Below are 137,459 nucleotides of genomic sequence, written 5' to 3'. Positions count from 1 at the left end.
ATTTATCTTCCTTATTTTTACTTCATCAAACACAAGCAATCTTCTAAAATTTATGGTTGCAGATAATTTTATAACATATTTAATATCCCAAATTAATTCAATATTAATTCAAAAAATACTTATATTCCTTACGCATATTGGTATCGTTTTATTCTGTTTAACTGTGTTGCAATTTTTTGAAAAATGCAGCTAGTTTGTGAGTTATATTCAGCTAGTTTGTGAGTTACATCAATGTTTATATATCATATTACATCTAAGAAATTAGCCAAAAGTCAAACACACCAAGTTGTTCTCACTAAAACATTTTTCTCCTTCCCCAAAATTTGTTCAGAAGCTTTCTGCATGTAAAATATCTGTTTCATCTCTCTCTTTTTCCATTTCTTGCTTTATTTCCAAAAACTGTAGTATTTATAAAAATGCTTTTCTGCCCTCTCTCTAGAATAGATTTTTTAACAAATGAAGCTGTTGAATGGTCTATGCTCGATTCGATTCTAGATATAATTTCTAGATGATGAGGCAAGGAAGTATCTGGAGAATGTTTGTAATTCTAAATGTTGATAGAAAAAGGTTTACAGTCTCAAGATGGCAGCATACATGAGTAGCTGTGATTTTCACTTGAACGAGAAGTCACCTTTATAGTAGAATTTATAATAATTCTTTTCTTTAAAAAATATTCACTTTCAGCTCAAAATCTGGATTAATGAAATAAATGAAACCCGTAACTTTTAGAGAATAAACTGATTTAAGCTCATTCTTGAAGAATTGTAATTTGACTGGGTAACCTCGCTTGGACTTCTAATAGTAAACGATTGCTTGAGTTTTTTTCCAATGTAAGTCAATATATAATTTTTTGAAGCAATAATTGATAGTTCATGTAAAATAACTAAAGAGGAAAGACATATATGCAATTTTTAAACAAAAGGATTTCTAATGTGATTACTCTATAGATAATTAATATTATTTAATTGTAGCGAGTTATAAAATGTAGATTTTAAAAATCTGTTAGTAAAAGTTATGAATTTTCAAGCTAAGCGAGTCAGATATTCAAACAGAGGATAAAATTCAAATAGCTTTCTTCGAATAACCAAGAAATTATGCCCCAAAATTTAAAGTAGAGTGATTTTCTCTTCATTTCGAAAATAGTTGAAAATTCAGAAAAGTCACCAGAAGGTCATTTATTTATTTTAAATACTTTGGAAAAAGGTATTCAAAATAAAGACTGAAAGCCAATAAAATTGTCGAAAATTTTACTGTATCTCTAAATTATTGAATGAAGTGATAAAATTAAACTACACTTACGAACAAAAACTTTTTTAATAAACGAAAAGTCTTACAGTGCATTAAGATCAATTATAACTGTTATTATAACTGTTTTATAAATAATTAAAATACTGAGTAATAATTGCTATTATTGTTTTAAAACTGTATTAAATGGTAGAAATTTTACAAAATGAATAAGGATAATTGCTTTATAAATTAGTCTCATTGCCATATTTTTATTTGCTTCTTGAAAGAGTTATTCCGAAAACATTTTTACATTCCATGCATTTTGGTAATGAGAACAAGAAAAAAATCTTTTTAAAACAATTATTGTTATCACATATTCCAACAAGTATTTTTTAGATATAATAATTTGTTTGATAATAAATGAATAAAATTTAAATAAAAGAACTAAAAATGCTAATAATTATTTCTTGTTAAATAAGTATAGATAAATAAAAAGGTAAAACATTACACAAATGACATTTATTTTAATGTCTGTAAATTGAGATAAGTCAATATGAGCTAAATGCATAGAAAGGGTTTGGAGTGTGTAAAGTCGTTTGATATAAAAATTTATTACAAGCAGAACATTTCAAACCGAATATAAAAGGAAGTATGACTATATTTTCAATTTCATATGCAGATAAAATTTAGATGCACCAACCGATGACATTTTACCAATCGATTGATACGTTAGATTTGAAACCAAGATTCATAGATTTGGAGTAATCAAGAGTGTTCGGATATGAATTTTGGTCGACCATACATATGTAAATGTTTATCAGATTCAAAAGGATAAGAATTAATCACTTTTCAACACAACGCTAAGCATTTAAACCGGATTGCCTAGATCAGATGGATAAGCTAAAACTAAGCTGTCGTGAATAACTCAATGCAAAGTTATGATTAAAGGAAATATCTTAAAAAAGATATGAATATTTAATGGAAATATAACTCAGTCATGCGAAATTTGAAAGTACTTATTATTCTGGAAAGGTAGTGATTCTCTTAAATTTATTTGTAGAAGAACAGCATTTAAAAAATAAACCAAAACTAATATAGTTTCAGCCTGTTAAGAAAATATTAAAAAGTTAAAGTAAGTTGTTTTGAAATATAATTGCTGATGTTTATTTTTATTGGAAAGACAGTATTCCTTCATAAATCAAGATTTATCTCTAGTGAACCATTAAGTACCATCTTCGATAAAACAAAATAGAATAAATAAAAACGTATACTTTTCCAAAACATGAGAAGGATTTCTTCAGAAACCATTTGTTTTCCATCAGGATCATTCGATTTTGATTTGTATGTGCTTACCAATGCGAAGGCAAATCGTGTTTTAGGAGATATGTGATGTTATTAGAAATAAAAAAAAAATTGTATTAAAACTTTTCTAGTTTATGTACAAGAGTATTTATTCAAATTGTAATCCAATAAATATTTCCTAAATTTTTAAAAATATGCATGAATTCCAACAAATAATGCTTTAAATGAAGTAAACATTGCATTTTATATTGTTTCAGTCAACGGATGGACTTATGAAAAAAATAGCGAAATCTAAATTTTTATACAGCCGCCCAATCATATAAGTGTAGATGAATATTCTTCACTAACAATTTAATAAAAAATACCACTCTTCTGCAATCAAAACTGAACTGATTTGCGATTTTCATTATTTTAGACCAATTAACCTCCACCTTGGCCATTGATTGGATGATCATTCTCGAGAAAACCGTTGAAATGGCCTAAAATAGTTTATTAATTCTAAAATGTTCTCTTATTTCCTGATCCAATCCCACCTTTTTTATTTAATTAATAATACACGAGCTCTGTAAAACTGCTTTAATCAACACTTTCCCCGGCTCCAAGTGAAAGGATAAAAATCTGTCAAGCTAAGCAAATTCTTTTAAACGATACCTACATCAGAATCTCATAGTATAAAATCACTGGGGAAAAATATTTCGGTCTTCTTCCGCTCTTATATCGCTTGTGAACGAACTTCGGTTTCGCATTCGCTTCTAGGACATAAATAACTTTACTAAATAGGACAAAAATAACATAACTTCCCTGATGGAATAAAGCAAAGTTTTAAATTTTCAAAAGTGTCTTCTCTCTCTTCGGCCATGAAACTGCTTTAAAAATATGTGTTTACATTATATATATATATAACATATCAGTGCTTAGAATTTCTTTTAATGAATAATATGAACCACTTGACGAATGAGATGCTGCAATAATCAAACTTTTTCCAGCATATCCGACATTTTGTTGAAATATTAATCATAAGAATCACATCAAATTTTTTACTGATTTGTATATTTGGTTTATATTTTTATTTGTTGGCCAATCTATGGTAGACAGCTATTATAATTTTGTGACAATTCATAACGAAAGAAGCATTTATAAGTGGATATTTTCATTTCCTCATAATTCTTTTACTAAAACAGCGTGATAATTAGACAAATTACTGCCTTGTTATAACGAACAGTTCTTGTATTAAAAGATTTTGGACAGCTGATATATTTTTAAAGTTTGGAACTAAAATGTTATTTTCAACTATCAAATGAAACTCTTTTTTAATCTATGCTACCAAGTTATGATGCTCTTATCAGTCGAATTCTCTTCGAAAACTCTTTAATTATTAACACATCAGAAATTAGAGATAGGATTGATCGAGAGAGGTGAAATTTTGTTTCTTTTTTATCTTTAGACCTTTGCCTTCATGAATGTATTAAATAATAAATCTTTTGCTTGACTGGTGTTCAAACAAAATTTGAAATTATGATTTTTGATATAAGCCCATTATTATTTGCAAATAAAAGAGACATTCTTTTAGGAAAGGAAGCATTAGGATGATTTTACTCATGCATCTTGTTCTTTTATGATTTGCTAACTACAGTCTTATTTGTAAAATGCCTCACCGTTATTTGGGCCAAATTAAGACAGAGAAACATTATTTACAAAATTAAAAGCATTCGACGATTTTGAGTTGTTTCATTAAACGAATCAATAATCCGTCGTACTTGGAATATCTTGGTAACTAAACTAACTGATATTTTATTATTCGTATTATACACATCTAGATTGCAATCATTCGTATATTTCCAACTAACTCGTTTATATATATATGATGCAGCATACAAAAGAATTATGATAATTGAACTTTCTAAATAGGGAAAAATGAGGAGAATAAGTGAACTGATTTTATTAGTGATACATTTACTGATAAATGTATCTATAGTCCGTTATATATCGACGGAGAAAAAAAGGTTTAGATGCGTCATGGAGAAAATATAATTTTATTGTTTGTTCATAAAGCTGATATTGTATGTGGTATTTTTGATACTGATGTTGAAAAACAGCGTTATGAGTAAAAAAAGAATATAAGTAACTTATAAAATAATTTAAGATAAGAAAGACTGTTATGAAAAAATTTTGCTTGAGAATTTCAAGATAAATTGCAATAGAAATATCTGCATGAAAATAAAAATGATTAATTTGAAATAATTTTATTATTTTAAAAAGCGAATTTTACGAGCCAATTGTTAATAAATGTCAAATAAAATGTGATAGAAAAAAGACATGTTATGGAGGACAGGTTATTAAACTTTTCAATCATAGTATATTTTGCTAATTTGTTCGGAAGTGATCTAGAATTAAAATTTCCTTCAATTTTAAAATCTCATATTTTCTTTTTACTATTTTACGTGTTTATAAATATTCAAGTGCTTTTTATAATTATAATATTGTCATCTGCTTATTCCAGCACTTGTTGGAAGTAAACATGAAAAAAATATTTTGTAATTTCAACAAGCTAAAATTTATTCATCTGTTTGTTTTGTTTAAAAGTGTGTGTGTAATCAATCACGAAAAAAAAACAATATTCTATACATTTGGAACGAAATAAAATATGAAACTGTTGATTACTTTTATTTTAGTGTAAAATTGATGTAAGCATTTTCTACGTATAAGTATTTGACTAAATTACTTTAGGATTTTATTAATTTTGAAACAGACGTGTTTAGGGAAAGATCAGAAAGCATATCAGCTTTATTACCCGAGCAACAGCATTAATTTATCCATCTCCATGTGTTAAGTAAATTTCCATTTTTTAAAATTTTTTTTCAGGAATCGCTGGTGAATGAATTGAATTCTTGTATAAAGGAAGAAAATATATGTCAAATAAAGAAGAAGAAAAAAAAATAAGTTCATGCATTCAAATAAATGTATGATTTTAATGATTGCCTTTTTTTGCTGAATATGTATGATACATGAATGGATTGAGAAACATTTATATATTATAATACATTTACACATTATACATTTATACATTTATATTTTATATGTTATAAGATTTATAGCATTTATTTAAATCCTTTAGTATAATACGAAAAGTTATTTAAAAAAAATAATAAATGTAGAAAAAAACTTTTGTGTGAATTTAAAATCAGAGAGCATAAGTTCTTTCAAAAATGAAATAACGCCAGTCAATCAAATCAGCTATTAATAGCAACTATTAACCAATTTCAAATCAAATAACTATTGACGACTAACTAAACAAATAAATATTAATAAATAATCTAAAAATAATAAGTATCAATCTAAGAGAACGTTCTCCGCTTGCTTTATTTAGCTTTATAAGATAGTGAAGAAATTCAAGTAAAAATGGAGCAGTTGAGAAACTTGTAAAATTTGATGCAAAATTATAACTTTGATGTCTAAATCATATTCCAAATTTAAAGTTATCTTATTGTAAAGTTTACTTATACAATAATAAAATTAATTAAACTTACAGACAATTAATTTGGCTCAAAATTTGATGTCGGGCTACATTTCTAGCGTTAAAATCATACAAACTATTTCAATCATATAAGCTAGTTACCATTTTGTGTTATTTTGCTCACACACGTGTGGATTGACAGACAGACAGACCTCCCGTTAACTGATTTCATCAAAATTTTCCTTATATTTTGGTTAAAGACCACATATGAAATTTCATTCATTTTCCTCGCTTCATTTTTGAGTTTGAAATGTACATAATAACAAAAGCCATTTTTCCTTGGGATGATGGAAATTTAAATTGTACAGCACATCAAATTCTCGATATCGAAGTTTTTCACGATTGTAATACTTGTTCTTTAAATAATATATGCAAGAGTTAATAAAAATTATTATAAATACTCTTGTAAAACGGAAGATATTGCTCTATTCAGATATTAATTGCAGAAATTAGTTGCTGGCTATAATAGTGCAAAATAAAGATTCTTTTTTACTGAAATTGCTATATTTGTCGGTGGAAATATGTTCCCATTACATAATCACATGATAAACTTATCGATTTGCCTTTCCAATTAAAGTTTGAAACTTCTTCGTGCTTTAAAAGAGTATATATATATATATATATATATATATATATATATATATATATATATATATATATATATATATATATATATATATATATTTGTGTACGTGTGTGTGTAATGATATATCTATATATCTGTCAAGCTAATTTATATCTTAATTAATATCCTTTTACCTTAAATTAGCCTATGTTACTTTATTCTAAAATGTTCTCTTATTTTATGATCGAAATCCATCTTTTTTTATTTAATTATTTCTATTATGAGCTATGAAAGTTGCTGAGTTTTAGCTTCGCATACTCCGAGGAAAGGATAAAAATCTCCAATGTCAAAGGCATAACTTTCAAAGATACCTACGATTCCCTTTCTTAAATCGACGCGAGTTAAAGAAAAAATCCAAAAGAAACTCCAATAGAACCATTAAGGAAAAAAATTTCAAACACTTTGCTCTTGTGTTTGCTGCGAGGAGACGTCTTCACTTTTCATTCCCATCTACAAATTTAGGACTCCTGTGGAAAAATAAATTGGATTTAATTCCGAATTTGTCTTCTTTTCGTCCAAATTGTGTTACGAAAACACACACACACACACACACACACACACACACACACACACACACACACACACACACACACACACACACACACACACACACACACACACACACACACACACACACACACACACACACACACACACACACACACACACACACATATATATATATAAAGAAAGAAAGAGAGGGAGAGTAAGGTTAAGGAGAGTAACGGAAAGAGAGAGGCATTACATGTCGCTGAATAAATCTGTAGGCTGTTAATGAATCCTTCAAGGATGTTGTGAAGCAGATGTGTAGGTGAATCATGTTTTGTCTCCCAGTTATCACTGATATCAAAATTTTCAATTTTAAATAAAACATTTAGCAGAAATGGGAGTGGTTAAAACTAGTATAAAAATTAGGTTTCAAATGTAAAATGTCTGAAAATCTAATTATTCATAATTTTTAGTACCGTAGAATGTTTTCGCAGTTTTTGAATATCAATAAATTCTATCACATATTTATCGTATTGCATCGTTTTTATTACGCTTTTAATTTTTGCTGCAATTAATTTTGTTCTTTATTTTTATTTACAAATAATAATTCTTAAGCATTTAACAGCAGTTTAAAATAAAAATTTCCCTTAATCTGATATCTGATAAAGTACTATTAAAAAAGTCTAATTTTAGAAAAAATTGTACATTAAGCTTTGAGCATTAATCATTGAAATGGCACAATTTTTATTTTTCCTGGGAAAATAGAGAATTTTTTTCTTTCCTTTTCAAAATTCAGATGGAGCATTCATTTTAATCTCAAAATTTAATAAGATATTATTAATTCAAGGAAGGAATTTAATTTAATTAAAAAATTTAAAGAATCATTTATTTTTAGTTTCCTGTACAACCTGTAAAATACTGCTAATTACGTTAGAAGAAAATAACTAAGAGATGTCTTTTCAAGAATGTATAAAGAACTATAAAAAATCCAACCTTCATTTAGGCATTTCTTAAAAAAATATATAAATAAGTAATTAAGAAATGGTAATACTTTTAATTTCATTCTTCAAGACAAATTAATTTTTTAAAGTGACATATTCATATTATAACACATATTGGCTCTGTTCAGTAAAGTGAAGCAAGAATACTTTTGTAAACTGAAGTGAATTACTTCAGGTTGCGAGCGCTCTCTTGTCAATAAAGAATTGAGAGACTTCGGTCGTGGTGGTGTGTTTTCTGAGTTTTTTTTTAGTTTAATCAACGAGGAGAAGTATTAATGTTTTTAACTGAGCTATCCCCATATGGTCCGTCAAGCAGAAGGATTTATTTTGGGAAAATGTTTAAGAACTGCATAAAAGAGGATCTCAAGCAAGTCGCGGAGGAGTTCTGCGATAACGTGCTTTCAAATGCAAAGGTAAGTGAATTGAAAGAATTTATTTTGAAATCTAAAGCATACGAGGATGATAAAGATTTTGTGATAAACTATGGTAATAGTGTTGTGAGTGAAAGAAAGTCTTATGAAGAGACAAGTATTAGGACTCTTGAAATTGAAAAAATTAAAATGGAACGAATAAAACTCGAACTGGAATCATCAAAAATCCAATCGAGCTTTAATAGCATCAAAAGTTTAGATGAAACTGAGAGTGATAAACATAATTTTTCATTAGATGTTTTAATTAAAAACATTAAAACCTTAACAATTAGCGTTGCAAGAACGCCAGAGTCATGGGGATTATTTGTTTCTTCTCTGGTGAGAGCCTTCGTGATGAAAAATGCACTAGAAACTCTTAAAGCAGAAATCCTTTTAAATTTACTGGATGAGCGTGCTTCTAATATCATTGTGTGTATTAAAGATGACGTAATTAGAAATTAAGATGTAGTGAAATCAATAGTTCTAAGAGAGTTTGAACCAACTGCCCAGGTTTGTTTGGAAAACTTTAGAAAAGCACAGCGTATAAATGAATCGCAAGCGCAATTTGCTTCGCGGCTTTCAACAAATTTCGAGTACTATTTAAAGTTAAGAAGGATTACCGAATTTGAAATGCTAAAGCAATTAATTGTTTCAGATAAGATATTCCAAACTTTAGACAAAGCAACAGCAGCACATTTAAGTATTAAACAAGGTGAAGGTTGGTTCGTGCCAACGGAGCTTGCAAAACAATGTGATTTGTTTTTTGCTTCCCGTGAAAAATCTTTAAACAAAAGTAATCATGATAAAGGCTATAGATAGAGCACTGCGAAAGTATTCCTATCCGATTCAAAACCTATAAAATGTGCATCTAAGGTATTCTTCTCAGATGTTCGGATTTTAAATTGTGCATTTTGTAATGAGGCACATTTTTTTGCTTATTGTCAGTCTTACTTAAAATTAAGTGTACAAGAACGGGTAGAATTTGTGAAAAATAAGAAGCTTTGCTTTTGTTGTCTGTATCCACTTTTGATTTCGAATATCAAATTAAAGGTTAGTGGTTTTTGCAAAACGACGTCATCATAAGTCTTTGCATTTTCCGCAGATAAATAGTGCTGAAAGCGAAAGAGAATCACTTTCATCAATAAAAAATAAAAACGAAAAAAGCGCAGCTGAAACGAACGATTCTAACGAAATTGCTGAGTCAACGACTTTGAACGCGAATGCAGAAGAGTTCGTTTATAATGAAAAAAATATTTATGAGTAGCTTTTCAAATAAAAAGAATGCGGTATTTCTTTCAATTGCAGTATGTAATATAATTGATGAGACAGGAAATAAATGTGCAGTTAAATGTTTGTTAGATGTTGAAAGGGAATCCAATTTTTTATTTAGAGATTTAATTGAGCTCTTGCGTTTAAAACGAGAAAAGACAAATACTTTAGTTTCAGGAATTAATGATATATCCTTAACAATAAAACACAGAGTGAATGCTTCAATTTGTAATGAGGATGGCCGTTTTGTTAGGAATTTGGATTTCCTGGTAGTTCCAAGAATTTCTGCTGGAAAAATCCTTCGAATGCTGTTGACATTTCAACACTAGATTTTTCTAACGTCAATTTAGCGGACAAACGATTCAATTTTTCCGAGAGAGCTCAAATGTTGCTGGGAGCCGGAATTTTTTATAAGCTGTTAAAACCAGATCAAATTCGTATTAATAACTCTAAACTTATTCTTCAAAACACTGTTTTTGGGTTTGTAGTATCGGGAACAGTTCCAATAGAGGGGAAAAAACAAGATTCATTGTGGACTTATAAAGGAAGAAAATAATCTATATAAAAAAACACTTAGAAAATTTTGGGAAATTGAGAGTGTTGAGATTGAAAAGCTCCAAAATAAGGAAACAATAATTTATGAAAAACATTTCGCAGAAAATTTCACACGAGATGAATATGGTAGATACGTTGTTTAAATGCCTCTAAAAGAGGATCCAAATATTTTAGGTTGTTCGAAACAAATTGCATCTAAAAAGCTAAATTCTTCATGGAATCGATTAGTAAGAGAGCCCAAGTATTTAAAGTTACATTCAAATTTTTTAAACGAATATCAACAGTTAGACCATATGATTGAAACCCATGAAAACGAGGGGAAAGTGGATTATATAAAATTCCCCACCTTTGAGTGTACATAGGATCAGAGAAGAGTAAGTCAACATCTTTAAGAGTGGTATTTAAAGCTTCTTCGTTAACAACTGAGGGAAAATCTTTGAATTCTATACAATACAATGGGGGTGCCATACAGGAGGGTCTGCTTTCAATTATGGTAAGATTTAGAAAACACATTTTTGCCTTTACTGCCGATACAAAAAAATGTATCGAGCAATTGCAATTCATCCTAATCAAAAAAAGTTGCAAAAAATATTGTGGAAGGAAAACCTTGAGAAACTTATCAAAACTTTCGAGTTGACTACAGTTACATATGGAACAACAAGTGCGCCTTTTTTGGCAATGAGAACTTTAAAGCAATTGCGATTGATGAAGGAAAGAGATACCCTGCAGCAGCAATAGTGTTAGAGAATGACTTCTATATGGATGATTTCTTTATAGTTCTGATTGCTTAGAATCTGCAAAAAACGCTCCAACGAGAGTTGATTGAGATATTATGTAGCGGAAGAATGGTTTTGCACAAATGGTGCAGTAACACTGCAGAGCTTACAGTAAATAACGAATCGTACCCCTTTTCTTATGCAGAAGAAACCAAAGGACTGGGTGTTATTTGGAAATCTAAAGAGGACTGCTTTGCTTTCAAAGTATCAAGTGAGGATTTCGGTGTGACAAAACGTCAAGTTTTATCAATCATAGCTCGTGTTTTTGATCCACTCAGTATTTTAGGTCCAGTGGTTACAAGAGCAAAAATATTTTTGCAGCGGTTATGTTTACTGGAGTTAAACTGGGACGATCCTCTCCCTACAAGGGAAAAGGACGAATGGTTACGATTTTCATCAGCTTTTCAATTTATCAACGGTATTAGAGTTGACAGGTGCATATTACTTTCAAACCCATATTTGATTGAAATACATGGCTTTGCGGATGCTAGCGAAGTCTCTTATGGAGCAGCGATTTACTGCAAATCGCATTCAAAGACTGGTGAAGTGTCTGTAAAATTAATAACTAGTAAATCCAGTGTGTCATCATTAAAACGTCTGACAATTCCAAAATTGGAGCTTTGTGCAGCAGTTCTACTTTCCGAATTAATAGTTCGAGTAATTTCCGCCCTCAAATTGGATATAACCAGCACTTATTTGTGGTCAAATTCCATGACTGTGTTGTGTTGATTGCAAAAAGAACTTTGTGACTTAAAAACTTTTGTGGCAAACCGAGTTGCAACAATACAGGCATTAACCACGGTGAACCAGTGGAGATATGTATCTTCCCTTAACAACCCAGCTGACTTGATCTCCAGAGGTGTGGATCCAGACAAGCTGCCTGAAAATTCTTTGTGGTGGAATGAGCTCCTCACCGGTAGAGACTATCCAGAGAGGGAAGAGACTATCCAGAGAGGGAGAGGGTCTTTTAAAATGACTTTTCGGATGAACTGACGAACACTATTGGCAGCAACTTTAATTGCTTCTCTGTGTTTAATAATGAAGCTTGTAATTTTTCTCATAATTTAATTAATTTTAGTAATAATTATTGTAAAATAATCCGTATTTTAAGTTATAGTTTCAGGTTTATAAGAAATTGCAAAAATAAGATCGAAAAGAAAAAAGTTTCCCTAGACTCTGGTGAGTTAATAGATGCTGAAGTATTTATACTAAAGCTGGTGCAAAGTCAGCCCTTTGCGAAAGATATAAATTTCCTTGAGAAAAAAAGGTGAGGTAAGCAAGGAGAGTCAATTAAAAAGTTTTCATCCATTTTCGGACGAGATTGGTCTTAAACGAGTTGGTGGAAGACTGGGTAATAGAGAATTATGTACTGATGAAAAATACCCAATTGTATTGCCTTCAAAAAGTAAAGTACCTCATATAATATTGCAGTATTATCACAAAATAAATTTGCATCTTGGACCACAATCCTTATTATTTCATGTGCGTTAAAAGTATTTGCCTTTTAATGGTCGAACAAATTTCAGATAAGTCGTACATAAATGTGTAACTTGCTTTAAAGTAAAACCAGTAGTATGTGAGCAGTTAATGGGATGTTTTCCTAAAGAAAGAATTACAGCTAATTACCCTTTTAACTGTACTGGAGTTGATTTTACAGGTCCATTTCTGATTAAGTATAAAATCTACGTAAAGGAAATTATCAAAAGGTTTATGTTTCTCTTTTTATATGTTTTGTAGCGAAATGAATTCATTTAGAACTTGTTATCGTCCCAAGCATTTGTTGCTGCTTTGAAGCGATTTTTCGCTTGAAGAGAAAAATGCTCTAAATTATTTTCAGATATAGTTACTAACTTTGTTGAGAGCCATAAGGAATTAAGGCGTTTACACAACATGGTAAAAAGCCCAGACGACATTTTATCTGGTTATCTCAGTAGTGAAGATATTGAATGGAGATTCTTGCCACCCAGAGCTCCAAATTTCGGAGGTTTGTGGGAAGTTGAGGTTAGGTCATTCAAACATCATTTTAAAAGAGTCGCAGGAAATTCAAAATTAACTTATGAAGAGTTTCTGACTTTATCAACACAAATAGAAGGGATTTTGAATTCTAGACCTCGTGTTCCTCCGATTTCTGATGTTGATGATTTGAATGTCTTGACTCCAGGTCATTTTCTTATAAGAAGACCAATTACTTCTATTGTAGACCCTAATTTAGTTGAAATACCACATAATAGATTAAAAATTTAGTAAAAATTAACTAAAATGTCTCAAATTATCTGGAAAAAGTGGTCCAATGATTATCTTTCAAATTTGCAACAACGTGGAAAATGTTTTTTTGAGAAAAACAATGTTAAAATTATTAAAGAAGATAATATGGCTGTTTATAATTGGCCATTGGGAAGAATTATTGAGTTATTTCCAGGAAATGATAATAAAATTAGAGTTGTAAGTATAAAAATTCAGAAGGGTATCTTTAAAAGATTTATATCAAAAGTATGTTTATTGCCTATTGAAGAGTGATTAATTCTTGTGTATTGTATAGAAAATTATCATTTTGATTAGTTATCTTTTTAGAAGCATTTTTCAACAGTGTAATGTTTAATATTTTATTGTAATTTCTATGTTAAAATTTTATCTTTTGTGTTGCAATAGTTAATAATTAGTTGAATGTAAACATGTCAACGGGCGGCGGAATGTTCAGTAAAGTGAAGCGAGAATACTTTTGTAAACTGAAGTGAATTACTTCTGGTTGCGAACGTCCTCTTCTCAATAAAGAATTGAGTCTTCGGACGTGGTGGTGTGTTTTCTGAGTTCTTTTTTTCTTTTAGTTTAATCAATGAGGAGAAGTTTTAATGTTTTTTAACTGAGCTATCACCAGGCTCAAATATATTTTAAAAAATATTCCAAATAGATTCTTTTTAAATTATATGATTATTACTTTTTTCTTTTAATAATAAATATTAATGATCGATTTTTGCAGAATTCTCCGGAATACTATCCATCTCAAAAAAAAAAAAAAAAAAATGAAAAAAAAAAAAATCCGGCTTTATTGATAAACTTTTCAAATAATCATTCGAACAGTTTTAAACATCAATATGCCATTCAAAATAAAACTCATAAAAAACCTACAGAACAATGTAAACAGTATTAAACTTTTAATTAGTTAGCTTAATGAATTAATGCATTTTATAAATATTGAATTTTTTTTATTGTATCGAATAAATGTAAACGAACAAGCGAAAAGATCATTTTTTTTTCTTATTTTCAGAATAGTGAATCGAACGAATACGGCAAAAAAAAAAAAAAAAAATAGTTTAGAAGTTATGTGCTTGATGTGCCTCATTAAGTACAAAACGTTTGAGGAAAGAAACGTTGTATTTACATGGAAATGTAAATAAATTGTAAAGAAAGGAAGTGCAACGTTATGGATTGATCATAATTATTCTTAAATGAATTCAACAATTATTACTCTGCGAAAAACATTTTTAATCGATTTAAAGAACTGTATGTTCCCAGAAACTCTAAAAATAAACTAAAACTAAATTAAAGAGTATTCGTTCTATTTTTTAAAGAATCAACACATTTATTTAGAAATATAAAAGATTTCTTGATCTCACCGATTTTCAACCGAGAAATAAGAATCAAATTCAGTGGAGGATTAGTTAAAAACATTCGTAAAACGAGCTTTTTCATTATCCGTTCATCAGTCCACTATACATTTTTATAAAATTCGATTAATTTCTTTTAGTAATCGTAACAATAAAAAATATTTTCTTCTGACTAAGTGTACTTATAAACAGAAAAATTTGGATTTTATGATGAGCATAAGACACAAAAATGCAGGAAAATTTCAGATCCTTTTTAAAAAAAATAAAAATGGCATCAAAGCACATGCAAATATCCACAGAATAAAAATTAGGTTATGAAGAAAAATAACTGTATGTAGTTTTCAAAATCTCTTCGTAAATGCATAAAAATTCACCCATTTCTGTTTTCATTTCGTTTTTTGTTTTGATATCTAATTTCATGTGTTAGCCTAACCAATTTGCTTCCGTTCAGGACAAACTTGGACCTTACTTTATGATTATCTTTCCTTTTTTACTAATCTTTTTCAAAAAATATAATTCTATAAATATCATTGTTTATTACTTTTTCTTGCATTTATTTTATAAGATGTACATAATCAAAACTAGAAAAAAATTTCGCTTATAAGATCCTTGATGACTTGTTGTTGTCCACATTATTCGCAAATGATCTCCATTGTATCACGTTTGTGCTTTCGGAAATCTTCGTTTCAGTGATTCTAAAACTGAACCGAGGGTTTGGTTTTGCTTTCTTACTCTTGTTCCATTTTGGACGTTTTTGATTTCATTTTGGAGTAGATTTGACTGTATCACATCATTCATGGATACTCATTTACCCGAAGAAAATAAACTATCATGTTAACTTTATGCAAATAAATCATTAATTATTGTAAGTTCATACTGATACTTATTTCAATATTTATTAATTTATTCCTAGACTTTAAAAATGAAGTCCCGGCTCCCTGGCATAGAGGTAGCGCATCTTCTCCTGGGCGTCCCGGGTTCGAGTATGGTTGTTCTGTGTGAATGTGCCCCCCTCTAAAAAGGGGTTGTGCAAGCGAATATGATTCATGAGTAGCTAAGACGTACTCTTGGCCTTAGTTGGCGCTATTAAAACAAGAGATGCTCTCTCGGCTCAAAATCGCTGTCTTAGTCAGCGGGCTTGTCTATGACAAGTGTCATTAGAAACAACAAAAATGAATTACTCCTTGTATTGCTTCAAAACGGGACGTTAAGATTAATAAGATCATTATCATAAAAGGATGACTCAAATGTGATTCTCATTATCTAATTTAGGTGCAAAATTAAAAAGATTAAGCCTTTTTGTCATTTACTTTCGAGCATTAAAATGCATGCAAAGAGTATTCATAAGAATTAATTTATAATACAATGCTGCTGATTCATAAAATTCCACACTTTTGAAGTTCGAAGTAGAATTCACAGAAGTAATATTTTTACTTTTCCTGTAAAAAGCAAAGAAGACTGGAAAAAATAGTCTTTGTCTTCGAATAATTTAAACGTTAATGGTAAAAAAATGTGTATGTTTATCGTTTTCATTAATGTTATCCTATTTCGTTCATTTGCTTAAAAATTTCTAAAATAGTATGGTTCGAACATGAACATTAATTATCTCTGAAAAATAGCTTTCTAATTGAAATACTAAATTTTCAGTATTGTTTTTTTTAAAACTCCGAGCATTTTTTATGAACGAATTTTTAATATTTATATTTAATTCAAGGTTAAATTAATTTTGTAGGAATTTAATTTGCTTTCCAAGAAATATTTATTTGTTTCAATTTTAACAAAATAAACTAAATAAAAATATAAATTTTTAAAGATACTAAAATCCCTAGAAGGCTATGGAATTGGCAAGGTAATTCATTCATATTTGTATGTTTCTGGATGCCTGAAGTAGATGAAAATATCTGTGTGATTGTTTTTAAAATGTTAAAAATTTCAATTGTGTAATCTAAATAATTTTATAACAAATATTAATCAAAACATATTTTGACACATTATTTTCAGAACTGAGTCTGGAAAAATTGCTTGGGATTTCACTTTTAATCTGCTTACACAAGCAGGGCAATCAAACTGTGACAGTAGAAAAAATACTTAAATTATTGTAATACCGCGTACCATAAGAAGCCGACTAAGCGACTTACGCGTGGAATATTGAAATTAGAGTAACAAGACGATTGAAAAGTTTCTTATATTTTACGGACGTGTTAGCTTATGCTTATAGTAAGCTACAGCATTTGTGTATAATTTGTGCTCAATAACCGTGTCAAAAACGCTTCGATGATTTAGTGATAATCTTTTAGTCAGATTATGTGGACAACTAAACATCCACATTTTGACTGGACTGGAAAGGGACCGAAGGCTATGAGGATTAAGTAAATCAAGAAAAAGAAGTAAGATTTGTCAATAATTTAAACGTTTTTTAAATATAAATGACATCATTTAATTTACATGCAATCGGAATAAGGAAAGAGAAATATTTTAGTTTTTTACCGGATGTTTTTAAATTAGTAGTGAGTCAGAAGATGGAAGATTTGGTTTAAACTGGACTTGTTCTTAACATCTTCTTAACATGTTCTTAACATCACCTGTCGAATGAAAGATAAATAATTCATCATTTTAAAAGCAGAAAAAATTGTGGTAAAAAATAATGAAAGAGAATGTTATTCATTCTAATTTATTCTACTTATGGCAGAAAGCTTTTAAACAAATGTTTTAGCATCTGTTCTTTATTAGATACTCAATGATAATTACGGTTATGGATAATTTGTTAAAAACACACACTTCATTTAAGAAAATATGAAATTAATAATGACATAGTTCATGCTGAAAATAAATTAAGAAATGTGAAGCAGTTTTTTTTAACTGATTAGCTTATAAGCATATTATTTGTATTGTAGTTTCATCTATGTTTTTCTTAAATAAAAGATAGAGAGCACAAACCACTGTAGAAATTAGAGTTGTTTCTTTATCTAACTTTTGCCACTTGTAAAAAAGTTGCTTTAAATATATTTTATAATAATCGTTTTCATAATGATGAAGTTAATATTAACTTCTATTAATAGTTGTAACTTCTTGGACAGTCTCAAAGACAATTCTCAAAAGCAAGGCTGAAAATGTACATATTAAAAATTAAGAAATTTAATAAAAGTAGCAAAAAAATTATATAATGACATTTATCACAATATTATTATTGTTCCAATTTTATTAGACTATCATTTTTAAAGTCCTTTTCCTTCTTCGTACTATATCAGAATGTTTTCTGCTTGTTTTGAGAAGTAAACAGTAAACCAATAATTATAGATTGATGTAAAAAATTATGTTCCCTTGAGTAATTAATTTAAGAATCATATATTAAATTGATTTTCAACTACCGTAAGTGAAATTCCATAGTTGATTGAAATGAAAAGATATGTTGATTTCAACCTGAAGATATCTTGAGAAAGTTCTCAGCAAATAACACGCTAAGAAAAACGATATTCTATTTAAAATAAATGAGTATTTAGTTGATTAACAAAAAGAGTAATTTGCTAATTTAATTTTAACTTCTACATTTGAAAAATGACAAAATTTTCTCAATAATCAGACGTAAAGAAAGGCTAAATAAAATTGCTAAATAAAAGTAGGGTTTTTTGATGTTAAGCGTAAAATGTATTTTCGGACCACTTATATTTTTTATTAATTTTCAGTTCCTGTTATCGTACTAAATGTTATGAATATTTGAATAATTAAATAGATGTGTATTTAAATAGCAGAAAGATAGCTTATTTTTAAAATTATTATTTAAAAAATTGCAGAATTGACGTATTTTTGTTATAAAAAAGTATCGATATGAGCAAAATTACTATTATAAAAAATTATAAATATTTTCATGATTAAAACTGAATGTATCGTTCATCAGATATTACTAAAGAAAGGTTTCTTTTGAAGAATATTTATTAAAATTAAAAAGTCCGTCACATTATGAACCATTAATTTTTATAGCTCAACTAGTTACAGCTTACAATATGACCCAAGTATATAATGGTTGAAATCTTGACGAAAAGTTTAGTAACGGAAGTCTCTATCAACTGTCATTTAATTTCTCATCGTACGATCTCCGTCAAAAAGTACGCAGAAACCGCCTGCAAATTGTGCAGAGAAAATTGATTAATTCAACCATATCAGATTACCAGCTTGAGGCGTCAATTCTCCTGTCTATCTCATTACAAAGATTCTTTTTTACTACATATTGTCAACAAGTCTTTAGCCATCTAATTCATTTCGTACATTCTAAGCCAATTTGATTTCTATGATATTGTTATTGATGCAACAATTGATAGTGTCCCACTATTAGTTGTTATATTTGCAATTCAAATGTAACCTAGCTGTGCTTTTTCGCTCGCAGATACCCTTATCAAAAGATGAATTTACATGCAAAATTGTTTTAAATATGAAAAAGAGAAAACAATAATTATAACAGCACATGTTTTCTAACCATTTGTTTAATTCCCATTGAAATGATTAAGATGCACTATGGATTTAAAAAGCAAACAATTAGTTCTTTAATGCCAGTAACAACAAATTTATGATTCCTTTATTAAACGGAATGATAGAAAATTGAATGCGTTGAAATGGGTTGCCTACTTTTCAGGAAGAAATCGGTTTCGCTTTTTCAGCAGACTTTGCGGATTTATTTGTTTAGTTTTTATAGAATTAAATAATTTGTTCTTAAATTAACTTACTATCAGCAGACATTTTTTTCAATGAATTTTGTTTGTGTAATAAAAATGAGGTACCATTTATTTTATTCGCCGAGGTAATTATAAACATTGCTAATTATTTGCTAATTCTTAACAAATCTTTCGGTTATTATATTTTGTTCAGGGTAATAAAAAGGTAATTTGCAGATATCTAGGAATATTTTATCTCAGTCACAAGAAAGGTTGTAGGCACATTTTGTAAAAATATTTTTCATATCTTTACAAATCGGAAGTGAGTATTGTTGTTTCTTTTCTGTCATCACTTACAAGATGAGAACTAACAAATGCGCCAAAATCAAAATTGAAATCTTATTTATTGAATTTGATATGCTCCAGATTACTGGCCAGTTAAGGAAGGATTAAACGATGATTAATACTTTAAATTATAATTCTTAATCCTTACTTGTAGATAGATATGCATACATTTTCTTGATTATCAAGATGAATGCTATGCTTTTATTGAATATTATCAAATGTGCAAGGTGAATGTCCTGGATTTAAGCTGATTTTTGGATGAATGATTTTGAAATTGAGTTTGAACGCGTGGAGGGTGAAAGGGTTTCAAGGTCTTTTCCTCATCTATCATGCACTGGATCTCGTTCACAAGTAGTACTTTTGCGGAAGGTAATGCCTTGAAGAAGGAAGTGACAAAATATGTTATTTCAAATCTCACAGAACTATTGATATTTCTTGAATTTTATTTTTAGATTGTTTTCAGCGTGCCTCTGAAATATACACTAAGTTTATTACGGAAATTTTCCTCTTATTTCAATTTGGATATTGAATGCGATATCAAACAGTTCATAGAGTCATCTAAGACAAAGTTTAAAATTCACTCCATATGATTGTAGCTTAATGTAAATAGTTTTAAAATTATTCTAAAACCTAATATTAAAAAAAAAATCTAGTTTGTATTTACCTCTTTTACTTCTCCATATACGAGGTACAGAAGAATTATTGTAATTGTCAAAGATTTCAAACTCGAGATTTTGACAAACCTCTACGTTTCAGACCTTCCTGAATTGGAAAACAAATTTTTGTTGTTATGTCTATCTGTCCGTCCGTCTGCTCGGGAACACGATAACTCAAAAGCGAGATAGACCGATGAAATTTGGTATATGGACTTACAACCACATTTATAGATTCCCTATGAAATTTTAATCAAAATCCATTCTCAGGAAGTCTATATGTCTGGCTGTTCGAGTACAAGTAAACTCGAAACTACAAAATACAAACAGCTTTATATATAAAATTTAGTACACTTCTTTAGAATCTAAAATATCGATTCTTATCAAATTTTGAATCAAATCTGTCAGAGTGTCTGTCGGTGTGTAATTGCACAAGCACATAAACTCAATGACTTTAATCAATGAAATTCGGTATGCTATCTTTAGACTGAAACTGTAATTCGGTGTCAAGTTTTAATTTAATCGGTCACTAAAGAGGGGTCCAAAATACATATTCGCACGATAGATTCAGTAAAAATTCTAGATTCACGCCAAAGATCTGTCACGAAAAGATCTAGTCTTACACGCAATTCGCAGATTTTTATCAAATAATTTTATACGAAATAATTTTAGAGTAAGTCTGTCTCTTCGGTTTTCCGAGCATAATATAACACGATAACTACTAGAGGAAAAGAAGTGGATGGGTTAAATTTGATACATAAATTTTGAATTTAAAGTGTAGATATTTATCAAATTTTAAACGAAGGGTTTCAACGTCTATACTTTTGTACATATACTTTTGGTACATGTAAACGCAACTGTACTTTTGTCGCGTACTTTTGTATACATGTAAAAGTCTGTACTTTTCTGTGCTTTTGTATACATGTAAACGTGATAAATCAAAAACGCAATGTCTTAAATAAGTCAAATTTGGTATGCGATCTTGTGACTTCAATTGTTATTTCGCCAAATTTTGGTTTCAATCAGTAGGGAAAAAATTGTCAAAAATACGCATTCGGTAATCTTATGTATCAATCGATACCCAGTGATTAATACCCAATGATCGCTTGCTAATAGGCTCTTTCGTAACTCTTGTTTGAAAATGGCATTCAGTTAATAATACACAAGAACATTTATTATAGAATATATGAGAAAATTTCGAGGAGATCATTCAGGTCTGTTAATATATTGACATCAAACTCTGAAATAAAAAAAAAATTAGATGTAGTATAAATTACAAGAAGATATTCCAAGAGCTACATATCTTGCCATGATGAGAAACATAACTGCACCGTACACCTACACGCACACACACAGCAAGAGAATATCTTTCCACTTTGACTAATTTTTCAAAGTGTTATATAAAATCCTTTACTTTTACTAATACAAAGCATCAACACTTTCGAAATGAAATACAGTCAGTGTTTTAATCAAATAAATATTTCCTATTAAATTTGTTAAATTTGTATGGGCATAAATATCACAAATCATGGGTAAATTGCCAAGTTAAAGAATATTGACAACCATATCCATAAATAAATATATTAAATATCAGAATATATATTGCCTAACCATAAATAAATATATTAAATATCAGAAATTACCAAAAATTCATCAAAATAAAAACTGTAGCTCAGCTTCGGCCGTGGGCTGAGCTACAGATTTTTTTATAGTTCTCATAAATAGAATACAAATTAAAAATTATAAAAAAGAGATGAAACAGATTTTAACTACACTCAAATGAAAAGAGAATTTTTTTACCTTATTCAAGATTATTTTATACAAATTTGAATACTAATTTTAAAATTGATGAGAATTAAAGATTTTATAAGAACAGTTTGTTGTAAGAATTGTCACTGCAAGTCAGTTTCTACTTTAAAAGAATTGTGTCAGTAATTTTTATATTCGAAAGTAGAATAGATTTATTTCACTTGCCAGATAATGTTCCCGTTAATTTAAAGTACTCTATGCAAGATATTGTTATAGTAAAAGCGTAACAATATAATTCGGTGACCTTCGCTTAGATGAAGTAAAAATATTTTGGAATAATACATAGATAAACATAAAGAAGTAATGCTATTACGTATTATTGACGCCATCAGTAGAGAGTGTAGCTAGGTGGTAAACACACAGCAAAGAAAAACATTTTATTAATCCGAAATTGAAATGACATAAACAATGACATAAAAAGTGACTTAACTGTGAATGGAGTTTCGATAGTTCTTATTGTATATGTTTTGTAATATAATGGTTTTTACTTAAATCAATATCATATCTTTAATAAACTGCCTAGAGTTAAAACAAATATATGATGTGAAAAACATTAATTTCAAAATTTTTCTTTTAAATACATTTTGGACAATTTTTATTGCATGAGAATTAAAAAAGAATTAATTCTACGTATTGCAAAATAATATAATCAATTAAAATGCTGAAGTTGAATTACGATATAGATTTAATAAAAAAACTAAATTTCAAATTTAAAAATTTGAAATTTAAAAAACGGAAAGACGGAATAGCTTACCAATATAGAAAGATTTGAAGAAAAATCCTTTCTTCATCTCATTGAAAATTAAAAACAAAAAACCCATTTTTATCGAAATGTGGTTTTTCCAAGTATTTTCATTTTTCAAACCTATTTATTAAAATATTATTACAAATATCAGTTTCGAATTTTTCATACATTTACTTTATAATAACGTATAGAGTAATAAACGAAAATATAAATCAAGTGATGAGACACTGTAACGTTATGCATATTTTAAACTGAAAAAAAAAAATCAAAATTCTACAAAAATCTATGAATTTATTCTAAAACTCTTGAGTTAATTCTACACTTTTCCTAAGTTGTTATTGTTGCTTGAGTTGTTCTTGTAATCACTAATCAATGCAACAATGATTTTAAATACCTTCTTCTTCTTGTGTACAGCCGACCACCCCGATATATATACCCCAGTATCGATAGGATGATTTTAAATACCGAAGGATATACCATTCTGATTATTTGTTTTTGATAGAAAGTGTTCGCAAAAAGGTCACATTTCAGTTTTCTTAAATATTTAAAAAATAATTAAACTATAAAATATTTTTGTATGACATATTAAGATTTTGCATAAATATTATATGAAAATAGAAAAATATTGTTTCAAATATTATTTTTTTAAAAAGGCCCAGAATATAGTCTAATGCCTTAAAAATTAAACGCGGTTTTTCTTTTAAAACTATTTGGTATTTAATATCAGTGTATCTATACTTATATAAAGTTAAAGTGTGTGTGTGTGTGTGTGTGTTGGCGCTCTACAGGCCAGATCGTTCAACATACAGCTACCAAATTTGGTACATGCATACCTTGGAGGCCGGGAATGTGCACCTGGGTTCTCTTTTTTTGAATTTTTAATTAGAATTTTAATTATTAATTAAAAACTAACTTTCCCGCCAAAAAATCTTTTCATTTTCCCCACAGCCAAATGGGTAAGGCTTCAGATTTTTTTCCCACGCTAATGAGGCTAGGGTTAAGATTTTTCGGCCGATTATTTCAAACGATTCTGTTTATTTTCTTTATGTTTGATGCATTGTTAATTAATCGATCTTTCAGATTCATTCTGAGATACTTTTGAATTAAAATAAAACAAAATAAAGCAAATTAAAAATTTCTGATCTGCATAGCGTTACCCCAACTGGCGTAGAAAAATTCACGCATTTGCGTTACCGTAACTAGCGTTGAAAATTCACGCATGCGCATTGTGTTCTGATTGTTGACGGATGCGGACTGATTTAAATTAATTTTAGGTTAGTTGTACGCTTTTGTAATTAAATTGTATTTATATTAGTTACATATTTTTTGTATATGCTTATAGTTTTAAGTGCATCGTTTTTTAAGTAGTTTTTAACCTGTTTTCGACCGATTATTTTAAACGATTCTGTTTATTTTCTTAGTGTTTGATGCATTAAAAATTAAACATTGTTAATTAATCGATCTGCTCATGATGAATCTGAGAAAAGTTTGTTGACAAATTATGGAGATATATTTCATAAATTAAGAACGATATTCTTTAGAGCCCATAAAGTTTAAACGCTCAGTGACTCTGTTTTCAGTAATCATATTATAAAAAAATGCTTTGTTTCAGTAAAAGATATTATTATATTAATTGCAGATTAATCCTTTCCACTTTAATTTAAAGCATAAATTCTACAGGAGCTAACAGAAAATTGAAGTGATACATATTACTTTATGACTGAAGGCCTTTATAATATTATAAGTGAATTATATGACTATCAAAATTTGAAGTTTTAAAACATTTTGATGAAGAAGTTATTAAAGTAGGAATTGCATAAAATATTTAATTATTAAAATTTTAACGAACATTAAGATTGGCGAACCGGATGGTCACCAAAGGCGGCTAGTATTAAATAATCATCATTGGCAGTATAGTCAATTTACTAAATGATTTAATTAGTAATATTAGTAATCTTACAGCATTATGGGAAAATATAACTTTAGTTTGCTACTGAAAAATATAGAACAAAAATTTAAAAATTTTCTTATTAAATTTAAAATACCTAACATAAAAGAACTAACTTTAAACAGACGGCGATATCAAAGAAAAAGCCCAAATTTGACCGAAACTCTAGATTTTTTTTTCACTTTTTTCACATCATTTTAATTTATGTAATGCAAGTTCATTATCTTCTCCAAGTTTTGTATTACTTCAAATATATTGTTGAAACATCATTTAAATGGATGATTTTATGATAGAATGTACAAAAGCTTTGAACATTTAGGATTTTCTTCATTAGGATGTCAGCATTTGATTTGCAATTTATTCTCCTTACACAGAAATACTTGGGAATACTGAGGTCAGAAACACCTTTTAGAAATACCATTGGTACAAAAATTGCTGATAACATACTCAAATGCTGGGCATCTTAAGGAATTGCTGTAAGTTCAATGAATCTTTAACTTCCAATTAACATTAATCATTTCTATCACTAGTTATATGCTTATTTAAAGTTCCAACTCTTGAATTGTTGCGGTTCTTGAATGCACCAAAATTTATTCTTAATCATACTGAATTTTCTAATGTTGGCAACAACAACAACAAAAAATATGAACGCAGTAATTCCTAAAATTGAAATTTCTTAATTAGTGAAATAAATATAGCAATCATTTTAAAAATATTGAAAGCAAAAATTTTGCTTATTCCCTTAAATAATAATATTCTGAGTTATTTCGAATCATTTTGGACTTTTACTCCTACATACTTTACCGATTTTCTGAAATGTGATCACACATTTGAAAAATACAATACAATCCTCAGTAGCGGGGGTTCAATTTACTTTAAGATATAGGCTGAAATCGCTTGCTTATCAAGAGCTTCATTAATTTAAAAATTAAACTTAATAAATGTAAATATTAAAAAATTAATATTTTTTCTGATTACAAATGTTTTATATTTAGAGTATTTCCTCTGACAAATGAAATGTGAAAAGAATGAAGCTGAAGATTAATATTGTTAATATAAATCTGTAACTTTATTAAATAAAATGTATGGCTTGTTTTCATCGGCTAACAATTCAGACATACGGCAGGCAGTTTAATGACTCTATCAAACACTATAATTCTTCATACACTTTATGCATATTTATTCCGTATATCTAATATTTCACCTGGAAATTATCTACTTTGTATAACATACTGCGCTACATATTCCACTTTCTCACCCAATTTTTGACCACACTGCTTCGTTTACCTTGTTCAGTGGAGCGGTATTTATTGCACGTAAGCAAATTTGCTCCAATCAATAACGTGAGAAATCAACGTTTCACGATAACCTTGTGTAAATACGGAAATTATTATCTTCCAAAACGGCAAAAATTTGATGTTTATGTTTCCACTCGATGACCTGTATCGAAATGGGCAGTGGTTATATACCTACATTCCTAAGTGGGCAATCAGCATTTTGTCACTCTACTTTTCATTTTGATTTCATTCTTTCCCAGAGATGCGATTGACAAACTCAAAAGTGAATATTACTCCATCTGGTACGAAGCTATTAGGATTTTATTAAATGCCGAATGTTTTTTAGTTTTTCGATCAGTGTATTAGATACCTAAAAAATTTGTTTTTGTTCGAAAAAAAACATTGCTTACTCAGTAGGAAATAGAGCTTAAAATACATAAATTAAGAAAAATTATTTTAATAATGCAATTTTTATATACATATTTCTGAAACAGCTATCATTAAATAACCTACCGATATTCTTGGTTTGATAATAAATATATAATATTAAAGCTGTGACTGAACTGATTCGGACAAAATTTTCAAACCGATAACTAAATGTAATTTAAACTGTAAATACATTTGATTTTGGATTTTAAGTGGGTACGCGTTAAATAATGGCTCATAATTTGATGTTGCATTCATATCTCCGATTAAATTATATTGTATTTGAATTTTTACGACAAAATACTCTTTGTAAGATAAAACAGGACATAAACATTTGCAGAATGCTTTTATTATAGGTTAATGATTTATGACATCCTGAGTTAAAGACCAGATTAATGAATGTTTATGCTTCAGTTTTTTAGCTATTAATAATATCAAAACAAATGACAACATACTTATTTTTAAACCTGGATTTCGTTCACTTTAGACAATTCATCTTATTTTCCAGTGAAAAATCTTGATTCAACTTTTTTATATTCTATTGATCGCTAAATATTTTGAGCAGTTAAAAGTTTTCAACGAGGTATTTTTATTTTATATTTGTAGTATCATTCAACAGAATTTCTCGAAATTTAAGTAATGAGCAGGAACTTTGAAAGCGTATGACATCAGAATAACATGACAAGCGAAAGTACTCATGTCCTTTAACATCATAGTAAGCGCTATTTTGTACATTATGTCCCTTTTCCTTTTGAAAGATACACGATGGATTCCACGGACAAATTGGAACGGTATAATAGACATGTGCCATATTATCATGGATTTTCCACTGTTTTACCATTTTTTGATGTCGAAAGATACAGATAAGCTCATAGATTGAAGTCTTGTACAATAAGTAAAGATACTTTAACTCAAGAATATGAGATGAAAGAAAAATATATTTTTACTGCTTTTATAGCTGATTTTTATGCCGTTAAGCTGCGTTAAATTTCATAAAAAATCCTTCAGAGAGCCAAATTTTATCCTCCCCTACTTTTAAAAATAACGTAACTATGAAATGTTAATTGTAATTTACTCAACCCTATATTTATTTAAACCCACAATTCTTAAAATTTTCTAATGATAAAAAAAATTTAAAAAGTAAAAGAAATTTTTGATTTTGATACGTATAGAGAAATATAAAATACACACACTGTAGAATCTACAATACTTCGTAAACAAACATCGTAGATATTATTTTCATAGCTAATTACATACTCACGTACACATTTTGTTCTATAAGAGAATTAGATATCGAGTATTTACCCACAAAAAGGATTGTCAAATAAAATAAAATTCTTTATTTGAGTTATTCAAAAATTAATTTATGTAATTATGGAAAAATATTGCTTTCAGTTATATTCTTTTCTGTCTTTTCTGAGAGTATTATCTATTTTTTCTAACCCTTCTAAAATGTTTTTACCTAATTAAATAAAGTATTTCAGATTTAATTCTCTTCTCAACACCATATATGAAGTGGATTATTTTTCTTTCTAGAAGCAAAAATACCTGCAGAACCAAGAAACAATTTTCGCATTCTGCTTAGAGTTAATGCTTTAAGCAAAATGCGAAAACAGGACCTTGAAGTTATTTTTTAGCTCTAACGTGTGCAATTCTCAAACATTTTTAATTGATTGTTCTGAGAATATTTAAGAAATGAGTGAAACTCAAATAAATAAATAAAAATAATAACAAATTAAATAGCTTTATTACAAACACATCGAATAAATAATTACATAAAAGTTCGCATTTATTGAGGAGATATACCACTACCACCTCCGACGGTCCTCATAGTACGTGCAATCCAATCTAGATAATGAGCTGTTTCGGTATAGACACCGGGATAATTTGGTTGAGCACAGCCGTATCCCCAAGACACAATTCCGATCAAATTTGAAGTACCATCACTTGACTTTTGCACAAAGGGACCACCAGAATCTCCCTAAAGAGGACAGGAAATATCATAAAAAAAATCTTAATATAAGAAAAATTATCGGAGCTTTAGAAGACTATTTGTGATAAGTTTCTTGCTAACAACCTTTAAACAAAATTTGGAACAGAAACTTTTAGCGATTATGTTTTTATCTGCCACACAGTTTGACAAACAAAATATTTCTACTACACAGAGTGAACAAATGAAGAGAGAAATAAAATAAATTAATGGGAAACTAGTCGTCAAAAAATTTAGTGAATATATTTATTTATTGAAAATTTTAATGAAATACTTTAAATCATTTCTGAATTATTTTTACTTTTTAATATCGAAAAAATCTTTCTTTTTAAAATGAATTTTATTTCTTTTTTGATACATCTGTGCCTTTTTCCTTATTGAAATTTTTATATAATATTTAAAATAACTTAGCAAAACGAATAAAGAAAACTACTATTTTTGCATTAAGAAAAGGGAACACATTTTTGCAGCTGTAAAGTATTTCCATCGTATTTTAATTTCAAGTATTTACATTCAATATATGTTTATATTACAATCATTTTGGAACAAGATGTATCGCTGTAATTTGATTGCATGCGAAATATTTAATATTTGATACTGTATGCATATTGTATATTAAATATACTTGATAAGATGTGTTGCTTTAATTAGATCAAGTATATTTGATTTAATTAAAACAAAATCAGTTCCCATATTAAGAAAATATAGATTAAGTTTCTTAACATTGCATGTCTACATTATTCATATAAAATTTAAAAAAAAAAATGTGATTAAAATGTTTCCATCCACGAATTATTTACTAACAGATCTTTCATAATCATGTTGAAACACCGATTGAGTAGAGACTTAAATTGGTTTTCAAATGAAGTTGGATTCTCAGTTACATGCGCAATTCAAAGTCAAATGATTTCTATCTCATAGTTGAATAATACGTCACGCTCTTTTTACGAAGAAATTTTCATGAAGCGTAACCACAACTTTTAAGGTGATGATGTTGTTACGCTTCATGATTGCGCATGTAATACGTCTCGTTAAGATACCATGTGAATATTATGTAACGATATACATCATGTCAACATTATACGATGGCTATTTATTGTGAATTTCATGTTCTTCTAATAAGGTATCATTATTTACAAAATAAGGTTTCGTGAATAAAATGTTATAATCTAATTTTAAAGTGAACTTTTTTATTAAGGATTTGACTGCTTATCTACTTTAGGAAAAATTAAAGTTTGCAATAGAAAAATGTTAACTTGTGTTGTTGCTAAATTGATATTACCAATAAATTGACTCTCAGTTGCTTCAAATTCATGGTCAAATTTAGACAAGACGATGTAAGAAAATGGCACTATTTTAGACAACTTCGCATCTCTTTTAATCATTTTATATCATTTATTTTTTAATTATGATTCACTTCATAAACTGAGCAACTGTGAAATATTTAAAGACACCGACAAAACTAGATCCGTGCGAATCTCTTGCTAGAACAAGTATCCTGAGTAGCCTCCAAATAAGCTTTTATGTTATATTTGGCTCAGGATAACCATGTTATGTCACCAATAATAAGCAGCACACAAGCATTCAGATTGTCATTCAATAAAGGATTGTGAAATATGCGCATTTAAAAGAGTCATAAAATTAAGGATAGCAAAAAAAAAAAAAAAAAAAAAGCGCATGAAGCTTTGGAATTTTACAAGGGTTCTAAATTGTACAGTGGTACTGGTTATTATGCTTTCCTATTAAAACTGAGGCTCTATTTAGAACTAGTAGAGATTTTGTAATATCGAAGTCGCCTTCATGAATGTTTTTTGTAAAGTAGCACAATTGTAGACCAATTCCCTCAGAAAATTCCTCCACGAAAGAATTCATCTTTTAAAACATCTTTGTTAGAAACAATTGTTTTTTCGTACTTGTTCTAAATATCTAAACCACACCTGCTTTGGTTTCTTGTTAAGGTATTAAACTACGTTAGATTATCATTCTATTTTAAAGCTACATGATGAACTGTTTTGATACACTTCGATGACACACCGCATGATTTTGGATGGTGGTCAAATAATGAAAGGGAGATTTGGACAAGTGTTCCTTCTCCCTTCTTCAATGCAACATAAATGGAGGTTGCTATCTCATAGAATTAACTAGCACCAAGCACTCGAACTCTGTTGATCGTTGAAGGAGCCTTGTTTCGATCCATGACACTCCGTTCCAGAGTTGTGATTCTAGCACTAAGTCTCGAGTGATAACATAGTTGTTATAATGTGTCAGTTAAATAAGATAAGAAAATTGTTCTGATGCCTCAACAACATTCTGTAGTAGCTTCTTTGGTTAAAGGATTTACGTCTGCCTCTTAACTATAGCTCTACTTTTTTTAGCTGTTATCATAAATGGTACTGCTTAGATGCCCATTAAGTTATCTTAGATATAAAGTAGGATAATCAAGATTTGCATACTGAGATGTGGACGTGAAAAAAGGAAGCAATAAACTCTTGCAGATTAAGGGAATTATTTTATAAAATTCCTATAATTCGCTATTTAATTTGAGTTACACAGCTGTCTCATTTATTTTATGGACATATATAGTTATAATTAAAGTAATAAATAGTAAATACATGAAACCAAGCATGCAATTAGAGTGAGTAATGAATTGGAAAATGAATTAGTTTTTAGAACATTGAACGGAACTTTGAATTAGATTTAACTACTTTCATAAAGCGATTTATTTCAAAAATTCTGTGTTAAAGTATCATTTTATATTCAAGATATTTTATATTTAAGTTAAGATATATAATTTATTTATATTTTTTAATAAATCCAAATCCAAATAAAATAGTTATAAACTTATATTTCAGGAAAAAATTCTCAGTTAATGAGTGGATGAATATTTGATACACTCAGAATGATTATTTCTTTATTCAAAACTCACTTACCTGACAAGAATCACGCCCACCCTCTTCATAACCAGCACATAACATCGTAGATTCGTAATTATCTTTATAAACTTCTTTGCATTTCTCATCCGTTAAAATTGGAACATCGACTGCTTGCAATTGATCAGAAAGAGACCCTCCTGGGAAATAGAAGATTGTATTTGTTGTACATAAACAAAAACAAAAACAAAAAATATTTTACTCACAGAACTGAAAATTAGCAATTTTTATAAGCAAAAATGTATTAATGATATAACTACAAGTAAAGCAAAACTTTCTGGTTTATTCAGAAAATACATAATTTACATAAGTGATATTTAAATTTTGATATACTTTAAAATTTCAGAAAATTTTTTGACTGTTAGAAAGTTAGTCTGTTTCCAAATATGGAGATTTTTATGATTATGCCAAGTCATGTAAGAGATTTCTTTTTATAAAGTAATTCATTTTAACCAATAGACTAAACAAGTAAAAATTTCAAACTTTCATTTCCTAATACAACTTAAAATAATACATTCATATAGGAGCAATAGTTTGTTGATAGTTGATATAGTAGCAATAGTTTTTGCCATCCTATTGTAATCTTGATTTTTGATCTGTAAAACAAATAAAAAAGAAAATATTGACTAAGGAAAATTAATTACAAAGCAGTTGATTTGATGTAATCTATTAAACAAAGAAAATTACTCTTTGAAATTATATCCAAAATCAGAATCAAATATATATTAGTTTCCTTTTTTAAAACAGCAAAAATTAAAAAGATTTTATTTGAATTTGTAATTCTTCTACAGTCTGCATTGATGATTTAGAAATTTTCCTTTTATATTAACAGGTAACCAAATTCCTGTTGAGTAAAACAATTCCCAAAAACTTAATAGTTCTTAATTATGTTAAGGTAACACTAAAACTCAAAGACTATAAAAAAATTCAGGAACATCGGAATTGAAATAGCGAAGTAAACGTTAATAAAAAAGGGCGTTTTTTTCATAATTTTTATGAGTGTTAAATGTCATAAAAAGTAATGGATTATTTATTTTCACTCAATTAACGCTCTTTCTGATAAAATAATCCATTCTTCCGGACAGAAACTTCGAAAAATTTTTTTATGCTTCACAGTTACATAAGTAGCTGTGAAATCTAAAAACCATCGCTGAAAAAAAAAAGTCATATTTACTTTGAAATGGTTAGTGAAGATTTTACGGGCTATTAAATGTCGCCTCAAACGGTTGAAGAAACAACGCTGTTAAAAAGCGATCGACAAAGAAAAAATTTGAAAAACATAAAGATTAACCCTAAATGTTGTTCGATGTGTTTTTCTTCTTGCTAGGTTAATTGACGCCCTTTTCAGGTTAACTGAAGAATTAGTGTAATAACAGCAAACTATTAAAAAAGGTAGTTAATGAAGGATACAGGTCATTAAATAGTCCGCTTTTTAAGCTGCCTTCAATTTCCTTTTCGAAAAAAAAATTTCAATTATCTTTACAATTTTCAACATGTCTTGAACAAGATTTACGAGCAACAGTTATAAAAACATAACTTTCAATCAAATAATTATAAAAGATAAATTTAAAATTAAAAAATGATTTTCATTATAAATGTTAGAAAATAATTTTGTTTAAATGTTATAGAAAATAGTTTAAAGAAGAGATGCATATTACAGATAGTATAAACTGAAATCTTATTCTTAATGAGTACTTTAAACCATGAAATAAATAAGAACTCCGTTTCATAAATATGAATTTGAACGACATGAATTAATTACGACTTTATCTTCCAATATATAAAAATCTAATCCACGTCAGGAATTTGATTATGTTGTATTTCCATCTTGGGAATGCAAACATATATAATAAAATAAGGAAACAGTTTATTCTTGTAAATACATAGTAAAATTCTCCATTAAGTGAATTATACTTTGGAGAATTGTTTTGACAACCGTCCTAGAGTTGAAAAGGTTGAAGGTTGATTGATTAGTATAATGACATAGGTAAAGTTTATAGATGTCATCAGCATCAGTCTTGTCGGCACTGAATACATAAAATCTTAATAAGTTACTTTCACTGTTTAAAACCAAATATCACGAGAAAAATGGAAAAATAATATTTAATACCGAGTACCATGTATCTTTGCTTTGCTAATGAATTAAATCATGTTCAAGATGTACATGGTATGTATCAGAAAAGTGCTTAAAATTGTTTCTTTACCTTGACTAGTTGTGCCCCATCCTGAAACAGTACCCATGCCGGTGACATTGTCTGCCATTTCTTTAGGAGGCAGGCAAACTCCATTTACTAGTCCGTCTGAGCCTATTATGTCTATAGGAGTAGTAAGTCTCAAAAGAGCTATATCGTTTTTCAAAGAAGCCATTGGATTATAGCCTTCATGAACTATTGGTATTGCCTATGAAATAAAACTCATCTTAGACTTTTGCCACTGAAAGCATTTTGAAGAATCAAACGGACTTCAATACATTTATAAAACTTACCAAATGAGTTGTTGGAGTCGCTCGCTTACTAATATTCATAGCTCCTGCCATAACTCGATAAGATGTAGCATATCCACTGTAAGAATATAAAAATACATTGGGATTCTGATGTTAAAATTAACTTTATAATATATTTCTTGACTCTCAATCAAAATACAGGAAAGTAGAGAGAATGCGGAAAAACGAGTGTTTTTTTAGTAAAAAAAGTACATTAAAATCTATTCAATTCGAATCATATTTATTCAGCTGAAAATTTATCCTCGTTATATATACATGCAGATAATTAACAAAATAATAAAAATTACTGTGAATAAAAATGACATTTAGGAATGCGTTTTGTAAGCATTAAAATATAATCCTAGCTACCAGTTTCTTTTTAATATAAAAAGTATATATCATGGCAGTATAAGATGAGATTTAGTAAAGTTGTGTATGTCTTGGATTTTTGTCAAAAGCGTAAATGTCAGAAGTCATATTTTCATAAAGGTCTAATTGTAGAAACTCCACAAGCTGGAGCAAAAGTGACCGAAACATTCCAGTTTTTAGGCCTTTCTGGAGGTACGGTGTCTAAAGTCATGATAACGTAAACACAGCGCGGCAAGAAAAGGTCGTCAAAGCAATATAGTGGACGGAAGGAGAAGCTGAATGAAACAGATCGAAGGATATTGAAAAGGATTGTAATGTCCAAAAAGAAAACAACAGCAGTCAAAGTGACCGCAGAGCTCAATCAGCATCTGGATTCACTAGTGTCAACAATTACAGTTAGGAGGCACCTTAATAAACAGAACATTTACGTCAAAACAGAAATTCCCAAGCCAATTGTCACAGATGTTCTTGCTGAACGTTTTGTACAATGATTCCATAACCACAAAACCTGGACGACTGATTAGTGGAAAACAGTTTAATGGTCAGACTAGTCTCACAATTTTCCCCACAACCGGTTCATGTTTGGAGGCCACCTGCAGTAGAGTAATATCGTGATTATCTCTTACTAAGCTTGGAAATGGATCCGTTATGGTATCGACAGCCGTGCTGTGATTTACCACTGACCCGAAAGGAAGGATCACTTGGAAGAAGTATAGAGAAGTTTTAGCTGACCTATGATGCAAACTTTGTTTCCTGCAGGACAAGGAACATTCCAGGATGATAATGTTCTTATTTATGCTATTGGACTTGTCCAATCGTGGTTTGATGAACACGAGAATGAAATGAAACATCTTTCTTGTCCCGCAGGTCCTCCGACCTCTATATAATCGAATCGTTATGGTATATTTTAGAGCGTTCGATCCGGCATCGATATCCTCCAGGGGCATCTCTCACAGATCGTCCACAATATCTCCATGAAAAGTAGTAAAATATTCCTCTAAACACTATTCAATACTGGTATGGTTCGATTCACAGGCGAATCCAAGCTGTATTACATGCCAAAGTTGGCTCTACGCCTTATTAAGATTCTTGTATCCTTTTGTGGTGCTTCCATTATTTTGATAATCACCTATATAAATTAACATATCGCAAATAACGTTCTATTTCGCACCAGCAGATAACGAAATATTGCATGAAAAATTACGTTCACAATTTTTAAACAACAAAAGAATAAAGATTTCATACCCTGATTAATATTTCTAACATTTGAAAACACATTTGTGAGAATATAAATTATCCTGACGAGTACACAATTTCTCTACAAATTGTTTAAAATCCTTCCTGTGTTTCAGGGATTCTTAAACTTTTTCCTAACGCAATACCATATAAGTACTAAAACATTTTCTGAGACGTCAAGTATACATATTAACAGAAAAATGGAAGTACCTATGAAGAAGAAGTACCCATTATTCAATGATAAACATATGGAAATTTAATTTAGTATTTTTATTTGTAAATTTTAAAGGAAATTATTGAGATGTGTTTAGTGTATTAAATTGTTTTTACTTGATGATTTTGATGAATATTACAGTCAACCTTTTTACGACGCTATAATATATGTATTAATCTGTAGTGAATGCCTAATAATCTTCAAATGCAAATTAGAAATCATTAACTGTAAGTTGCGCCTTGGCTGAATGTGGCGTCATCAGGATGAGCTGTCATTCCATCCGGGTATTTTAGACGTATTTTCACACTCTCTCCTTACGCTCCAAACCGGTATGTATATACGCGCACAGCCGAAGTGCAGCGTGAAGGCTTTAATTTTGCTATGTTTAAATACTGAAAATAAATTTATTGTGGGTTAATCTGGTCTTGTGACTGGAAAGCAACCTTCATCATCAAAACACCATAATATGCGGAACCTGGCGTCTAACATGGTGACCTAAAACAAATCCATTTACTAGGATTTGAATCCATATTTCAAGAAATCTTGGTGCTCCATTAACCATTGAAGTTTACTGGTACGTAATTATTTCAAACAAAAAAACATTCTTTGATATTGCAGCAAATACGAGAATCGAGGTTTCGGAATATAAGGGCAAGTTTTTGTTGGATTTGTTTTTTGTACATTTTGTCTTCTAATATGCATGTCCCGGATTGCTCAATTTTTAATAATTAAACACAATCAGAAATGTATATGGAGAGTAATTATATGGAATGGAGTAAATATACATGATTTCACAGCTGCACGATAAGCATAAACTATGTTACCTAAAATGCAACTGTATGTTGTCTTGATTTAAGCGTTATATCTTTTATATAATATCCCACCCCCTACAAAATTGATTCCAGCAATAAATTAGCGTGGCACAGATGTGACATGTCACTTGCATATGGTTTGACTCCATTGTATGTTGCTAGATTAGAGCACTCTGTTCGTTGATTAAATCAAAATACCAACTTGTAAATATTATCAATAATAAATTTTGTTTTAATTTTGAAACCTTAAAGGAGATATATAAATTCTTATCTTGAGTCAAAAATAATAAAGCTAAAATTAAGTTACACAAATTGCTTTAAAACTTCATTTTATATATATATATATATATAACGATAACTTTCACTTGTATTAATTCAAAGAGCATCCCAGTTTTCCTCCATTTTATGTTTGCGTCAGATTTTTTTCGTCACTTTTAAATTACCAAAAGACAATTAAATGCTGAAAATAACTTTTATAAAATAACACAATTATTAAAATAAAAGTTTACCCTGCAATGCAATGAGCCGCTGTCACTGCCCAATTAGGGGTGAGAATAGAAGCTCCACATATGTGTTGAAACTTGGTAATTATGGGAAAAGGCCTCATTTGAAGAGACAACTGTAAAAAAAAAAAAAAAAAAAAAAAAAAAAAAAACTGATGTCGATTCTAATTGCATTTAAAAAACAAAAATATAAAATGATATGATGAATTATTGAAATATGGAATGACAATTTGCATTATTTAATATTCGTAAATGACAGTTAATATACTGCGAGAGATTACAAGATTTTCAACAAGTATTCACTTGCTGAGTTTATTTAGTGCATCTGAAAACAAAACAAAAAATCATTATACCCTTAATGTACTTATGAAGATTAATTGAATATATATTTTTGTGTATTATTTTTTATTCTAAATCTAAACAATTTAATCAACAAATTTATTGGAAACAAATTATTTAAATACCTGCCAAGGAAATTCTCCTTCCATTGCATTGCGCCCTCCAACAATTTTATTCCCGTTGTTCGAAACTTTACTTATGCCACAATTAGCCATGTTGACACTTTCGTCACCACACACTGCTGTGAAAATGAAAACCACGATTAAAATTTAATAGGAAACTATTCTTTAAATGACAATGTATTTGAAAAACATTGTTTAATACTAGAATTTTCCTATTGGTATTCTTGCTAAAAAGTAATGCATAAAATATCGCTATAATTATTTATTTATACCCTAATTGCTGAATTTTAACAATTCAAAAATCTACATCTAATTCGACATTGTACTCCGTGTCTGCAATAATTGGATTAATTTTTGCAGAGAAATTAATTGAATTATTAATTACAAATTTATTTTCATTGAGTAGCATGGTAGCAGTGATGTAACGAAAAGAGAGGAAAGGGAGGACGGGGTGACAAAAATAAAATATTGATGGATTTATTTCTGTTTTGAGGGCTAAATATGATGAATGGAGTGAGAAAAAGTAATTTACTCGAGGCATCATTTACTCTTTCATTATTACTACATAGAAATATATTTATAAATGAAGAAAGAAGAAGAATGATATGCCAAAAGAAAAAAAAATATAAAGGTATATTTATATAAAAATATTTATAGAATGGTATACTAAATTTCAACGTATTTTAACTAAATACCATGAATTAATTGTCTACAAAACGATCAAATGGTTCCCGTTTTTTCTTGTGAATAAATATTTTTAAAAAGTTAAAGTCGTTTATAGTTTTAAGTTATAAAATAAAAAAAGTAAAGAAAACAAATATCGTCATGCAAGTAGACGAACAAACAAAGTCTGAAATTTTTAAATTTGCTTCCTCAGATTTCACAAGATTTTTTTTCCCTGTAAAGATATAGAACTTCGGTTTTCCGTATGCTTTTTCTTGTGTTAAGGTGACGGACCCAGGTAAAACAAAATCATTCATCCTTTCATTATCACGGCGAACACGCTTCAGTCACCTTAAACTACTGCGACAAATTGCTGTGACAGGAGGTCGAGCTTCCGTCTTTTGATTATTTTTTGGTATTTGACTAATTATGCTATTAGATTAGTTAAGATTTTAGACATTCAAGCGAGGATAAATGGAGACCAGGACATTTCGCGTTTTGGCTTTTAAAAACAGGGAAAAACACTAAAATATTGGTTGAACTCGCCCTTTCAGATTTGTGTCTATAGGACATTTATACTCTATTGTCCATCTCCTGATAAGCCACAGTTTCAACAAATAATAATGACATTTTTTGATTAAGATATGGAATTTCAAAGCAAGAATAAAAGGTTATCAGAGTTCAAATGGTAAAAAAAACACACGCTTTTTTGCTTATAATTCGTGTTTTATTTAAAAAAAAAATGTTTATCCTAAAAAAATAATGTCACACATATCTAGAAACTTAAAAAATATCATAGTGTCTGATTTTTGGAAGTAACCTTAGTAATTACAAAAAAAAATTATTAATTTATTTTGAGTAATTATTTTTGTTAAAATCATCGCTTTGGAATTTATTGGTTACATCCTTATAATAATTTTATAAGAATGTATGAAAAACCATCGAGCAAAGCCGTGTGTTTCACGCACGTACATGATTTGCCACACTTGTTTTTTGGATTTTTATATTGTTTTATTACGTTTATTTACAATGAAACATCCTCCTCTGCAACGTATCGACCACGCAGGCGAATTTTTGTTTCCTGGACAATAGGTTTTATTACGGTGCACCCAATGCTGTAGGAAGGTACTACCCGGAAAGGATCATTAATCAATCTTTACTCTTAATATGCTACACAAGTATCCAGGACTTAAATACTTAAACACTAACACTTATCTTTGTGGCTGTATCTTAAATCATTTATAAAGTATATGAAAACTTAACTCTATAATTTCCGGGATTAAAATGTATAAGAAAAATGAGTTATCTTCTTGTCTATTTATTAAAGAAGTAGGGCAGAAATGTTTTTTCTTGATCCATTCTATACAAAACATTAATTCTTATAATAAATAGAATTTATACTGATACCTCCTTTCTTTGTTCTACCTAATTCTAATCAAATAATTCTATTCAAACACGAAATTGGTATACTAGGTAGGGGAGAGAGTGGGATAATTTTGAGCAATGAGCAATTCCGCGCAATGCTGTTTCGCGGGAAATGATCTTGGGCAATATGCCTACATTATGGAAGGGTGAATGTGTCTCCTTATCAACTAATTATTCTTTTTTATTAGAGAATTCGGAGATATTGAAAGAAATCGTCGTTTCCCTTATAATTTCAGGTCTCCAGTTTTTAAGTTAAGACTCTTTTTCTAAGAAATAAAACCATTTTCCACCCGCAAATATTTGGGGACTCAGCGTTTCTAATACAATAGGCTATTCATTGGGTCAATTTAGCGAATTTTAATCAAAAAAATTGAAATGAATGTACGCTTAGTGGAGTAATTCTTTGCAATAAAGCACTTGGTGCGTGTTATTATTACGTATAAAAATAAGTACGCGGTATTACTCCATATTAAAAATCCTTTTCCTAATGAGTACCTAATATATTTAATAGGTACCTCGAAATTTGAAAAGTACTAATGAGGGATCTTGGAACCAAGTTCAATTAACAGCAGTTATTGTAGTTGTTTAACAGGAAAGCGGAAAAACGCTTGGAATTTCTGAAGCCTTCTTACACGAGACACATTTTTTCAATCAAATATTTTGGAAAATCACTTTACAAGAAAGCCGATTTTCTTATTTTTCTCAAAACAAGAGCTCCTTCAGCATACTCTGAAGCTAGCCGTACCATTTTGTAGGCACTGAAAAATTGTTGTACAGTTTCGCTTCACCCAATCAACACAGATTGATTTCAATGAATAAGTAACAATATCCGGTTTGGATTGGTTGACATTATTTCTTAAATGCACTCTGCCCATATCATTAAAAAAACCAAATCGACAAGCATTAACCTTATCGATGATTATAACAAAGAGAAAATTAATAACTATCTAAAAATTTATAAACAGTTTTTAAAAAGCGCAAATTAATAGAAAAATGAATCTACGAGACCGAACAATAGTGGTGTAAAAGGCGTGAAAATATATCAGCAAAAAGGATTGAAACATTCAAGCGTCTTAATATCCCTGCAAACGGTAAATGACGCCATCGTCCTTTGTGCTTTCAAGACTGCAAAAATTCAAGCATTGAAAATTACAAAGATGGTAATAAGTTTAATTAATAAATTTTCTCTAATTAAGTTCATAAAGATTGTTGAGGATGTGAAAGCTATCTTAATTTTAACTTTGTTACTTCAGATTCGTTTAATAATGTTCGTTATTTAACAAATCATTCCTTTTTTTTATTAAAATATTCAAATTTTAGATCAAACTGGATTAAAATTTATATTGTTTTTATAGGGTTCATAAAAACAATGTTTTGATCATAATTCACAAAATTTCAGCTTAAAGCCACATGCGAAAAATTCCCTCACTCAGTGCTAGGAATTGACCGTCATACAAAGTAACTCCGCGCACATGCACTTCTTAGAAAATAATTGACTAAAAATTTTTTTTTAATGGGTTAGATAAAAAAAAACCCCTGTTATCACATTGCATTAAATGGCTGCATTTAATGAGTATTGAAAATCACTCAGCGGAAAGTCATTACTAAATTTACTATTACAAAACTTCCTTAACTGCGCGAAATTTTCCCACTCTTCTTTACTACCCGTTGTTTGCAATATATATCCAATAATGAATCTCATAAACCGATTTTTCCGCATACTTCTGATGAAAATATTGAATTGTGATGCGTTAAATTATTTATTTAACTTTAATCTGTGAAGTACTTCTTTCTCTTTTATTCTTTATAAATTTGATTGCTGTTTTTAAGGACAAACATTGGCAATCCGTGTTTGTTCAGTATCTTTCAATTATTATTCAGTAAGTTGAATAGAAGTGTTGAGAAACGCTGATCATAGGAGATGTTGACTTCCTCATAATAGTAATTTTTCAAAGCTCGAAGTTTTCATAATACCTTAGTAGTAGCTGTCATTTTTTGTTAGTATCATGCCTTTTAGTTTAATTTAATCTCTTCAGTTTATGTACATCAGTATTCAAGGAATTAAATACCTTCTAATAGAGTTGTTTATTCTATTATAGGTATGGAATGAGCAATAAAAAATTTACTAGTTTACGATTCTTATTGTTCAAGCTAGAAATGTTTGCGACCGACATCGGGATAAGAATCAGGTAAAAAAATATGTAACGTTTGAAACGACGAAAATTCTGTAAAGTGCTATCCATAATTAAATATTAATTTTAATTTAATTTTATGCTTTTGCCGTATCAGAGTTCAGACTAGTTTTGGGACAAAAAGGAAAATGTTGGTATAGAGCTAAAACGCAAAATTAACTAATTCTAATACATTTATCAAACAAACTTTTTAAACTACATGAACAACTTTTACACATCGAAAAGTTCTAAGCCGTAAATGTAATTTTACAATAAATGTTGTGCTTCAGTCAATTTTACGCATGCATTTTATAAGAACTAATACATAAAGGAATTATAACGAAAACCAGAATTGATCTTCGAACGGACTATCAAGCTAGATATGTTTCTGAAATGTTCTTTGAAAGTAACATTTTCCACTTATTGAGATCTAACTTACAAATATTCAATTCATGAGAGTCTTCACGAATTTCGGAGTTTATTACAAGTCGAATAATGTAGGTATTTTTTAAAGGTCTAATTGCAAAGATGTTTATGACATGGAATATTGGGGATTTCGTAAATATTATATAATAATCAACACTATTTTGCAATATTCATAGACAACTGGTGCTAGAAAAATACCTTCTAATAAACAGTAGCTCTTCAATATATTATTTCCTTTCCTGTTTAGCATGGTATAAGCAGTTGATATCATTGAGAATATTTCTAAATACTAGATGAAATTTCGAGGAAAAATAATCATAATTTGCTATCTCAGTATAATAATATTACTTCCAGAAATATAAGAGTTACTCAGTATTACTCTCTGCATTTAATTTCTTGAAGATATTCTCAGTACTATGATTCCAAAGTAAATAAAATGAAAACACACCTTACTGATTGAGTGAATACATTTTGAAATACAACGATCAGAACAAAATATTTCTCAATTAATTTTAGGTTATTCAGTACTTTGTACCAGTTGTTGCTGGTTGAATGATTTCTGTTTCTGAAATAACAATTGATTTTAAAAAAGTATATTGCATGGTTTCTTATGTAATTCGTAGAAAAAAGCGTTTTGACAGCTAGAGTTTTAAAGCTTTTTTAAACCGAAAGATCGAAAAGATTTAACTTTTACAAATATTCTTCTTGTTATTAATAATGAAGTATTTGGAGATTGATTAAAGGTAAATAATGGCGACTGGAATATATTAAAATGGAGCTTGAAAATTTATTTCATTAAAAAAGAAAAAAAAAATTGAATTAACTACTTTTATTTGAAATATTTTAAAGAGCTGCTTTATAATGTGAAGATTGTTCGATAATTATTATTTCACAATCCACTGATTTAGCAAACCAAGAAAGCAATGAATGTTTTAAAAAGAATAAAAAATATTCAAATTAAAAAAAACACTATTTTTATCTGCTAAAGTCCTAGTAAAAACGGCATTTATTTCTAGCAATAACTTATTCACAATAAAGGATATATAATGGTTTAATTCATGTGTTAAATAATGAATTTACGAGCATATTTACTAACAAAAATATCCGTTCTTAACGGCAACATATTGAAAATTCATCTCTGATTCATGAAAGCAGAATTTTTATAGGTAAATAATCATTCTAAAACATAATTTATGAAAGAAAAAACTTACGAACCTACAACAACCAGGATCAGTTTTATGAACAAAAATGCGTAATTCCTTTTAACAGGCATCTTGTCCTGAATATACTTTCTTGACTAGCGTATCCGAAGAGTCAATGTTTTAGAATATGTGTTCTTCGAGTCTTTATAAATGAAAAATATTTAGGATAATTTTGTTTATGACCCAGCATTGTTCGACATTTACAAGCACACGTAAATAAATTTTGAAAGAAAGAGATGCAGAAAAAACATGTAGAATGAAAAGTAGGTGATCTTATCATACAAAGCAATAAATCTCTTTTATTCAGGTTTTTTTGACAAAAGATTCAAAAAGCATTTTTTTTTGTTTGTGCAATAAAATTTTTATTTTCAATCAGTATTTCTCTGGATCCAGTCTATGTAGTGCGATACTCTGGTATACACTCCTGGAAATCCAGGACGCGCACATCCTACACCCCAAGAAACGACGCCAATCAAAACGGCGCGTCCATTCTGTTGTTGTATGAGAGGACCACCAGAATCTCCCTGAAAAAAATGAATAATAATTTTAAGGAAAATTACTAGCCTTACTAAAAATGCACAGAATGAATTGAGATTAATAAATAATATGTAGCTAATAATTTTACGAAAGTAATCAATAATGTTTTACGAACAATCAAATGAATCACATGATTGAATATTTAGAATATTAGATCGAACTTCTTAAATCTCTTTCGATCGTGACTCAATATTACGACTGAACATATGCCTTTGATTCCCCGAGTGATAAAAATTGTTATTAAATCTATCACTAAATAGAATTAATTCATGTTTGTAATATGGGATATTTTAAAATTCTTATTACAAACTTTGAAGTCTCTTCTATATGAGCACGAAATTCCAAAGTATCCATGATCCTAATTAACTGGTACAGTGCCGTAGGTTGTCTTCCATTTTGAATGGTTCCATTGAATGTCTTCACCCTATTCTTAATGTATTGATTTTCTAATGGGTTTATATAGTGAGCCTCATCTACAATGGAAATGCCGTCAACTTTGGTCAGGATATTATTGCCATTCAGCTGCAGCTGCAGTCTGAAAAATAGCGAATAGACAGCAGATGTTGCAAATCACTACGCCTACATCAAGAAACGTGGATGTGAACACCAACACTGGCGGCTGCAAATTTTGAGTATTTTCTACAGTTTGTTTCCATGCAACACATTCCACAAAATTCGTCAGTTTTATTTCACTCCGTCTCTATCATTCTAAGATTTCATTGCATCTGCGCACAACAAATATTATAGAGCATAACTATTCGATTTAATGCTTTTCTGGATATGTTATATCACGACTTAAATCTTACACCAAGACCTTTGAAATGCTCTCTCTATTCGAATGAAACATTATATCTCATTTATGTTTTAAGAAATAACAAATCTTGTTGGTTTAACCATTTTATCTTTTTATCGGTAGAACGTGAACTTTGTACTTAACATTTCTGCGTTTAAAATTGGGCCTTGTAGTTTTTCTTCCTGTTCTTTCACTTCCTTGCAGTGTACTTATAAGTATGCTTCTTTGGGGCATAGATAAAGTAAACCCTTAATATTTAAATTAAAATTCTTTTATTTTGAATAAATTTTTATATAAAATCTAAGGCAGAAAAATATTTTAAATTAATCATAAGTCGGTAAACAATTTAACACAATTGTTTGGCAAATTTTATCAAATGTTGCCATATTTAATTACTAATTGGGAGCATTTTGGCAGAAAAAAATATCCTGTAAGGACCCCAAAATTATATAGAGAGATCTAGATGGCGTTTGAATCTAAAGGATAAGAAAGATGTTATCGATAATGGTTGAAAGAAATTCAAATTATTAGTTTTTCATTTGAATTATTCATTAAACTAGCATTGTTTTAAGAAATTTACAAAAAAGTGATGTCCCAAATCCAAATAATGCAATGCGTTTATAAGATTATGAACTTTAAGCAGATACTCGAAGTGATTATTAAAAAGTGCCGACATCGTAAAATATTGATGTCCTTATAAAATTGTTAAAAAAATCAAGTGACATCGGAAACAAAAACAAAAAAAAAAGTTCATACTGAAATGAAAAAAGATGTTCTGTTCGTAAAGCTAAATGGTCTATTTATTATTTCATGTTAACTAGACTCTTAACAAAAATGAAGTAATTGCTAGATTTATTCTGATTTGGAATGGAAGAATTCATTTGTTAAATTAAGTTCAGTTTTGAAGCGACATTTGGATTTCTTTGCGTGGGAATACACCTAATATAATTTTGAATCATGTTCATCCAACAAGGAAAACACTTGAGCTAGCAGATTATACCACAAGATTACGTGTCCCATCAATACGAGAACATTAAATCATTATATATATATATATATATATATATATATATATATATATATATATATATATATATATATATATATATATATATATATATATATATATATATATATTCTAATAACAGAATAAAAGAATAAATGAAAAATTATGACTTCCGTATTTTTCAAAAGGAGAAATTACACATTCTCAAGTTTTTTTTTTTTTTTAAATATTCATAAAAAATAATTATTTTGATATTTTTGATTCTTTTCTATCCTTTCTGATTCATACAACCGAAACGCGAATTAAGCAATTCTAACTCTGTATACGAAAAAAATTATCATACTATTTACATAATCAATTAAGCCTGTACTTCCCGACCTTATGTGGACTGAAGTGTAAAGATCTCTAATAATCCGGAAATGTTAGTGTTCATTCTAGTGGACATAATTTACATGGAGAATTGTGACCAAGGTCCTCACAAAATATATGCACTAATGGAAAGGGAAATAGTTATTGTATTTTGAATAATTATGTTGTTATTCAAATTATGTATAAAATCATTATTCAGTGGATTTTTTTTCCATACCACTTTCTGGTGTCTATGATGGATAAGATGGCATAGAATTAAGAAATGGGCATCGGAGCTGGAAGGTTCCAGGTTCGAAACATTATTTCTTTAAAGTTCTGCTGTGCGTGAGAACTGGGTGCATTAATTGGCATCGTGGGACGATTGTCCCCCCCGCTGGTTAATTAATTTAATAAAATGTTGATTCCATATGAGTAGCATTATCAAGAAGATAACTCGAGAAAAACTTTTATCAATATTCCATTATATTTTTAATAATGAATTATAAATTAAAAATTTTAAATGTACAAAATGATAAATTAAAAGTTAAAAATTATACAAATTAATTAAAGGGATAAATTAAAAGTTAAAAATGTACAAACTAATTAAAGGGATAAATTAAAAGTTAAAAATGTACAAACTAATTAAAGGGATAAATTAAAATGTACAAACAAATTAAAGGGATAAATTAAAAATGTACAATCTAATTAAAGTAAGAATATTTTAACTTTTTACTACACTAATAAAAATATATTTTTAAAAATCAACTTAATTAAATTTATTTAATCAACATGCAAAGAATATGGAAAACTATCTTTATACAAAGTTTAATTTTTTCGAAGTCAGGATAGACAAAATGTTTTTTTAGTAATAGTAATTCTAATTTTTCTAATTTAGAGTTTCAAAATTAGAGTAAAACAAAAATTTCAGAAAACGTAATTAAATAGTAACATATGAAGCCTATTAATATGTTACTAAAACATATTAAATTCATTTCTCAATTATAAGATAATATGTATGAATGTCATCAGAGTGTGTGAATTTTATTGATTTCTTTTAGATATCACATTTTTGAAATAAAGAAATTTTGTTTTAGAACAAATTTACAGTGGTATACTTTTATCAAACAGTGCGATGATCAGATCAAAAAGATTTGTGACTATAATACACACTGATTAATACAATTTACTGCTGGAAGTGCAGAAAAATGCAACTGACGACACTGAAACTTTCCTCCATTTTATAATTTCCTCAATATATATACACCAATACTTGACTATACTTTTAACTTGATTTTTTTATGCTTGACCATACTTCACTATGCTTTTACAAAAAGCAAACATCAGTTATAATTTCAACAAATAAGGTATTTTTTTGTGTTAAATCATTCTTTCTACTGCTTAAAGTTTATTTACAGATTTGTTTCTAGATTGCACCTATAATCACATGCTTTACATAGCGATAGAGAAAATAAAAACAGCAAATGTGTAAAGTTTACGATGCTTTATCTTGTTCTAGATTTTTTTTCGTTCCTTCCCGGCGTTTCCGCGTTGATGGGAATTCAACACATTTGAGCTTTATCATGAGGGAAATTTGTAACAATTACAAATTATATTTACTTGTAGAATTTAGAAACAAATGCAAGAAGGAATCACTTGAAAATAAAATTTCGTTGTTGAATTTTAAATTAGAATGTGAGGGAAATGTTCAGAGGTAATCCCCGAATTATTCAGTATGTTTACAAATGACAATTATTTAAAGCCAAAAGTTTTGACATTTTTTTCAAAATTCAACTTAAAAAAAATATTTTTTCTTTCGCATTGGCCTTTGATTTTTTGAAATTTATATTAATATTATTTTTTCTTATGTTAATTACCGGATACCTGGAAGTTTCACACCAATTTACTTTTTACAAATTATTTAATTATAAACCGAGAATCAATATTTTACGTATTATGTTACGTTGCTATTTCTGTTATTTAAATTTTATGTCAACTTTTATGTTTATTTTGATTTTATATTACTATTTTCTGTTTATCTGAACCGTTTTATTTTCCTTTTTTCTGCTCTATCTTTTTCTAATATGTTGCTACTTTGACAGATTATTAAATGATGACTCTTTTAAATACTGAAATTCTTAGACATATCAAAAAATCCCCTTTCCTGTTAATTATTCTTATATTCCATTGAGAGCAGCGTTTATCTATTTTTGGCTGAAATGAGAACTAATTAGACTTTCATTCGGATTTTTCGTTTAACATACAAGACATGGAAATATATAGCAAATTCTCTGTATATAAGACTTGTTTGTTCGTAAATTAAATAAAAAATATATAATGGTTTTAATTAAAAAAATTCGGTAAGAAATATTAAAAAGAAATAAAAGAAGTGCAGGTTATTGCAATTTTGGCACTTAATTCGGAAATTTTTAAATAATTAAACCAATATGAGCAAAATTTTGATTTTTCATATCTGATACACTAGGAAGTCCAACGATACATATCATAACCATTCGTTAAACATTTTTAAACTGAAGTTATGCTGCTCAAAGCAATTTTTATCTACCAAAGTTATGTTTGATAAATTGAATCTCTATTTTCTAGCCTTTCTGCTTTTAAATGGAATAAAATTCATCAAATCTTTTTTTTCTTCTTATGATCAAACGTACTCAAGCGCTCCGAATTGAAGTGATAAGAGGACTTATCACTTCAATACGTTTCTGAGAAAGAACATGTATTATTTCAAACCCAAAGCCTGTTACTGAATAAAACTGTTGACTTTTCTTTGAGTGGCAATCAATTTAAATTGAGAAAGTTTTGAGTATCTGGCTTTCTTATCATTCAATATCTTTCATGACAAGATCTTTAGGAATTTCCTTTTTTTATTGCAACTCTTTAACGAATTTCCTTGATTATCTTTTATAAGGCACATTTTACGATTTTTTTTAATATCTTTTATCATAAATCTTTAATGAATTTCCATGAATATCTTTTATATCAAATCTGTTATGAATTTGAATGAAGACAATACAATAAATCCTTAGTAAGATTTTTACAATAAATCCTTAGTAAGATTTTATCTGGTGACCAATTGTTATATACTCAAACTATTTCCTCTTCATTTTGCTAAGTTTCGTACAAAGAAAAATTGTTATTTCCTCACACTTGACTGATAGGGCATTTAGTTGGTAATCATTTATCCAAGTTATCGTTCGTTTTTATTAATTTCTACAAACATTGTTTAAAGTTTAATTAAATCTGAAATTATACTTTTATTGTAAGCATTTAATTTTTAGTTCATTATTTTAATGTAGTGATCTTTGTTTTTAAATATATAAACAATATTTTAGTTTTGTTAGTTCTTCACACTTGGCTGATAGAGCATTTAGTCAATAGTACATTTAGCCAAATTATCATTCCTTTACATAAAATTCTACGAACATTGTTTAAATTTTAATAAAAAAAATATAATTAAATCTGAAATCCTTTTTTAATTTCAAGCATTTAATTTTTAGTTTATTATTTTAATGCGATAATCTTTATTTTTAAACATATAAATTATATTTTAATTATATAATGGTCAGATTCTGAATGTTTTCAAACCTGGTAGTTATATAGTCAAATTTACCCCTAATACCCACTGAACTTCGTTTCAAATTCAAATGGTCTTTCATTCCCTTCATTCATGTAAGTACCCAGCTGATAACAATAGTTATGAATATCACAAAAGCTCTATAAATATTCATATAGGTTTACCCTAAAAGACTCATAGGCTGAGCATGCAATCAGCCTTAAATAGACAGCCGGTTAAGACAGACAGAAAATATTATAAATTTGAAATTTTTACTTTTAGAATAACTTTTCTAAATTTATTGCTACTACAAATGTTTTTTTCTTTTTAAGTAATTAATAATTTGCGAAAGAAAGAACACGTGACTCTATTTGTGGAAGTTTTAAAATTTATGCAACAATTGATGTTTCAATTTGCTAGTTACATGTGAAATTTCTTACTGGCAAAAAGAACAAGTCTATGAAAAGACATTACACATTTACATCCAGACCGAAAAAAATATTTAAAATGGAAAATTAGATACTTGAATGATCAACATAGATAGTATAAAATTATCCACCTTTTAAGTCATTTCATTTTTTATTTGAACCAAGTTTAACTTAATGATCTTATTTAAAACAAATTTCTATTCACATATAAAATTTAAATTAGACAAGATAATTAGTAATTACTCCACAATGTAAAAAACAAGAATACAATTTTTTTAAACGCGCAACTAGCTGTTTACAAATGCAATTTACTCATTAATTTCATGGAAGATTTTAAAAGAAGATTCGCTATTTTAAAGTACGAACAAGCAGAACTTTCAGATTTTTTTAAATTATATATATATATATATATATATATATATATATATATATATATATATATATATATATATATAATTGAGATTTAAGTTTTCCTTTTCATAGTCATGATGTATTAATAAGTACGAAATAAAGTATTTACCTGACAAGAATCAACTCCACCTTTTAACTCTCCAGCACATAGCATCTCAGGAATAAAATAATTTCCAGGACCAAAAAGTTCAAGGCATTTTTCTTGAGGTATTAGAGGAATCTCTACTGACTGTAGAATGCTTGACATATCTCCATCTAAACCATAATTGTAAATGAAATGTTATAAATGTTATTTTTATTTATTACTATAATAAAATGCACATCCGTCGTTTTAATGCTTACAATTTAAATGCCTAAAATAAAAAATGCAATTCATCATAAATCAGCTTCTTTGAGCATAATTAACTTTCTTGCATGGGACGATGTAAAAATCAGGTGTCAATTATTTCGTACAAATTCAAGATCTACATTATTATAGATTGAGTTAAATAAATAATATTATATTATTATGGCATTTAATTGTATTAAAATAATTCTATACTATTAACTGATAATTCACTTCTTTATATAAGAATCTAAACAGTTACTGAAAAGTGCCCAATATTGACGGGATGAAGTCAATAGTTTACCAAAAGTTATTAACAACACATTTATTGTATTCTTGCTATAAATTCTTATCACAACAAATGTTGGCTTTATTTTTTATTTATTATCTGAGCAAGAATAAAGAGTTTGTCAGTCTGCTTTCTCTTTTGGTTTTAAACTAAGATTTTGTCGGCGGCATTTAATTACAAATAAATATGGAAAAGAGATCTGCAATCCGTAAAGTGCCACAGATATTGAAGTAAAAAACGATGTTTTAGGATACTGTAAAGTACTGCGAATATTGCACATCTTTGTACTGTTGTGGTGAAGAAAGGAAACTTATTCCATGGATTCAACTAAATCTAAAGAACATAAAAATACGCTTTTATGTTTTTCCCTTTGTTTTGAGCAAATAAATTGATGTTCCTGTTTCATCGGTTGGTTATTTGCATGTATTAAAGATTGTATTCATTCTAAAATGTTGGTCAATTACAAAAGTACATACATTTCCTACGAATTAAAATTTGTATGACATTTCTTGTAAACGCTTTTAACACTTTTTAAATAGTACAAAAAATTCCACATCTTTAGCTTATTAGTGACTCTTATTGAAAGAATTTCTTGAAATAACCATTTTTATTACAGAACAGAGATTCCAAGTGTTGAAAAAAATTATTTGGTGAAGTTTTTTTCCAAAATATTTTTTTTTCTGCAGTACACTGCAATCAAGTAAAAATAAAAATTTATTAAGCTACTGAACTTTGTTGAATTTTGATTCACTTGAATCCACCTCAAATCTTGTATATAATTTTTTTTTTTAAATCTGGATTCATCAACTGTACTTGGTTATGGTTAGATAATTTTTTACAAAATCTACATTATTCATGGATATTTCTAAAGTTTTCCCTTTCACAATGGTAATCACATCTATGTTACACCTATTATAAATGTTAGGTGTTTTTAATTAAAGATTTTATATTTAAATTTTAGAAAGCCAAAGAGAGTTTCGAATTATCCTGATAAAAATTAAGGCGCAATTTTCCCCCATTGAAGATATAAAGTGTATTTAAAGATAATCAGCAATTTAAATTAGTTATAACTTATATATATATATATATATATATATATATATATATATACTATAAAAAGAATATGCAAAAATGTTAAAAAATTGATGTATCTACGTTTTTTGAAATTTGAATTAGAAATTCAATTCTTAAGTTGGTAGATTTGAAATCTATAACTGCTGTTCAAAAAAATGCATTGTCATGTGTAAGAAATACTACTACACAGGGATTCCATATCCAAATGTAAGGGAAAATTAAAAGTAAATGTTTAATACTGTTTAAAGTAACTGTTTTTTTTTCTGTTGTGAAATCATAGATAAAACATAATTCTGTAAAACAAATTGTTTTTAAGTAAAATTTCTAAATTTCCATAAAGACAACAACAAAAAAATTCCCAAATATAACACGATTTTTAATATTTTGTTTGCAGATTCTCTCTGTCACATATGCTAACGAAGCTACAAATATTTTGAATTACATATGGACTTTGTGGATATTCAGTTACCGACAGTCCAGTTACTAAGTTACCAACATTTGTGTAGCTAGCGTTTAGCAAGTTCCAAGTTCATTTAACTCTTGAAATCAGTTTACTCTTTTTCGAAATGTTGAAAAGATAATCTGATAATCACCTTTGAAATGCTCAATCAAATATTTTTATCAGTACTTAAATTGAAGGTCAAGTTAATACGTAAAATGATAAGATAAAAAGTTATCTTTACACAGTTTTTCTTGTTTTTTGGAGTTTCACAAAATTTTCAAGTGCTTTTCTAAGATGAGAATATAAATACTCTTCAACCTGGAATCTGTAAACCATCTTCAAAAATAAATTATCTAAAGAATTAAAATATGTTAATTTTTAAAATAAGACAATGCTACTCTTTTTCATTGAAACATTCATTATTATTTAGTTTTACATATACCATATTAATATTTGCAATATGATTTTCTTGTCGAAATCCATTTTCTCCCAAAATTTGATGCATTTTGCTGTCTTACAAAATTCTTTGCTGTTTCTTAAATAATAACGTATTAATTTTATCATTTATTTTAAGAAACTAGTATTTTTTATACTCGGAAACATATTCGGATATGTTCTAAATATGTCAAAAACTTTTTCAATTAAAAAAATTAAAAAAAAAAAAAACTATTAAATGTTTTGTGAATATCTAGGTTATTTATTTGAGCATTGTTTTAAGCCATTTAATTTAAAAACGAAAATGTATCGAAATCCCAGTAAATTGAAATTTATTAATCAGTTATTCATTAAAATTATATCCCCAAAAAATAAATTTCAGCGCTATACAGAAGTAAAGTTTAAAAGCATTTTTAACTAATTCTCTGAGCTCGTTCCTTCTTCTTCCATTCCTTTTAAAAATTTTCATTTTCTTTGCATTAATATTACTTTTAAGGAATTAGTTTAGTTTGCATATACCTCTTTTTTAAATTTATTTAAGGATTATTATAGTCTCCAATATTTAATCCACTTTCAGCTGAAAAGAATAACACTTAAGCAGACGCCCCCCTCCCAACTTCCACACAGCATCTGCAGAAGGAATTTGAATCATGATGGACTTAAAAACATAAAGCAAGTATGTAAAAAAAAAAAAAAAAAAAAAAAGGCGAATCTTCGTCAGAATTAGACGGGTGAGTGTCGAATTTGGTCTTACTGCGATCTTCTCGTCAAATCACCACGACTTCTTGATTTGAATGAATTCGTCAAATATAAAAGAAAAATTATATTAAAAGAGAAAAATTTCTTTTTAACTAAATAAAATTATTTGAGAAAAATGTATCTAGAGATACCTTTTTTCAAGTCACAAGCACTCTAAATTAATAGGATACATACTTTAGTCATTCAGTTCATCGTTATATCTATAATTTGAGTTCAGTAGATTTAATGAACAGCCTTAAATGAAACTTGCTCCCGTGATTATATAACTTACGCAATATATATATATATATATATATATATATATATATATATATATATAACCAATCTAAAGTAAAAAAAAGTTTGAAAACGAAACTAAAATGAAAACGAAACAAAACAGTTTCGCAATCGCAACTAAAATTTATTACCTATTTAAACTAAAACCAAAAAGGAACTTCATAGTATTTAGAGAGCGCAATTGCAGCTACTTCTAAAACACAGATGAATTGATACAAAAGTATTAGAATCAAGTTAATAGGAAAAACAAAAATCAAATAAAAATTAAACCAAAAAAATTATTAAAAAAATATTAAAAAAAGAATCCGGATTCTTTTTTTAATATTTTTTTAATAATTTTTTTGGTTTAATTTTTATTTGATTTTTGTTTTTCCTATTAACTTGATTCTAATACTTTTGTATATATATATATATATATATATATATATATATATATATATATATATATATATATATATATATATATATATATATATATATATATATATATATATATATATATATATATATATATATATATATATATATATATATTCAAGGCATAACAAAAATGAAAACAGATTTCTTTACACCAAAAAAAGAGAATATCAGAAATATATAATTAGATTTAATATTTCGTTTCAGTACCAAATGAAATGCTTCGAAACATTTGAAAATATTTATTTAGGGAAAATAAAGTATTAGCCTCATTATTTTGAAGGTAGATAATACTATTTCTTTAGAGAGAGTTTTCTTTATATTTTAAAAGTGATTATTTAATTCAGCAAGATTAAAGAATCCATAAAATATCATTTATTTTATCCAATCTTCCAATGTCTTCCAATAATCTTCCAATATCTTTTTAGGGTGAGAAATCTTAAGAATACAGATGTATTAACAACCTTCATGTCTTCATTATTAATGTCTTACTTTAAAACTTGCCACAAGCCTTATGAACGGAGAAAATTTTAATTAATGAATGGAAAAATTTAATTAATTTAATTTTAAAATCTTAATTTTTTGTGAATGTTTTTAATTGTGGGAAAAAATTAATCAGTACATGAATTAAAAAAAGGGCATTTTTCTATGTAATTCTAGGAAATGAAATCCAATGAATTCCATTGGAAGAACACATCGATCATATTAATACATTAAACAGAAGAAAAAGTCTTGTATATATTTATCAGACCTAAACATCCATTCTTAGACTGTCTTTTTAAAGGCTTGTACCAGAAAAACTCACCACTAATGGTCTTCTAAATTAATTGCAGTAAAATATTGTTATCTTGTTGTCAGATTTTCAAAATATTTCACTATTCTTTAAAAATAAGAAACATTAATTAAAGTTAAAACAACTAAATATTTAAAATCTTATCTGTGCTGAGGCTTACAAAATATTTTAAGGGAAAAATTAATCATCTTTTATTCAATACAAAACGCATTTTTCTAAATATTTTGATCAAAATGAAAATCATTACGTTCGGATAGACATAAGAATGCAAGAGCTGCGTTATTAGATTCGAATCATCAATTCTTTTTTTCTTTTGCAATTAAATTTTTACAAACAGTTATATAGAAACAATAGATCACTTAATCATCTATTCTTATCCTGTTTCTTATGAGTCAGAAACTTAAAGAACAGTTACATTAAAACTAATGATCATCAAGTGTTTCTAAATTTAAATATAAAAAACACATTCTTTTTTATTTTTGTCATTTTTTGAGAACATTTATGCTTAAGAAATAGATCCAAAGCAAAGTCATCTGAACAAACTTTCCCCTTTTATTATCGCAATTGTCTTGTTTTGAAATTTTCCCACCGTCCTTGAGAATCAGCGAGAAAAAAAAGGTATCGGTTTTCACTGAAAACAAAACACTTAAGTTGCCCAATAATTTGGACGGCAATTTGAGACTCGATATCTCACTTTCTCACGACACTGGTCATTTTTCACGACACCGAAAGAAGCACAAACAAGATCAAAGCAGAAAGTAGAAACGTGCAAGTTGGATACCTTCTAGTGTAGCTCCCCAACCCGTTGTGGTGGCGAAACCTGTCACGTTCTGGTCGACTTGGGGAAGGCAGATGCCGTTCACTTCACTGCTCAGTGCAATAGGCTTACTCACGTGGATCACTGCGATGTCATTCAGGAAGGTCTCGGGATCGAACTGCTGATGAACCTTGATTCTGTCGACCTTAATACAAGAGGACAAATTAAAATGTAAGGAAATGCAAAGCGTTGACATTAATTTGCTTACACAACTATTAGAAAAGAATTATAAGCAATACACGCAACACATCACACTCATAATTATTACTTAATCGATTTTTAATAAGTTTGTATAGTTTTTCTGTAACGTCCAGGGAATTAATTAAAAAAAAGGATAAAATGTTTCCTAATTGTTTCCGTTGTGAGTCTTCCAATTAAGATCAGAAAATGAAACATGGTCAATTTGAATAGATTTATGAGAAGTGTGATTGGTTTTTTTAAGCTGTTATTTCTTGAAAGATAAATTGAAAGATCGGAAATTTCCTTATCAATGTTTTTTTTTAGTTACATTTGATTCTTCTCTTTTTAACAATGCAAGAGTTTTCAACATGGCTTTTTTACATTGATTTTTCCATCTAAGTTTGAAAATGATATTCATTATGATCAAATATGATAAAGCTCTTTTTGTACGTCTTTATTTTACAGAAATTACTCATAATCATTTAGAATTTATACAGGAAGATATTTCGGAATAATACTTGTAATAGATATTAGTGTAATGAATACATTGAACTGCTTAATCAGCAACATATAAGTAAAAATAATGGTTACATTTTGTAAAAAAATATTTTTTTGTAATTACGGTAAATTAAATATTATGGAAACTTTATTCTTAACAATTAGAAATGTAAAAACTTTAAGAGTGGCCATAAAATTACTTTCCTTGTTTAAAGACGATTGCAGTTAAAATTAATGAAGGGAAGGATGTCAACATTCATATATAAACTTCAAAAGGCCTGTGATGATGAATTCCATAAAAATAAGTAAGGGAAATTAACAAATAAAATAATAAATAATGTATTATCTTGCTAATAAGGTTTATTAATAACTAATAACCTTTCACAAGTTTTATACTGTATATCATTCATTTCTACCTGAGCCTTTTTTATGGCTCAAACATCAGTCAAATTTTGTATAATCTACTTTTCATGCATACAATGTAATTATTGACCCGTTTTCGTTCCTATTGTGTCAAAATCTCACCTAACACTATATTTGCCCTTTTCTGGGTGAGGAGAATTTATTTCTATTTATCTTTCACAGTCCATATGAAATTTGATTTTAATTTGTTCATTTATTTTAGCTACAGACGTCTCCAAGCACCGAATCTTATTTTATGACCAACCTTTACCTTCCTTAATATTAAACCAACATCTGTTTGTTAGGTAGAATACAGATATATTTAATTTATTATTATTGGAATGATAATTAATTAATTAAGAGACTATAGAACCTAATTCCCTTTTTGCGAAAACTACAAACTAAGTAAGGTTGCATCATTTCGGAAACATATCCACCTAAAAATGACAAACACTTTTGAAAATTCTCCTACTTTCTTATTAAGTGGGAGATTCATAGTATAATTCAAATTTCGAAATATAAATAATAATTTTTGTTGCAATGCTAAATAATCTTTTTTATAATGGAGATTATTTTTTTATGTTATTCTAATCACAAGATAAGTTGCTTTCTCAGGGTGTGGCAGACATTCATTTGAAACTTCTGTCGGTGATTGCAATTCTAATGACACATAGTTCGCTTGCCAGAGAGTGGGTAGAAATGCGGATTTCATTTTTTCGAGAATCATATATATACCGAATAGCTTCTTAAGAGATCTTTAACATGTTTTAAACTGATTGACATGGGTGTTGACTATTTTTGATATCTCAAGAATTCATCGTCTTTGACCAATAATGACTCCATTCCCCACCTGGATACCGTAATCATTATATTACACATAATCAAATTCACATATTTGAAATCACACATTTTATATTTTATATCTTAACTATAAAATACAGATCTTTCTTTCATTCAAATCTTCACGCTATAATTTCTTTCGCAATCCATATATCTCACCAAAATCACATGTTTCTTGTTTTGAAGTAGAATTTTAAATCTAAATTTCCATTACATATTCACATACACCGCTTTAAGCAATACTTTTCGTACTTCACCTGATAATTTTCAAATCTTGAGATTTGTATCATTCACTTTTCACCGCTATGAGTGTTATTATGAAGATAATACATTGTAGTGACAACTTAAAACACACTTTATAAGTAGTAAACACAGCTTATGTACCCAAAGTTCACCGTTGGCTGGTTTTCACTTATTTATCTCACCGCAAAATCTTTAATTGATCTCGAATTATTTCTTGAAGGAAACAAGTCTCCAAATTTATCTTTTCAAAGTACATTTTCCTACCGAGTTCATTATTATTAAGGAAAAAAGGATCTAGCCAAGCCTACTTGACAGGAACAGTTTGAGCTTCAAAGTTTAAAATGCACTATTGATGTGTGGTATTAAAAAGACAATGATACGTGCATTAAACATTGTATTCAGAAAAATGTAATTGTCAGTGCTTTTAATTAATCAATTTATTGTTTATTTCCCTGAAAATGTCAATAAAAAAGGAAAAGTAACTATTAAGTTTCGTAATGATTAAAAACTAGCTAAATTAACGACACGGATTGAAATTATTTCATTAATTTACCCTTCTTTTTGTAAAAAGAACTAATCTAACAAAATGATGAACTCACAAGCAGTTAAAGTAACCAGCAGCAGCGCTCCCCCCCTCCCGTTCTACTTTCTCTTAAATTTGGTAAATTTGAAGCGTTTTGTGTTTAATTTCGTAGTATATTGAAGAAAATCAAGAATACGTTTTAAGCCTCTTCTGTTTGACTGATAAGCTCCAAAATTTGTTGCAGATATGCTATTTTGATGTTAAGACCACATGATAAATCACATTTTTCTACCTTGTTATGATTTTAACACGTTCATGAGCAAAGCAACACGTGCCGCTCTACTTACTGAGACAAAGCAAGTTTAAAGAAATTTACAGGTGTGATTTTATGATACTCTATGGTAATCTAAACATCTACGAATGGGTTATATTAACGTGTTCACAAATGTGCGCTGGAAGACCGATAAATAGTCTTTTTCCAGATTTGATCCAAAAATTGATGCATATCTACAATTCCATTCATAAAATCATCTGCCAAATATCATTTATCTTGCTTGTTGAATTTTTGAATAATTATGTTCACATTCAAATGGATGTACAGGTAGAGAAATTTTTCGTTTGTGGATTTGTTCCAACATTTGATATATGACTATAGTTCTGGAATGAAATATTTTTATCTAGCTCTTTGTAGTTTTGAGCTGTTATGTTCATATACACATGGACTAACAGAAAGACTTCAAGTAAACAGATTTCATCTTCAATTTAGTACTGATCTATAATTTATGGACGATATAGCAAATAGGATTCATCTAATAGGTTCTGATTTTGACTTATTCAAAGACGGGTATAATTCTAGAATGATTTTTTTCGGACATAGGAGGAATTAAAGCTTGAAGATTTATCAAAATCTTAAGATCAATTTTTTTTGACGATTACAGTACTTTCACTTTCTATTGTTTGTCTGTGTGAAAGTTAAAATTAAAAAGAAGTCTCACAGTTTCTTAAAATCAGAATTTAATTTTTAATATAAAAATTCAGTTGTTATAAATTTACTAAGCATTAGAACTATCATTGCCTTGAATTCTGCATGTACCTGAATTTTGAAATAAATAAAAACCCTGAAACTTATTTGGACCTTAAAATCCCTCATTATCTGATAGATATTTTTTTTCTGAGAAAGTAGTAAAATGCGCAAAATAAAAGAAATGTATAAATGTATAGCAGCATTGTAATATTTTACTCAGACCGAAAAATTTATAAATTACAATGTTTCAATGGTTTAAATTTACTCTAAAGTTATAATACAGTTATTGCGTTGATTCTTAGTTTAGTCTATCCTTAGTATAGAACCTTATTTAGTCAAAAAAAAAAAAGAAGAATTGATTCAGCACTCTGGTCCATTTGGTTTTGTACTTGAGTAATAAAATTCTCTACTACAGTGCGAGAGTATAACAATGCAGAACCAAAACATCTCATTTAGAGCTGAAGAATTAATAATTAACCTGCCAAAGCTAATGTTTGGCAATTACATCGAAATCAGATCTGAAGGCTTTGGTAAATTTTTTAGATCAAACTTTACCTCAGTAAATCTGTAGCACTCTCTAAATATATCAAAAGATACAATTTTCAAAATTTTTGTGGACTGGTCAAAGCAATTTTTGATGGATTTCGATGAAATAAATTCCATATTCTATTTGCGGTAAATATAATTGTATCAGTTGACCCTGTGAATTTTCCAAATAATAATTATGACAGAAAATGCTCATTATAAACTAATTAGAAGTTCTCAATGTCATCGAGAGCGTTCGAATAAATTAAAATTCTCTTACAATCCTTTAATTATTTTTTTAGAATTTTCAGCAGATATTTTCTTGAATGTTCGACATATTCCATGTGATTTGTTTTAATAAAAATTATATGAACAAAATATAGTTGACCATGAACTGTTTTTGCTATTACTTGTAAAAAGTTAGCCATGGATTATTTCTGCAATTAGCTGCTCATAGTTAGCCATAAACTATTTCCACTATTATTAATACACATTATTTAACTAAAAATTTCTTAGAGAAATTTTGCAAAAATTGAATACTTCTCATTGAGGTAAGCAATACTGAAGGTCCAAGAACATATATCGTTGTTGGTATTTCAATCAGTCATTTTTCAAAACCCACAAACAGAAGAACATACAAATTTTGAAGTTATAGCTGGAACCGATAGCGAAATATAATATTTTGTGAGAACCTACAACAATCTGAGAACAGATGTAGCTAACTTATTCAAATGTTTTGCATCCATAAAACATATGATAAATTTATTTAACATTTTGATATAACAGTGACGATTTGCACCTTAAATTTTACCTAGTGCCGCTACATTATCATGCAACGAATCTGTTGGGAGCCAAATCTTGCATAACTCGAGTTCTTTTTATTGAAATGATTACAACAGAAAGGATTTTGTACTGCATTGTTTAAACTAAATATTTTTCTCATATAAATTACATGGAAAATATTTATACAAATTATAAAATATGTTAAGATTATTGTTGTTTAAATTATGAAATATTTATTAAGCTTATATGCAAATTATGAAACATCTTTTGAAGCTATATTATATAGAAATGAATCGCTATTCAAAATTACGAGATTCTTCCTAAAATAGCCTTCGTATTGCTTCCTAAAACGGGACGTTAATACAACTTAGTCTAAACAAAATTAAGTATTTGAATGAATTTATAATTGTACTTACTTTATAAGACTTGAAATCCGTCTCCTCCTGGCTAGTAATGCCAACTGCAATTTCAAAATTTCCAGTAGATCTCCTGTTTAAAATACGAATATTAAATAGAAACACATTTTTTAAGTAATTGAATTTTCATTTATACATCTGGTTCTAAAAAAGAAGTATTCTGTTGTCAAAGAGGGCTGATGTATACTTAGAATATTATATGTTCAGTAAATTATTTTAGAATATCTTTTTACCTTCAACTTAGAAATGATAATAGAAAAGTATTTTACTGATTAATTTTGATCTTATTAATGCAATAATCAATTCAATATATTTTACTGTATTTGATATTGTTACACTGTCAGTATATTTAGTATCAATAAAAAATAACGATTTGAAAAATAACTTTTTACGATTTGAAACTTTGTAACCTTAATATAGTTTATTAGATTAAAAATGTATTCTGGATAATCGAAATAGAGTTTCAGATGTAGGAAATTCAATAACAATGTTTTCGTATAAAAATGATAATCTCAAGTAAAATGGAAGTCATTAATTGATTTTAAAATTCAGTTATGATTCGAATGTAAAGATCTACTATTTTTTATATTATGTGCTAGACGAAATCTCTAACATATTTTAAAAAAGAAATTTCAATTAAACAACCAGAATGTACAGTGGTTTTTTTCTTATGTTATTCATAAGAAAAAAAAACTTATGGGTATATTTATTATCTTACAAGATAAAGCTTCTAAAACTTTGGGCCACAACCAATAGAAAATTTGCTTCATTACATATTATTATTATTTTACGAATTTTAAAAACTGTTCCTAATTTAATTTGTCCTTTTTTGTGGATAATAATAACAAATTAAAAATTATTATAATCATGTCAATAGAAAATTCGTAAAAAATGCGCGAGTTTCTTATATATAAAGTACCACACCAGGGCGTGCCACTAGTACAAGAATGAGAGCTTTCGGAATAAGTAAGTAGGCTTTAGCTTCCCTAGTGGATAAACTAATGTTTTGGAATCGAATTATTTCCACTCTAATGACAGAATCTACCTCCAATGGGAGGGATGTATTACAACCGGTGATAACCCTTAGGGCTCAACCTGAGTTTCCCAAATCCGTCTTATCGTGATGATGCAGCTTTAGACTACCCTGGGCTACAGACCAGAAGTAACTCCTTCGTATTTATACAGAAACAAATATCCGCACAATGTATTAATGCAAGCTTGAAGTTCTTGGAATAAAACCTAAGTGATAATCATTTCCTGAATGGAGCTTATTAAAAATTCAGAATAATTGCAAATTCATATTATTTAGAAAATGAACAGTACTTACTTATGAACGCAATGAGCCGCTGTAATGATCCATCTATTATTAAGAATACTGGCTCCACATAGATGAGTTGGTGGAATAAAGAAATTTTTAAATTTTAAAGACGCCTATGAAGATAAAAATACACTTTTAATTATTTGAAAAGATAAAAAAAATTGTTTTATAAATATAGAATTTTCGAGAAGCATTTAAGGAATATTAATCATTGAAACATATAATAAGAGAGGCAATTAATGTTATACTGCCTTCACATTAGCAATTATTTCAAATGTCTGAAACAATTTTTGATTTTTTAAATGCAGAGTTGAAGAAAAGCATTTGAAGAATATTTAAATTATTGTATCAAGTAACAAGGTAGTCATTTTGCATGGTATCATTGTTACTTGATGAGAATATTCGTACAAGAAAAGAAACATCTAACTGCACGTCTGTCTGCAAAGCGCGTAATATATTTCAACTGAATATTAATCATTGAAACATATAATAAGAGAGGCAATTAATGTTATACTACCTTCACTTTAGCAATTATTTCAAATGTCTGAAACAATTTTTGGTTTTTTAAATGCAAAGTTGAAGAGAAGCATTTGAAGAAAATTTAAATTATTGTATCAAGTAACAGGGTAGTCATTTCGCATGGCATCATTGTTTCTTGAGGAGAATATCCGTACACGAAAAGAAACATCTAACTGCACGTCCGTCTGCAAAAGTGCGTAATATATTTCAACTGAATCAGTACATTTGCTCCAAATCGTCTTCGCAAAAATAATAAGGATATCAACTGGCAACAATAATTTGGATGTTATAAGAATTTTTAAAAAAATTAGGCCATTTACCTGCCACGGGAATTCACCAATATAAGCATCTCTTCCACCAACTATTCGATCTCCACTTCGAGTTATTTCCTCAAGTCCACATTTCATCAAAGTAAGAGGACTTTTACCTGTAATTGATCAATATCATTTCATATTCAAATATTTTCTATTAAAATATACAATGATTATTTTAAAAGATAAAGATTGCTTGTTTAAGAAAGTTGATTAAAGGAATAAAAAAAGCGAGAAAATATTTGAAATGCAGTTGGTACATTTCTTAAATATTTATGTTTTGAGGTAATTTTGGTGTGAATATAAATTATTTATTCCAAATAAATCTCAATACATATTAATTTACAAAAGAATGCTATTTTGAGAATACAATATTTAAAATCGTATATGGTTATCAATGTTAAACGAACTTTTTATAACTTCCAGAACTTACAGTAATAGTATATTGTATATTTATAAAATGTCATAAAAATAAAACTTATAAAAATAAAAAGCTAATTAATTGTAATTCTTAAAGTACAATTATTTATCTGGGTTGAATTTTCTAACAATAAGCCAAAAAACGCAATGATTTTGATGAATAAAAAAGTATTGTTAAAATAATCAAGTGTATCTGTTTGTAAAGAAAGGGATATTAAAATGTACCAAATGCTTGACTGGAAAATGAAGCTTTTTAGATTGTATTGGCCTCTATATCCAGAGATTATTAATAAGCATGTCAAGAAATAGTAAAAATTCAGGATCTTAAGAAAGGCTTTGATGATCTAAAATGAACGGCAGTGCACACTGCTAAATAACTCTTGTTTCATTGTCATCAGGATATATATGGAACATTTTATCCTCCTCTCAGTATTATAAAATTATGTGAACATATCTCCGATAATGCGTCGAAGGAGTTTGATATAGTGTTTGCTGAAAACACTAATTTACACGTTTTGAAGTAGGGTCTGTGAATGGCTAAAAGTAAAAATATGAGGTACTGGAATCTCTTGCTCATTTTATAAGAAAGGCATTTAGTAGACATTCTATATTCGGGATCAATAGTTCCAGACCAATAGCTGGTCGAGAACTTTTTGAAAGTAATATAGCCTATATAAAAATATAGTAGTTATGAAATTCGTTTTGCTGTAAGAGTTAAAGTTTTATGAATTTTAATTCAATCAATTCATCCAAAAAAACTCGATCTTTCTAAGAATATTACTTGTCACTAAACACGAAGTGTAAATATATATTATTAATCAACTTTATATCTGTCTGCAAGTTTTTAGAAGTTTCATATGTCTATATATTTCATTTTATAGGTTTTACTGCAAGTTACTGTAATAACGATACACTTCTTTTGTTCTTAAAAAAGAAAGTTAGGTATGGTCGCCGACTCAAGCTCATTCTCATCAAATGAAAATGGTTTAAAACTACAAGCGTCATCTAAAATAACGGTCGTTCTACAATATAGAATTCGTTTTCAAAACAGAACATTCACTAAATCAACTGATCACTAAAAGACAAAAAATTTTAAATCCTGATTTTTCTTCTTTCAACGATGTCTTAACAGTATTCCTCAATAGTGACAGAAAAAGATTTTCATATATTGTAGAAGTCTTAGATGTATATTTAAACCCACAAGAGCAGAAACATTAGTGAGTCTTCAAACCTATCATCAAACAAACAAAAAAAAAAAAATAAAAAAATAAGAGCAGGTCAGTAAAGGTCCTTGCTAGCATAGCATCTAATTTAATTCTTAATACAAGAACTTGATAGGGATATTTAGTATTCGGAAAGAAAATATGTTAACTTGATGCTTAACATAGAATCCAAAGAATTGATGAAACGTTGTAAGATAAATTACTCTAAATCATGAAAAACATATACTCACTTTGCGTTACCGTAGCCCAACAGAGAAACACAAATGAAAGCAATAGTTTTCCCATAGTTGACCGTTTGTGAACTTAAAAATTGATGCACTATCTGTTCGCTTTTATTTAAAGCCTTACCTTGACGCTTCTTTTGAACTTTTATGATGATAGAAAGTTAAGTCGACTTCTAGATAAATGTGACTTTATCTTTATGTGAAGTCTTACTGACGATAATGAAATTTTTGAAACGAAATGTTGTAAATTACTAAAATACTTTTAGACAGTTTCCGTGGGATGTATGGAATGTTTGTTGTAACATATGCATTTTCTATTGTTGTAAGCTATGTCGATTGAGTAAACATATTTACAAATGGAAAGAAATTATCTCCAGGATCTATATTGAAAGAAAATGTCTTATATCAAATGGTACATGAGAAAAATAAACAAACTACGAAGTAATAACCGGAGTATAATAATTCATATCATTTCAAGAATATTTTTATATGATATATCTGTCATATTGCTTTATATTTTATGTTCCAGGAAAATTGATAATAATAAGTAAGATATTACTTATTTCAAAATATTGGAATCAATCATTATGCGCTCATTTATTGATTCAAAAATGCTTTTCGTTCGCAAATCATGATATTGAAATGTGCTACAAAATGTATATGAATTATTGAGAATTTTTGTTATACTGAGATAGGTAACACATTTTATAAACTTTGAATGTGAGCCGTATCTACTAAACGACAACCAAAACCCTTTTGATCCAATTATTAAAAAAAAACAACATATTTCTCATTACAAACATGACGCCTAGTTCAATTAGCAAATACTGAATATTGGTCTAGTTAGTTTTTAACACCTCTACATTAATAATCAAATTTAATCAAAAATTATTTATAATTGTCATATTAAAATTGCTTTTAAGAGTTCCAGCATTTACTCTAGGCAGCTGTAGCTTGTTGGCTGAAAAAACATCAGGTACAAAAGATTTTGCTTTGGAAACCTAATTCATAGAAGATACTTCTTATATGTGAATCATATGAATCCAAGTATATACTAGTTTCACAGTCCAAATAAGCGTGGAGGCTGATACTGGCCAAAAAGTATTCCTTTCGCATCCTAATAAGGTATTAAGAGATAGTTAGAATCAGTTTGTCAGGTAGAAATTATTCTGGCAAAATCAGGTAGATGTGGATAAAGTTGGCGTTAATCATGTAGAAATCCTGTTGGCATCAATTTTAAAGTTGTAGACATATCGTTTTTGAGCTCAACGTCTTACTACTGGTGTAGTGTCGTTCTAGGAGAATGAGATATCAGTTCAAGTACCATTTTCATAATATGCCAGGATTCAAATTTACACGGTTTTTATAAAAATAGTCCCAACTGAGCTTTTAAAAAAAATGTAAAGCAAGCAAATTTATATGCACTTTTAAAAAGAAGATCTTCCTGGGATATTAGAGATTGCCAAATCATTGATGATGGTCCTAAATGATGAATGATAATTTTAGAAAGAAAATGATCTTCAGCAAAGTACACAGTTGGGAAAAATCTTATATAACCAAGATAAATAATTGGTTTTAATCTTAATACTGAATGTTCGTATTTGATCAAATACATTTCAGCATAAATTTTGAATTCATTAAAATAAACATCCAAAATTCTATTTCTTTACAAAAAACAACAGAATAACTGTTGAGCTTGAGTTTTAGTATAAATTGCTTCTATACGTACCAAATATGATATAAAAATTTTTTTGAAGGAAAATATTTTTTGTTTCGATAATTCAACTGAAAAATAAGAAATATTTTTGAATTTAAAAAGCTCAACTTAAAGCACATATTTAAAAAATTTCTCTCGAGTGCCTTTTTCCTTACACTGACAACTCCTTTTTTCTCTTCAAATTATGTTTTAAAAATTGCTGAAATCAAACAGTTAAAATCAGCAACAACATTTTTATCAGCTTCAGAAAATACCGATGTAGAGTTCCAAAAATTCTTCATGTAACATTTTTATGTAATCAATACAACATAAAAATCTTTTCAAAACAAGCAGTTAATTTTTAGTAGAAAGTATTAACCCACTTTTTTTTCACATATTTTTAGAATTCGTGAATATTTCTTCAATACTTTGTTTCCTTTAAGAATTATTGAGAGTTTTGCCTTTTCTTACGTTTTTTTTACTTTCTTGTTAGCTGTAATCACAGGGAACAGTTAACGTGAATACGTGTTGTAAAAAACACGTCTTACAGAGAGAGGTCTTGTTAAAAATTGCAGCTTACGAAGAGTAACTCTTACTCGTCTGTCACTTCCCGGAAAAAAATCGTAAAACCAATCCCTGTGAGAAAGAAATTCTACTCAGTTTATCGACTTATCATCTAAGCAAATCCCAACTTTGTTATTAAACAAGGAAAAATAGCTTTGTTTAGGGAACAGTAAAGTGTATTTAGGTGTAATTCTTTTTTTAAAGAAATCATCCTATTTTCGTTCGATAGGCACGTGTTTAATTTCTTTCATAAAAGAGTCATCGGTATAAAGAAGAAATGTGTACAGCAAGGGTGCCAAACTGAAATGCTTGCACGAGTAAACAAATAATAATAAAAATCCAAGTTTATGTGGAGCACAAAAAAGAATGAAAGGAAAGTATATAAATGGGCTAGTAAACGATATGTTTATTATTCTGATGTTTAAACACTTTTGCATAACTTCTTTTGCCTCTGAATCAAATGGTGAATTCAAGACAAAACTAAAGAATAGGAGAGGAAGTATTTAAGACACTAAATAACAACGTTAGTTGCGAAAAAGCGAGATTGGTCTAAAAAAACTCGGGGCAGTAATATATATATATATGGCACTAATATCTGCTACTGCCTTTACTACTTCGAGGGATATTTTTTCCGCAATAATTACTTTCGAAATTGTTAAGAAGAATTTCAGTAATTCGATATCTGATTGGAGACTAACTTCCTTTCATAAGTTAAAATAACTGCTAATTTATAAGTGTTTCCAAACATGGAAATGATATCACAAATCAATATCCGAGTGCTTTCTAACTTATATACTTTTTCTAACCTATTGCAATTCAATCAACCTTGTTTCTCTGCATCCAAATTTGAATAGCATTGCATCTCATTTACCTCCATTTACAAAAAGTAAATTCCATTCATTCCGAAATATTATTTGATTACCTATGATTAGATAATTATTTCATATCTGTGGAGAAAATTAAAGAAAATTAACTTTTCTTCTGAGGATTTAAAATCTCCAGTTTTAAGCCTAAAACTCTTTTTGCTATTGAGAATGTTTTACACCATTTTTAATAATAATATATATTAAGGAATTTTAAAAAGCAAACAAAAAAAAATTTTATACAGTTAAATTTACTAGAAATCAAAAATATTAGCTCTAGAGTAACGAATATGTCACTCCTTATGTATATGCGTGGTCAATTTTGAGACTATATCTGACAAAGTATTTTTGTTTAAACATGAAACCACAATTCTTTTCCTCTAGTAGAATGCAAATGCAATTCCTTTCCTTAGCAAAGATTTCCTCTTTTCGAAAAAATTACTATGATTAATTCATTGCAGAAAGTTGTTTTCATAAGGTTTAGGGTTAAATTTCAAAGTGATGTTGCTTTGTATAATCTTAGTGTAAGGAGAATAAGAAAAAAAGTTTAGTTATAAAAATAAACGCAATCTTTGTATGCGGAGATCTTTGTATGAAATGCTTTGTACAATCTAGGTGTACGGAGAATAAGCAAAAAAAAAAGTAGTTATAAAAATAAATATAAATAGAATGTAGCAATGAACAACAGCGAATGATGTGCATGAAATTGTTTTGCCTATGACGATATTATCTTTTTTTTTTTTTCATTTAGAATATTCAATCTGACTATTAATCTTGGAAAAATTCTCTTGTATATTTACAATAGATAAAGGTTTTTGAACACTGGGCTTAGTGATATGAAAAAGTAGATTTTTTTTAGTGAGCAAATTATTTCAAATTTCTGGTTCTTATAAACAAAAAATAAGCTTCGTCATATAAGATTTTCCAATTAATTCTGAAATGAACTTGCTTTAAATTTTAAATTAAAAATTAAAAAAATTTATGTTTATAAAAAATATTATATTTAAATAAAAAATTAAATATGAAAAAATAATATATTCTAAAGCTCGGATAACAGGAAATTCAATCAATTCATTGAAACTGAATGCGACGATTTCCTTCGTTCTCATGAAACCCGATGGCCGACTTCTGACTTTTTTATTGTTTGGATTCTAGAATTGAAAATCAAAGCTTGTAATTTTAGGATTAAACGCTCTATAATCTCATTGTACTCGCCCATCTATTACAACTTATAATCCTTTCTTCGGTCTACTGAAAAGAGTATGTATCAAACGGCGCGTGGTTTGAAGCGCAAGTTCGAAATAAAACGAAAATGAAACACAAAACTTATATGCTATTATATTATAAGAATGAACTTAATTCTACTAAAAGATCAAAGAAAACATGCGTTGCAATTTTACTTGAAATTTATTATTTTCTTAAAAGTTTCATATTTGAAAAAGCTTCAAATGTGAAATATTAAAAAGATTTTACCAAAATTACAAAATGTTAGGAATGTTGTTACGAAAAATTAAACGCTCTTTTAAGCAGGGAGGAGAGAGTCAATACATATTTCTCTTGTGTAAAAATATGAATATATTTCTTTGTATAACATACTGCTCTTATCCAAAAAATATTAAAAAAATAATAAACTTCTATTACTTTTAATTTATAGATATATATTTTCAGAAATTTCTTCTCACTAGGAGTTCATTTATTTCTCCTTTTCTTTATGTTTAATTTGCAAATTAATTTTGAAAATATCATTGATATCTCAAAAACATTCTTTTTATATTATTATCATCTTTCTAGTTTAACATTTCTTTGTTATATACATTAAAAGAAGTAAAAAAAAATGATTTTTAGAGCAAGCTAATTTCTTTGTCTATTTAACAAATATAAATAAATAAACAAAAAAAATTATGATAAACAAAAATAAATAAAACAAACAAATAAACAAAAATTATGATAAACAAAAGTAAATAAAATAAAAAAATAAAAAATTATGATAAACAAAAATAAACAAATAAACAAAAATTATGGTAAACAAAAATAAACAAAAAATATGATAAACAAAAATAAATAAAATAAACAAATAAACAAAAATTATGATAAACAAAAATAAATAAAATAAACAAATAAACAAAAATTATGAGCCTTTCTTTTTTATAATATAACAGAAGTTCCAGGAAAATGTTTCTAAAATGTACCACAAATGTTCAAATTAATACTAAGGGATGAATGTGATTCACAATTTCAATGAAATATCTGAGAAGAGATAAATTTACTAAAAACATTGAAAAAAATTAATTAATTGTTACTCTATGAAACTGGTAATTGCGGCAATTTTCATCAAATTATAAAAAAGTATTTTTAAAAAAATATTAATTGAAACCTGCATTTTTAAAACAATTTGATTCATTTAGATCCCTCTTCAGTAAGCAACTTTTAATAAATAACTTTAATAAATTTTGATGCAAATAAATTTTATTTTATAATGCTACAGCAACAACAATTAAAATTGTAAATTTATTTTTCTCCAAAATAATGCAGTCCATTACAACTATAGTAATTTTTAAGTGCATTTCCATTAATCGTTTAACCATTATCTTTTTACATTTTTACTAATAATTGACTTTCATTTAATGCTTAGGTAAATTATCTGAAAAATATAAATTACCACTTACAAAGATATCATAAAGTTAATCTTAACAAATATTTCAAATAAAAAGAATATGGATTTTAATGTATTGCGATGTGGATTCATGATTTTCAAATCCTCTTTAAAATTTATCCTTCAAACGTTTTTTAATCTAATTTATTAAAAGCAAAATAAAAGTTTTATCTTGCATTTTAGCAACAAAATAGTATAAAGCAATACAATTAATTTTCATTCTCTTTATAAACACCTGAATACAGTGTGACTTACCTCTTTCGGTTATTTTTGGAATTTTTCATACATGGAAAAAATTGCATTGTTCCTCTGATCATATTCACTCAAATCGAAACTTTTTCCGAGCATTACCTCTTTTATTATGACTGCTAGAAGTCTGCTCGAATTTATGTTGCACCGTGTACATAAACTCATTAATTCTGAATACATTTTTTCGTTAAAAAATCAACAGAAATATATTAAATGAAACAGTGGTGTTGGAAATTTTCAAAATTGCATAAGCCAGACTTTTTAATGAGTGATTGGAAATCTCGAAAACAAACAGTTTCATAAATAACTATAATTTAATTCAGTCAAATGTAACTTTTTTTTTTGTTACTCTTTCTGCTAGTATTTTTATTCTACACAGAGAAAAAAAAAGAATTTGAGAGAAAAAAATAAATTGATGAGTTTCTAATGTATTTTTGAATACATCAATATATACAGGTTGTTTCCGAATTCGACCGACAAATTCAGAGAGGTGACAGTAGGCATCAAGAGGATAAAAAATCACCATACAAGATAGGGTCCTAAAACGGCATTTACTAGTAGGTGAAAATCGCGAAAATACAGAGAGTCCGAAAACTGTTTTAAACAATTAATAAAAAAAAATAACAAATGATGTTTCAACTATGAATTTTTTTTCAAGTGAAAGCACATTCATAAAAGGTGTTTTTGTTATTTAGGTAGCATGCCGATTTGATGATCTAGGGAGTCGTGAATTATTGAAAACGAATAAGTAGTTTAGCACCCTTATCTGCAAAAATATTAATAAAGAAAAATAAAAGCATGAAAATCTAAGGAATTTTATCCTCATCATACCACATTTGCAAACATCGATAGACAGCTGAGGGAGACAGGATCCTTCATAATGACAAGGCAATGCAGGGCAGGAAACGCACACCTGATATAGAAAACAGAGTTTCGCTGCGCTTTCTCGATAAACCCATTGACTAGCACATGATCAGTTGCAGTTGAACAGGGTATTCGGCACGAAACGGTATGGAAGGTCATGCGTGCTGAAAACTTGCACCCCTTCCACTTGCAGAAAGTCCAACTCCTATGCGATGATGTTTATCCATGTCAGGTCGAGTTCGCACACTGGATGCATAATTCCACAAATGAAGATGCACCCTGTATATATTACAATACAAAAAGCAATAAAAACTTCCGCTGCGGCGAAAATAATTAACAAATTCCTGGTATATTTCCTCTTTTTCAGGTATTCCCTAATTAAGTAACACTATGCAATATATCACCGAAATTTTAATTGTCTTCAATATGCAATTTTCATAATTATCATTACATTCAGCTTAATAAAAGCCATGTTTTCCTTTTTTTTCTTCTCTTTCTTCTGGTAATTCCATACAAACACAATTGAAGTAAGCATTTAGAAATCAGTCGTTATTTGTTTAATTTTCTCATACGTCGATATATAATCATTATAATACAATGGACAATAACAGCATTCGGTGCTTCCCAGACAATTAAAAAATTCCTAGTATTTTCCTCGTTTTAATAATTCTCCAGTTGCATCATTATACTGAAAAATGACACGGGCGCACTAATTGCGCGCGCAAACTTGTGAAAGTGTTTGATTGTTCTTTGTGAAAGTATATAATTATTATAATTGATAATAACAACATTCGGTGCTTCCCAGGCAATTAAAAAATACTCAGTATTTCCCCGTTTTATTGATTATCCAGTTACATCAGTAATACTGAATAATGACGCCGGCGCACTAATTGAATATAAAAACTTGTGAAAGTGTTTGTTTCCAATAATGATCAAGGGTATATAAGAGGATTCCTTGTCTTCACTCATTCTCTCAGGATTTTGTGTCCGAGTGATATCTCGAATTATTGGAATTCGCTCATCTTAGGACAAAGCTACGAATAAAATCTTCGGTAAGTTTTTTTTAATATGAATTTATAAAAATTTTCCAGAATGTGTAGTATCAAATTATTGGGGCGAAAAATATAGTATTTAGAATTTGTTGTTAGAATTTTTCTTTGTTATTTTCCGATAAATATTCAGAGCTGCAAGATTGTTTTATAATGAAGCAATTCTGTTGGATAAATTTATATGAAATCTTTATTTTTTTAAATGTTGTAGAACTGTTTGACTTTCCTTGAAGAACTTCAAAACATAATGTTTTCTTATTTCTTTCTTTCTGAAGTAAAGTTTATTGAGAGTTTAAACATTTTCTCATTTTTTATCTCATGTCTCTTTCCAAAATTTCTTGAAAATGTTGATGCTACTTTTCAACATTTCGGTTTCTATAATATGAAACTATTTCTGTCTCAAGCCGCCTAAAATTGAACAGTTATTTTATTTCACCGTTCAATTCGGAAATCGAAAATTAGATTAACACGGTGTTCTTGATGCCAAAAGCTGACCATTTTTTCAAGCGACTATGCTTTCGGGAGGGGTGGGATTTGGATTTTCCTTGTGTAAAAAATATTAATACATCTCTTTGTATAACACGCTGCGCTTACCCAAAAAATATATAAAAACAATAAATTTCAGATACTTTTCCCTTATAGATGTGTATTTTTAAAAATTTCCTCGCTATGATTTCATTTATTTCTCCTTTTCTTTATTTTTAATTTGCAAATTAATTTTGAAAATATCATCGATATCTTAAACAAATTATTTTTATATTATTATCATCTTTCTAGTTTAACATTTCTTTATTATATATGTTAAAAGAAATAAAAAAAAATATTTTTGAAGAAAGTTAACCTTATTATCTATTTAAATAAACAAAAATTTTGAACCTCTGTCTTATTTTTTTAGATAACCAAAGTTTCAGAAAATATTACTAAAATGTACCAAAATTTACCATTTTTCATTTCAATTTTATACTAAGGGATGAATGGGATTCAAAGTTTCAATGAAATCGAGATGATAAATTTACTGAACATATTTATTTAAAAAATTAACAAAATGCCACTTTATGAAAGTGGTATTTGCGGCAATTTTCACCAAATTGCAACAAACTGCTTTACTTCAGTATTAAAACAAAAAAAGAAGGCTTCTATTATTTGTATCTTTTTCATTAAAAAAGCGTTTGCATGCTAAAGTATTTTTTAATAACATTAATTAAAAATTGCATTTTTTAATGAATTGGATTCATTTAGATGCATCTTCAGAAGCAACTGTTAATAAATAACTTTAATCAACTTAAGTACAAATAAATTTTATTTTATAATTCAATACCAACACAACTTAAATTTTTTTATTTATTATTCCCCAAAATAATGTAATTGGACATTCCATTACAACAATAGCCCTCTAAGTAAGTAAAGTTTAATTATAGCACCCCTGTACTTTACAAAAGTTAGATGGAATAAATAAGTTTGCAAATCAGAGCTTTAATAATTATCGCTTACTTTTCGGAATTCATTTTTACTTTATAGCTCAGAATTCCATTGATTCACACACTTTTACTAGTTTCAAAATATTTTTTTCAAATTTTGATTAATAATAAGAATGAATGTGTTTGTTTTGGCGCTCTACAGGACAAATGGTTAAATCTGCCCAATTTCGCACAGATATGCTTTGGAAGTTGGGAATGTAATCCTCGGTACGATTTTGTTAAAATTTTAATTCAATTTCAATTAATAAAAAAACTGTGGAAATTTTGTAGTTTTTCCACCATAACTTCAGAAATTATTATAGCACAAAAAAATTTTTTTTACATTAGCTAAAATTTCAAAAAATTATGTTTCAGTTATACCAATTTAGTTCCAGAACATATTTTTTATCTGTTTTTTTATTGATTTAAAAAATATTTTCAGCACATTTTACAATATATTTCACTGCATAAAAAAAAAAAATCAAATCTCTTCATTCTTGCCACAAATATTTCATCCTGGATTTTTCTTCCATTGTTGAGGATAAAGATATGAAGTTATGGTTTATTTTCTTATAGTGAGTAAGTTTCCGTTTAAAGTAAGTCTGAAATATACTTTTGAAGTTTGTTATTTTTACAAATAAGGTTTAAATTAGCAAGTAAGAAGTAATGAGCAATTTTCAAGTGTACTGCATTTTTAAACATTGTTACTCTTACGTGCAATATAACCGGTTGTATAAAAATATACTATCATTACTATAGCGTGAACATTGCAGTGCGCTGAACTGTTTGTTGAACCAGAGAACTTATTTAATAAACAATTCTCTGAATTATTACACAAATAGGAAAAGTATTTTGCAGCAAGCATAAAAGTCCAAAGTAGGACGATTTTACTTCCTGTCCTTAGGTTTTAAATAAAAATGTTAAGTTTCAGCGAGAAAGTTTTAATATTAGTTGAAGTTTAAACTATTCTGTTTTTTTCGAATTAAAGTTTAGATTTTAGATGACGCGATAGAATATTAGAAATATGCATTGCATTACGAACAGGACCATTTCACGCTTATAAACTAGCATGAGTGATAAACGAAAATGACGTTAGGATCAGTTCAAAAGAATGTGGGAGGCATCACCTGCCAGATGGAGGGAGGGATGCAATGATGACCTTTTGAAATTTTCACCAGATCTTTATATATCTTCTACTTGAATAGCCGTTGCGTGAAGAAGTATGAAAATGTTAAAATCTGTAGAGGAATTTTTTTCTATGCAAATTATTCTGGTTGCACAAATTTAAAAAGAAATGATTACCCCATCCCTAAAAATGTTAGGTCTTACATGTAAAGCGCTTGAAATTCTGTTTCCTTAATTAGGGTAATTTTATAATTAATTAATTAATTCAATGTGAAATAAAATACTAATGGGATCTGATGGTCAAATTATAAATTTAAAAATTTAGTTACGATAATATACGTTATTTGTATTCTCAGCAACTTTTTATAAATAATATTTTAACGTTTTACTTACTACATTCATTACAAGGGGTTTACATGTAAGAGTATATGTGATCTATTTAAACGTGCTAAAAGCATTGAATTTAAATAGCTATAAATAGACAACGTATTTTTGCGTCCATTCCCATCTATCCAATGATACATTCCACATTACAAAAATATGGGACTTTAAAATTATATTAAGTGAATATGATATTACAAACCAGACATAACCACAAATGCACTAAATTTTTGTATTTTATTTGAAAATACGGCAAACTGTTCTTAGGCATAGTAGGCCTTAATGACATTAGTACCAAGGCTTTTTTAGATAGATTTTATCAAGAATTTCTAGTATGAGATGCAAATCTAAGTTTCATGATCGGCTACTAAGCAAAAATTATGAAGCATTGTAGTCTATTCTGAACCCTGATAATACACGCATAATTTTTAGCAATACGTAATGTGCTAAAATTTCCTTCACTTCTGCACTTGTTCAGACTAGTAGAGAACATGCAATTTTGATCAACCTATTCATTTCGTAAAATACGTCAGAAATTCGAGAAATGAACTGTTCCAGATGGAATAATATTTTTGATTTGGAATTAGGTGCTTCTTGCTTTCTTGCAAAAACCAGGACGCATATTCTGATGATCGATTTTCAAATCTCGTGAGTTGCTGCAGCACAAATGATCAAAAGCAACGAAAAATTCTGTCTTCAAAAATGGTGGTGACTGTGGTACCAATACCTTCATACCGCATAGTATCCAGAACTCAGACATCCATTTGTGCACATTAAATATCGTAATTTCCCTGATGAAATAAAGTTGCCAGTAGACAGTTAAAAACAAAAATTTCTTTCTATAAAAATGGCCCAAACAAAAAATTTTCTGCCCTGACTTAAATGTGTATCAAAGTCTAACTCCTCCATTGGTGTCACCTTTGGTTATAAGACTATCAAAATTGGAAAATACTTTGCTGAAAAATCCGTATAACCGAGTTACACAAAATGAACCAGATGAACTTTTAAACAACCCTTAATTGATCAGTTGTTCAATAATTGATCAGTTGTTCAATAATTGATCAACCATTAGTTAAACAACCAACAGTATGAAATAATTTTTTACATCACATTTAATGCACTATTCGCAAAGAAAAAGAAACATTATTATAAATTAGATCGTTGCCTCGGTCTTTATTAATCCAAAGATTTCTTTTATTCATTTGATATTTATTACTGAGTCATAGATAATTACAAAATCGCATGATTTTTGAAGTCCTTAATTGAAATTTTCATAACTACGTTTTAGTAAATTTAATTGCCACTGCAACCAGCAGTACAGCGGATGTAGTTTTAATTATTGTATTAAAGTATACTTCAGATGGAAATTCATTAAAAACAAAACGATTGCAAACATCCGAGAAACTAAATGAAAGAATGGCCATTATCTGATAATCTTATTCCTTCTACAAATTCGGGTTAGTTTCGCTATCAACTTTTCTTTTCTCTCTCTTCTATTCATTTTTCTTTATCCGCAGGCATATCCCAGAACAAAATATGTCTTCAATACATCAGTTTCCTGATTTTTCTTTTGTTAGTTATTTTTTCAATTTGAAAGTTTCTATTTAAGAAAGCAAACTATCGATATCTGTTTTAAACAGATATTTTCTGTTGATAAAATGCACTTGGGTGTGACTGATAAAATTCGAAAATATACTGGATACACAAGTTATAATTTTTGATAGAATGATGAATTATTTCTCATATCTATTATATGTTTCAGAGATAAAATGATATAAGGTCTAAAATATAACAATCCTTATGAAAATGTAAGCTATTCTTTTGATGAGATATGTGTAACAATGATTTCAAAACAATGTAAATGAATAAAAATTCCTTATTTTTGTCTTAAAAATGATAATTAACAAAGCATCAAAAATAGTTTATTCTGTCACGTTTATTATTTTTACCTTCAAATCCGAGCATTAGAATTGCTATCAGCTATTCAAGCAGTTAATTAAAAATTTTTAAACTTACCTTTTTATTTAATTATTTAACAAGCTAATCAAAAAATGTTCGTTTACTTTGTTCCATTAAAAAAAATCCTAGTATTTTTCCTTATAATTGAATAAATATTACCATTACTTAACTTACTAATTAATTGTTGATAGATTTTCAATTGCTTTTATTTACATCAAGCACACATTACCTTTCCAAAAATTTTTTTAAAAGATGTTATTTGTTATTTTACATTCAAATTGTTATGCTTTTTCAAACAGTCGAAAGAAATTTTAAATTGAAAAATAATTTATCTATTAGAAAGTTTTGCTTTCCTCTTTTTTTAAAAAGTATATGCGGTTCTTAATATAATTTTGAAAAAAAGCAGACACTCTGTACCAATTTTGTTACTGCCATAAAAAAAAAAATTAGAAAACAAAAAACATTAAATTATAGTGCATGTTATTTCCATATCATGCTTTTATTTCAAATCTCGTTTGAGAGTCAGTGGTTTAACCCTGTAAAAAAGCTTTTACAATACAATTTACCTAAATTTCAATACCAATCTCAAATTTCACCAATATCAATCTCCGAATCTCACTTTGTTTTCTAAGACAAGTAATTGACCTTACTTTTAGAACTGTATTCATATTTTAGTACCTAAATAACATTTTGAACTCCCATTTACTTTCTAGCATCTATGCCCATAGTAGTGTTGCATTTTATTTAAATATTACAAAGTGAAAGCAGTGATAACTAGTTAGCTCGGAATGTAAGAACTGTGAAAAATATTATGAAAATCATGTCGATTACTCTGTTTTAATCCAAATTAATATATTTCAATTCAAGAGGTTTATCAAAATGTAAGATAAATTTCTATCCTGTCCGATAGCTGATTGAATAACTAAAAACAAAATAATTTATTCTGATAAGAGACCCTGAATTGGATTTGAAATACAATTAATTGACAAGAAGGTTTGATTTCTTAGTAAGCACAAGATACTACAGTAATATTTAGATTCAAAGAATATTGTCAATATTAAAAATATCTGAAGAGTATTGTTTATACCTTTTCATAACTTTGTCTTTTGAAGTTTTTCTTTGGAGAAAGTTTGGTGGTTTTGGGTGGATCAAATCCATCCAACTTGGAACCATTTGGATCCATCAAATTTGATATAAATGGATCACAGTACTTTGAACTGTCTTTAGAAAATTATAACACTCTGGTACCTTTTTACTGATTAGCTGAAATTATAATTAAATTTAAATCAAACTGTTTTTCAACTAGTTATGATAATTAACATTAAACACTCTAATAAAAGCATATTCTAAAAACCCTCCCCAATTCAGTAATAGAACGCAGAATTTCAGCGTTGGATGCAAATTCTATCGAATTTAAATAGTATTCCTATCACACAGAAATATAATTTTTTTGTCAATTCATTCTTTTTTTAGACACTAAAGAACATGCTAGATTTTCTAAACAACTGATGGGGAAAAAAGGCATTTTGCTTTTCATACGCCAAAATGTGGTTTGAAAATTTCCTTAGGAAGCTGCAAAATTTTCTCGGAAAGCATTAATCTTCAGATACGCAAGCAATATTAATTTTCTCACAAATTCAAAGAAAAAGGCTTAAAAAATGTGTCATTATTTTGCCAGATTCAAGAGTATGTAATTAAACGGGAAAAATGTATTTGAAAAAAATTGTGGAACTATCACAGCAATCATCCTTAAGATGATATGCTATTACATCATTTAATTATCTGCAAATAACAATAATTTCCAGTATAACTAATTTAGTAAATCACCAAAAATTACTACTGATAAGTAAAATCGATCACTTAAAAAAATTGAAAGACAAGAACAAAATTAATTTAAAAATTTCATAATGTCACAAGAATTTTTTCCAGTTAAATACATTTTTCAGTAAGAAAAATCCTACGTTTCAAGAAAATCAAGAAAACATATTAAGCGTGTCGCCATCTAGTTTCATGCAGCAAAAATATTTTTTAATTTTAAAATTAAAATCAGAATTGAATTGTATTTCATGCAAGATAGATGGCGCTATGATATGTCATAACTCTTTCTGAAAATATTTATTCATCTTGTTATGCAGAGGATATCAAGATAAGTTAGTAAAAAATGTCAGATGATTCATACAGTATTTTCTTGCATAAGATGCTTGCCAAATAACTTCCGGCAGGAAGTTCTTTTCAATCATTTAAAATACAGGATGCGTCATAAATTCGTGCAAACTGCATTGGATCTTTTTTTTTTTTCATATTTAAAAAATGATTACGGCAGAGAGTGCTCATGCATCATAGTTTTTTAGACAAATCGGGCTGGAAATTAAAGACCTATCTGTAAAGAGATTCATAATTCCATACCCCGTCAACAAACTATCGTTAGCAGAGTGACCGTTGGTGATTAAAGTTTTCTACCAGAATGATGAATCCACAATTATAGCACTGTAAAAAATTCGCTCAATGAACGGACCGATACGGCAAAGAATAAATAAATGAGTAAATAATAAACAATTTTATTGAATGAAATGCTTAATTTAGCACGACGTTTCGAGGAAACAGAGATTTTATAGAACCGTCTACGAAGAGAGAGATCAAATTTGAGCGCGAACAGCGTACATGTTATAACAAATACCATGAAAGAATCGTCGGTCAAAATATATTCAAATTATTTCCGAGCATTACTTTTTTTTTACTAAGATTTTTCAAGTCTGCTTGAATTTACGATGCACACTTTATATCAATTCATTAGTTCTGAATAATTCTTTTTTCGTTAAAAAATCATCTCCAATGTAATTAACAAAACAGCTCTGTTGGAGGAGATTTTAAAGCTTACATAACTTAGACTTTCACTGAGTGATTGACAATTTCAAATTAAAACAGTATCCAAAATAATTATATGAAATTATAATTATTTTTTATAGTGTTTTATTTATGTAATACAAAAAATTATTACTTATTTCAACATAATTTTCTTCCTTCCTCTTTCTACGAGTATTTTTACCTAAACACAGGTGAAGAAAAAGCATTTAGAAATTAGTGACATAATTTCATTTTTGAAAACGTCAAACTACAATTGTAACACTAAAAAAGTAATATAAACGTCCGGTGCGACGAAACACATTAAAAAATTCCAGATATGCTCCCCCTTTTTCATTTTTCTCTGGTAAAATAACAATACGCAACATTGCTACGCAACTGAAATTAAAATTGTCTTCAAATACAAATTTTCATAACCATCATATCATTCGCTATAATGAAATCGAAAAATTATTTCACTTTCTTCTGTAATTTATTCCATTCAAGCACAAACGAAGTAAATTATTAGAAATATGGCAGTTTTTATTTTATTTTCGAATCCGACAATATATAATTATTACACAACAAAAAGCAATAAAAACGCACGTTAAATAACACCATACAATATGATACTGAAATTATAATTGTTTTGAAATAACTAATTGTCATACCTCCGTTTCTTTCCGTTTAATGAAATAGATATATTTTTCGTTTCTCTTTACTCTGGTAATTCCTATCAAGCATAAACGAAATGAATATTTAGAAATCAGTCCACTTTTATTTTATTTTCGAATATGTCAATATGTAATTATTACACTACAAAAAGAATAAAAACGCAAGGTGCGTCAAAAACAATTAAAAAATTCCAGGTATATTTCGTGGATTAAATTATGCTTAGTTAAATAACACTACGCAATATATCACTGAAATTATAATGGTCTTCAAATATGTAATTTTCATAATTGTCATTTCATACGGCTTAATGAAAGCAATTTTTTTTTTATTTTACTCCTTCTTCAGGGAATTTCTTTCAAACACAATTGAAGTAAAGGTTTTGAAATCAGTCAGTGTTTGTTTTATTTTCTCATACATCAATATATAATTATTATAATACAAAAGACAATAACAACAGTCGGTGCTTCCCAGGCAATTAAAAAAATACTCAGTATTTCCCCGTTTTATTGATTATACAGTTACATCATTAATACTGAATAATGACGCCGGCGCACTAATTGAATATATAAAATTGTGAAAGTGTTTGTTTCCAATTACGATCAAGGGTATATAAGAGGATTCCTTGTCTTCACTCATTCTCTCAGGATTTTGTGTCCGAGTGATATCTCGTGCATTTCGAAGTGGCTCATCTTGGGAGAAAACTTCGGTAAGTTTTTCTTTGTATGGATTGATGCATCTTCTCTGGAATTTCTAACATCAAGTTATTGCGGAGAAAAATATAGTATTTAGTATTCGTTGCTAGATTTGGTCGTTGTTATTTTCTGATAAATGCTAAGAGCGTCAAGATTGTTTGACCGACAGAGTCAAGATTTATATTGACCAGACAGAGTCAATTCATTCTCCTCGTGTTACTGTATGGTGAGTTTTCTCAACATCTTTCATTGTGTGCCCTATCAATTTTTGAAGAAAGTGGTCTTGCAACCAGGCGTGAAAACTGTATAGTCAGTACAGAATGATATTTTACGCCTTTTTTACCAGCCTCACTTCACATGGATTTCAGAATGTTTTTGTTGGACACTTTCTATAAAGAATGAGTTTGTAAGCGGTCGTCACGATTACCAAACTTGACTACGGAAAAGTTTCGGTCTTGAGGATATTTAGAGTCTGTAGTGTAACGGAGCTCCCCAGCAACTTTGATCATGAGAGATGTGATTGGACGAATCGTCTGTGACACCGATGCCCACATGCTATGTTCATATGCAATTGGTTATGGTAACGCAATTCACTTGCCTAATACATTGTGGTAGTGGTCATCTTGAGGATATTTTACTTTAAAATAAATGCACAGTGTCATATCATTGTGATCCGCTTTATTGTCTGTTCATACTTGTGCGATTACTACAAAACGTCTAAAATGTAAATGAAAAACAATATGTGGCAAAATTCTTTCGGTTACTTTCGGAATCTTTTTTTTTTTCTTTTTTTTTTTGTAAGAAATACATTTCAATTAGCTTCTAAATAATTTTCGAAGAAATCGGAATTATTATCAAGAACTTCTTTTTGTTATGACAATTTCTTTTGAAATCTGCTCAAATTTCGGTGCAATTTGTGCATGAACTCTTTAATTCTGAATATTTTTTTTCGTTAAAAATCAACCCCAATGAATTGAATTAAACAGCGCTGTTGCTAATTTTAAAGCGTACATAAATTTGACTCTTCAACTAGTGATTGGAAATTTCATTAACAAACACTTCCATTAATAATTAAATTTTCATTCCCCTTAATTTAATATATATTTTCTTTCTTCCTCTTTCTACTAGTATTTCTGTCTAAACACAGATGAAGAAAAAGCATTTAGAAATTAGTAAGATATTTTTAATTTTGAAAACGTTGATATATAATTGTTACAATAAAGAAGAAATAAAAAAAGTCCGGTGAGCCTTAAACCATTAAAAAAAATTACTTCCCTTTCCATTTTTTTCTAGCTAAATAACACTATGCAACATGTTACTGAAATTATAATTGTTTTGAAATACGTAATTTTCATAACTATCGTTTCTTTCCGTTTAATGAAATATATATATTTTTCGTTTCTCTTTACTCTGGTAATTCCTATCAAGCATAAACTAAATGAATATTTAGAAATCAGTCCACTTTTATTTTATTTTCGAATATGTCAATATGTAATTATTACACTACAAAAACAATAAAAACGCAAGGTGCGTCAAAAACAATTAAAAAATTCCAGGTATATTTCGTGGATTAAATTATGCTTAGTTAAATAACACTATGCAATATATCACTGAAATTATAATGGTCTTCAAATATGTAATTTTCATAATTGTCCTTTCATTCGGCTTAATGAAGGCAATTTTTTTATTTTACTCCTTCGTCAGTGAATTTCTTTCAAACACAATTGAAGTAAAGGTTTTGAAATCAGTCAGTGTTTGTTTTATTTTCTCATACATCAATATATAATTATTATAATACAAAAGACAATAACAACCGTCGGTGCTTCCCAGGCAATTAAAAAATACTCAGTATTTCCCCGTTTTATTGATTATACAGTTACATCATTAATACTGAATAATGACGCCGGCGCACTAATTGAATATATAAAAATGTGAAAGTGTTTGTTTCCAATTACGATCAAGGGTATATAAGAGGATTCCTTGTCTTCACTCATTCTCTCAGGATTTTGTGTCCGAGTGATATCTCGTGCATTTCGAAGTGGCTCATCTTGGGAGAAAACTTCGGTAAGTTTTTCTTTGTATGGATTGATGCAACTTCTCTGGAATTTCTAGCATCAAGTTATTGCGGAGAAAAATATAGTATTTAGTATTCGTTGCTAGATTTGGTCGTTGTTATTTTCTGATAAATACTAAGAGCGTCAAGATTGTTTGACCGACAGAGTCAAGATTTATATTGACCCGACAGAGTCAATTCATTCTCCTCGTGTTACTGTATGGTGAGTCTTCTCAACATCTTTCATTGTGTGCCCTCTCCGTTTTTGAAGAAAGTGGTCTTGCAACCAGGCGTGAAAACTGTATAGTCAGTACAGAATGATATTTTACGCCTTTGCGTACCAGCCTCACTTCACATGGATTTCAGAATGTTTTTGTTGGACACTTTCTATAAAGAACGAGTTTGTAAGCGGTCGTCACGATTACCAAACTTGACTACGGAAAAGTTTCGGTCTTGAGGATATTTAGAGTCTGTAGTGTAACGGAGCTCCCCAGTAACTTTGATCATGAGAGATGTGATTGGACGAATCGTCTGTGAAACTCATGCCCACATGCTATGTTCATATGCAATTGGTAATTTTAACGCATTTCACTTGCCTAATATATTGTGGTCATGTTGAGGATATTTTACTTTAAAATAAATGCACAGTGTCATATCATTGTGATCCGCTTTATTGTCTGTTCATACTTGTGCGATTACTACAAAACTTCTAACATGTAAATAAAAGGAATAAATAAGGAATTTGAAATAAGGAATAAATAAGGAATTTCTAAGGAATAAATTTCAATAATCTTCTAAATAATTTTCGAAGAAATCGGAATTGTTATCAAACACTTTGTTTTGTAATTACAATTTTTTTTTTTTTTTGAAATCTGCTCGAATTTAGGTGCAATTTGTGCATGAACTCATTAATTCTGAATATTTTTTTTTTCGTTAAAAATCATCCCCAATGAATTGCATAAAACAGAGCTGTGGTAATTTTAAAGAGTACATAAATTCGACTTTTCAATGAGTGATTTGGAATTTCATTAACAAACACTTCCATTAATAATTATAATTTCATTCCGCTTTATTTAATATATATTTTCTTTCTTTCTATTTCTACTAGTATTTCTGTCTAAACGCAGATGAAGAAGAAGCATTTAGAAATTAGATAATTTTAATTTTGAAAATTTTAAAATATAATTGTTACAATAAAAAATTCCTGTGCGACAAAAGCCATTAAAAAAATCAAACACAAATGAAGTAAAAGTTTTGAAATCGGTCAATATTTGTTTTATTTTCTCATATGGCAATATATAATCATTATAATACAAAAGACAATTCAACATTCGGTGCTTCCCAGGCAAATAAAAAATACTCAGTATTTCCCCGTTTTATTGATTATACAGTTACATCATTATTACTGAATAATGACGCCGGCGCACTAATTGAATATATAAAATTGTGAAAGTGTTTGTTTCCAATTACGATCAAGGGTATATAAGAGGATTCCTTGTCTTCACTCATTCTCTCAGGATTTTGTGTCCGAGTAATATCTCGTGCATTTCGAAGTGGCTCATCTTGGGAGAAAACTTCGGTAAGTTTTTCTTTGTATGGATTGATGCATCTTCTCTGGAATTTCTAGCATCAAGTTATTGCGGAGAAAAATATAGTATTTAGTATTCGTTGCTAGATTTGGTCGTTGTTATTTTCTGATAAATACTAAGAGCGTCAAGATTGTTTGACCGACAGAGTCAAGATTTATATTGACCCGACAGAGTCAATTCATTCTCCTCGTGTTACTGTATGGTGAGTCTTCTCAACATCTTTCATTGTGTGCCCTCTCCGTTTTTGAAGAAAGTGGTGTTGCAACCAGGCGTGAAAACTGTATAGTCAGTACAGAATGATATTTTACGCCTTTGCGTACCAGCCTCACTTCACATGGATTTCAGAATGTTTTTGTTGGACACTTTCTATAAAGAACGAGTTTGTAAGCGGTCGTCACGATTACCAAACTTGACTACGGAAAAGTTTCGGTCTTGAGGATATTTAGAGTCTGTAGTGTAACGGAGCTCCCCAGCAACTTTGATCATGAGAGATGTGATTGGACGAATCGTCTGTGAAACTCATGCCCACATGCTATGTTCATATGCAATTGGTAATTTTAACGCATTTCACTTGCCTAATATATTGTGGTCATGTTGAGGATATTTTACTTTAAAATAAATGCACAGTGTCATATCATTGTGATCCGCTTTATTGTCTGTTCATACTTGTGCAATTACTACAAAACTTCTAACATGTAAATAAAAGGAATAAATAAGGAATTTGTAATAAGGAATAAATAAGGAATTTGTAAGGAATAAATTTCAATAATCTTCTAAATAATTTTCGAAGAAATCGGAATTGTTATCAAACACTTTGTTTTGTAATTACAATTTTTTTTTTTTTTTTTGAAATTTGCTCGAATTTAGGTGCAATTTGTGCATGAACTCATTAATTCTGAATATTTTTTTTCGTTAAAAATCATCCCCAATGAATTGCATAAAACAGAGCTGTGATAATTTTAAAGAGTACATAAATTCGACTTTTCAATGAGTGATTTGGAATTTCATTAACAAACACTTCCATTAATAATTATAATTTCATTCCGCTTTATTTAATAAATATTTTCTTTCTTTCTCTTTCTACTAGTATTTCTGTCTAAACGCAGATGAAGAAGAAGCATTTAGAAATTAGATATTTTTAATTTTGAAAATTTTAAAATATAATTGTTACAATAAAAAATTCCTGTGCGACTAAAGCCATTAAAAAAATCAAACACAAATGAAGTAAAAGTTTTGAAATCGGTCAATATTTGTTTTATTTTCTCATATGGCAATATATAATCATTATAATACAAAAGACAATTCAACATTCGGTGCTTCCCAGGCAATTAAAAAATTCTCAAAATTTCCTCGTGTTAATAATTCTACAGTTACATCATTAATACTATAAAATGACGCGGATGCACTAATTGCTTAAATAAACTTGTGAAAGAGTTTGTTTCCAATTATGATCAAGGGTATATAAGAGGTGTCTTTGCCTTTACTCATTCTCTCAAGCATTTGTGTCTGAGTGATATGTCGTATTCTTCGAAGTCGCTCATCTTGGGAAAAAGGTACGAATACAAACTTCGGTAAGTTTTTCTTAATATGAATTGATTAATATTTTCTAGTTTATCTAGAATGAAATTATCGCTGTAAAAAATATAGTATTTATAATTTGTTGTTAGAATATTTCAGTGTTGTATTCTGATCATTTTTGGAAGTGGCAAGATTCTTTTATAATGAATTTCTATTAAACGTTTATTTTTTAAAACGTTGTAAATCTGTTTGAAGAACTTCAAAACCTAATATTCTTATTTCTTTCCATCTAAATTAAAGGGTATTGATATGTTAAACAGTTTTTTCTTTTGTTTTTCTCATGTCGCTTGAAAAAATTTCTTGAAAATGTCCTTGCTACGTTTGACTATATCTGTTTTTATAAAATGAAACTATTCGATTCAGAAGCTTCCGAAAATGAAAAAGGTTTTTAATTTCTCCCTTCAAACCGAAAATGGAAAATTAGGTTTATGCGCTCTTCTTGATTAACAAATTCTTATTGACTTGCGAAAGCTTGGTGACGAATATGAAAAGCTTCAACATCTTTGTACCTTAAAACTGGAAATACTGAATAACTGTTTAAGCAGAACCCATTTCTCTCTTCTAATGTTCTTTACTTTTTTTTTCTTTTTTTACAGGTAGTAACCCTAATACTAAAACAAAGCGATTTGGTCATGCTACGTGCCATTTTTACTATTTTGGATAAAGTTATTTTTTCAAATGTATTAGCGAAGTCAATTTAAGATGGTGATTAAATTTTGATAAAACATGACATTGATGCAATATATTCTTTTAGTTGATATAGATGCACATATTGTTTTGCTTTCTTATATTATTTTATAGATGTCTAATTTCTAATACGTATATCTAAAATAATTTATTTTGTCCGATTTAGGAGGACTTTTGATTTCTCTCCAAAAATGAAAACTTTCATCGCAGTTGCCTTTGGGGTGACGATGCTGTTTATTTTGTGCCTCAGTGTTGATGGTAAGCGGAATTTATTCAAATTCTTTCTTATTTTTTGCTGATTAAAACTGTTTAACTCTTATGTTGTTGTTATCACAGCTAAAAAGAAGAAATCAAAATCTTCTGGTGCTCTGAATAGAGACAACTGTGGCCGAACTTCGGTTCCTCTTGATGAACTGTCGTACAGAATAATTGGAGGATCTTTTGCTAAAGCTGGACAGTATCCATGGATGGTAAGAATTTTTTAATGCACTTACAGTAATGTCTGTAAATATATATATTGAATAAAATCTTAGTTATACTCTTGAATAAGATCATCTATTTTACATAACTGTATTAAATTTGTATTTTTATAAATTTTCGTTCATGATTAATTTGCAGTTTGTTTCAAATGATTGACTGCTTTAGAAAAAGCTTTATAAACTTATATAATATAGTTTAAATCTTTGTGTTCACAGACTTGTCAGAAAAGGGAAAAAAATTCTTATCTCAAACATTCGTCATCACATTTCCTTCCCAAAATTTTATTTTCACTCGACTTCCAATGAATTCTGAATAGTTAACAAATATCACAATAATTTGATTTTACTTACCCTTATTTACATAGTTTTAACGACACGTTTTTATATTTATTGTAACTTAGATATCTTTCATCGCTTTGTTTGTATCATGAGGTTCTTCAGATTTTTTGAAATTTCTTTCAAGTCTTGTTGCCCCTCATAAACTAATGCATCCTATATGATAAAAATCATTTACTTGTAGTTTTTTTATACATTTATTTTGATCTTCATATAAAGAAATAATTCTAATTTATTCTAAAGCGAATCATTCCAATAAAAACGAGATGGAAAATATTTGCCAGCGAATGAAATTATTCCTTAAAGAATATTCCTTTGAAATTTAGATAATAGTAATATTTCGAAATATTCTTCATTTGATTAGTAAAATTATAGGAAATGGATAAACTGCTCAGCAAGCATGCGGAAATGAAAAAAGAATCGTTCTCATAGAAACATCTTAAGAATAGTTCTCATAGAAACATCTTAGGAATCGTTCTCATAGAAACATCTTAAGAATCGTTCTCATAGACACATCTTTTTCAATAATTAAATTTTTATTTAAGGTATATAAATATTTTCTTGATAGTATCCAAATCTATACAAAGTTTGCATAACATTTGCACATTTTATGATAAGATAAACATATTAATAAATGAATATCTTGAACAGACTTACTATAAATCATTATATATTCTGACATATTTTGACTTACTATAAATCATCTTCTCTTAAGATACGTGAAAGCAGCTGTTTGTTTATTTTTTCCTTTGAAACTAAACTATCGTATATATAAAAATGACTCCTCCTTTTTTAAACATAAAAAGTTACTTGTTTGTTATAAAACTCAAAGAACAATTTATTCAAAATATTTCCCCTTATGAAGTATAGCATTTGTCTATCTTTCGGACAACAAATGAATTCTACAAAAGAAAAAGGTTGGTTTTTTAGATGCAATTAAATTATTAAACCAATTTTTGATACATGCGTAAGATTAAACCTCTCCGCAGAAAAGGCACTATTCAGCGAAACAAATAGTAGTTTGAAGGAGCAATATCTGGTGAATACATATTCCAGTAAAGTGATTCTGAAGTTTTTACACTTGCCTGGTAACATGTGAATGAACATTGTCAACTTGGAATACAACATTATCATGCCTTTAACCAGATTCTTAACGTTTCTCCTTCATGTTTCATTCTGATTGATCAAAAATTGCTTTATCATTCACCATTGAGGTTTCATCAAGTAATGTTTCCAAATCTGCATCTTGGATTTTGTGTGTGTGTGTGTGATTTATAATGTTGTTTGTAATGCGTATTGAAATCGTCATTTTTAAGTCGACGAAATCACTCTTTGTAAGTAGCATTCGACGGGGCATGTTTACTATAAATGCCAACCGCAACCGATGAGCTTCTATTGCAATTTTCTTTGGAATGAAATAATGTTGCATAACTTTCCTCAACAGATTTTTTTTTTTTTTTTTGGCACAAAACTCAAGGGCCTCATTGCAAACTCAAGACTCGAGGGCCTCATTACAAACTCAAAACTCGAAGGCCTCATTGCAAAACTTTCAGTTGTTGCTGCAACTATTCAAGAAATACCTGACATCTTCGAAAAAATACACCAATCATCACAGATCATCGATACAGATCTGCTAGGTGCTGCCAGATCTGTACCGATGGTACTGATGGCACATTTGTGCTAATACTGTAATATTATGTAGGTAAAGAGCTTTCTGTTCATTCCCTCAGCATTTTTGTTTTGTTTTTTTCGCCAGAACTCTTTACTTCCGATCCCACATTTCTAAACAAAATATATTTCTTTATGCCTATTTTATTTGTCCTTAGAATTTGGCCCATGACATCAGGGATACTCTGTATATTTAAATGTGAACCAGAGGTCACCCACTAATTTGATGTCAAACCTTTTACATGCAACTTTCCTGATTTATTTGCAGGCAAGCATTACAACTAACGACATCTTTTAAAAATAGGGTGATATTTTTATATCCAATACTTAACTGAATACTAAAAAGGCACAACAAATGAAATTTTAATCATAATTTGAGTAGCCTTTTTAATATATATATATATATATATATATATATATATATATATATATTAGATTAGATTATTATCATAATGTTGATGTAAAAGTAGAAAAGAATGGCTAAATTATTATTAAATTTTCTGAACTGAAAGATTTCCCCCTAATAACGATTCTTTTTAATTGTTCAACGCTTGATCCATTTTTACGAACTGAATTGTTATGCACAGTTCCTATTAGATAAACGTATCAGAGTAAAGTAACAATGCATAGAAGAATAGGTTTCGCAAAAATTTATACACATTTTTAACAACCAAAGCATTAACAACACGCAACGAAGTTTTATAAATCATACTATTTAATACTTTTAGTGTTATCGCGAATATTTGATAAATAGATGGTTAAAGCTGAGAGGTAACATGAGGTCTTTCCCCTGTATCCATATTCACTATATCTCAGCTTGATGAATTTCTTTTTTGTAGAAAACCTGAAGCGTAATTTTTAGTTTCACGACCGACTACGGACGACAAACTGAAAGCAGCCAATGAGAAAGCCTGCCTCCAGATATCAATTAGTATGCTAAGGAAAGTTTAAAACGACATTGGTCAAACATTACCAGCAATGTCTATGCAAAAGTGGTCAACAATTGGAACATTTACAATAAATTAACAAAAATCTACATTTGTATGAATAATTCTTAATTATGAAACCTTGATAGATATTATTAATTATTTAAATATTTGCTATTCAAAATGTATATATATTTAGGAATACCCTTTAAAAATGCTATCCCTCCTTCCTTCATTTCTTGAGAGTTTTGTATTTAGTGCAAATGTAAATCCAATTATGAAAAGAAAAAATCTTGTATTTTATTTTATATATATATTTTCGAAATCTTGAAAGGCATTAATTGCTATTACAACAAAAGCTCTCTAATAATATTATAATAGCATTAGCTTAACTATAAATTTATTAACGTAATAACTTTATTGCCAGGTTTCTTTACAAAAAAAAGTGGGAGATACATTTATACATAAATGTGGAGGATCTATCTTAAATAAGAATTGGATAGTCACTGCAGCTCACTGTGTCTTCAAGTAAGTATTTTCTAAAATATTATCCTTCTTTCTTCATATTTTGCTAAATAATACTAAAAATCTAATTAAATAAAATATTATCTTCTTTTCTAGCAACACTGATGAGAAGTTTCGAATTCTAGCAGGATTATATAAGTTATCAGATGAAAATGCATCTACAGTTAAAAAATACGAGGTAAATTTTTAATACTTTGTTTCTAAACTTGTGTGATAAAAAAAAATATTTTAATCTCTGAATTTACAAATGAAGTGCATTCTGGTGCTATGTAAGATGCGATACAGATAATTTCCCTAATCTTACTCTAAGTGAAATTCTTGAAAGATTTTAATATGGTATAAAATGCTGATGAGTTTTAAAACAATTTTTTGTTGATAATCTTAATTTCTTGAAATGGCTTTTGATTCGTTCTTTTTAAACTTGATGAAATAATCTTATAAATTATTTTTTCATACAGATCTTGCAGGGTGTAAGCTTTAAATTAGATTATAGTACATGTTATGTTGCTTAAGTTTCTATAGGCAAGAAAATTTAAACAGTTGATGCATTTTATATCTGGTTATTCACATATGTCTTAAAATATTACATCTCATTGAATCTCATCTCATCACGTCTCATTGAATTCGTTTATATTATTGCTTCACCTAAATTTTAACCCTAAGTTACCATCAGCGCTTCTCTTCTCACTGCAGTCTTTATAGCATCGCCTCAATAACCAAATAATAGATTCTTGGTTTCATAAAATATCAGGAGTTCGAACTCTTATTTCTCTAAAAGCCAGACATATATTTTAGTACGCTGGAAAATAATTATAATCTTAGCCCAAGAATATCATATTTATATGATGCAGAAATCTATGAAAACAGCGCCATATTTAAAGAACCTTGTCCAAAATTTTTATAAAGATCGAAACGAAATGCCTATCTTATAAATCGCTGATTATTTTATTAAGTCTCAATAGGTCTTTGAAATTAGCGACTTCGCAGGTAGGAAAACAATGATTGTTAAATTTAAATTTCGCTTAGAATGTACAATGATTTAGGAAGAACCTCATAGTTACGTGAACATCTAGTGACGACAAAATCTATGCCAGAATCACGTTGTCCCAACTTTTTCTAATTATTTCATTAATTCTAACTTTTTCTAATTAATTAATTAATTCTTCGTCCCAAACTTTCTAAATTTTAATGTGGCGTATGACGTATATGTTTAATCCGAGTATAAATTTAGTGTACATTTGGCACCCACACGAGAAATAGAATAGAATTTTGAACCAAAATGGAAGCCGATTTCTTATTCTGAAGCCGGTATTTACAACTAAGCAATATAAAATATGGAGATTGACTAATAATGTACTTTACTCGACTGAACGATAAGGATGCATGAGTTTCGGTATTTCCACCGTGTTTTCGATGTTTCTAATATGCTGATTCTCTGTATTATAATGATACCGCATGTAGTGTCATAATAATAGTGAAAAGACATGCAGCAACCCAAACTAAACTCACAGTAGAAAAGTTTACAGGAGTTTTGAGTGTCTAAATCGAAATACCGTACTTCGATGTTCTGAACTTGATCCACCTGTTTTTAAATTATTTTTTAAATTTTCTCTCAATTATGGCAACGATAACGTGAATACAAAATCATATTCAATGTCATCGCAAAGCGCATGTGTATAAAAGCAGCAATTAAATATTGTTGATGATATATTTCAAAACATTTTCAAAAAAATTTTTAAATTTGAAAAAAAATGTTTGTATGGAACTAAAAATTTCTGTCAGTTAAATGATATTTTTTTAAAAAATTTTAATGTGGCGTATGAATGATTTTTGGGTAGTGATAAGCTCTTAAATTTCTGTAAAAAATCGTTTGCTTTTCGATCAATTTTCAAGTTTTCTGTATAAGAACTTTCTAAATCAACTTGTAATTATGTGCCACATTTGATGGCACTAGGATCAACAGAGCTATAGAGTGGTTTGAAAGACGCATCATGCGTATCGCATATCGCATTGAACGATTTGTTTATAGTATCCAGCCTATAAACATTATTTAGTAAAAATACGACGCATTGAATACGTTCAAGAGGTTAGGAATAAATTAGCAGAAATATATGAGCATAGAAACTGGATCATTGTAATGTGAGTTTAAAACGAGCTCTAAATGCACTATTACGCAATTGTAGTTAATTTTCCAAAAAGTCGTCACGGAAATTATGATTTCATCTTGACTAAGTATCGTTACAAGAGAAAGCGATGATGTTGGGACTGTTACAGCTTTCTTCTCCCGCATTTATCATTCTATCCTTATTATTGCAAAATCTACCTTTTTGTCACAGTCCGTTTATACAGGTCAGCTAAGAAACTGAGACCTACTATACAGTCACCACTACTGCTTGCAGTCCCAACATGTCATCCATTGGTTTGAAGTTGTAACATAAGTAAATTTTAAAGCAACAATGAATCCTTATATTTGAATATGAATAATAATCCGTGACGTAATGATCGAGGGGGAGGGGCAAACGAAGTGTAAATGCTCCAAGAGATGTTCAGGGGGCACTATGAGGACAAAATTACTGCATTTATATCATTTTTTGAAATGAAATGTCATTAAAAGGCGAAGCTTTATTATTCCCAGGGCGCCAATTGCCCTTTCTGCGCCTCTAATAATAAGGGTTTGAAACTCTCCTAGAAAGTGGCTTTATTGTTTGTATTCAGTGGCGAATCTATGCCATTAAGTTTAATTTCTATGTTCACTAACAAAATGTTACATTCAGATAAGGATTTTTCTTTTGACACTAATTTCTGATCATAGTTGAGTACTTAAAGTATAAGATTATTATGAAAGATACTTTTACTATTGGTATTCGAATTCAAATACCATTTTAAGAATTCAGATTATTTATTTTTCTTTGTTGTAATGACTACTATTTTTTGCAGGTGTCACAGTTTGTTGTTCATGAAGACTATGACGAATCAATCATATATCATGATATCGCTCTGCTGAAAACTTCGACACCTATTGACATTGCTGGTTCCAATGGCTATATAAATGAAATATGCTTGCCTGGAAAAGATAAAAGAGATCCAACTGGTGATGCAATTGTTATTGGCTGGGGTGACACAGAAGTCGGTAAGATATTTTAAATATGTTAACAAACTTATTGGCTATTTTGTTTAAAAAATTAGATTCAAGAAAAATAAATTCCGTATATGCTAACAACATGAAGCTTAAAGAAGTACGTAAACGGTGGAGAAACAAGTGAAAGGAAGCTTCAAGCAGTAAAGTAAAGACATCTTAGCAAATTAACATAAATGTGGGAAGCAGTGAAATAGATGATGGCATGCATATACATGCAGTAAATTTATGAAACTACAACATTACGATGAAATGTTCAAGAAAATACTTCCTGATGATGCATAATATCATCCTTAAATCAAGCACGGACTCAAGCAATCAAGGAAAAAGCAAAAGGAATGAGTCAAAATATATAAAAGTGTAAAATCATATATATGAATAAACACTATAAAGCGAAAATATTCAGAATTTGTAATTTAGATAATGTGAGAAAAATACATTCAATGAATGCACAAAAAGCTACAGATTTGCTGTAAACGAAGATAAAAAGAGAAAAATCTTTGTTATATAAATCTTCTGTAATGATAACACTTCTGTAAATAAATTTTCGATCATGGTAGTATCAGACCTAAATCTCACCTCACTGCCAGTAAGAGATTTATTAAGGCGTTTCAGATGGCCTTTGCATTTTCCAAACCCACTTATAAAACCTGATTCCCTTAAAATTTCTAACAAAATGTTCCAATTGTTTAGTATCTTAGAAAGGAGAAAAAAAAATTCCTTTGTGTTCTTAGGATGTTTGGTGCAAACCATTCCAGTAAGAAATATTCCTTTTTTTAAAAATGTTTTATAACAAATTTTCGTTATACTCATGCACTCCTATTTTTTAAGGTGATTTAACAATTAATTAATTGGTTCAGATAATCGGTGTTTTAAAGCAAGAGTTTTGAGTTAGATTGCATTTACAGGCATATAAAATTCATACGACGACCGATTTCTAAATAATTTCCTGAAATCAACATTATAGTGTTATCGCATGGTAATTTCCTGAGAAAACAGTACGTCTCTTATTAATTTAAAAGTGGTGAGAGATCTGCATGCATATTTAAGAACTTTAATATGAGTTTTTCCATTCTCCCACAGCGAAAAACAAGATAAAATTGAAATATATTAAGAATTTGAATAATACAGGGTGTTCATTAATTATTGCCGGGGTTTCCGTACCTCATAACTTTCGAATATTAAACATTACGCAAAAACCGATTACGTATTCGTAAATTACAACTGAAGGAATTTTATTAATGATATTAAATTGTAAAGCTTGCACAATTTGCACTTTGTAGGCATTCAGTTGAAGGCGATTATGTATTCGTAAATTACAACTCAAAGAATTATGAATACATAAATTACAACTCAAAGAATTATGTATTCGTAAAGAACAACTCAAAGAATCGCCTTCAGCTGAATACCTACAAAGTGCAAATTGTGCAAGCTTTACACTTTAATATCATTAATAAAATTCTTTGAGTTGTAATTTACGAATACGTAATTGGTTTTTGCGTAATATTTTTTATTCGAAAGTTATGAGGTACTGAAACCCCGACAATAATTAATGAACACCCTGTATGATGATTGTGTGAATATTTGAAATGAATAAATGCTCAAAAACCGAAGCTCGTTTTAAGTTTCAAAGTTTACCCACGTGAGTACGGGATTATTTAATTTTTAAAAAAGCTCACAAACAGCTTTTAAAGCAACTCTTTCAACAAGTTAATGTGGTTTCCTGCCTGAGTCAGAAGCATTTGATAGGTCAATGGTTCCCTCTCATCTTTTTATCATGTTTTCTTTCTTCCTTTCTTCTTTTTTCGATAAGATAATTTGATATTTCAAATATTTACTTTAAGCTTTATTTAACCTGATACAGAGCAGTGATTCATTTTTGCATCATTTTCATTTTTGTTATTTTCACATTAATTTTGATTAATTTAATAATTGATTCATAAAATGATTTACTTACAACATTTTTTAATATAAAAAAAGAGATATTTGTGATAAAAAGTAATTTTTTACTAAGGAATTAGATAAGTTATTCACATGATTAAACAACTTAATTATATATTCCATATTTACACTACTTTTACTATAAAACAAAATGTTGTACATTATGGTATTAATATTTAAATTTCAAGTACGTCATCATGATCAAACTTTAAAAATTGTTTTTAGTGAATGAAAAATAAAAAAGAAACTCTTCTAAGCCCATCTTCTGTTTTTCTTAGAGAGATTTTAAAAGGGACGTTGCATTTTTATGAAACATGGCATGTTTAAGATGAAAGATCCCGCAGTCAAAGTTTTTTCACCTATTTTAAATTTCTCTATAAAAAGAACAAGTAATCTGGAAGTTCACTCTGTTGCTCTGCAAGTGACTAATGGCTTGGTTTCGTTTACTTATATTTTATCTTGAATTTCCTTCATGATTATAAAAATAATAATTTACCAAATAATAAAATATATTTAAAATATGCTTACAATATTAAGCTGAAAAAAATGTCGAAAGTGAAATGTTTAACTTTATTTCTAGAAAATATAAAAATCTCGAAAAATATCAAAACCTATTACTTTTAATTTAACAATATGCATTATGACTTTAAAGAAACTTTTTAATAAATTACTCCTATAGAAAAAAAAACGCTTGTAAACGAACCATTTGATGCTCATACTTTTATAATTCTTACAGAATTTTAATATATTCATCACACAATTGATCTTAATGCATAGTTTAAGAAAACATTCAACTTAGAGCATTTTCGATTATGTTGTTAAAATAAGATAAATGAACTTTAACATTCCAGTTTTAATTATTCTTTTTTCTCTCTGGTTGCGATTTTGATTTAATTTTAAATTTTAAATTCATTTTTCATTTTTTTAAAGATTACATACACGCATATTAATTCAACATCTACTGTATCCGGTTTCAATCTCATTACATACAAATGAACAGTTTGTAAAAAATTTCTTAATATGAAATTTTGTTGAGATTTATTTCCTTGTAAATTTTCCATTAGAATCTACTTATGCAATTATGGTTGAAGTAACAGTTTAAAAATCATTTGCCAGGATTTCTCTGGGTTTTTTCCCTTTTTTTAGATAGAAATCCATATTATTATTATTATTATTATTATTATTATTTTGCAGAAGGTGATCATTCAGACACTCTGAAACATGTCGATGTACCTCTAGTTCGTCGCGATGAATGCAAGAAAAGAGTTAAGGGCCAAACTAAAATTTACGAACATGTATTATGTGCTGGTTCTGAAGGAAAAGACTCATGTCAGGTACTTTATATTTTCCACTTCTACTGTATGATTTTATTTCAAATTACAAATGGCACGATTGTCAGTAGTGAGATCATGATCTTTCTGGACCACTTTCCGAAATTCCCGCATGAGCCCCCAACCATCTTTCATGCTCTTACGCTTTTTAAGATGATTTCAGTTCTTTTTTTTTTTTTGCCTTCTATAAATAGGAGGCTGGCTTATAAACACATAAAATTCTAGAATGAAAGACTATCGCCTTTAAAAGAGAATCAAATGAAAAATCTGATGATTAACATGCTCTTTGAAAAAATGTTATGAGCTAAAATCTTTTAGCCAAAGTTCAAACAGGTTCCTATATAGAAGGGGGTGAATACCCCCTTCTGAATTATAACAATTTGAGTAAATGAATCCTTAGACTATGTTTTTACTATAACACTGCTAATAATAAGTATTTTTTTTATTTTTTACTATGTAAAATTTAATTTTACTTTATAAGAAATCTCACCATTGAACATCGCAGACATGGGATAAGAAGCTTCCATTTACGGTGGTTGGTTCTCGACATCTTTATTGGTACACAAATGGTGTGGCCAGTGACTCTACGTGCCTCCTACGGGAGGGGTTGTAAAGTGGGCTGTAATGTCTTTAGGACTCACCTTAGTTCCGACCATAATTTTAGCCACCTTAGTTCCCGTCATTAGTTTCCGATCATTCAGTTTCTTTCTTGTGGCATCAAGGCAGTCGGAGTAGCCGTTTCTGATTACTTTGTAAAAAACTTAATGATAACTGATAGTTATAAATAAATTCATTATCATAGTTATCAATAAGTTCATTTTCACAGTTATCAATAAGTTTCATGTCAATAGTTATCAATAATTTTCATACATTATGGAATTTCATCAGAAAATCTCGAAAATTCTAGAGTTAAGGTAAGTAATATTTGAAATCCATTAGAAAATAATAAAGTTGGTCTGCATAATTCTTCATATTCTACTGTATTTGAAGATTAGGGAAATCCAGGGTATACAGCAGTAGACCCTTTTAATTTACCTGGAATTAAAAGAAATCTAATTGTTTTATTAAATAAATGCAAAAAATTTTATTCAGAAATAAAACTTGATGATCCATTCGGACCCCAACATCAAATCAGCTGACAGTTCTAAAGAATAAAGTATTCTTACAAATATATCGTAATAAATGGAACTATCTTACAAAATGGACTCTTTAGACTCTAAAAGTATACATGTGAAAAAGAAAATTTACTAGAAGATGATAAAGCAACTGATCACCGTCATTTAATTGGTAGATACAGAAAATCAGCTCATAATAAAACTGTAATTTGAACTGTAAAATTGGATTGTAATCTCATTGGATGTAAGAATTAATAATTGTATTCTGTATCTGTGAACAAAAAAACTTTATCTACGATAAATGATAAGAGATATATTTTAGAAAATGGAATTCATACATTAGCTTTTCGACATTATAGAACAAAACTATTAAAAATAATGGATTTCTTTAATTATATACAAATATATATTAATGATACATTTGTAAAGAGTATTATAAAATTAGTAAGCATCATTATTTTACAGACTATTCAGCCGCAGATAGTAAAGCATTTTATCCAATGCAGTGCTAATGTATTCTTCAAAGATGCTATTATATTCATATATCTTATAAACTCTTCAATACTATAATTGTCTAAAAGTTTCAATCCATTGAGATGTATTTTCAATCTTCAATAAGATCTCATACTCTGCTATAATTTTATGGCATAAGGATAATAACCAATTTCAAATACAGCTTCTAAATTTAGGTATTTTTCTCTTAATTTCTTTAAATATTGGTTCTTAGACCTTTTTGAGATTCTCATGACATAATAAAGATATTCTTCCTCCATATTTTTCTGAATGAGTAGAAATACATGCCTGTTTGCTTTACTTATGGTTTTAAGAAAGTAATCTTCTTCTAGCTCTTTATATTTGTTGCTATCTTTTTCTAATTTGATACTTTTAATCTTTAATTTATCGTTTTTCTTTTATATTTTTTTGTAATTTCTTTTCTATTTTTTTGCATCGTTTTTATATTTTTCATTAATTTAATAATTTGCTACTATATTATTAACTTTTTTGTAAAATTCAAGAACTGGAAATCCAGCAAATTATTTGATTAATTAAGGTAAATGACTACGCTTGGGATGAATTTTTCGAAAGACGCTCAAAAATAGTTTCATTTTTTAATATTTTCATAAAAAAGATTGAAAAAACATCTATGAAGCCAAAATATACCAGTTAGGTGGAAAAAGCTTTTATAAAATTTGGGAAAAATTTGTTTCATTCATTTATTTTTGGCTTAAAAGATGTGTAAAGCAAAAACCTTCTAGTTTAAAGGTGTATCAAATGATTTGCTTAAAATTTTGCAGATAGCTTAAGAAATGTATTATCTAGTTCCTGAACTAAAAGTAAGCTATATTTCTGTGCATTTTTTAAATATTAAGATTCTAAATAACTCTTTTTCTTTTTCTCACATTGTGAAACTCTAAAAATACTATAAAATATTTCTAATTGAATAAATTTCATTTTCTTTAATTCAGGAACTGCAGAACATATTTAGAAATTATCATACCATATTTGAAGAAAAAATATGAATCATTTTAATTTATGTGGTGTGTTTTTTTGTAAGAAAATTCTATCAATGATTATAATTTCAGAAAATAGCATCTGAAGATGTAAATTAGTATTAAGACTGATGTAAATGCAAATAAAAGAATCAGTATACCTTCCCAAAAAATAAACAAAATTCTAAAGGTTTTATAAAGAAATCTGTTCAAACATTAAGAATATTAAATTTAAAAATTCGTAATTTCGCAAAAAAAAAAATCGACTTTTCAACGTAGTTTCCTACCTTAAATCTTTAGTTATGTATCTTCCCCTTATAACGTTTTCTCAGTTTCTTCTCTCACTTCATATGTAAATAGCTGCTTCCTAGAATTCCAGAAACCATAATTTTCTTTTAAATTTTTAATTAATACTACCGATTGTATATTCTGCAACCATTTATCAAATCTTTTTTTCTCCATCTTTACATAGCTTCGTATCGTCGAGAAACCCATTTTCTATATCTATAATCAGTTTGAGATCTCCATATAAGGCAAATCAATAATTTTCCTTGATTTGCTCAAACATATATCCTTTAAAGAATCCATTTGTTCTATATTTATTTGTAAACTGTTTAATTCATTGCTTTTCTGGTCATCAAATATAAATACATCAATTTTAAAAGAAGTCCAAATTGTCTTCAGAGTCAATGAGTCTGAACTTCGTGGGCAAATAATTGCAAAACTAACGTGAAATCTCTACTAGAATGTGATTTGTGCTTTAAAGTTCAAATAAATGTCAGTGTTATAGTATGGGCATTGAAATTGGAAGAGAGCGGGTTGGAGACTGAAGTAATTATATCAGCGCTTCATTTTAAAATAACAGTAGGGCTAAATAAAAGTAGTAACAACTTTGGGATGGACCTCATAATTTTGAGCCCCAGTTAGAAGACGAGGACGACACCTGACCCAGCACATTCTCTCCAAACTATCGGATCACACCTATCAGGATTGAAGATGAGTCTGATTAATAACTTTTTCTGTATGTGAGATTGGCGCATGAAAAGTCAGGAGACCTGGAAATGATAAGTCAGTCTGGACAGCCGATTACCTATCTGAATGTCATATTTAATATCTGTGGTGAACCAGAGAGCTAAAGGGGTATAGATCACCCTAGACTTCGATCATAGAGAGCACATCAGAAATAAAATAATTACAAATTATTTATTTAAATAATTTGTAATAAACACTTCAATTTATATATCAAGCAAAATGAGAGGGGAATAAAGTACATCACCGCATTCGTGGCGTGATCTATTCTTAAAATTCCTCTGTAGTCTACGCATGACTTCAACTCGGAACACCAATCCAATGAATCATTCAATAAGTACAAACACAAATGACCTCTCCCCGCCTCTTTTATCGATTCCTCGGATTTAATGATTGCTCTGAGACATCACACGCCTAACTGGCCATTTAGCTGTATTATCTATCATTCCACTGTTTGCAAAGAAGATCGGATAAATTTGCTTATGTCATACATACTTTATTACAAAATTTCTTAAATAAAATTATGATTATTTTGGGTTACAACATGAAGAAATTATATTTCATTTATTTGATGACAATCATAAAAAGGATTTGCGCAACCTACTATACATCATTTTGAAGAAATCCGTCAGATAGGATGAAAATAATATTTGCTAACCTTTACTAAGAGGTTGAATCGTTACCTCTTATTTGATGGCATTCATCAACATGGATTAAAATAAGCTACGAAATAATAAATTTGTCTGAATTAACGATACAGGGACAATGATTTATCATATGAATATCTGCAATCTCTCAGCAACACATGGTCATTCATTTGAAAATATTTACTGATGTTCTCACTTCTAAGTAGCTTTGATTTCTTTTCATAAGAATAAAGCCAAGAGTCTCAAAAATATTACCTAATCAGCAAATAAACGGTCAAGGGTAGTACTCCCTTTTTTGCTAATCTCTCCATTAATGGAACCAAATTCGAAAAGTTGGCTCCCAATTTTATAGAAATTTTTCTCAAAACTGAAAAATTCTAATTCTTATCGAATAAATTCTGTGCTTCGAGAAGATAAAAAACCTCTTAAGTGTAGTAGAAAGCATAAATTAAAATACTTTGGAGTGGAAAAAAGTGGCTGAAAGTCAAGAAGCAAGGTGAAAAAAATATACCAATAAAGAATAAGGCAAATATTTCCTCATGCATTTATGCAAAATTGATCAAATGAGTGGCATGTGTAGCTTTGGAAGATGTCAGGTTTACTGCAATTGTACTAATAATACTAATTATGGATACTTGTATTATAATGGGCAGTTATGGGCTTTAATGGGAATTTTGGAGACTATACTCTTAAATGTCCACTAAAAAAGAAATTCTTTTCTATTCTGTGACTATTTTTTGTTTCGTTGAAAATCGATGTACTTAATACCCATGCGTCGTTGTATACTTGATAGAAATAATCAAATTGGTTGCAGGCTAATGGTAATCATTGAACTCAAATTTTTAAGAAAAACACACAGAAAGTTTTTATTGCATTACATAACTGCCTAAGTTGGTGCGCTTCCATTTATCAAACCTTCTGACATTGGAAGTCGGACCTACACTCAAATAAAACGCCCAATCTTCAAAGCGGAATCGAAGCAGGACTAAGAAAAATCCTGAAGTACATTCTGGTAAATCCTATTGCAAGTAAAATCAGGTACTTGTTTTTTGTATGACAGAACTTAAGACAATTTGATTTTGTATACGCTTGCTCTCAATTATCTTTACTTACAGGAGCAAATACTTGTATTCTATAAAAAGTACTTAATTTAATTCGTAAAATCATTTCGTAATGTTTTTGGCAGTTTTTATTTTTCGTAAATTTGTTTTTTAGATAGATTATTCGTTTAATAAAACTACTTTGCTTATAATTATTTCTATCTTTTTCCAGAGTGATTCTGGTGGACCTCTGATGCAAATAAAAAATTCCAAAGCAGTTCTTATAGGGATTGTGTCCAATGGAATAAAATGTGGAACTAAAGAATATCCTTCAAAGTATACAAAAGTTGTATCATATAGAGAATGGATAAAATCCGTTATAAATAAGTCTGATTAAAAAGTTTTCCTGAAATAAATAAAAGTTAATAAAGTTTTCCTGAAAAGGAATCTATTTACATCATAAAAAGTGGTTTTATTTATTTCATTTAAAAAGGGAGAGAAATAGCGTTTAAATTCAACTCAAAACTTGTTGTTTTAAACATTGATTATAAATAAATCATTCAAATCTTAATCGAATGTTTTTAAACTTTAATTTTATCTCTTCGATTCTGGAAAGACATACTGACTTTTGAGAAACATTTAAATCCAAAGTCTGTAATGAAGTAAACTGCATTTTAATTCTTTTTAGATTTAGCTCAGGATCCAAGCTTTCAATCCAATGTAACAACTAGTCCCCCGATTTTAATGATTTCAGTAAAAAAAAAAAAACTAAGTTTTTTTATAAACATTTTCAAGAAGATTTGCAAAATAAATTGAGTTTTAATTTCTAAGAATTTTTATCTGGTTAATAAACTCAAATCAAAGGCATAAAATTTCTCAAAAAGCGGATGAGGAAAAGATAATTTTAAAAAAAGTATTTTAGAAAATTTCACAAAAAAAAAATAAATAAATAAAGAGAAGGATAGAGATGATAAAATTTAAACTATTTTCTTCTAAACAAGATTATAATTTTCTTTAAAAAAATATCGACTTAAAATGTTTCTTAAAAATTCGCAAAACAAATTCTCGGTTCTTTTTTTTTCTTTTTTGACAAAATTGAATCTGAATGACAGTGAAAATAACTAATAATTTCAGAATCATACTCAAATAAAAAAAATCAAATTAAAGTACGAGGGGTGATCCAAAAAAAAGTTTACAAGGCAAAAAACAAACGCTTTATTAACAATACACACAGAATACAAATGGTAATTAAGAGACGTATGTGGAGGTCACTTTTCTACATAATCACTAACCTGTTGAGGCATTTATCATACCGTTATACCAATTTGTTTAACAAGTCTTGGTAATAATCAGTTCCCTGGTTATTGAACCAGTTCTCGGCAACTTTATGATCATCACCGTCTGATATGAACTTTGTTTCGGATAAGTATTTCTTCAATGCTGGAGAAAGGAAATAGTCACTGGGAGCCAAATCAGTGCTGTATGGAAGGAGGTTTCAGACCTCCCACCTAAACGTTTCCAGCAATCTCTCTGTCCGCTTCAAAAGAACGACACCCTTTCACCATCTGTTGTCTACTCATTGCTTCGCCCCCTTATACTTTAACGATTTGTCTGTGAATGTCCGCTGGGGACAATTTCTTGACCCATAGAAATCATATCACGGCTCACACTTATGTACGAGACCACTTCTCTAGACGTCTTGCCATTACTGTCGCTGTTTCGGATCTCAGTACTGACACTATCTGCTCGAACGACCGGTTTAAGACAAATAGTGTCATGTGTCTCCACTCTGGGTAACAATATTCCCATCCACAATTTCTACTTTCCAAATACTGCTGCTTATAAACTTTTTTATGGATCACCTCTCGTATTATGATTTAATATCGATTTTCTAAATTTGAGAGATGTAGGTATGAAAATTTCAAAAGACACAATTATAATAGTAAAAATTTGTTCAGAGTGCAAAGTGTTACACATGGGTCCATAGTTCCTGAGGCATAGTCGATATATTTTATTCTGTTCAATACAAAGCTTTTTCGAAAATCTCGAAGTTTTTTATTGGATAAAATACTTTTAAGCACACTAAAGGCATATAAGATAACGAATTTTCTACACAAATATAAATTTGGCTAGCGATTTCAACAATTATGATTCTGTGTAATAAACGAATAATAACAATTCAATTTCCTGATGCATTTTTCCGCTTAAAAATGCATATGTTTATATCATACAAAATAGAAATTTTTATCTCATTCAAGAAATGGAGAGCAGCAGCGTTTAAATTCGTAACGTGTTTTTAAAACCTTTTGTATAAAAAAGTATTCAAATCTTTATCGAATATCTTTACATTTTATTTATCTCTTCGATTCTAGACAAAAAAAAGCTGAATTTAGAGTAGCATTTAAATCTGAGCCTGAGTAAGCTTGTATATTGAACCTAAATACTGAGTAAGATTGAGTAAAACTTTTGGACAGTAGTACAAAGTCTGGAAACAAAAATGAAGTAAAAGATAATAAATCTTCATCATTTTACCGTTTTTCTCAAGTTGCATACAAACTCATAGAAAATAATGTGTAGCGGCAATTTTAACAGTAGTCTAATATTTTACTAAGCTTAGAAAGAAAAAAAAAGATGCATTTCTCTTGTCATCTAAAGATAAAGCAGAGCTCCGAAATTTTATCTAAACTCAGTATTCTGAAACCTTAGCAAAATGTTGGGTGCGCTGTTCGTCTTTTACATAAGTATGTATACATTGTTATATTACTTTTTTAGGGTGTATAGTTATTTATTTCCTTTTTTAGAAAGTTGCTTTATCTTTTTAAAAATTAAAAGTTATCTATACTTGTTTCAAAAGATGTTAGAAAGTTTAATTATATATACAGAAATTGAGCATTTTAAAAATGAATACTTATTGAATTATTAAACGTTTTATTATATCTAGATTATTAAATCACGAGCAGAATTACTTTTATATTACTATATATAACAAATCCTCGACTTAATGGAAATTCAATCTGTAGACTTTTGATTTAGACAAAGGTTGGCTAATATTCTTGAGTGTTTATTCACCTTTTTAATAGTCTGAAGCCTTTTCATCCTTTTAATGCTTAAATGTAAGGAGTGTTTTGTTATTACTAATTTTTAACTATATGATGTTTTTATTGGACAGCACAATTCAAGTATAATGATTTATTTGAAATATTGTTCACAGCGCAGTTTACAATTTAACAGATTTCAATTCTGTGCAGACAATCATGCCTTTATCTACCACATCCCTTAATCTCGTCATTTTTTTATGTACATGTATATTGTATCGCTTTATTACCTTTGCTGTTAAAACATTTTGCATTCAAATAATATCGAATCAGGCTTGCATTTTACAAATAATTATAATCCTTATAACGTATTTTTAGTCTTGACATAATGCTTCACTGTTTATTTAAAGTCTTTCTTTCATCATAAGATTGTACTATAACAAGTGTATTTCAGTGTATTCAAGTGTATTTAAGTCACAGTATATACATAACAGTACTATTATGAGTGCTTAAACTTATTTGTAAGAATTAATTATGCAAGCAAGTTGTCTACTTTTTAAACTGTGATTATATTTGTATAGAAAAACTAAAGAAAATATAAAAACTAAGAAATGTTAAAGCTAATGCGCAACTAATGCATATTAAAATATTTCATGAATTTTCTCTTGAATTTTTTAATTTTCTTTAAAGATCAGTTACGAATATCTCTTCAAATTGTACAGTTTGATAAAATCTGGGAAACAAAAAAAAAAAAAAAAAAAAAAAAAAGGTATGCCAGATAAGTTATTTGTTGAAAAACAGAAGTAAATTATTAATTTCTTCAATAAATAATTTATAGCCTCATTCATGAAACTCATTTGTAAAAAAAATTAATTAATCTGCTCAAAGAGAAAAAATTTTAATCGAGAAATGTATGTAATGCGATATAAATATTATTAACAAAATATTAAGCAATAAAATGTATTATGTACTCTACAGATAAAAATTTTGAACCGAATTTACTTATAATATCATTTATCTATATAGAAGTATTTATTTTTGTAAAGATTATTTGTTCAGAACAATGTTTTTTCCATTGAACTTTGAATGAGAAAATCGCATATAATATGTGGTAGGAAAACGTTGTTATCTGAAGGAATAAATATTCTAGATTTGCTAGTTTAAGAGAACTTATATAAATGTGAAAGTGCAAATAGAAAATGAACATATAACATTAGTTTTTGTTGATATTGAAATAAATTCTTATTAATCAATGTAAACAACATATTATTTGATAATTACACCTTCAATTTCATTGATAAATTAGAGCATGTTTTTTATCTCCTTACCCAAAAAGCACTTTGAGCTTATATTAAACATAGAACTGTTATCATCTTTTGGTACAAAAATAATTTAAAAAAAAAAAAAACTTGCGAAATAGCTTACAGTGTCCAGCTTTTCGAAATTTCATTCCAGGATATTTTAGATATTAGACGCAGGAGAAGGGAGTGAAAGTGAAATTAAGATTAAGAAATAGTAACTATCTCTGTTAATCTACAACGCCATATCGCTTTATGATTGACACTAAAAACAGAAATAGGCACACATTATGAAAATAGATAATATTCAAAGGATCTATGACATTCAACTACTAGTATACATTAAATTGTGTTCCATACATGTATAGGTTGCAAAAGAGAGTATGTAAGCAGTTACTTTTTCAAGAATTATTTCTAGTTACATTTTTTAAAGATGAATTAGTTACTTACAAGTTAAAAAATGAAACATTTAGGTACATTTTGATCAAAAAAGGATTTATATGGAACCGGTTTATTCGAAATGCTTGGTAATTTTAAGCATCCTAAGTTCTCTCTGGAATACAGAATATACACGATATCCATTTTAGGCAGATTCCTATAGGAAGATTACTTTTGGGGGGCAATTTAGCTGAAAGGGGATGGAAATGGTGGAGGGTCGAAATTTTCAGTTCACTATAACTTTCTTAATATTGAAGATAGAAAAATTAATCCATGAACAACTTTTGCATTTAAAGTATTTTTTGTATTATCCTTTAAATACAAAAGTTGTTCATAACAACTTTTGTATTTTTGAAGGTTTATGATAACTGGAATATATTTGAAGTTAAGGGCTAAAAAGTATTTTCAAGCCCTAATTTTGACTGTTTCTGACAGCAACAATTTATGTTACCAGATAGTAAGTTAAAAATAAAGGACCATTGTCGCTTACCGAATGGAATTTTTTTTATTCCAGTTTGCTAATGCTTGTCAAAATACTTAAAGTAACGAAGCTCAGATTATTCAATTCACAATCTAGCTTTTTAACTCAGGAAGAATAAAAAGAATAAGAAAGATAAAATTTCAGTGTTAAACATTCTATGCAGTGTATGATTTATTATATCAGGCAGAATCACTAAGCACATCACATAAAAAGCACTATCATAGCTAAGGATTAGCATTATTATTAATATCTTTGAGATTTGTAAATCTCATATCACTATTTCATTTTTTCTGGGTACTTAACACGGTAAAAAGAAAATGACAGATTAAGTCATATAATCATCACAATAACGAATAAAAAGAATATTCTGTCTCTTGAATCGGGATTTGATTCGTTCACGTGCTTCGTGCTTTCATTTTAATTTTTAAGTTTCCTTTTAAGTTTATTCAAATCTTATAAGCAAAATGATCCGAAAAATTAAAGTCAAACTTGAGTGACGACTCACAATACAGGAAGGTCTATCTAATCCAGCAAGTCTAATCTCTTTATTTTAACATATGATGTTTGAATACATCAAATTCGAAAATATCATAAAAATCGCTAAGGTTCAGCGATAAATAAAGTTGGAGGAAAAAGTGCATCGGTTTATGCCCTTATTATTAAACATACAACTGTTAAATTGTATAAAAATACTAACAGAAGAGTCTTGGGATATTTTTAAAAAAATTAAACATCAATTAATTGTTAATTTTTCTTGTATTTAAATGCCAAAAATAACAACAAAAAATAAGAAACAAAAAATGGGAACTAAAATTAATTTTAAAAATCTATTTCAATAAGATTTTTCTGAAGTAAATATCTGTTCTGTACTAGAACTATTCAATAATTTTCAATGCCTTATCAATCAAACATTGAAGCAATTGTTAGAGGTTCTAAAACTCAGAAAAAGAAATGCCGCATTTCGACAGATTACATATTGGTTTGTATTCGTTTTAGATATCTTTTTTTTTCTTTATTTTAAGAGAAAAGGTGTTGATTAAAGTTTTTGATGAGTAAGTTATTTTCTTTGACATAAAAAAATATCTTGACCAGCAACTCAAATGTAATAACTACCATTACCAGTCTTGTGATTACAAAGCCATGACGATGTGCAAATCACGATTCCTGATTATTATTATTCAATTATACCATTTTTAAAACATTTCAAAAAATAGTCTCCGCTTCTGATTTTAAAATCAAGTGAAACATAAAGACTAACATCATTATTTTCCGGCGATAAGTATCAGTAAGATGTATTCATAAACAATATATTTATCATCAATTTCATTAATGACAAAATTCACCTTTCCTTCTGATTGATTCATTCACGTTGATAACATTAGGATGAACTTCTATTAACTATAATTCTTAGAGACAATGTTCTTATAATAATATCGAATTCCCTACAGAACTGTAATTAGAATAGTTCCCAAAGCTATTTATCTATAGCTTGAAGAGAAAAAGAATTTTTCAGCAGTTAATTTTTGATAGTCAAATTTGTTTAATATTTCTTAATCTAATTAAATTTTGCCAAATTGATCTATTAACTATTCATATGTAGATAAAAAAAAACATGGCAGTTCGGAAATGTTCCATTTAGTTTACTAAATCTATATGTCATTTCAATCACGAAAAGATTTCGAACGCTTTTAATAATTGATTGATGGATTATTTAAACTAATTCTTACCATTTAATATAATAAATATCTGGAAGACTGAGCTTCATTCGGCAAAAAAAACCATGGCAATTCGGAAATGTTCCATTTAGTTTACTAAATCTATATGCCATTTCAATCACGAAAAGATTTCGAACGCTTTTAATAATTGATTGATGGATTATTTAAACTAATTCTTACCATTTAATATAATAAATATCTGGAAGACTGAGCTTCATTCGGCAGTTTTTTGTAAAATCGTGCTTTTTAGAAAATATTTAGATACTAATCACATACTGATAACATCTGATTATTTTTCAATCTTACCTATATATGAACTGGCCATTTAAATAAAAAAAAATCATGAATGCACTAAGTTTAGTATGTTATTCAAAACAATCTGATATAATGCAGTATTCATGTTACAGTTTATCTGTTATTACTTATATTTTAGTGCTTACACTCAGTTTTACCATGGTGCAGTCGGGTTCGAGATGACGCTTCATGGCATTCGTCAGAATGAGAGCAGAAAGAAAAAGGCTCTAATAGCTACGAAAAATGTTTTTTGTGACAGTGTAAAATCGCGTTTTTTCGGGGAAAACACCTATATAGATAAACTCAAGAAACAAAAATATTAAATATAAATGCATAAGTGAAAAAAAATAAGCAAAACCTACGACTCGTACCGAGGACCCGCAGTTCAGGTAGCATCCATGTTTCGACCACTATACTACTGCACTGCCTGCGCTTCAAAGTGGAATACACTTATTTTATTACTTATAAAAAGAAAAAATCGTGTTTTTTTTTCAGGAAAGACACCTATATATATAAACTTAAAAGCAAAACCTTATTTAAAAATAAAATTTGATCCAAATCGTTAAAGCCGTTACGATTAGATATACGAAATAAATAAATTTATATGTATACAAGAATTACTCGTTTAAAGTTATAAGATATTAATAATGTGAAAGGAAAAAGCGTTATTTCTGAAAAGACAGAAAGCAAATATGTTTTTATTGTTGTTGGGTGCTATTTTATGTTAACCAAATTAAACACGTCAATTTTTCCTGTGATTGGAATACTATTCTCGTTTGGCATTAAACTAATCAAGAATAACTAGAATGTATTTAAAAATATGATGAATTAAGGAGTTTTTAAATTGTGAAAAAATTAATTTTAATGAAATAAATTAATTCGCTGGAAGAATTCTGTTAAGTTAAAATTTATCCATTAATATTGTCAGCATTACTCTTTCAGATAAACAAAATGTGGACATTTAGGCAGAAGGCGGATGAATTGATTTCTCGTAGAATGGTCTCATGGATAAATCAGAAAATATATCTTCATCTTTAGTCACTTATGTGGGCATTAATTCTTACATAACTCTCTAAGTCAGATTCCATGACTGGCGACAATTCTTATCTTTCGTCTTTGAGTTAGTAGAAGAAAACTTCCGATTATGTAAAATGAGCAGAAATATCAGCTATAAGCTATATTATCTAGTATAGCTGAAACAAATATCGCTTCAAGAAATCGCCCTCAAATATGCCAAGAAAATTCCTGGCATTCTTGAAAGCTGTGCTGAGATAGCAAAGGTTGACAGAGCTTTTCAGTAATGATACAGGAAACTGAGTCTCTAAATTTACATATTTGTGTCAGACTTCTGAAAGTGAAAATCATTATATTATATGTTTGAATCAAAATTATTCAGATAAAAATTCTCCGACATTTCCAGAGAAATAGCCTTTTGAAGGAAAAGGTAATTTATCGAATATTTAACAATAAGCCTTAAAAACAGCGATGAACAAAAAGGGTTATTATTTATTAATGTATTAAAGTACTTTCGTTTAACTTCTGCAAAGAGTACCTTTCTCAGTGTATGCTATATGAAAAATAGAAATATCATAGAAATATTAGAAAAATTTTAACTGTTTCTTTTCGGGATGGTGGAAATTTCTATTGACTTATTGTTTCCATTTTTCATAAATTAACTGATGACTCATTCATACAATAAATACATGTAAACTTTTTTTTTCGGATTGCCCACATTTTTTTCGCTTATCAATTCTGTTCAGTCCATGCTTGCTCAACATATTGTTTTATTTCATTGTAATAACATATACTCATCTAGTCCAATTTTCAAACACTATTTGAAAATTATTGGTCCGTTATATTCAGCCATGTGTTTGATCCAAAGAATCTAAGTTCATGATTACACAGTTTATAAAAAATAGGGGCTTATGATATAAAAAAGAGAAATTTATATTCCTCTCATATCTTAATTGTCAACAAAAATGAATTGAACATAATGAAAAACGTTTCTAATCTATTTACTTCTCAAATTTCAGCATTTTAAGCAGGAATTTATAAATCTATCTCAACAAGAGATCATATGCGATTTTTCGTTTGTATAAATTTGCGAACTTTCTACCATAAGAATACTTCAAATAATTATAACTGGCATTTTGTATTTATTCAGTTCAACAGTTTGTATTATTAAAGGCTAATTCTGAAGATCAAGTTCCAGTATTCGATCGAATTGTAGGCGGACAAAAAGCTGAAGAAAATGAATTTCCTTTTCAGGTTTGGATATTTCACTTTTTTTTTTTTTTTTTTTTTGCTTATTAGTTGTCTTTTTTTTTTTAATTCATTTTTAGAGTAGAAACATTGAAGGATTTTAAGCACTTAAATAGCAAACTTTTAATCTTTATACATTTTAGCTACTTTAAATCGCTTTCAAATAGTCTTCTAAAAATTTTACTTTTGAAAATGATTTTATAACTTTAAAAGTCTATCAGTTATTGTATAGGAAAATCTCATTAAATTTGTAATTGTTTCAGGCTTCTCTTCAACGAAAGAGCAAATTTGGTTATTTTCACACTTGTGGAGCAGCTCTGATAACAAACAAATGGTTATTAACAGCTGCACATTGCATAAAAATGTGAGTTAATGTTTTTTTTTTATCTTATTTACTTAAGCTCACAATTTTTAATCATTTAAAAGTTAAACTTCTTTTTAGAAGTATGAATTATTTATTTATACATAATCATACAAACAACTTTGATTATTTCATAATATTTGAATGTGCGTGTTTTTTTCTGTAGGTACATTTCGTTCATACGCAAGTTTGTATACGTTTTCTCAGCATTGATAGAAGGCTTCTAACTTAATTACATGGCACTCGTAAACATGTCAATATTCAGATATGAGTTGGAGTAATGGTATATATATCAAACAGATATCTTTAAGCTCCAATATGGTTAGTAAAATATTCGAAATCCCGCACACATTAAATATATTTGACTAACAGCATGGGAGACTTACGCACTAACAATAAAAAATTTCTATATAGGCAATATGATGAGTAGTTTATCATAATTATATATTGTTTCTTAAAAATACTGAATCCACAAGCACACTTATTATGTTAACATTTGCACTAAAATATCATGCCCACTTTGAATCAACAATGTTATATTGTACAGGGTGTGGTAGATTAATTCGACTTTGTGAAATAATCATAATATATTTTAATATACGAAGAAAAAAATTAGTAATGGGTAAGCATTCATGATTGTTTATTATGCAATGACGCTGATGAACGGAAAATTACATCTTGCGAATGATGTCCTTTTCCACCTGTACATTGAAGTTCCGCATAAAATTCTCTGCAAAGAAGTGTCGGTATAGTAACTTCTCTACTCTAATCATTTCCACATTTAAGTATATTTTGTGGATTATCAGGCGGGCTTCTTTTTTAATTATTAAATAAAGATTACAGTATAAAAATTGTTTAATGCAAGAGGATAAAGTCATTTCGTTGGATCTTCAATCTGCGAGGATACTCGTACTGCAAACATGGTACTCCTTATAAAATAATAATAATAACAAAAGCAGAAGTGCGTGACGACGTAACAACAATTGTCGCAATACAACTCCCTGAGAAGGACCGAAGTGCTATGAACAATAAAACAGAATGATCCTATTCTCACATCTGTCCCTTTCTTCAAGGCCAAGATGCGCCTTTCTTTTGGAGCCAAAATGCCAAGATTTCATAAACATCTGGCTTATCTCCTCATATTGTATATCATGTTTTTTTTATGGAAAACTTGATTATGAACTTTTAACGTCATCTTTGAAATCTTTTTTGAAGGTGCTATTTTTTGTACAATTTCATTAGTGTCATTTTTATACAATTTAATTAGTTAATTTTCTTTTCAATGGTTAAAAATTTTTGCATTTCAAATAATTCAATAAGAGTTTCAAGTTGAATTTAAAATATTTTTCCCAGGTAAAACATTTACATTCTCTTTTTCACATCAAGAAATAATCCGGCATTATGAATCTTTATTAAAGAAACATTTATTTCTAACTGCCTGTTTAAGAACGGAAAAAAATCTCGACTAGTAAAATATTGATTGCGTATGTATTGTTTCATTATAAAATCCTAATTGATTCTAAAAAAAACAACTCAGTTGTTTTGTAATCACCAGATATAGATTTTAAATAATAGCAGAATATAACAAATTTTTTCAAATTTTTCAATTTGTCTTTATAATTTTAATTTTTGCCGAAATTATGTATGGTAAGAATAACAATAACAAGTTTAATCAGCATCTTATGCTTATTAGTAAATAAATATTATACAAATGTGTAATTAAAATATTTGCAATGCTATTTTTTTAATTTCAGAAATTCAACAAGTTGGTACAAAATAATGATAGGAAGCAGTAAATTGAAACCAATAGATGCCGAAAACTTTTATTCTGTAAGTACTAGTATAAAATATCTAAAAGCAACTTTAGTTTTATTGCTAAAATTTTTGTTTCTGCTGTTTCTTATCAGTCGAAATAATGTTCTAAGTAAATACAGGAATGAATTCTATAAGATAAAACTTAAAAATCTAAATGAATGACAATATTTATTTTATTTATGATTTTTATCATATAAGAAGCAACATTTTCTCATTAAACATTGGAGCGATTCAACAAAAAATTGCTGATTTCGAATTAAAAATACTTTCAATGAGTTTATACCGCTTGGGTGCTAGTAGAAAATTATCAATCATTTTTAAATAAAAATGCCTTATGAAAATATTGAAAAAAATGAAATCAGTTCTATAAAATGTTTAAAAAAATCTTACTAAACTTTGACCTGTAATTTCAAGTTTCATGAAAAAATAAAATTTTTTTGTCTATCCGTGGTGAATTAGATCTTCTTATTTTAAAGGTTTCTTAAATTTCATACACATTGTCTAAATATATTAAATAAAATATATATGTATTATAAGTAGAAAATTTCTTATGAATAGAATAGATACAGTTGGACATATAAACTCAAGCACAACTCAAACTTCGGGTCATGCCGTACTTTTTCGGTTGATCTTTTCTAATTTGCAGTGGTATAGATATTTAAATATGAATTGAAATTTTAAAAAAATTCAATAGAACTTAATATTTAGTTCAATAATATATCCAGAAACTTTTATAAAAGCTTTTTATAAAAAACTCTTCATAAAAAAACTTTTGCCCAACTTCATAACTTTGTACCAAATAATACATCTACAGAATTTCGGTAACATTTTCCGAAAATAGAGAGAATCTGAAATCGCTTAAGATCAACTGTTCTTGATCAGATGCTCCTAAAGCAGATTAATGCCTTCCTTAAAAATCCTTTTACGAGATATATTATTTATAAATATTAATTTATAATTAATTAATCATAGTCATGTTTGGGAAAATACCACTTCTTGCTAATAATGGCGTAAGATCAAGATAACATTCCATTACAAAAAATAAAATATTTATATTTGCTTGTGTAATTTATTTTAATTACAAGCACAATGATTAAATTATGAGGAAAACAAGCCGTCTTATATTATCCAAAATTAGAAATAAATATTAAGTTAATAGTCAAAGAATCAAAAAGAAAGATTAACTGAATCCGGCCCGAAGACTTTTTCAAGGGTCACCCTCAGGCAAGGATTCAAACCAGGGATTGTTTCCGTCTTATATTATATAATTATTTACTGATTTACTACTTTAATAATTTCGAATTCATCCCTTTGTGATTCTTATTGACTTTATTACAATAGATTTAAGATTATTACTTTATTACAGATTGAAATGATAGTTCTGAAACACGGTTTCGATGAATGTAACTTTAATAACGACATTGCTTTAATTCAATTAACGGAGCCAGTCAGAAGTTTAGTTCAACCCATCAAGTTACCCGATTCCAGTCCAGATCTAAACATTTCAGCCTCAGTTATTGGATGGGGAGCTACAGTTGATGGTTAGTAGCAAATTATTACTTCGATTCTTATGTTAGTTAAAATAAATTTGATATTTATATCATTTAATAATAAAATACAAGGCATTTCACGTGTAGCCAATACGGAATTGCAGCACCCACCTTTATTAACACAACTCTAGTTTAATTAATTTTCACGTGATACCTAATTCCATCAACAATTTAATATCATTCATTTCAGTGTTTTTAATGTTTAATGAAAACACAGCAAAAAATGTATATATGCTACTCAGAGAGAGAGATTCCAAACAATACCGATTTCTACCGGTACGCATGCGTAGTAACAAAGCATATCCATTTCATTTTGTAGTTTGTAAAGAAAAGAAGTACTGTACCAAAATAAACACTTCTTTACTTTTAATAGATAGTAGAAGCGAAATTTTAAAGGTTTTTTTTCTGCTGCAGATGATCTTTTAGCCTCAAATTTGAATAAAAAAATAAATTATAATTATTGACAAAGGAAGAATTTTTGTTGTCTGTTTGTTCGGCAGATATTATAAACTTATCCTGTTTATCCTTATCTTAGTTTTCTGGATTGCCTTTTAAACTATTTAAAATTCAACAAATTTTTTTAGGATTTAACTTGTCTTAAATACACTCTATGAATGGCGTTTGATTTCGAAATTTTAACTATGCTCCATAGAAAATATCTGAAAGAATAGTCTTTAAAAATTATGTTCTAAGAAAGAGGGTTTTTTTTCCCCTTAGAAAGAAAGAAAACTAAAAGAAAATAAAATTTTCAAACTTGATTATTAATGTCTCTTATTTTAAATGGGAAATGTTAAAATTTTTCTTTAGTTAATGACTTTGCTACGCGTCAATTAGAGAGCTGATATAATACTGAGTTATATATTACTGCAGGAATGAAAGATCTATTGTCGTTTTCAAGCTTCAAGCAAGAAATTATTAGTGAATTTTCCTCATCGAGTAATTTAAAATCTCAAATCGCATTTTTCGATGATATTTTATACAAAACTAGTATTCCTCGTATTTTACAATAGCAACTTGCAGAGAATTAAAATATTTTATATAAATGACAAATATTATTCACTTCTTTCAATTTCATTGAACAAAAAATATCATTTTCAACTACAAAATGATGAATGATTTTTAAGGCAAATAAGATTTTTTTTAACAATATTTGATAAAAATTTCTCAAGAATACTTCCATGACATTTATTACATGCTTTATAAGTGTTTGTTCTACTATGGTATTTTGTTGCAAGCAATAATAATTAACAAAGCAAATACAGCAAGGTAAAATCTGTTCTAGTTCTCCTTAAATATTTTAGAAAATATCCATTCTTTTTTCATAATTAAAAATCTTTATAATTAATAATATATAATTAATTATCTTTATAATTAATAATAATTAAAGATAAATTACATGAATAATCCATGGAATTAATTTAATAAATTTTAAGCATAGCAAAATGGATTAACACAATTAATGCAACTTTGTCATTTTCAAATATCACAAAAAGTATTTGTACTATTACAATATATTACATTGTTCAACATATGCAATATCACAAAAATAAGATGATTATTCTATAAAGTAACTTATGATTCTTAGTTATTATCCAATAAAAGAATAATTCGGTGTTTTTTCATTTAAAAAATGAGATATAAGGAAGTGATATTGCAATATAATATATTTAAAATATTTTTGCAGGAGGAAAGGCATCAAATGATTTGCTGAAAGCTAAAGTGGCTCTTATATCGCACGATGATTGCCTCAATTTTTATCGCGAAGTATCTGAAACTTCAATGTGTGCAGGTTACGCAGAAGGAGGAAGGGATGCTTGCCAAGTATTTTATTATGATGAATTTTTGAAAAATATTTTTCTAAATGTCAAAAAATAAAAGAAATCAAATGTAGGATTATTTATACCCTAATCCGGCATTTCAATGAAATATTTAACCCCATTGAGGATACTATCCCATATGGGTACATTTATTAATTTTCTTTAAATTGAAATCATTTTTAATGAAAATGCATTAAATATTGGAAATGGAAAATTTAGAAAATTTAATTTGTTACTTTTTACTTTATTGAGTTATTGCCGATAAAAAAGAATCGAACGTAAAAAAATAAATCAAAATTAAATAACCTTTTTGGTTTAAAAAAAAAATCTGACTCTGAAGATATTTATATCTCCTGAGTATGGATATTCAAGCTTCTCATGTCGTTTGCATCAATCATATTTTATTTCAATAAACTAATTAAAAAATACTTAAGGGTTAAATATAGTTCTAGAAAATTTGCAGTGAAATTTCTCCTCATTTTTTCTAAAGACGAAAAAAACATCACACGCTATAATTTAATTTTATTTTTAATTTTTTTTACTTTTTATTAAATCATTAAAAGAAAAATAAATAGCAGAAAAGAACTTTTGTATATTGTTGCTTCTACCTATAAAAATTACCATTGTATAATTATATTAGCATTTTTTTTGTGTACAGCTTTTACTTTCTGAGCTGGGATACTTTAATTTTAATCATTTTGTACTTTTTCTATTTTAGCAGAGTGTTTGGAAAATGTATTTAAAAATTTGGATTTTAACAAATGGAAATAATAATCAGGAAATACAAATGAATTATAGCTCCTCATTCCTTAATTAATATCTTTAGTAAATCATTATGGAAACACTGGTCACAAGGATAACTCTGAAATTAATTATATAAATTAAAGATTGGCTGTTAAGATTAAATGCCATCTTAAGAGTTAATAGACGCTTCAAGATTAATAAATTCTATAAAACAAAGATTAATATTTGAATTTTACGAAATTAGAAAACCAGAAATTTCTCAGATTTTGTTTCAAAGTTTCGTCAGCATGGTTATTAATAAGATTTCATCAAATACATTTAAGATTAATTCTTCCATAGTAATTCATAATAAAACATATTAAAATCATATTTCTTTGCAAAAATCAATTTTTCCTATTCTTTTTGTATGTGAATCATGTACAAAAAGTGAAAAATATTCTTTATCACGAGTTTATATATGAATCAAGAATCCTCTTCTTAGGAAACTTTAGTATTAAAGAAAATAAGATAATTTCAGTATTTACTTCTACACTGGCATAGAAATACAAAGACAAAGCTTTGACCTTTTCATTCCTTTGGTAAGTCACTCTCGTTTCCTCGTTCATAAAACAGGTTTCTTATTTTTTACTTACTGGAGCAACATTTTCCCCTTACTTGTTATTTTTCCTTTAATTCTTTCCTTATTTACTACATGAAGAAGAATCCCATCAGATAATCCCTCTCAATAGGACCTAATTTTCATTTTTAAAAAAATGCACTTAGATAAATGCTCATATTAAAAATTACATAAACCAGGAATGAATATTCTGGTCTTATGATGATTTATGACATCATCCATCGTGTACAGTCATTCGTTAAATTTGAAATGAAACAATTTATTTCTCAAACTTTTCTTTGCTTGTTACCCGATTTTGACCTCAAAATTTTCAGTGACGTTATGTTTGAGCGAACTTTTTCATTATTCCTAGTATTAAGACAGAATCAAAAGAAATTGTAAAAATTAAATATTGAATTAAAAATAAGCAAAAAAGAACTTTATTTAAATACATTAATTTTCAACATTTCAAAGAAATATGTGAAATCGAACATTAGTTAAATGCTCTTACTTGAAGCTGCGTATAGTACGAATTAATGTCCTGATAGGATAGTGTTTTAAGACACAAATCATCATGCGAAGGCTTTTGTTAAAAATAAAAATAAATAATTAATTCCAAACATGGTTCATTAAACCTTCTTTACTTGCTACCCCATTTCAATTGTTAATAAACTCAGATATTTCTTTTATAGATGAGTTTTTTACAATTCATTTCATCCAATAAAACGAAAAGGAAAAAATGCAGCACTGACTAAAAATACAAAAATAAAAATTTCTTTAAATATAGTTTTCATATAAAATTGCAATAAAATATTTGAAATCAAATAGGATTTTTGAAAATTTTTGTATACTAATATTGATGAACCTGACATAAAACCTCTCTGCAAATGTTATTGCGGTATCAAATTCATTCTATGCTACTTCATCTAAATTTGGAACACAATATTTAAAAATTTCTAATTTATAGTCGTGAATCGATGCAATCCATTTATAGTCGTGAATCGATGCAATCCAAGTCACCTTTATTGTCAAAATGAAAGCTTATTTTTCTAAATTATTGATAGTATTAATTGTTTCCAGCAAATCACCAGTCTCTGAATCATATTTTACTTCTTGAATTAAAATATTTTTAAGGTAATGCGGTTTTGATAGTCAAATTTTATCACAGAAAAGCATGCAAGTTATTCTACTATTATCATCATTAATTAACTATCAGCAGCAATTATAACCATAAACAAACATACATATTTACCAGCAATATTTCAGTGATCTTTTTATTTGTTGTAGACATTCAGAATTTTCTCTTATTTTTTGAAGTTTCTAATCATTTTCATACCTAATAAAAATACAAAGTTTTCTAGTACAATTAATATTATAAAATCCTTCACCTTGATATGAAAGCCGTGGTTTTAATGCTTTTTGTTGAACTTTTGGAAAATAATACTTGACTGAAATAAAAGTAGACTATTGTTTAAAGGCAAGTCATAATTGACTTATACGTCCTATCGATTGTATTCCAAGCTTCCAGGAAATGGTATACAAAGAAGATACCAATGAATTCGAATGAGGTCAAAATTACGAACATTCTACGAAGGTATAAATTTCTGAGATTATGAAGATTAAGAGCATATATTTTTTACTTTTTTTTTATATATCAATACTAAACTTTTCAATATAATTTTCTTAAAAACACGACTTTCATATAAGATTGTCAAGTTTTATTAAATAATTTTCTTAAATTTTATATCTACAAAATATTACAGAGTCGCTTTCGAATGTCATGAAGTTAGCTACCATTAGGATTAAAAAAATAACTTCATTTTAGAAAACATATTATTTCAAAATTAAATTTAATAATTCATGAAGTATATTTCAAAATTTTAAATTATTCTTTGTTTCGTTTTTTGTTAGAAACAAGACTTAAGAAATTATTTTCGAGTGAACTGCGGAAATGATGTTTCAACTTAAGATATTAAGATTACATGAAATGAACATTTTCAAAGCTTTCATCCGTTGTATTAGAAAAATAAGGACATGCATTGTAAAAAAATGATTAATTCAATATAAATTTTCATGATTTTTTTTCAATCTGTTTTTGTGATTAATTCAGAAGTTTATGTCAGAATTGGAAGAAATTTCTTATACGGAATGGAAAAAAAAATTTAGGTAATTTTGTTAAGTACTAAAGAATTAATTTTTCTCCCAGCTTTTGAAATCTGAAATTTGTGAAAATAATAATAAAGAGTTAAGCCTCTGCATGTATATATCTTATTTTATCAACTTCAGAACATCTTGCGACCACTTCGGAAAGTTCAGCTCTTCGTTGTTAATTTCTAAAGTAACTCCGCTGTGTTTTCCATTCAGTATTTAAAATTTAAAATTAATTTTTCAAGCTACAATAGCCAATAACAATACAAGTTGATTTTATGAAAAAAGTTACAATCGACAAAATCGCAGGTAAATGACATAATACATGCTTCTACGCGTATCATGGAATAAAAAGAATTCTGTGAAATTCTATACAAATTTTATTTTAATTATAAAAGCAGTAGTAATATGGTACTGTTTTATAAAACAAGTTCCAGTGTAGGATATGCTGAGCCAAACATAAGGTGATGATGAAAGTTGCACAACTTCAACGGTTTAAAATCTAGGGTTTCATTACATAAACTGACAACAAACGGTGTTTAAGATTAAACTACTTTTAAATAAGTTAGTTGCTTTTTAATATATTAAAATCATTTTTAGATCTATTTAAACGTGTGTAATGATACATCTGGTAATTTTCACCAGCCTATAATTATGTAGTCAATACAAAGTTGTAAAAATGTGCACAAATCAAAAGTGCCGCTCGGCTGCTCTGGAAGTATATAGCTAAAAATTTATTACGTCATCTTGGAAAATTGAAGGCTAAATAAAGCATTCAAAATAGTAAAAACATGGTACGATTGTAATTAAAACTGCTATTTTGTTCTTCTGCAATTTTTTAGGAATAAAATATTAAAACAATTAGTTCGCGCTTAAATAAAAGTGCATTCTTTTTTTTTCTTGCATGTGTGCTTTGATGTCTTAAATTTTTGCTACGCTTTCAGGGGGATTCTGGAGGACCACTCATTCAAACCAGGAACGGAGAAACTTTTCTCATAGGAATCGTGTCCTGGGGTATCGGATGTGCAGAACCCAATCAACCTGGTGTATATACAGATGTGTCTTTGTTTACTGCCTGGATAAAACATTATGTACCATTTAAATAATATTTTCTTAAAGAGTTGTTAGAAAAGAAGTTCTCTCTAAAAAAACACACTTGAAAGTATGAATACAAAAAATACTAACGTATATATTTTTAAACTATTGGAAATAATTGCAAATATTGCAATAATAAGAGTAAGTTATTTATTTTTTATAAAACTGAATGCAAGAATGAAAAAGTTATCCTAATTAAATACGATTACCTATTAAGTATATTATTATCAAAGCACAATGAATGATAATAAAATAATTAGAATTGGTTACTGTAAAAAATTTCCTACAAAATATTCTTTGTTAACATTATTTTAATTTAATTTTTATAATAAAAATAATTATAAATTTATTCCATGCAATCATTTTTTTTCTTTATAGCTTTTTCTTCGAGACTTAAAATTGGAAAGAAATTTGTTATCATTTTCTATTATTTCGAATTTGGAAATAAGATCCTCTTAATTGTGCAGAACTTTCTTAAGATTATTTATACTCATTGATCACTAGAGCATTCAGATTCAAGGTAACTGCAACTAAAATTTGAATTATCTGATATTTGTAAAGCATCTTCAGTGAACTCAACAGTCAACCAATTGCATACATTTTGATCTCTAAAAATAAAAAATGAGGGAAGGAAGTACGGATCTGAAACCTCAAACTATTCAAATGAGGAATTCGTGAAACCACTGTCGTAACCTTACGAGGAAAATTCTCCGTTACTTCGATAAAGACAAGGAAAACCTTGGAAAGATCATACGAAAAATGAAAGAGTCCATTCTCTGTTATACTCATGAAATCATTTGCAGAATAATTTTTCTTTGCATCATCGCAGACACGTCTCCTACTTTCGTATTATCAGAAGAGATCTCCAATTAAAGAAAATTCCCTTTAAAAAATAGTAGGAAAACTGTGTTTTAAAGAAAAAGCTCGTATTTCTTTCAATACAGAAAATACGTGTATTTTTTAACTATCAAAAACACAGACGCAAAAGTAGTTAAAGCAGTGAAATTTTTGTTCATAGGTGTGCTGATAAATGATGGCAATTCAAAAATAAGTCAGAAACAGATCTTTAATATATTAGTGCTCAAAAATGGCGATGTTTTAAACAGGTAAAATGATTGAATATTGAATGGAATAATCAAAATTTAATTTTATGACTAGAAGGCTTAGCTTTGTATATTAGGAAAATGTTGAAATCGATTTCAAAGTAAATTCACCTCATTTGATATTTCAAACATCCCCCATGAGAACACCTGTCATATATTAAAAACGCGAATATACTCATAATATATTAAAGCGAAATAACGAAATGGAAATATTAATAAATTCTTATAATTTAAACCCTCCTCAAAGAATAGATAAATTATTCCCCCAATATGGGGAGTATAATTGTATTAAATCACTAAACTTAATTTTCTAGCTTATTTTGATTTAATTTGAGTTTTGCTTTTATGCCACAAAAGGGTTATTTTGAGAAAGGCTGGGTAATTTTGAAAGGTAATCAAAGATTACGTGGGAGACACTTGAGTTGACCCTCCCTCTCCAGTCTTCATCGACATGTCAACATGAGGATGTTAGATGTTTAGCATTAGAATTAACGAGTACTAGGTCTACATACACGGCACATATTTGATGAAATCGGGCTTTCAACCATGAGCAGAGCTAGACAATGTTATCAAGAAATCATGGTTTCAAGAGAATGAAAAGACTAATTAAAGAGAAATAAGATTTTTAAAAAAAAGTATTTAAAAATATGCATTCATTAATGTGCTAATAAATGTTATTTAAACTATTTCCTACTTTATAGCCTTTAATTTATATTTCATTATTACAAATATCAGGCAATCTTGAAATCATATTTTTTCTAAAAGTTACATTCAAATGACGCCTCTTGTGTAAATTCCAGATTTAATCGTATAATAAAATTCAGAAATTGTTATCGAGAACCCATAAATACCCAAAATTTCAAAACAAGCATATCAGAAAGCAGATGGAGAATCTATTATGAAATTTCATGTTTAAAAACATGTTAAAAAGTTAAGTTAAATTAAAAATGTTTAAAAACTACGATTCATGATGTAAAGATACAACTCCAGAGGGAAAAGTTTAACTAAGCTTAAAATACAACTGCATTATAGTAAATGTATTATTTTTATACATTTTTATATTTTTTATACATTTTATTCAAAACTTTAAAAAATTTTATCACTTAGATTATAATAAATCGTTATATGTTCACAGCATATTGTTTTATAACATGTTTAATAAATTAACACCAAAACTGAAATTTAAAGATGAATCTTTCTGAGAATGACAAAATTTGAAATTATAGTACATTACCCACAGATTCTAATAACATAATTTTAAACAAGTCACATCTTTAACAACTTTTTTCTGTAATCGATATTTCGCTCTCATCTTCTATGATCCCATAATCCTCTAGTGCCACTTCAAAATGAGATGTTAATTCAGCTAAACTGAACTTAATACAATATATAAATGCTTCCAATTTTTCTTAGTTTTATTTTCATATTGTAACATTTTTCATAATTTTATAACTATGCGCTTCCAGAGACGGTCAGGATTAAGAAAAAATAATGATGATTTTAAAATAAATATTCGAATGAGCTTTGGCTTACAAATTCTGTCAAATAAACTTGCCTATCTTTATACAAATAAAAAATGTCTTTACTCTAGATGAATTTGTAAAAATATTACAAGATTCGAGATTATATATTATAATGTCAAGACCTCAACTTCAATTTCAAACTAAGATCACGAACGAAATTTCTCTTGAAGGTACAATAACCTTCATTCAGTTTGAAGGAATGTTGCGTTTGCTTATCTAAAGTTCTATCTTGTTTACTTTTTGATAAACAGAGCAAATACTTGAGGCATCTTAACAACATATTTGAGGATAAAGAATTCTAATGTTGCTTTAAGTTGGCTTATTTCAAATTTTTGCCATTCCGATTACTAAATTCACAATTCGAATGCTGTTAAATTCTAATGAGCTTAAAAAATATTTTAAAGACACATTCACTTAAACGCTAATCCGCAATTCTATTTAAGATAAAATACAAAGGCACATCAATAAATAAGGCATATAATTTTGAATATAATAATAAAAAAATCAATCAATGATATTATGAAACGGAAATGAAAATATTGGCAATTTGCTATTTTTCAGTATAACTGGCATTCATGTTGAAGCATTTGTCCCAGCATTGGAACAGTTTTGAAAATCCAGGTTTCATAGAACGCTGTCGGATGTGAATAGAACCGCTGTTAAGTCATGGTTAGAATGAGGTTTCTGACTCCGAGTAACTTTTTCATGGGTGCAAACAAGAAACCTAAGGATTATATGTCCGGGCTGTATTGTGGGTGATTCAAAACTTGTCAAACGAATCTTTCCAGTTTTCACAAATATGGAGGGGGAAGGGGAGGGGAGAGGAAGGACTGTTTCCGGGACTTGCCGGAAAAAAGCCCTGGCTCGAAGCCTTCAGGTTTTCATCTGTTTAGACCCATGAATAAATTCCGTAGTGATCAGAAGTTTAACTCTGACTGCCACCTCAAACAGGCTGTAGGTTAGAGGCTTTACTCGCTGCCGATAGCGTTCTGTGAGTCCCGAATTTTCGAACTGATCCAGTATTGGGACAAACGCTTCAACATGAATGACGGTTATGTCGAAAAATGGTAAATCGGCAAAATTTTCATTTTCGTCTCATATTGTTATTAAATGTATTTTTTATTATTATGCTCAAAAGTATTCGCGTTTCCTTTTAATACCCCCTCCCGTCATATGAAAAAAGATCAGGGGAACTTTTAACATACCATGTATATTTTTTTTAAATAAATTATATTTTCGATATTTGTGTAATTAATTAAGATCAAAATTATTTCAATGCATCACACTAATAATTTATCTCAAAACAATCAATTATTTTTCCTGTTGCTTTTCAAGGTCATGTTTTTTAGACCTAAAGGAAATATGTGTATTGTTTGAAAAAAAGAGGTAAGCTCCCAAGAGTGTCATAAAGAATACCATTCGATTTACGCCTACCGTATTATTTTAACTCCACAGTGCTCGGATTCAAGGAGACAATTACTCATAATCCAAATATGCAATGACAGTCCATATTCTTGTAAAAATTAGTACATTGAGCCAAAATGCAGTACCGATAAAAGTACATGAGGCAGTACAGGAATCATATTGTAAAGTTTTTGAATAAATAAAACTCTATTACGTCATACAGAAAGCTTCAGAACTATTTTTGAAAAGTCTTCTTTTAACGATAAAAGTACTTGGGGAAGGTCAGGAATCATATTGTTAAATTTTCGAATGAATAAAACTCTATTACGTCATACAAAAAGATTCAGAACTATTTTTCAAAAGACTTCGCTTTTTATAACAACAAAAACTTTTAAAAAGTAAAATTTGAAATTCATAGTAACGGTTCTCATCACATTAAAATATTAGAATCTTTTAAATAATTGTAGATTTTGAGAAACAAATACAATAATAAAAAAAGTTTCAGAAGGCTGTAAACAATTATACAGAAAACATTTTAAGTAGGTATTATTATATGTAAGCTAAGAAAAAGACAAAACACCCAAACTAAAATGATAATTTTAGCATCAGGTTACATTTATAACAACAGAAAGCTCTGAATCATCTTCACGTGGTATTCCATGAATGCAATTTTAAGGCAGCGAAAAAAAAAAACTGATGCATTCTATGCATTTTCATCAATCCATTTACAGCTTAGCAATTTTTTCTTTAAATTTGAACTGCTGTTTTTGTAAACTTTGCAAGTGTCTGTTTTTCCATCCGATTTCTCAAAAACTAATTTTTTATTAAAACTATCGAACGGATAAAAACTATTTGCAAGATGACAGTTTCTAATGAAATCGAAATTGAAAGCGCAATTAAATAATTGTTTATTCTATTTCAAAGAGAAAAAATATTTGTAAAAACATGTGTGGAAGTCGTTTACACAAACTGCAATCGTTTTTCCAGATGCAGCCTTTTCTTTTTCTAATGAAATGCGTGATTTTTACAATTTGTGGAAAATAAAGTCTTAAAAATCTTAAGTTTTGATTTATTTTTAATGAATTAAATAGCCGGGCTTTTTTTTCTTTTTTAATGAAATATGAATGAAATATAATATGAAAGAATGAAATTTCAAAAATGGATAAGAAGAAAATACGTGATTAAGGCTCCGTTAATGTTATTTCTTAAATCTTTGCTAAAAAAGTTATAGTTCTCTTCAAATAATCTTAAACTGAGGTATGGTTATCTTTTTTTTAATATAAAATATATTTTTAATGTATTTAAAATGATTGAAGGCATTTTGCAGATCATCTTTTAAACAATTACAAGGAAAAATATGAAAACTAAATTTCGACAATTTTCATTGTTGAGAAAGTCATTCTTTCCTGGTTAGCTTTTTCTTTTATTTATTTTATTTTATTCAAGTCAAGAAAGTTGTTTTACTTAAGTCAAGAAACGTACTTTTATTATAAAAATTCCCATTTCAGTATATGTAGGGGAGGACAGTAAATATTCGAAAAAGTAACTTCTCCAAAATGACTGTGATATAGAATTAATATACTAAGGGAGAGAATACAAGTTGGGAAGAAAACATATAAAAGAAATGAGATTTGATAAAATCAATACAAAAAAATGAATCAAGATTTTAAAATTCAAAAAATTATGTAAAATAATTCGTTAACAAATTAAATAAAAATGCTATCTAAAAATTCTAAAGAAAAGTAAGTATAAGAAAGTGTAAGTTTCTGAGAATCGGTCATTGGAAATTTTTTTAGATAGTATATGTTTATTTTCAGAAATCGCTCAAAACAATTTCGAATTCAATTTTTTCATAAAGATACAAGGCAAATATCATTTTATTAGACTCATCTTTCTCCTTCAGGCTTAAATATTTCTAAAATTTTTATTTTATAAGATATATCCCTATTTTGCAATGAAGGATTAAATATTAAAATATCACATAGAAAGCGTTATTAGTTTAATTTATATGCGTATGATTTAAATCTCAATTCTTTCGGATATGAAATAAAAAACGTGGAACTTTCAGGAAGCTATCCAGAATTACAATCCTCTTGTGTTATTAATGGAACTGATACTGTGGTAAACAATGCATCAGTCACAAGTCTAATCACTTATCTAATCATTTATCTAATGACAAATGAAATGTTTCCGATATGATTCTGATCTGTTCTGTAAATGATTTTTTTCATTTTAACTGCGAAAATGAAACTATTGTTAAATTTCATCGCTGTAGGCAATAAAGTTGAAACATAATGCGAAAAGATATAAGTAGAATGTTTACTATTAAATAATTAAAAGGGGCTCAAAATGTTTTTTTTTGTAAGGGTATACAAATAATATAAGAAGAAGAACATTTCGTAAGAATAGAAATTTTGCATTTGCGGGTTTTGAGATGCAATCCTAAGATAATATGTGTTGATAACAGACACGTTTCTCAAAATCAATAACAAGGAAGTAACTTAAAACGGATGTCAATATTTATGTCTAGAAACATTTTCTAACACCGTCGGTTGGAAGCACGAAATACTTTACGATATTGCTGCGACTGCCTGCTATTAAAAATCATTTTGTGTTATCAGCCATTCTGGTAAATGAGTCATTCTGATCCTTAGAATTGTTTACAGATTACGTCGAAGCGAAATAATGTTCAATTCTGACTCATGGTTTATTCGAAAAATAAAATATCAACAAAACTGCTAGCACAATAATAGCCATTTAACTGTGGAATTGTTTATAAATGTATAGTCTTAGGTAAGAATCAAATTCAGAGATTGAATTTTTTATTTATTTATTTGAATTTGTTTCAAATAAATGAATAAAAAAATTTTTAAAAGAATACCGTCACTTAGTTTCAAAGAAAAAAGATATATAAAAGAGAATTTACATTTAATAAATATTACACATTGTCAGTTAATTGAGAAAAGAAATCGTTTGTACCTCTTTAAATGTTTATATACCCATGTTTATTCCTACTTCAGTCAGAAAACACCCAAATTGTAGACAGAAATAGACATCACAGTTATTTAAGGAAAAGATCTTGCGCGGAGAATTATTTTGTTTACTCCAGGTGCCTGACACCATTTCAAATATGTTTTGGTGGCAAATAAACAAGGTTAATGTACCTTGCAATTTTAATTAAATTAGACATAAAACATATCAAGGAATGAAATTATTTTTATCTGTTTCAATAATTTCGTTTCAAACTTTATGTAGATCGTATTCTTTACTCATCAGTTTTAGTTCACGTATAAAATTTATTCGAATCTGTTAAATTTAAAATAAATAATGATTTAATCAGCCCAGACTTTGAGGGCAGACTAGAATTTTAAATTGTTTACCAAGTGATTTGTTTCGAATCGATTTCAGACATCATTTTTAATAATACCGTGTTCAGTGCAATTATTAAAAATAATAGAAATAAAGCTCTATTATTATCTATGCGTTTTAAAGATTTTTAATGGTTTTGTTTGCTTATATTTTTTAATTTGAAATGAGCAGTGATATTTTCTGTAAAATCTTTCTCGTCTTCTTTACTTTTTTTTTTTATTTTCTTTCTCTATTTAATCCAGTTTTAATCATTACTAACCTGGAAGTTATTTTTACCCATAAAGATCGATAAATTGTGTCCCATTCCCTCACGGTTATATCTAAAATTTCCTCTTTACTTTGAAGTTAAATGTGTAATATGTAAGTTAAGAGAAATTCATTTGAACTAAACGAAGAAGTAAAAAAATGTCATAAATATATATAAAGGTAAATCAACGGTTTCAATCAACGATATTATGAATATAAAATCCTTTGTATAATAGTAGTAACGTTTTTGCATTCATATAACGTAATTTAAAAATACAAAATGCAACTTTGAATTTCTTTTAAAATATAAATAAATAGAATTTCCTCTTTACTGTAGAATGAATTTTATAATTAAGCAAGGCGTTCTCCTCTTTTACAAATACAAAACAAATCAAGTTAAATGATAATAATAAAAGCTAACTAAACACTTAATTTACAAAATACTACTATTTTGAAACGATATAAAAAATTGTAATTAAAAAATAATCATGAAGGCATGTTAAGACTAACATAAAATACATTACTTTAAAATAAACAGAACAAAAACCGAAATAATTTACACATATGCATAAAGAAAGTAAAATTAGTATCCAAAAAATAAAAAGTCTTTACCAACAAGCATTAAGAATGTGTAAGATGCGTCATTCAAATTTTGATAAACAATAAAACTATAGATATGACCAAAGCAGTGAAAAGCATTCTTAGAGACAAACTAAAAAATACTTGTGAAAATTTTGCCAAAACCAAAGTTGAAATTCTATTGCTGTTTAACTAATATCATTGAAAAGGTATTTTTAAGAGAGTTGTAAATAATGTAAAAATCTCTTTTATGCAATTATATTTTTCAGTGTCATCAACGAAAATGCAAAGGTTTTGCTTAATTTTTCATTAAGTAAATATTTAATTGAAATCATCCTAAAAAATTTGCTTTGAGATGCACATTTCAGATATCCGGCAGTTTGTTCTGAAGAACAAATGTGCACATTTGCTTTTAGTATTATTTTATCTTCTCGCATATGAAGTATGGAGAAAATTTTGTAACGGTCAAAAAATTCGAATATCCACACTTTAGATTTCCTAGAGTTCAAAAAACACATTTTTGGCATTATGTCTCCTTATTTGTCACAAAGCTAACCCAAAAAGCTTTGAGCTAGACAGATGCAATTTGGTATATGGTCTTTACACACCAAATTGGTAAATTCCTATCAAATTTTGAGCCAAATCCATTCGGATGAAGTCTATTTGTCCGACTGTCCGAATATAATTTAACACGATAACTACAAAACAAAGGGAGCTATATGGATAAGATTTGGTACAAAGGCTTAACACCTAAAATATAGGTATCTATCAAATTCGAAATCAAATCCGTCACAGAGTAAACCGTCCGTCGATCAGTACTGTCACAGACATGTACACTCATAACTCAAAAAGATAAAGACTTAACTGCATGAAATTTGGTAAGTGATTTTGTGACTACAATTGTAGTTCTGCATCAAACTTTGATTTTGATCGTCTGGAAAAAATCCATTTGAAACACAAATTCAAAGTTTTGGTAACTATAAATCATATGCCAGGAATTTTTCACCAATGATCGCATAATAGATTCAGTAAAAATGTTAAATCCATGCCAATTTCGTAACTATTGTACGCCCATGCCAAACAACGTATTCGCGGCCTTACTAAAAATCCACAATTTTGTACTGGTTGAGGCGAATAGCACCTATAATAGATAGTATGTGAGAAAGTTTGGAGTAACCACTCCCACAAGTTTAAGATACTATTGCTTAACAAAAGCAATATATACATTTTTATCTGACATGTGATCTCGTATACATAACAGATTAAAGAAATTTGGAGAATTTTACAAAGAAAAAAATATTCTTTATCATTTAATTAATTTATAAAATAGTATTTAAGAATCTTATCTAGATTAAGGTAAGGTAATTTAAAATGCTGGTATGACACGAAATATAAAAAATGAAATTTCCCACAATATTTATTGTGCAATTCTTAGATGTAGAATTAATATCCTTTTCTAAGAAGGAAAAAATTACAGAGTTTTAAATTTGATAGACTTTTTTCTTAATTTTCTGAGAGAAATCAGATTATTTTATTATTATTTAATATTCACAGCTCAAATACTAAAAATTTCTTCTTTTGAGAAGGAACAGGGAAAAAAACTTCTAAAACATTCGCAACATAACTTTTTTTTTATTTTATATCAATTAAAATAACAAAAAGCATCTACATGGTATGGATTTATTTTAGTTTGATCAAGTTACGGTAACATCTCGTTTTAAAGATGATTGAGAGCTATTCTGCAATGGATTTTGAAATTCTGGCCAGTGGTCAGACAGCAAAGATGGCACTTGAGCCGCGAACTCTTCTCCAAACTTCCATACCACACCAGGCGGATATAATACAGATAATGCGAATTTTTTATATATAAAAAGCTTGCATGGTTTTAGTAAAACCTTTAGTTTCAACTAGGGATTGCAATACCAGGATACCGGGATACCGAATACCGATATTTTGAGCCATTTGTACAATTTTGTAATAACGGTATTCGCAAGTTTAAATACCGTTTTGTCGGTATTTACTAGACATTTTTAAAATTGTCTCCACTACATGTTCAGGGATCGCGAACATAGTAAAATAGTGTACGTTTTTGTTTTATGTCTCCCTAACGGGCGAAAATAATTAGCTAATTAATGGCTTAATTAATTGCTTAAATCTAAATTAGCGAAACATAGATTATCCCTGAAAGAAGATATTGTATCCATAACGACTGATGGAGCAACAGTTATGAAAAAAGTTAGAAAGTTGATTGGCGCAAATCAGCAATTGTGCTATGCACATGGAATTCAATTAGGAGTAATAAATGTATTATACCAAAAAATTAAAGAACAGAAGAATCCAAATACAGTGTATATAAAAACTTCGGATTCCAACTTTGAAGAGAATAAGAGTGAGAGTGATATTGACAATGTAGATAATGACAATGTAGTTCTTGAAGAAGATATTGCTAATGAGGATGAAATATTACCCCATCAAGAATTGCTTCCTATAATTTATAAAGTTCGAAAAATTGTTAAGATATTTAAACGTTCCCCTATAATAAATGACATATTACTAAAATATATACTAACTGAAAATAAAACAGAATATATGTTAATATTAGATTCTAAAAGACGTTGGAACAGTTTACTCCTGATGATGGAACGATTTTTGAAACTGAGAAATCCAATCCAAAAAGCAATAATCTACTTAAACCTGTTAATAAATTTTTCAGATAGTTTCAGACTTAATATCCAGAACTATATCAGCTCTACTTCCAATAAAAATGACTATTGAGGCATTATGTCGGAGAGATTCTAATTTATTAACAGCTAATGCAACAATAAATTTCATGTAGTCGTCACTGAAAGAACAGCCACATCACTATCTGAAGAATTATATATTACCTTGAAAAATCGCACAGAAGAAAGCATACAGAAATAGAAAATGTCTTACGGTATTTACATAATTATAATGACTTTAAAAATGAAAATGAAAATGAAAAAGAAGAAAAGAAAATAACCAATTCAAATCTGATTAAGTTTAGAGCAAATTTTCTTAAAATTTTTTACCCACAAACCTATCCAAATTCAGTAGAATTCGGTTCAGTTATCGAAGATTATGATGACACCAATGTCAATAGTGAAAAGGAATTGTCTCTTGAATAAAAAATATAATTAGCGATAAATAAAAAAAAATCAATGAGCCAAAATAGAATACTGAAATCAGCTATATCCAAAACCATCCGATGAGAAACGATTTATTTGAAGATGAGGGATTTAGAGGAAAATACTTGGAAGAAGTATATCGCGCATTACTAATAGTACCACCAACTAGCGTAGATGCCGAAAGAGCGTTTTCGACAGCTGGTAATTTTCACACAAAATAACTTTTCAGGCTTAATGACAGTACAATTGATGCATTATGTTTTTTAAGATCACATTTCAAAAATTTGTAATAGTACCACAGGCTGAATAGTGATATTTACACCTTTTTTGTGATTTAAATAAATAAGATGTCCCTTTACTTTTTTGTGATTCTTTCTATACTGTTATTATTTAAAAGTTACAAATTATTTTTTGTGATATTTACACTCTCTAATAAAACTAGCAAATAAAACAAACAAAAAAAAACCTGTGTTTTCTTTGTTTTTCTAAAATTTCTAGTATCAGTATTAAAACCGGTATCCCGGTATTAAGATCTAAAAAATACCGAATACCGGTATTGAAATTTTGGTCCGATATTGCAATCCCTAATTTCAACGTTTCAATCTTATTAATGCCTGAAATTTGAAGTCAGGCAGCCCAAGTTATGTATTTAAATTTTATTTTCAGGCCAGCTAAAATCTGAAATATTTTCGTCACAATGGAGTCAATTCACATGAATCAAACAAACGTAATAATGCATGTCATCTGATCTTTGATGGGTTGTTTTCTTTTGCTGTACTGTGACACGTACTTTATTTCTTCCTATAAAAATATAAAAAGCTGAATAACTGATGTATATATGTCACTTCAACTTGTATTTATTCCTCTATCTAGGTAGTATGTTCACTTAATTATTTAAACATAGAGAGAATAAATTTAAGGACCTAACAATGAACTCAATCTGAGACGAAGTCCACTCTACCGTGTGTCGAAGCATGTATTATCTTTTGCAATACTGCAAGGCATTAAGAAAAAAGAAGATTTCTGTAATATTTGCTTTATATAGTAAAAACTTTTAAGAAAATTGTAATATTTCTGAGTTCCTGTGAAATCAAACTCCCTTCCCCATAATCTTACTCAAATAATAATAATTAAAAAAATATTTCTTCTGAATATTGAATTCTTTTTCTCCAACCGGACGCCTCCCCGTAGCTGAAGTGGAGAAGTTCAGAGAAGGGATGCCATCCAAAGTAATATTCTCTTATATGAATGTGAGTTTACGTTCAATATGGCTAGTCTGCTACAAAAAGCGCTCATGTAACTTCTAAATGGGATTCCACCTAACTAAACATATCCCAACTGCATGGATAGACATTATTTTATTAGTAAATCCATCGTTCATTTTCAAAACATTCAAAACAAATGTTCATTCCAAAATATTTTTCAACTGATGAATTATGATAATCAATAATGATCTCCATGCTACTTTGAATTCGTTAGCTCTGAAATAAATTCAAGAAGACTCATGTTAAACAAATTCAACAGCAGAATTAAGTGAAAAAATTATCTCCAGATCATAACTATATTATTTGTAGACAGCGACAGTACAAATTCCATACCTTTTCAACATAAAAGACAACATGCATCACCGACCATCCCAAACTATCATTTGCACTAAACACAGCATTTTTTAGCTTATAAGCAAAACAATACTACGCAACTCTGCCGTGTATTAGACATTTCTAGAAAGAGTAACAGAATTGCAGATGCTTTTTTTGCAAAAAATTTTAATTATAGTTCATTTTTACTTGAGGATTTTCGGTTTGATGTTGGTTTTTAAACCCTTCTTTCATTTTCATTTCTAAGTCACAAGTCTTTAAGTCGACTTCCAGCTGTTTTTTATCCTATACCCATCTTTAACATCAAAAAGATCTCAATTATTTTAGACATATCCCTTTCTTTTGGTGAATGCTAGTTACTTATTTCTTTGCTATGACAAAAGTTTGAAAGCATTTTCAATTTTTTAAAATATATTTGCTTTTAACGTTATTATAATAGTAATAAATATCTCAAAGAAAAAGGCAAAATAGTTAACGTACTCTAATAAAATCAATGACTGAAAATTATAACAATTTTAAGAATAAATACTTT

The 137,459-nt window shown here is 28.4% G+C and overlaps 2 protein-coding genes across 2 annotated transcripts; one reads left to right on the top strand and one right to left on the bottom strand.

The window, feature by feature from the left end:
- Positions 1 to 28,371: 28,371 nt before the first annotated feature.
- LOC129959727 (transmembrane protease serine 9-like) lies at positions 28,372 to 65,823 on the bottom strand. The gene is made up of 13 exons (XM_056072618.1): positions 65,680 to 65,823; positions 63,816 to 63,922; positions 62,986 to 63,089; positions 61,659 to 61,731; positions 56,189 to 56,369; positions 50,707 to 50,852; positions 43,877 to 44,030; positions 37,623 to 37,738; positions 37,165 to 37,274; positions 34,028 to 34,103; positions 33,747 to 33,942; positions 31,543 to 31,682; positions 28,372 to 28,603 (listed from the first exon to the last, which is right to left on the bottom strand). The coding sequence occupies exons 1-13, from the start codon at positions 65,732 to 65,734 to the stop codon at positions 28,412 to 28,414; spliced, it is 1,650 nt and encodes a 549-aa protein (XP_055928593.1). The 5' UTR covers positions 65,735 to 65,823; the 3' UTR covers positions 28,372 to 28,411.
- Positions 36,167 to 124,121, top strand: LOC129959726 (polyserase-2-like). The gene is made up of 15 exons (XM_056072617.1): positions 36,167 to 36,417; positions 88,815 to 88,906; positions 88,985 to 89,118; positions 92,485 to 92,585; positions 92,679 to 92,760; positions 95,520 to 95,712; positions 98,854 to 98,993; positions 104,544 to 104,707; positions 107,018 to 107,052; positions 113,737 to 113,840; positions 114,098 to 114,198; positions 115,950 to 116,025; positions 117,377 to 117,551; positions 119,245 to 119,381; positions 123,809 to 124,121. Exons 2-15 carry the CDS (start codon positions 88,840 to 88,842, stop codon positions 123,968 to 123,970), a joined length of 1,671 nt encoding a protein of 556 aa, XP_055928592.1. The 5' UTR covers positions 36,167 to 36,417; positions 88,815 to 88,839; the 3' UTR covers positions 123,971 to 124,121.
- The last annotated feature ends 13,338 nt before the right edge of the window (positions 124,122 to 137,459 follow it).

The sequence above is a fragment of the Argiope bruennichi genome, chromosome X2, assembly GCF_947563725.1.
Source record: "Argiope bruennichi chromosome X2, qqArgBrue1.1, whole genome shotgun sequence".
Classification (NCBI taxonomy): Eukaryota; Metazoa; Arthropoda; class Arachnida; order Araneae; family Araneidae; genus Argiope; species Argiope bruennichi.
The sequence above is the reverse complement of the archived record's forward strand: the minus strand, read 5'-3'. Positions and strand labels throughout refer to the sequence as shown.

Excerpts from the sequence above, each read along its gene's own strand:
- LOC129959727 (XM_056072618.1), bottom strand. The coding sequence starts at position 65,734 with ATGGGAAAACTATTGCTTTCATTTGTGTTTCTCTGTTGGGCTACGGTA. Across the intron at positions 50,853-56,188 it reads TTGGGGAGCTACACTAGAAG|ATGGAGATATGTCAAGCATT; the intron begins GTATCCAACTTG and ends ATTATGGTTTAG. Across the intron at positions 31,683-33,746 it reads ATGGGGCACAACTAGTCAAG|GAGGGTCTCTTTCTGATCAA; the intron begins GTAAAGAAACAA and ends TCTATTTCCCAG.
- LOC129959726 (XM_056072617.1), top strand. The coding sequence starts at position 88,840 with ATGAAAACTTTCATCGCAGTTGCCTTTGGGGTGACGATGCTGTTTATT. Across the intron at positions 92,586-92,678 it reads GCAGCTCACTGTGTCTTCAA|CAACACTGATGAGAAGTTTC; the intron begins GTAAGTATTTTC and ends CTTCTTTTCTAG. Across the intron at positions 117,552-119,244 it reads ATGGGGAGCTACAGTTGATG|GAGGAAAGGCATCAAATGAT; the intron begins GTTAGTAGCAAA and ends ATATTTTTGCAG.